At 43.3% G+C, this 144179-nt stretch overlaps 1 protein-coding gene and 1 long non-coding RNA gene across 8 annotated transcripts; both read right to left on the bottom strand.

Moving 5' to 3' along the window:
• Positions 1–59390: 59390 nt before the first annotated feature.
• Positions 59391–143489, bottom strand: SMAD2 (SMAD family member 2). 7 transcript variants are annotated; one of them, XM_036064318.1, is made up of 12 exons: positions 143307–143322; positions 142948–143033; positions 120027–120315; positions 91898–91987; positions 90644–90837; positions 89420–89554; positions 86560–86634; positions 76849–76902; positions 75441–75653; positions 72372–72509; positions 72016–72160; positions 59391–67648 (listed from the first exon to the last, which is right to left on the bottom strand). In XM_036064318.1, exons 3-12 carry the CDS (start codon positions 120260–120262, stop codon positions 67525–67527), a joined length of 1404 nt encoding a protein of 467 aa, XP_035920211.1. In that variant the 5' UTR covers positions 120263–120315; positions 142948–143033; positions 143307–143322; the 3' UTR covers positions 59391–67524. The 7 variants fall into 7 exon arrangements, with proteins under 7 accessions (XP_035920211.1, XP_030192851.1, XP_030192850.1 ...); XM_030336991.1 differs by lacking the exons at positions 142948–143033; positions 143307–143322 and adding exons at positions 123182–123186; positions 125495–125505; XM_030336987.3 differs by lacking the exon at positions 143307–143322 and adding an exon at positions 143362–143489 and having other exon boundaries at positions 59396–67648.
• Positions 108238–109924, bottom strand: LOC115528699. Its single transcript, XR_003973354.1, has 2 exons — positions 108567–109924; positions 108238–108392 (listed from the first exon to the last, which is right to left on the bottom strand). It is a non-coding gene; the product is annotated as an uncharacterized LOC115528699 (long non-coding RNA).
• Positions 143490–144179: the final 690 nt, after the last annotated feature.

Here is a 144179-nt window from a genome sequence, read left to right as displayed (position 1 = left end):
TTATAATCGTAACCCACCGCACAGCTTAGCTGTGAGTAGTATTTATATGGTGACCCAGAAGCGACTTTCACCAAAACTTATGCTGGAGTTTCCTTGGTGGGGGAGGGACAGATACGTGTGTTTGCCAGGGAGGAAACGGACACGTTAAGCCCACGAGTGAACTAAAATCTCACTTTCCACAGCTGAGAGTCAGTAGATAACTCTTAAAACTGAGAAACGAATAAATAGCGACATATACCGGAAACGGAGAAATACGGAAGTAAAGGGCACAAGAGGCAGCCGAAAGGGTTCACGGCGGTAGCTTCGGGGAGTGTGAATTTAGGGTGCAGAGACAGACCCGGGGGCACACTGCTCTTTTGCATTACTCCCCCAGTAATACCTCTTTTCTGTACAAATGTCCCAGTGTGCCGAGCAATATAAATCAAAATATACTTAAAGAAATATATTGGGGCGCCTGGGTGCCGCAGTCGGTTAAGCGTCCGACTTCAGCCAGGTCATGATCTCGCGGTCCGTGAGTTCGAGCCCTGCGTCGGGCTCTGGGCTGATGGCTCAGAGCCTGGAGCCTGTTTCCGATTCTGTGTCTCCCTCTCTCTCTGCCCCTCCCCCGTTCATGCTCTGTCTCTCTCTGTCCCAAAAATAAATAAATGTTGAAAAAAAAAATTTTTTTTAAATAAAAAAAAAAAAAAAAGAAATATATTAACGCCAGGCAATTTGGGGCTACTTTTTTCTTTGTTGGCAGGGGAGGTGACGGGGAAAGAAGGCATCTCGTGCTCTAGCCCCAATACAGTAATTCTTCCAAAGGGGAATTGGAAGGCTGGTAAATGTTCTGAGTCTGTACTCATCCAGTACGGCTTCATTTTACCCTCACACTTGAATGATAATTTATGTTCGAAGCCATTTCCCCTCAGAGCTTTGAAAATATGCTCCATTATATATATATTTTTTGTATCCAATTTTGCTGATGAGGAGCACGGCGTCGATCCAGCTCTCGTGCCCATGTGTAGTGGGTCGAATAGCGTGTCCCCCCGAAAAGACACGTCTGCGTCGTGACTCCCAGCCACTGTTTCGAGGGTGACCTTCTTTGGGCAGCTATAATTAAGTTAAGGATCTCCAGGTGAGATCCTACAGGGCGGGCCCTAAATCTGATCAGTAGTGTCCTCGTAACACGAGAGGACACAAAGAGGCCCAGGAAAGAAGGCCGTGGGAGGGCGAAGGCAGAGATGGCAGTGACATGGCTGCGAGCCAGTGAAAGTCCGGCAGTGGCGGGAGCCCCCAGGGCCAGGGGACAGACGTGGAACGGACGCGCCCTCAGAGCCTCCAAAAGGAACCAACCGTACCAACTTTCTGATTTCAGACTTCCGGCCTCCAGAAGGGTGATCATTATATTTCTGTTGTTTGAAGCCACCGAGTTGGTGATACTTTGTCACAGGAAACTAACATCCGTGCCCGGAATTGTTTTTTCTTTCTGAAGGCTTTCGGGATCCTCCCTGTACCTTTCGTGTTCCAAAATCTCACGGTGATATGTCTATGCGGGTGGGTTTTAAAATTTTGCTGGCCACGTGAATGGGCCCTTTATGTCTGAGGAGTTTTATCTTTCTTTGGTTCTGGAAAATTCCCTTCGATTGATTCCTTTAGCGTTGCCTCTCCTCCATTATTTCTGTTGTCTCCTTTTGGTACTCTTTATTCCTGCATCCTCGGTGTTCGCGAACTTTTCATTCCCGTTTCCTGTCTCCTTAGCTTTTGCACTGCCTTCCTGGAGAAATTCTTGCCTTGATTTTTCAACAATTCTTCCTTTATCCTCGCTCATTCTGCAATTCAGTGCCTCAATTTTGAGATTTTGTTATTTCAGCTAACAAACTTTTAATTTCCCTGCTCTCTAGTCGCTTCTGATGCTATGGATCAAAGAGCCTCCCTAGCTTTTCGGAGATACCTTCCGGCTGGAAGAAAAGTTGCCGTGTGTCCCCAGAACGCCATCATCTGGAACCTTCCTCGGGTCTTCCTATTTTCAATCAGAAGAGTCCAGAACGGATCTCCGATTCGGACATTGACCGCTGTTGATTGCACCTGGGCGAGGCACCAGGCAATGTGCAGAGCACCTATTTAATATGCATCACCCTATTTAATATCATTTATTTAATGTTACCACAAAGACGGTAATATCAATATCCCCATTTAATAGATGGACAAGCTAAGGCAGGTAGAGTTTACTCGGCCCTGATCAGTAGTAGAGATGGAATCTGCACGTAGGTATGGCTCATTCCAGAACCGGAGCACTTGGCCACTCCATTATTTTGCCCTGAATTATGTTGCACAGATCACAGCCCATCTCTAGATATCAGTTGGTGCATTTGTTAAAGGAGATTAGTGTAGAGCAGCGGTTCTCAGCCGGGAATGACTTTGTTCCCCAGGGGACATTTGACAATGTCTGGAGACATTATTGATTGTCACAACAGAGGAGAGAAGAAGGTGCTTCTGGCATCTAGTGTGTAGGGGCCAGGATGCTGCTAAACGTCCTGCCAGGCACAGGACGCCCAGAATGGTCCAGCCCAAGCATCAGCTGTGCCGAGGCAGGGACACCGTGGTGTAGGGCATCTAAAACCTCTTCCAGCCCTGCGAGCCCGTGGCGACAAGTCACCAATGTCAGTGGGAAGTGCAGGAGAGCATCCCCAAAAGGCTTGGGTGGGCCCAGGTCGCCACTGTCATGACAGAACAGACCTTCAAGGCGAGGGACAGGCGTCCCTCCCAGGCCGGAGAGCTGTAGTGACACATTGTTCTGTCCCAGAGGTTGTCAGCCCCACCGACCCCAGACTCCACACACAAGCCCCTTAGCACCAAGTTGACATCCGCTGGGCAAAGCCCCTTGAGACGGGGCGTGCAGCATATAAATGTGGGAGTTCCCCCTTTGTGTCTCCTTCTCTCCGTCTTAGACAGGTAGCCGTGCTCCGTTCTGCTTCTCAGCCCCAAGGAGTCCTGCAGGGTGGTGAGCAGAAAAGGACCCCAGGACAGGTGGCCGGAAATGGCAGTACAGGAGGGAGGCAGCCAGATGTGGGGGCGGCCGGCTGTGTGGTGCACCTGCAGAGGCTGTCCCCAGGCTGGGAACACAGCCTCGCCACAGGAAAGCACGCCTTAAAGGGTACGGCGGGGGGGGGGGGGGATGAGAGGGGTTGGCGGGGAGGGGTCTACCCAGCTGTGTTCAGGGGAAAGCCCCCCGCATGGCACATGTCCTGAGCCCAGTGTGATCAGTCACACAGTAGCGCCGAGGTGAACCAACCCTCTCTCTCCTCCATCCTTCGCCTGCCGACCAGGACCCAAGGCCAGGAGGGGGAGACACCGGGGGCTGCCCGCGGTCCCCAGCCCAAGCCCCAGCCTGGAAGCCCTGAGAGTGTGTCACACCTCCCCACAGTCAGGCTGAATCCTGGTGGGCCCGGTTCTGCGCAGCGACAAACGGGGGAAACGAAACCTCAGCTCATCAGTCCCTGTTTTTCAAACTCAAATCCCATTCCCCTATTGACCCACAGGAACGTTAATCTTCATTTCTGATTGATTTTCTGTCAATATTTCCCTGCCTCGCCCCTACCCCAGCCTTTCCATCACGCAGTTAATGAGCTGTAAACAAACACCTGGATGCGCTAGGAGGATGGTTTTCCAGAAGCTTCTGGTTCTGCTCTGGGTGCATGTGCGTGTTTTTGCTCACGTGGGGTCCCCACAGCGCACGAGTTGAGGATACCCTCTCCCCAGTCCAAGAAGCAACTAGCCACGACCCAACATGAAGGCAGTGCATTGAATGAACCCCAAATCTCTCTCCTCTGCCTCTCACCACCCCCTCCCTGCGACTCTGGGTGAAGGGCTCCCGAAGGAGCAACTAACTACACAGGCAGTGGTGCATCCAGGACCACAATGTAAGGATTTGTTCACCCGCTGGCAGGGTCCTGGGTTCAGCTGGGATCTGGCCCGGAAAAATCAGGAGGGGAGCCCTGGGTGTGACACCTAAGCGATGTCCCAGGGTGTCAGAGGGGCCAAAGGCTTGGAAGCTCCCCCAAATGACAATGGGCTGGATGGAGAAGACAACCACGGCCCCTCACCACGGGGTCTCAGTTTTCTCATCCATCAGATGGGGTCAGGAATTCCTCTCCTCTCTACCTCTCGGGAGTCTTAGAAGGATCTGGGGACACAGGGATTAGGAAAGGTGTAGGGCTTATTACAGACGTCAGGGAGGTGACCATCCCTCTCTTCCCTGGTCCTTCTGGCCCCAACGCCGCCCGCCGGGTCCCCATCTGCCGCCGAGGCCCGGGAGTTTTTCCGCCGCCCGGCTGAATGTTAACACGCAGGGAAAACTTCAAGGAAAACATACAGCTGATAAAAATTTAATGCTATATGTAACAAAGCAGAATGAATATTTAATCCGTGCTTTTATGCGAAACCACATAACCAACCGGCCCCACGCGGCGGCGACGACCGCGCGGCCCCTCCCCGCTCGCGGCGCCCCGCGCGCGGCAGCGAAGCAGTTAAGCTGCTGGCAACAAGCAGCTCCTAATAAACACTCGGCTAATTCTGTAGGAAAAGCACTAATTAGAAAAGCAATAATAATCGGTGTAATTGCTCTAAATTACCCTCCTAACAGAGAACGGCGCTCGGAGCCGGGAACGCAGCTGCCGCCGCCCAGCCCCGCGCCCTGGGCCCGAGGCCCCGCGCTCTGCTGCCCCCTGGCGGCCGCCGCGCGCCGCGCCCGCCTGGCCTCCGAGGGCCGCCGCGCCAACCCCGACGCTCGGGCGCCCCCTGGTGGCCGCGCTGTCGTACTGACCTGCGGACGGGCCGGAAGTCGGGAGAACCCCAGAACTCCTACTCGGACTTTCTCCTTCGCGCTCGGCCTTTCTCCCAGAGGACGGCTGACACAGTGGCTGGACTCAAGGAAGAGAGAACGGGGTCAAAATCAATGGAGTGAGTAGACCTCTAAAGAGTCCTCGAGGTTCAGGATGGGGTGGATTTGGGGCATTGCTTTGCCAATGGGGTTGAAACAGACAATCCCAAAGAAAGGGGGCCTTCCTCAGAGGTGGGAGCTCAATATTACAAGGGAGATGGAATGTTCCGGGAAGAGGGCCGGGACAGCTCCACCAGCATTGGAGTCCCCTGCGGGGGCACGACTGCTTTTGACCTGGCCTGAAATTAACAAGGATGCGGCGTCATCCTCACGCATGCGGAGCAGGGACAGGATGTCTCACAAGATCAGGCCCGCCCCTGCCGCCGGCGCTCCTGGGGTCAGCCGATAGTTTTCAGGGTGAGTTGGGACCCTCAGCTTGGGCGCCTCTCTGCCAGCCCACCGCAGGCTAAACCCCAGGCATCGTCTTTCTCCTTCGCGCGTATCCTCCCCGCTGACGGCGGCTTGAGAGCGCGCTCGGCTCCACGTCCACGGCGCCGGAAGTCTGCGGTTGCCACCCAATAAGTGCGTGGTGGATGAATGCCCAGAACATGCTGGGGGCCGACGTGCGGGGGAAGGGCATGGCCCCTGGCCCGAAAGCAGGGCTGAAGCCAAAGATGCCAGCAAGGAGCAGGGGGGCGTCCTCCGATGTGAGCGGGACAGAGGACACCGCCGGCTGGGTGGTCAGGGAGGACTTCTGGAGGAGGCGTGGTCCCAGCCTGGCCCCTGGAATCTCATGCCAGAGGTTTAGAGCGAGGGTGAGAGCTTGGATAGATTCTGGTAGGGCTCACCCCTCAGCAAAGGGAACAGGGAGGGATGTGCGCCCAAGGAAACCAAAATGCCGCTCCCCTGCCCCCAGGCCCCCCCATCACCCTACCCCCTTCCTGACACCAGTGCCCACCACCCTCCTCTTCGCCCCCAAGCCAAGACAGGGGGAGCGTGACGGGGGCATCACTCCTCCTCGGGCACCGTGTGCCGGCACTGCGCTTTCTGCCTGGGGCCCAGAAACCCTGGACCTGTCACCCACATCCCCAACGCCACCTGTCCCCATCGCCAACCGCATCCAGCGCCCGGACGGTCTGGCCCCTCCTGCCGTCTCCTCCCAAGCCCGGCACCTGAAACTACTCTAGTCCTAAGGGAAACCCGAAGACCAAGGAGTGAGAGACGGTGCCCTCCTGCTCACCTCCTCTCCGGGAGGCGGAAGCTTTCAGCTCAGAAAGCATCCCAATAGGTAAAGAAACAGACCGCCAGGACATGAAATGCGAATTCTCCCTCCAGGAAGGCCTCCCTGACTTACCTGTCATCACAGAACAACCTTGGAATACACAAGGGCTGACAGCCGGGGGAGGCGGGGGAGGGGAGGGGGAGGGTTATGGCTTCTCCATCAGGTGAAGGGTGGCTCTTTTTTTTTTTTTTTTTCAACGTTTATTTATTTTTGGGACAGAGAGAGACAGAGCACGAGCAGGGGAGGGGCAGAGAGAGAAGGAGACACAGAATCGGAAACAGGCTCCAGGCTCTGAGCCATCAGCCCAGAGCCCGACGCGGGGCTCGAACTCACGGACCGCGAGATCGTGACCTGGCTGAAGTCGGACGCTTAACCGACTACGCCACCCAGGCGCCCCTGAAGGGTGGCTCTTAATGGGTGGTATTCACAGGGAGCCGCTTTGGGGCAGGTTCTACCCATGTGCCTCAGGGGCATGTCTGCACAGGGATGGAACCACGGCTGCGGGCCCCTGCCCTTCCAGTGAGCAGCCCCCACCTTCACATAATACAGAGGCCGGGGCGGCCTAGCAGCTGCGTGCGCAGTCTGGGAACCAGACTGCCTGGGTTCAACTCCTGGCTCTCCCACGGACTCCCTGTGTGCCCATGGACAAGTCTCTTAACCTCTCTGTGCCTCATTTTCCTCATCAATACAATGAGGATACTAACAGTAGTAGGCTAACTCATGGGGTTATTGGGAAAGCTAATTGAATCCGCGCGTGTAAAGCGTCTGGAGTACAGGACACACTCAATAAGGGTTTAGCTATTAATACTATCTGATTTGTGTAATAGAATCAGACGTACCGTGCTTGAACGAAGACCTGCCTGGAAACCTCTGCATGTAACGATCTCCAAGGTCTCTTCCGGCTTTCAAAGTCTAGGATTTTAAAATGATTTCTTTTCCTTTACTCGCTTTCCCACCCCCTGAGCCTTGGCCCCTGCTGTTCCTTGCCCAACACACGATCTCCTCCTACCTGCCTGGTGGGCTTCCCCGTCTGCGTCACTCTACCGTCCCTCCCAGGGGCAGCTTTCTTTCCCCGCCCCCCACCAGCCCCCACCAGGCAGAGGCAGTCTGCCCCTCCTCCCACAGGCTCCTGGCACTCGGGTCCCCATTATGATTTGTCCCCCTCATCTGTTTCCTCGTCTCTCCTAGGAGCCTGGAGAGCTCAGGGGGTCAACTCTCGCCTTCCCCACATTCGGCCTAGAATCGATTGGTCTGTTGATGTTACATTAAGGTTACAGATGAGGAAACTGAGGCACAGAGGCATGGAGCAAATTGCTGGAAACACATATATGCGCGCACGCGGACACGGAGGCAGTACCATTTCCGAGGCGATCTGTGGGCATCATCTCACATCTTGACCACCGCAGAAGCTTCTACTCCCCGCTTCCATGGGTGCCCCCGCCTCTAGCCCATCCTCTGCATAGCAGCCAGGGACCTGGTGAGAAACATGGCTCAAATCAAGTCACCGCCCACACAAGACTTCAATCTCACTCAGAGTTAAAGCCTAGTCCTTCCAGCGGCTCCCAAAGTCCCGCATGCTCAGACCCCGAGCTCGTCCTCCCCACTTCTCCTCCCCGCTCATTTTGCTCCAGCCACACGGGCCCATTTGATATTTGCAGACCCCAGGCACGGTCCCACCTAGGCTTTTCTATCTGCCTGGGTGCCCTACCCCCAGATAGCCACATGGCTAACTCCCTCCCAGCTTTTCTCTTTTTTTCATGTTTATTTATTTATTTTGAGAGAGAGACAGAGAGAGAGAGAGAGAGAGAGAGAATGCATATGGGGGAGGGGCAGAGAGAGAGGCAGAGAGAGAATCCCAAGCAGGCTCAATGCTCAGCACAGAGCCCAATGCAGGGCTCGATCCCACGAACGTGAGATCATGACCTGAGCCGAAATCAAGAGTCGGACACTTAACGGACTGAGCCACCCAGCCTCCCCATCTTCCCAGCTTTTTAATCGCTGTTCAGATCTCCCTCCTCATAGAAGCCTGTCCTGGCTGCCATATTTCAAAGAACATCCAATCGTGCCTTATCCCTCGACCCATCTTGGTTTCCCTTCACAGAACTTCCTCACTTGACGTGGTATATATATCTCATGATTTTTAGCTAGACTGAAAGCCCATGAAAGCAGACATTGTGCCTTTTGTTCACTCAGGCATCCCCACACCTGAAATAATACTTGTCACATAACGTGGGTTCAGTAAATGTTTGATATACGTGAAACTCATTGCCCGGTGTGAAGTCACAAAGAAATGGATTTCTAATGGTGGAATTTTATGCATTGCTGCTGGATGGGCACAGAGTGGGTGCCAGAGAAGATTTGAAGAATAAAGTGACTTCCTGATGTCTCTGTCAGCACCCTTTGTCTCCATCTGAAGGCAGGTGGATGGCGCGCTTCTTCACTAGAAAGACTTTCAAAGTACAGTCACCATCGTGTTGGTGTTCGGTGGTCAGTTTCGTTGGCTGGCTGACTGGTTTTCTGATGATGGGTACCTGCGGGGCACTCCCTGCTTTCTTCATGATGTGAGGTTTACCAAGGCACAGTGGACACCGTCTCTCTTCCCAGGGGTCTCTCCTCACTCCAGGCCCCACCCCCACTTGTCTCTGGCCCAGCCAAATGGAAAATTTAATTTCCAGCTAATTAGCCCGGAATTTGGTGCCCCTTGTCAAGTTACGGGACTGCCCCTTTTCCAAGAGGGGCGGGCTCCCCACCCACGTGTGGCCAACATTTGACATTGTCTCTCTAGGGAGGGAGACAAAGGCCCCCAGCGCACCATTGTCTGGGCTCAAGGAGGTCAGGGGCGGGCAGATACAAAAGCCTGATGAATTCTTCATTACCCTCTGAAAGGATGATTCCTCCAGGCCCTCGGGCCATTGCGCACAGGTGGGCCCTTGAATGGAGAAGCGCTTTATTTTCTCAACCAACCTGGTTCTTTTCTTGAGTCTTTGAACAGGGCTGCCCGCACCTCCTTCCCACAGCCTCCTCCCCTTGGAAATGCCAACCATGCAGTTTAGCTGAAACCAGAATCCCCACTGCCAGGCCAAAGCAAGGTCGCGCCAGCATCCCGGGAGACCCTCCCCGACTTCCCTCCACACCACAGCACCTGCAGCTGATCAAGGCTTCAGGGACCACCGGGTGAGACCCTGGTTCTTGGTGGAGCTGTCCCCTTCCCGGCTCCAAAAAGGGTCTCCAGGGAGAGAGCTGTTCCTCCTTCTGCATAGAATGGCCTCAGGAGGAAGCACCCACCCCAAGCTTCTTCTCCACCCCCCAGCAGACCCAGGCAGGACTGGGTGAAAAGTCTGGAAGGGAAGGGGCCACGCTCTGCCATGGCGCCCTCTGCTGGGGGGTCCCATGCCACCTGAGGATGGCCAATTCCATGCCCTGTCCTGACTCTGAGGGTCCAAACAACTGTCCCCTGCCCTCAAGTTCCCCTCTCACCCAGGAAGCCCTTCGAGGCCGCAGTCCTCTGGCCAAGTCTCCTCCAGAAGTAAATGGAGGGGGAGGGAGGGAAGATGAAGCCTGGGGGAGGGGCCGGTTTGAGTTAATGAGCTATGTGCTTTCCTTCCCTATAATCCACGGTATTTGATGGAGCGGCCAATTTAACTTGGCCGTGGGATAATTTGTCATGGGGTTGTTAGGATGGGGAAGCTAGGGTGGGATGCGGAAGGGCGGGCAAGGCAGGGGACTCTCCCCGCACTTCCTGGAAACCCTCTCGGGGGAGGTGTATTCCATGCACCAGAAGCCCAGAGACAGAAGAGTGGACTGGCCGAGTGCTCCTGGGAGCAGAGCTAGGATGGGATCAGGGAGGGAGGGATGGGCTCAATGACCCCAAGACGAAGACCCTGGCCAAGCAGAGGACCTCGCCTCTCCCCTGAGGACAGGGGTGTGACTGCATAACACTCCAGGGCCTGGGACCCGAGCCACTGTATACGTATTTATTGGATCCGTATAATCCAGGGACCAACAGACAGATTGATTGGCTCCAGGGATCAATGAGTGAGCTCCACGAGAAGCTTCTCTGCATCTCATGGAGGACGTCAGCTTTAGATGGTTCTTCGAAGGTAACTCATTTTACGGATACGCTGGGTGGCCACGGTTTCCTGGTTTGTCAAGACAGCTGTCCCAGTTTCCACGTATTGTCCCAGGGTAATTGTTAATAATATTGCCTTCCACTCACAAGACCACCTTTGCACTGTAGACAGTAACTGTTATGTTCCCCTGCGGAAGAGGAGAGGGGTGGTCATGCTCAGGTCCCCTGATATGCTGTGTTCTTCCTGCTGCGCTGAACCACGCGCCTAGACCTGGCTGGCACTCAAGTCCACAAAATTGGAGGCCCCCTACCCACTGGAACCTTCCTCCTGCAGGGAGCCCCGCAGGGGCCCGCCCGCATCCGAGCCCCGCCCTCCCAATCCTGTTTCTCCCTCCCTGGCCTGTTTCTCCACCAAAAAGTGCCAGAGCGTGGGCGGGGGTGCGTGGAAGAGGATGCTGGAAGGGTCGCAGGGGCCAGAAGGTCGGGGTCTGGGATCAGTCACTGCACATTTCTCTCCTGGGATCTGAAACGCAACCGCGGCTGGAGGCCCGACGGGGAGATGGGGAAGCCACACATCCGGATGGGGCTGGAATTCAAAGGTTGATTTGACCATTTGCATCCTACGGTCCTGAGAAGAGGGGGACGGCCAGGCCCTCTCTAGCAAGATCCTCTAGGCTGCTTTTCTGGTAGGCTCTGGCCCCGACTCATTTCCATCCCACCACGGTGACCCACAGACCCACTTTCTGGTCCCTCTGCCGTCTTGTCCACCCATTTTTTTCTGCCAGCCTGCTTTCGAGCAAGCAGCGCCAGGCACCGGGTGGAGTGCCGGCTTCCCTCGCCTCCCTTCTCTGCTTGGGAGGTGTGGCGTCCCCCTCCTCCAGGCACCCCAGCCTTCCCACTTCTGGATGGAGAGACCAGGCTCGTTCCCCAGTGCCCGGAGCTGGGGCGGGGGTGGGGGTGGGGCGGGGGAAGCCGGCCGTCCACTCTCTGGAATGTAGCACCACCTAGTGGTAGGCTGCAGCATGACAGTGCCACCAGTGAAATGTCAGTGAGTCGACAAATTTATCAAACATCAAGACACAGGCATGACGCCAGGCCGTCATAGGCAGATCAAGAATAGGCAGAAGATCAAGGGGAAGAAAAGGCAAACAAACAGATAAGAATCCAAGGCATGCTCCTCGCACCAGAAGGCCCCTACTCTGAGCATGAGCATGAGTCAGACCATCGTGAATCCCGGCTACAACACTTACTAGCTGTGTTACCCTGGCCATGTTGTTTAACCTCTCTGTGCCCCAGTTTCCTCTTCTGTAACATGGTAATATGACAAGCACCTCTCCCAAAAAGATGTAAAGATGAACTGAGTTAAAGGATTAAAACACTTAGCACAGAGCTTGGCAGGCGGTACATGAGTTTTTTTCAGTGGATGCTATTCTTATTGAGACGATGAAACGATTAATTCAGGCTAAAACGTGTACGAATTCGGGGGAATGTCCACCCAGCGTTGAATTGGAATTATGACAGAGAGCTTAACAGGAGAGGTGAAAAACTGAGTAGGACCCTGTGGAAAATGTGGGGCCGGTAAGCAAGCCAGTAAACCTCTTTAGACCTTGTCTTTGAGAATAAGACAAAGTACTGGAAGGTAGAGACTCCAGCAGATAATCCTTAGGCTAACATCTTTCCACGATTAACATGAATCACACACCCACCGGGTGCCAGGCTTTGGAGCCTCTGAGACAAGGAGATATAGTCACCAACCCCCAAATCGCAATCTGGCTCACATCACAGAAAGAAGAGGTGGTCGGCTTCCCCGGCCCCAATCCCTACCCCAACCAGTGAAGGCAAAGGCCAAGGCTATCTGTTAGGAGACTATCCTCAGCAGGCAGAATCTCCAGGATGTCGCCCCCTACAGGGTGAGCCAGGAAACAGCAGGGCTGCAGTCTTCATCAGATGCTTGATGGCGCGGGGGGGGGGGGGGGGGGGATCACCCCCTCTACGCTCCCCTGGGCCGTCAACAGAATTCATCTTCTCACAGCTCAGGACTGAGGGCCCTGTGTTCCTGCTGTCTCTCGGCATTTAGAGGCGCCTCACAGCCCCCTGCCCCATGGCCCTCTCCACTGACAGCTCATACATGAGAGTTTTTGCTTCTTCAGGACTAGCAAAAAAGTCTTTCTCTTCCAGTCGCACAGAATCCTCTATAAAGAAACGGAATCACGGCAGTGATTTCCCATCGTCTCTGCCGTATTCTATTGATGAGAAGCAAGTCACAGGACACAGCCACACTCTGGGGCAGGAGGTTGTACAGGAATATGGATCACCTGGTGTGGCTACTACAGTAAGTCAGGCAGGTGATTGCACTTAAATCCAGGGGCCTTGAACCGGAGAGGAAAGATACTGATCGGCTTTTGATTAGATTAGATTCAGTACGCTTATTAAAGTTTGTAGGGTAACCGCCAAGAGGACAGAACTAAGATATATAACTCCAGACTAATGAAGGGGGGACCAGAGTCCTCAGTACAAAAGCAAACAAAAAAGGGGGGGGGGGGAAATAATGGGAAACTGAGCAAGTAGGAAAGGCAGCATAATATAAATAAATCCACACTCATCAGTAGTGATAAGCGTAAGCGAATTCATTAACTTGCCAGTTAAAAGATAAAGTTTGTATCACTGAAGTTTTAAATCATCCAGGTACAAGCCATCCGCAAGAGACATTTTTAAAACACAAAGATGCAGAAAGTAAAAGGATGGAAAAGGTAAATAAACCATCAAAATAGTATTCAAAGGAAAGGAGACTGGCTACATACATTGTGATTTGGTCGAGTGGGATATCATCCAGCAATGAAAATGACTAAACCACAGCGATATTCGCCAACCAGGACAGACTACTAGAATGTTGATTTAAAAAAATTTTTTTTTTTACATTTATTTATTTTTGAGAGACGGAGTGAGACAAAGTGAGAGTGGGGGAGGGGCAGAGACAGAGGGAGACACAGGATCCGAAACAGGCTCCAGGCTCTGAGCTGTCAGCACAGAGCCCAACGCGGGGCTCGAACCCACAGACTGTGAGATCATGACCTGAGCCGAAGTCGGATGCTCAACTGACTAGCCACCCAGGCGCTCCTAGGATGTTGATTTTTTTTAAAAAGCCAGTCATAAAAGAATGCACGCAATATGACTCCACTTAAATAAATTTCAAAAGCACTCAAAACTAAATATATTATTTGCAATACATCCCTTTGTGATAAATTATAAAGAAAAAAGAAAACAATAAAATTTTCTCTGGAGATGGGGAAGGGATTTGGAAAGGGTACCAGGAGGTTTCAAAGTTATGGCAATGGAAACTTATTTTTGAATTATATATTTTTTGAGATGTATATTTTGAATTAAATGATACAATACATGAAAACAATTTCTTAAGCTTAATGCACAATAGATGCATATTCATTTTCTTTGTATTCTTTATACCTTTCACAAGTTCATATGTATAATATCCTTTCCGACGTGTTTAAAATTCAATAATTATTTTAAAATTTTTGAAATCCTGATAGCTTACGTGCTCTTGACCCAGAGGAAGAGCTCAGCAATGGCACCACGAGAAGACAGGCCTCTCCCTGGGATTGCCACGAACTTCACAAACACCAGCTTGTAGCATCCTACAAGGTCAAGTCTCTATCAACATAGCCCAACAAAGACACAGAACTGCTCATGACCACTGCAGCCAGGAGGTACTCTCATGCTGGGGATTTGAGGCTAGACCAAGGGATGGATCCTTGTTCCTTTTTGTCTTCCCAGTGAGCCTGATAGATGTCTGCTCCACTCTGGGCATCTCAGAAATCCTGTCCAGGTTAAAAAAAAAAAAAAAAAAAAAAAGAATCCCCATGACGCTATGTGCCTCTGTCACTTTCTCATTTCAGACATTTTTTGGTAATACCTGCCATGTGCCTGACCGTGGGCTGACTGCCAGGGATACCACAATGAAATATGACAAACGCAGTCCCACTCCCAGAGGCTCAGAGCCTGAGAGCGCTGTAGACAAGCAAACAGGCAAATGCAACAGAGAATGTTACATACGGGAAGGGCGTGAGCTCTGTGCATGGGGGGAGAAGACAGGGAAGGTTTCCAAACTCAGGGTGGAGACAGGGAGCCTGGCCAAAATGGCTGAGAAGGCAGAGGGTCTGTGATGCCACCTCCCAGCATCAACCTCACTCAGATTCCAGAACAATAGTTCGGATCTGACACCCGAGGACCAAACCTTTCCTGTCTCCAATAGTCAGTCTCCAGTACCCACCGCGGTGGTGAGCCCCACTGTTTGGCGCTATGCTTGTCTCACACTGGGGCCTTCCTTTGGGTTGTCCTACAGCACGGGGAGCAGTCCCGCTGAGCTGGTGGCTGCAGGTGCCTGTCCTGTCCTGCCCTGGGCCCTTGGCAGGGGGTCTGGTCTGTTGGCCTGCTGCACGACAAGCACAACTGAAGGAACTAGACTCCCGTCTTTCCACCCGGAACTCCCTCCACCAGAAGCATGCAAGGCCAGTCCAAACTCTGGAGCCCAGGCAGCCCAATCTGGGGGGCACCAGGAGAGGAGGCAAGGAGGCTGGGAAAGGGGGGGGGGATGTGCATCTATAGTGGGGAGACCGGTTCCACAACTGTCTAGCTGGGTGGTCTTGGGCAAGTCACATCATACCTCTGGCCTCAGTTTCCTCCTCTGTGAATTGGGCATAGACATGCCTGCCTCTCCGGAGACAAACAGGGTGAAGGACTGGCTCAAGGAAGCCCTCTCAGAGATGCCAAGCTCAGTCTTTGTTCTCAAGTCTGGCCAGGGGTTTCCAGCCCCTCTATCTCCACTCGGCCGAGACGCCTCCCTCCCCACCCAAGGCCGCTCTCAGCACACCCTCCGCCCAGACCAGACCCGGGCTCACCCAGTTTCTGACTCTGGACTCCCATGTGGCCTCCCAGGGGGCCTCAGAAGAAGCTGAGTGCAGAGTGGGTGGAGAGGAGGGCATCACACCCTTTCCTACAACTTGTGGGACAGGAAGTTGGCCAGGGCTTTTCCTGTTGCCCAAAGGATGCTATGCACCCCAGCACCACCAGGTGGCCCCAAGGAGTCAGCCATTGCTTGTAACTCGGCTCCAGGGGCTCCTGAGACAACACGTTATTATTTTTTTTAATTTTTAAATGTTTATTTGTTTTTAAGAGAGAGAGAGACAGAGAGACAGAGCGTGAGCAGGGGACAGGCAGAGACGGAGACACAGAGTCTGAAGCAGGCTCCAGGCGCTGAGCTGTCAACACAGAGCCCCGACGCAGGGCTTGAACCCACAGACCACGAGGTCGTGACCTGAGCCGAAGTCAGACGCTTCACCAACCGAGCCACCCAGGCGCCCCGACAACAAATTATTTTAAAAGTACAGAAGCCTGAAGCAGAGAGACCGCCACAGAGAAAATCCAGGCGAGCCTCCTCAACCGTTCAGAGGCCACAGACCAATTTAAGAATCGGATGCAAATTATTGACCCCCCTCCCCCAGAAAAATGCCCCAGCACGTATATTCGATATTGTCATACAGCATCAGAACCGCAACCCATCCACGGATCCTCTAGAATTTCTTGTAACTCAGCCTAGGTATCCCTGCCCCCGACCTTGGCCACTTTGCTCACTGTCTAGGTGATCAATGAGCCCGTCTACCTCCAACCCCTGTGATCAGACCCATGCCTATATCCATCCTGGTGAAATCTGGTTGAGCTGCGCCACCGACGAAACCTAAGAAGAAAGTCACCAAAGATTAGCCAGTTTAAAGGAAGGGGCTTATCAAAGTAGGGAGGGACTTTGTGGTTTGGGGAATTGCGAACTAATGGTCTATGAGCCCCAGACCTAGATTTTATTTTTTAAATCAATAACCAATGCCTCTTGTGCCAAGAGAAACCATCGCCCCATTACCACCTGCATATAAGGGCACAGAGACAAGGGTGCGGTGGAGAGGGAGGGAGGTAGAAAGGAGGCAGAACTTAGGACAGAGGACAGACTTCCCCCTTCTAGGTTCCCTGGGGGCCACTCTGTCTTCTAAACAGAGGGCGCTGAGCCGAGGTCAGACTTTAGTCCATATTAGAATGGCATTTACTTACTCCACAGTTGTTGACCGAGTGACGGCTATGTGTATGCCAGGCACTGGGGATACGACAGCGGCCATCGAGATGGACACGACCCCTGTCTTACCACCTAGTGAGAAAGACACTCTAGAAACTAATTACTCTCATAATGAATCACAGCCGAGACACGGGGAACAAAAAATATCATGCTATGGGAATATATAAGAGGTAACGCAGAGGAGAGGAGAGGAAGGAAGAAAGGCTTCTCTGAGGAAGTGATGTTTAAGCTGAGCTGGGGGGTGGGTAGGAGGAAGGCAGGTGGAGAAGGGAAGAACAATATTCAGGCAAAGGGAACAGCGAGAATAAAGCCGTATGGCCGGCGGAAGCCAGTGTGGCTGGAGCAGCGGCCCCATAAATATTGTCAGGGGTCTGCACCATTTCAGAGGTGCCCTCAAGGCTACTGCAGGGATCAGGGACCAGGCAGGAAGGCTGCCATCTGCTCTTGGAAGAGAGGAGCAGATCGGCCCTGTCGACCCACCGAGAAACACCAGCTACTTGTGGGGCGCTCTCCACTGTGGGTATCAGTGACAAAACTCGCTTGGGTCCTACTATTCAGAACTTCCATGGAACCATAGAGTCCTGGGAAGCCCCCAAAGAGACCATCTAAAGCCGAGGGCATGATCCTGGCTGCACAATCAAATCACCTGAGACACTTGGAAAAATACTTATGTTCAGACAAACGCGATCAGAGTATCTGGGCACAAGAATCCATCATGGGTACTTTGTAAAGCTCCTAGATGATCCCAGTGAACAGCCAGGGTCGAGAATCATTAGTTTTTTTAATAGATGGAATGGCTGAGGCCCTTTTACAAAATTATATATCTCAGAAATCTATGCATATTCACATTATACACAAATTGAAAGTGATAAAAAGAGCAGGGGTCAATGAAATTTCGTGTTTAAAATGCGGTTGAACTTAGAGAAAAGGGGGTCTCACTTTCTCTTGCTTAGTCCAGAAACGTAGTATTTAAAAGATGGATATAGGGGCACCTGGGTGGCTCAGTTGGTGAAGCATCCGACTTCAGCTCAAGTCATGACCTCATGATTTGTGAGCTCGAGCCCCGCGTCGGGCTCTGTGCTGACAGCTCGGAGCCTGGATCCTTCTTCGGATTCTGTGTCTCCCTCTCTCTCTGCCCATATCCCGCTCACACCGTCTCTCCCTCCCTCTCTCTCTCTCTCTCAAAAAATAAATAAACATTAAAAAAATGTTAAAGGTGGATATATAAGTTATTATTATTTTTAAAAAATAGTATTGTGGAGAGCCGCATGCAAAAACATGAAGTTGGACCCCTTCCCTACCCCTGCACAAAAGTTAACTCAAAATGGATCAAAGACCTAAGTGGAAGAGCTTAAAACAATAAAGATCATAAAGGAAAACGTAGCAGTAAATCTTCATGCCCTTAGGTTAAGCAAAATCTTCTTAGATACGACACCAAAAGCACAAGTAACAAAAGGAAAAACAGACGAAATGGACTTCATCGCAATTACGAGCTCCTGCGATGCACACAATACCATCAAGAAAACGGGGAAAAAACAACCTACATCATGGGCCAATACATTTGGAAATTATGTATTTGATAAGGGATTGCATCCAGGCCATCTAAAGAACTCTTACTACTCAACAATAAAAGGACAAATAACCCAATTTCAAAGTGGGCAAAGCATCTGAGTCGACGTTTCTTGAAAAAAAAAAAAATGTATAAATGGTCCATAAGCCCAAGAAAAGGTTCAGAATATCATCAGCCATCAGGGAAATGCAAATCAAGACCACAGTGAGATGCCACCTCACACCCACTAGAAGGGCTATAACCCAAAAGACAGAGGCTGTGGCAAAGATGTGGAGAAGCTGGAACTTTTATACGGTGCCGGTGAGAATGTAAGATAGCTCAGCCACTTTGGAAAACAAATTATCAGCTCCTCAAAATGTTAAATGCAGAGGTATCGTGTAATGCAGCGATTTCACTCCAAGGTATAGAGCCAAGAGAAAGGAAAACATACCCCCACAACCTACACGTGCGTATTTGTGTCATCATGGGCCACGATGGCCCCAACATGGAAACAACCCAAAAGCCCATTAGTTGATGAATAGATAAATAAAATACGGTGTATGAACACAGTGAAATATTATTGAGTGATACAAAGGAATGAAGTATTGACACGTGCTACAACACGAGAGAATCTTGAAATCGTTATGCTAATTGAAAGGAGCCGGTCACAGAAGACCGCGTGTCGTATCACTTTATTTATATGAAATGTCTAGAACTGGCAAATCTACAGGAAGTAGAGTAGCGGTTGCCTAGGGGCTGGGAGGGGGTGGGGAGTGAGTGCCAGAGGGTACGAGATTTCTTTGGGGGGTGATAAAATGTTCTGAAATTGATTGTGAACCACTCTGTGAACATACTAAAAACCATCGAATTGCGCAATTTAAGTGAGTGAGTTGTGTAGTATGTGAGTTATATCTCAATAAAGCTGTTTTTCAAAAACAGCGTTCTACTCGCTTCCTTATTCTGGGTAGTATTGGGTCATTGCTTTCCTATATTTCATGTTTTCCATTCTTTTCCTCTTTTCATATTTGTAAGCCCACTCATCTATCTGGATTTGTTTCTTATGTCTGATCTGGTGATCTCCCTCCATCCCTCTCTCTCCCTCTTTCTCTTTTTCTTTCTCTCTCTCCTTTCTTAGCCTTTCCCTACTTCACTTCTTTCCCTCACCAAGAAGTGCTGCCTTTGCAGATTTGCTCCCATAGAGAGCTGATAAGCCACCAAGCAAGTGGCTTTTCAGTGAGTCAGTGAACTTCAGGTCTTCCCCCTTGTCACTTAGGAATTACCCAAGTCTATCTGCCACATCACATTAGATTGCGTCTTCAAAGAGCAAAGTGGGGGAGGGCCCCTAAGGCAGATAGAGCGTATGGCCAAGTTGATTCCTTGGCAAATGGAACCATTTAGGAAGAAGACTTTTATGAAATCTTCTCTTACTCAGGTGCCCTATCCTCTAAAGGGTGCCAAGTCACGTAAGGCCAACAAGGGCAGAGGGGACACCTGACGAAAGCAGGAAGACGGAGTTGCCCAAATGCGGCAGATCGCGTTTTCCAAAGGTGGCTATAGCAATATTTCGGGTCCCACATTCTCTCCCGAGTTCTTGGACAACCTTCTTAAAAAAGTAGAATAGAATTCCGCTCCTTTGAATACTGTGCAGCCTTGGGGTCTTTCTTCTAATGAATCGAACACAGCGGATGTGATGTAGTCAAATTCCTGATGCTAGGTTAGAAAAAGTGATACGTCTTCCATATGGCACTCCCCCTCTCTCTGTCCCTTCCTTTGCCCCTCGCTCTGTCTCCCTCTCTGTCTCTCTCTCTCCCTACCCCTCCCCTCTTTTGTTCTCTCTCTCCCTTGGGACCCAGCCTCCTTGTTCTGAGGAAACCCCGGCCTCATAGAGAAGCCACACACGTGTGTTCCAGCCAAGAGTAAGCAAAAGTCTCAGCCCACAGCCAGCATTGACCTCCAGACAAGTGCAGGAGGGAAGGGGGGAGGAAAAGAGGGAAGGAAAGACAGAAGGAAGGAGGGGGAGGGAGCTTTCATAATTTCAGTTCCCCGCTTCCACACCCACCCAGCTGACAAGTAAAAGACAGGCAAGCTTCCCTGCTGAGTCCTCTCCAAATTGCAGATTCCTACAGTTACCTATCACTGCATGACAAATTACCCCATAACTTTGTGGCTTGAGACATTTATTTTCCCACAGCCTCTGCAGATCAGGAATCTGGACATGGCTTGACTGGGTCCCCTGCACCAGGGCCTTTCAAGGGCTGTGATCAAGGTGTTGCCTGGGGCTTTAATCGTCACAAGGTGCCCCTGGGGAAGGCTGCCATGGTCCAAGCTCACTCCTGTGGCTGCTGGCAGGATGGCCTCCAGTTCCCTGTCGGGTGAGCCCAATATCACGTGGTGGCTTACTTCCCGCAAGCCATGGCGGTTGAACCAAAATGGGAGCAAGATGGAAGCCACCGGTCTTGTAACCTAATCACAGAAGTGACATCCCATCACTTTTGCCACATCCACTCATTGGAAGAAAGTCACTGTGTCCAGCCACACATAAGGGCAGAGGATCAAAGAAGGGCGAGAATACCAGAAGCCATGACTGGATGCGGCTTGAGCACTCAGCACGAGTAACGCCTCGTCCATTGAGGGCACTCGGTTTGGGAATGGTTTGTTATTCGGCAGCCAGAAAACACCAAAGCACAGGGAGATGGAAGTGGTGGGTAGGAAAACTGTATTTGTCAAGTATTTACTATATGCCAGGATCATTTCACAGATGGGAAAACTGAGGCTTAGTGCTTAGTGACTTGCTACCGCCATGAGCGACAGAATGGGAATGAAACCAATTCTATCAGATTCCATAGCCCATGACCTTTTCACTTTTCCACTCTTTCCTGTCCTCTGAAGAGAAACAATTCCAAACCATTTGAATATTAAATAGCGTTTCACCAGTGGCTTGTTTTTTAAATCCCTAAATTTAACCAGCAGAGATTATTTCTAGCTACACTCCCCCACCCATACTCCTTCAACTCTCAGTTATGAAGGACTTTCCTCTTCATGCAAATTCTGCGTTTTATGAAACTGGCAGGACCAGCCCACTATGCTTAGCTGGATTTTCCTCCATAAAAACAAGCTTTCTGGAATACTATTATTGCTTGCCCATGGTGAGGACATAGATTCCAGGAAGTTGGTTTCCAAAGCTAAAAAAAGAACATGAGGCAGACATCTGCTTGAGCAGAGAAGAATGCAAAACCCAACTGCTCCTGTCGCTGGTGTGTCCAGCCCCACCCCACGCCCTGCCACCTGTCCCCCAGGAGGGGGTTCAGACTGAACACATAGCAAAACTTTGGGTTTATTCGTTTATAGTTCCAGGATAGGAGGAAGGCTGACTTTTAATGGCCAAGTTTTTAAAAATATAATGTGCACGTTAATTACCTTAAGAAATCTGTTTAAAAACTAATCTTAGATGAGAGATTTCTATTAAGGGAGACTGAGACATTTGTCAGGTTGGATTCCGTGACGGCTGTGTCCTCCTGGGTGCTGATTCTGGGATGTTCTGCATTTGGTCAGGACCATGCCATAAGCATCCAATTCTGTCCTCAGGCCTGGGAACTCAGCAGAGAGATGGTCCCTTCAGGAGCACACTGCCTGGTGGGGAGACAAGGCAGCCTTTTCCAGAAGCAGCAGATAAACCCAAAGCAAACCCTAGGTGCTCAGGGTTGAATGATATTCTAGAAGATTAATCAGATCAGAAAGATGTCCTCACTCTCCTGCAACCCACAGTAATAATGGTTGTAATCATAATGAGAATTACTATGTATTAACTGGACTGCTTCGTCCATCAACATTTAATTATTGACATGATTGAAATCAGGTCTACCATTTTATGATTTGTTATCGGTTCGTCTCCTCTGTTCTTGTTTGTTTACTCCCCCTTTCCTTCCTACTTTGGACGATTTAAGTGTATTTTAGAATTACATTTAATATATCTATTTAATATATCTTTTAAATATAAATAGTTGTATGCTTTTTAGAGGTTGCAGTAAGGATTATAGCACACACTCTTGGTTTTTCAGTCAGTATTCTATCATTTGACATAAGATGTGGAAACTTTACAACTGTATAGTTCCATCATTTATCCCTTACACTACCCCACCCCCAGCATTCTTTACACAGTAGTTGTCACGTGTATTACATCTACATCTACACTGTTATAATTTCGTTTTAAAATAACCGCATGTATTTTAAAGAAATTGAGAGGAAAAAATAGTTGTATATATTTACCCAGACATTTACCATTACTGGTGTTCTTTATTCCTTTCTGGGGGTCCAAATTTCCCTCTGGTATAATTTCCCACCAGCTTGAAGAACTTGTTTTGCTTTTCTTCCAGTGAAGATCTGCTGGCATTGTAAAAGAGTGTCTGCTTTCTTTTTGGAGGGATATATTTGCTGTATATAGAATTCTAGGTTGACAATGTTTCCTTCTGGTACTTTAACGATGTTGTTCCACTATTTTCTGGTACTCCATGTTTTCTCACAAGAAGTCTGTGGGTGTCAAAATTACTGTTGCCCACTACGTAATGTGTTGTTTTTCTCTCGCTGCTTTCAAATATTCTCTTTCTCTCTAGTTTTCAGTATTCTGACTATAATGCATCCAGATGTGGTTTTCTTTACGTTTATTTTCCTTGGGGTTCACTGGATTTCTTGAATCTATAAATTCATGACTTTCAGCAGATCGGGGAAATTTTCAGTCACTATTTCCTCAAATATTTTTTCTGCCCCATCATTTCTCTCCTTTCTTCTGAGACATCAGTAGACGTCTGCTATTGTCCTACAAATCCTAGAGGGCTTGTTCTTTTTTAAGAAATCTTTCTCTCCTTCTTCTTCAGATTGGAACATTTCTACTGGTGAACTTTTACATTCACTGATTCTTTTTTCTGCCTTCTCCATTCTGCTATTAGTCCTGAGAGTGAAGTTTGTCACTATTGGAGAAAGAAGTTACAATTAAGCAAGATAAATAAAGGAAGGCTAGAATAAACTTGGTTGTATTGTATTAGTGTTGGAGATATCAGAAACTGATGATGATGATGATGATGATGATGATGATGATGGGTGAGGGAGAGAGGGAGAGAGAGAGAGATGGGTTCACGCAAGTTAGTACATATACATACATTCCTAAATCTATTCACTGAAAGGATTTAGAAACACTAACACCACAATTGCAGTGAGAACACCTAGTGCTCAGATCTTGGTTTCTAAATACCATTTTCTGAAGCAGAGTTCTTTGGAGAAACGGTCGATTCCCAGGGCTGGGGCAGGGAAAATACAAGATGAACTTTGAGCATCCTATGGTACCTGAAAGTAAGGGAGTACTCAAAAAAATTATGGGAGCATGTCAAAGGCTTTAGGCCACTCTAAAAGAGCTCCCAATGTGTTAGTATTGAATTATATCCCAAAGAATAAAATAAATATCCTTTGGTCTATACTGATATAAACAAATAATTGAAAAAATAAATGAACAGGGTGGGGATGAAATGAGATACATAACGAATAAATGTAGAATGAATCGGAAAAATAGAAAATCACCATTCGGACATCTCAATGGCAATGGCTGCAGGCAAGATCCATCAACGAATGCTCAAATTAGTGGGTGAAAGTTTCAGGGAAAACAGGATATAGCTTCAAAATATCTTCCTCAAAATATTTGTTTATGACTGTGGTGGAATATATTCACAGGTTCTTTGTTATGCCTTCCTTCAGGAGGTGGACCTTAATTTCTCTCCCCATGCGTGTGGGCTAAATATAGACTCTCTCCTAATAAATAGAGTATAAAGAGAGAAAAATACTAACTGTATAGTGGAGAAACCTGGCAGACACCCCCTTAACCAAGGGCTCAAGGTTAATATCACCAGTAATAAGACATATCAGCATCATATACCCCGTGATATAATGCAGTGAGATGTCTCCTCTGGGTATTGTTCCCCCAAATCTATAATATCAGCCTATTGTGAGAAAGCATTTTACTAAACCAACTTCAGGAAATTCTGTAAAATACCAGACTCCTAAGTGCTGCTAAAAAGTGGCAAGATCACTAAAGACAAGGAAAAAACGGGGAACTGTTACAGAAGAGAGGTAAATAAGGTAAATGTGAAGATCAATGCAATGTGGTATCCTGGGCTAGAGCTGGAACAGAATGTTAGTAGAAAAACTGGGGAAAATCTTCAAGATGTAAAACTTCTTGGGGCGCCTGGGAGGCTCCGTTGGTTAAGCCTCCAACTCTTGACTTCGGCTCAAGTCAGGAACTCTCCATTCATGGGTTCAAGGCCACTGACAACTCAGAGCCTGCTTTAGATTCTGTCTCCCTCTCTCTTGACCCCTCCCCCAGCTGCTCTCTATCTCTTTTTCAAAATAAATGACACTTTTTTTTTACTTAAAAAAAATAAGATGTAAAACTTCTTGAGCATCGGGACAGAGTTACTCGATACCCAAGGGCTTAGTATAAAGCCTTCAACACGGACTTCCTGATGTGCTCAAGTCAGACATAGCATCAGGAATAACAGCGGCCATTTGTTGCACACTTAATGGATGTCAGCTACCCAGTTCAGTGCCTTATATACCGTCATCAGCTCCATCGTACAGGTGAGATGTCGAGCACAGAGACGTACAGTTGCCTGCCCCAGGTCACACAGCTGATCATTGCAGGAGCAAAGTATTCAGCGCAGAAAGTTTGGCTTCAGTGCTCATACTCTTAACTATCATGCTTGGTCCGTGGGAGTATTTACCAAATTATTGCCCTCAAGGATTAGGTAGTTCTACTGCGAGAATACTGTGAATCATCAAAAACAAGAACCATAAGATACTGAAGGAAGAAATCCTTTCTAAAGCAGCACAAGCGACACCCGTGTTTCCCCAGCTTTAGTCAGCTTCCAGCCACCTCTTCGATTCTGCCATTGTAGCCATAACCTCCTCGATTCTGCCATCGTAGCCATAAACTGTACTCTTAGTCACTTCATGTCTGTTAAATCAATTCAATTGTTTTTGCTTAAGCAAACTATTTTAAAAGGAAAGTGACCTCACGTCACTATTGTAAATGGAAAAGGGTATCACCTACCTTAAGTAGATGGTAACGTAAAAATAAATACCATAGAAACAAAACAATGTCAGTCAATTACAGTTAGATGCTAGTTCCTGCCAAAGGCTCTGGGCCTCAGCGAGCTCTGTTCTCTTCGCTGAAACAGGGGAGATTTAGCAAGTGTGAGAGAGGCGTTCAGGACAGACCAGCACCAAAAGGCAATCAGAAGAATTACCAAAAAAAAAAAAAAAAAAAAAAGAAAGAAAAAAAGAAAAACTGGAAAAAAAAGAAAAAACAGAAGAATTAAGTTTTCTCTGGAATTTGGGATAAGGAGACAGAAACCCCACAGGAACCACGGCTTCAGCAAAATGGAAACTTGTTTCTGGGGCGCCTGGGTGGCTCAGTGGGCTAAGTGCCTGACTCTTGGTTTCGGCTCAGGTCATGATCTCACGGTTCGCGGGTTCAAGCCCCATGACAGTCTCTGTACTCTGTAGAGCCTGCTTGGGATTCTCTCTCTCTCTCTCCCTCTCTCTCTGCACCTCCCCCGATCTCTCCCTGTCTCTCAAAATAAATAAATAAACTTAAAAATTAAAAAAAGGAAAAGAAACTTATGTGTCTCACCCACAAATCCAGAGATAGGATATCCAGAGATAGAGTCCTCTGGTTAGTATAATACTCCACAGTGTCGTGAAGCGGCACCTTCCATGCTGTGGTCCCCTCAGGTTTACGAGGTCACTTCAAGGCCAAGTTTGCTGCTCCAACACCAGCCATCACGTCTGCTTTCCAGATTGCAGCGAGAAGGAAAGGGGAAGGTAAAGGAACATTCCTTCTCTTCAAGGAAACTTCCTCACTACTGCTTACAACCCACTGGCTAGAACTTAGTCACATCGCCAGAGAGTCGGGGGAAAGTAGCCCTCAGGTGGGGCAGCGACGTGCCCAACTTCAAAAAAAGGGAGGGAATTCTATCATTAGAGGAAAAGAAGGAAATGGATAGACAACAGCACTCCCTGTGATCTTGATGCTCCACGCTGCACCAGTGGGCCTCTGGGACTCACCTCAGGTGCACCGCCCGCAGCAGCCACGCCCAGACCTTAAGCAGACCTCCCCGCCGGCCTCTAAAGCTGGCCTTGACCCTGCTGTTCCTCTGGATGCCTTAGGAGCTCAGGAAAGCACTTCTCTTGCCCCACGAAGGTTATATGTTGTTATTAAGCCCCACTAAAGCCGGTCCTGCCCCCTGAGTCCATCACCCCCAGTCCCCCTGAGCTAGATGGGCTGCGGTGTGGCATATGACATCATTACAGAGAAGGGAACACTGCTTACCAAATCAGCCGGGCCTGGGTTTGTTTTCCGACTCGGCCCCTCACTAGCTGCGCTGGCCATCACCGATTCACTCCCCCTGAGACCCTTCCTCACGGAAGCTGACGCCACAGTGCCGGAGGCAGAGGTCTTGGCCAGAGGCTGGAAGAATCCATGGCCCCAGATCCAGTTACGGCTGTCAACAGCCCCGTCCCGATACTCAAGGAGTTGCACGTCTTGCAGCGAAGGGGTGCCACATGCAACACGAAGACATATTCGAGAGTCATTCTCAACGTGGAGAGGTACACAAACACGGCCAAGGATGATCTCAGCAACCGGCAACCAGCTGGGGCCGGAAACCCTTCCAGAGCATACGACCCTCAATTACAATCTGAAGAGAGAGGATGTGGCATGACCAGGGGAGGGAGGGAAGTTACGGGACACAGCTGTTGAGAACATGAGAGACGGGTCACAGATGCTGGGCTTCTGCCACCTGGACCGCTGAGCCTGAGGGCACCAGTCCTGTGTAGGACTGGGATCACAGGCGTTTAGAGCGGACAGCCGTCTGGGGTCCGCCAGCTCCCTTGTTCTCCACGTTTTCAGAATCAAAGATGTCTTTTAATAAAAGACGTCTATTGGAAGAGTTGCTTACCAATTACATTGTACAAATTAGAATTAATTCATGTTTCCTGCCTTTTTCACCCAAGAGGGTCCGGTGAGCATGGGCAAAATTAGAGGACCAAGCTGAGCTGACGGATGCCCAACCTCCGGATGTCCTGCTCAGGCTCATGATGGAGAAAAACCCACCACTTTCATGGGAGTCTTGAACCCCAAAAATAGCTGGTGAGCCAGCCCCGCTCTTGGCCTCCTCTATCTTCTTTGCAGATCTCCAAGCTCCTCCCAGTTTGGCAAGAGCAAACCTTCCTGTCCGAGCCCCTCAGTTGACTGGTGGGAACACCAGAGCCCAGAAGGGGAGCTGGCTTGGCCAAGGCCACACAACGATCGATGGAAATATGTGTTGCAGACCTCCACACCGATGGCCACTGCCCTTCCCACCTCCACGCACTCCAAAACTCCCCTGGCAGGCTGCCAGCACGGTGTGGGAACCGGCTCAGCAGAAAAGGACGCCTGGATCAGAAGGCCAAGGCTGTGCCAAAATGCCAAAGGGACCGTAAATTAAGCTGCCTAACATGCCAGTCTCGTTCTAATTACCCAGCATGCTGATAGCGTGTCTGAAGGCTGCAGTCTTTACGATGGGTCCCATGGCATTCATTTGGCTTGTTATATGATCTTACGCAGGTGATAAGTGAAAGTATTGTTTTCCCCAAATACCATCTAGATCAAGCTCAGAACAGACCACCCAGAAAGCAGTTGTAACTGGTCACGCTTAATGGGAGAATAAATCGCAACATGTTTTTATTCCCAGCCCCTGCTGAAATCACTGACTGCCCCGTATAAACTGTCAAACGCCCTGTGACAGTGTCAGAGGAATCAAGTGCTAGCTCAGTGTTCTCAGTACCTGCGTGACCTTGACGGCTCTCGGGGGGTCCTCAGTTCCTCCGTGGTCGTAAAGTGGTTAACATCAGTCCCTGGATTCGTTTGCGAGGGCTGCCATAAAAAGCACCACAGATGGGGTGCAGAAGCAACAGAAATGCACGGTCTCTCAGTTCTGGGTGCTGGAAGTTCAAGATCAAGGTGTTACCAAGGTGGGCTCTTTCTGAGGGCTGTGAGGGAGTCTGTTCCACGACGCGGCTGTAGCTTCCTTGGCCTTCCTTGGCTCGTAATCACATCGCTCTGATAGCTGACGTCACCGTCACGTGGTGTTCTCTCCCTGTGCACCTGTCTCCCCATCTCCCCTTTTTATAAGGACACAGGCCGTATTGGATAAGGGCCCACCCATCTTAACCATCGCATCTGCAATGACCCCGTTCCCATCTCAGCAAGTCCTACAAGTGTCGCAGAAGGCCACATACGTGAAAGTACTTAGGGGCAGAGAAAGCAGACAGGATGGAAGGGACCCGTGTGGTGTCTTCAGGCCACGAGGCCATGTGGCCGTAACACCTTCCAGGGGCAGGAGCCTGGAGGTGCCCGGGGTTCGTGACCATTCTGGAGAACTCGGCAGAGAGCTCAGGTGGCCAGCTTACCCATGTTTCCCCGAAATCCTTGGTGCAGAAAGGGAACCCTCTCCAGCTGTCTCCCTCCATCCTATGACACAGAGACCTGGAGTGACTTGTCCCGGGCCCCGCAGACAGGTAGCTGGGGGAGCCCACATTCAGACAGCCAGTCTGGCTCCCAAACACCGCGGCTGCTTGCACTGGGGGGCGCCAAAGGGCTCAGGGTGAGATGTGGGGCTGAGGAAAGGACTCCACTGACAGGCTCAGCCTGGGAGACGTGTGGAAATTTCCACTTTGTGCTTTAGAGTTTTCCAACTAAGCTCCTTGAAGAAGAGGGGGAGGTCCTGGGGAGCAAAGACCAAACCTGGGTCAGGTGAGGCATTTGGAGAGGGACGAATCCTTCAGGCCCTCCCCCCACCACCCTCCGTCCTTGGAGAGGTCTAAGTAACTTTTTCCATTACTTGATTTTATTGGAAAACATCAAACATCCAGACAAGGATAGACCATAAAACCCCTTCTGCTATCTGGCTTTATCAAAGTTACCAATACACCATATTTACCTCAGATTTTTACTTCTAAGAAATGGGACAACAGGGGCACCTGAGTGGCTCAGTTGGTTAAGCATGTGACTTCGGCTCAGGTCAGGATCTCACGGGTCACGAGTTCGAGCCCCAGGTTGGGCTCTGTGCTGGCAGCTCGGAGTCTGGAGCCTGCTTCGGATTCTGTGTGTGTGTGTGTGTGTGTGTGTGTGTGTGTGTGTGTGTCGGCCCCTCCTCTGCTGGTGCTCTCTCTGTCTCTCAAAAATAAAATAAACATTAAAAAAAAAGAAGATTCTCCTAGTGATGAGGTTCCCATGCTCCCCCGTGGTATAGACCTACAAGTGGAGATGCCTGGGTCAGGGAGGCAGGGGCATCTTTGGCTCTTTTGGGTATTGCCAAACTTCTCTTGAAAGTGTCTCTCCAATTTATACTCCCGCTTGTAAACGTTTGAACTCACCGCACCCTTGCCTACACTTAGTATTATCAGACTTCGGAATTTTACCAAGCTAATGGGTATGAAATGGTGACTCCCTGGGATTTGAATGTGAATTTCCACTTACTAGCTGTGAGATCAAGAATCTTTTCATGGTTTTATTTTAATGGCCTGAATCTTTAGGTAACTCTCCCAGTGAGGTTCAAGGGGCAGTGCAGAAGGGCCTGCACTTAAATCTTTGGCCTGGCTGTCAATAACTCCAGAAACTCTCCTAGCCCCTGGGAAAGATATTCCCCATTGCTTGAATAGCCTGAAGTTGTTGATCTTGTGGAGGCTGAAGGGCAAACGTAAGAGACAAGAGGCCTGTGTTCCACCCCATCATTCACCGATCATCAGCTCAGCACCCCTGGTGGTGACCCATGGGGTAGGAAGACAGACAAAGCTCCTCAGTGATGGCACGGGAGCCCGTGACGGTGCAGGAACCTTCTGGAGAGAATGTGAACAAGAGAAACAGTAAGATCAAGAGACTGCTCCCCTCTTGAGCAGCAACCACAGGGAAATTCTGGATGCTATTTTTTAAATGAACTCTATTGAAATTGAACAGACCGGTAGAAAAGTATACAGTTGTAAGTGCTCAGACCAATGAATTTTCATAAAGTGAATGCCTTGGTGTGATCACCACCCAGATCTAGAGTAGAAAGTCACCAGCACCCCAAAAGTTCCTCTCCCCTCCCCTCCCATCACTACCACCTCTCCCCTCCAAGATAGGGCTACGTACATACTGTCAATATATAATTCTGGCTGTTGGAGGGTAGAGGCACAGAAGTTTCTGGATTTTTCCCTTGAATCTCACTAGAGAAGGTACCTGAAGTCTTATGTCATCCTAATACCATGTGAACTTTTTAAGTATTTGAGCACATAGCCTCACATCGCAGCAAGGTCACTGAGGTCCCTTGCTTGGCCATGGAAGGAGGTTGGTGGCTGGGATGGGGGTGGAGCCCTGAGGTGGGGAGTGGCTCAGGGCAGTGATCATTTACTAACTGGCTGGACTGTTAGTTATTCTGACCTTCTCCTACCCAGCATGCACTTGCTGTGTGAGTAACGGAGACCCAGCAGAGGGCACAAGTGAGAGAGGCAAAGCCACCAAGAGGTTTGTGCCCTGCAGGTGGGGGCGGGCGGTGGGGGCTCGGCGCATGGCTATGCGGAGAGAAGTGAATGGATTGTCAGTATATTTTGCTGGAAGAATTCACAGGACCTGGTGATGGGTTGGACGAGGGGGTGAAGGTGAAGGAGGTGTAAAGGACACCGCCTAGGCTCCCGGTGTGGGCACCTGGTTGGAGACCAAGGCTGTATGCCAAGACAGGGTTGCCCAGAGGAGGAACAGAGTTAGGGTGAAAATCATGAACTCTACTTGGGACACGTTAAACCTGAGGTGCCTCCAAGCCCGGCCTGTGGAAATGTCAAATAGAGAATTAGAAATAGGGTGTTGGATGGGGTGCCTCGGTGGCTCAGTTGGTTAAGCGTCCGACTTCAGCTCAGGTCATGATCTTGCGGTCCGCGAGTTTGAGCCCCGCGTCGGGCTCTGGGCTGATGGCTCAGAGCCTGGAGCCTGCTTCCGATTCTGTGTCTCCCTCTCTCTCTGCCCCTCCCCCATTCATGCTGTGTCTCTCTGTGTCTCAAAAATAAATAAACGTTAAAAAAAAATTAAAAAAAAAAAAAAGAAATAGGGTGTTGGAGCCGAAAGGAAGGTCTGGATTGAAGATTTAAGCCTGGGAGTCAGCGGCCTATGCAGGTTGCTCAAGACCATGGATGTAACTGAGATTCCAAAGGAGAGAGAACCCAACAACCTAACCAGTTATTGTTAAATAAACATGAAGTGCGTTAGCGATATCAAGGCTATGTTTGGAGACTCCTTATCTTTTAGACAAACATATCAAAATGTTTACATGTAAAATAATGCGTAGCATGGGGTTTACCTACAAGTAAAGCAGGGCAAGGATGAATATTATGAATATTTACGCCTTAAATTGGCAATTGTTGAAGATGGGCGATGCGTACCCAAGGGTTCATTACCCTGTTCTTTCGATTTTCGTCTATGTTTGAAATTTTCTAGACTAAAAAGATTCAAAGGAAAACAAGGATGCAACACAGAGCCTTGAAGACCTCCAGCGTTTAAAGCAGTCAGATGGGGGAGTGCGGAAAATCCTGCAAAGGAAACAGAAGGAAGAAAGGCTACCAGTAGAAAGGGGTCCCTGACGTTCACCAGAGGGAGGGACTCAAGAAGGATCAAGAAGGAAACTGGCCTGTTAGGGACTCAGAGGGCGAGTCGGATAGGTGTTCAGTTGGGCCGGATGGGTTTAACAACATGGAGGCCGTTGGTGACCCCTGCAAAGACAGTGCCAAAAGAGCAGGTTCAGTGTCAGGAATCTCCCCGGAGTGAACCGAGGATCAGGAAAGGTGAGAGAGGGCAGGAGGATGTGTGGACACCCCAAACTGGGAATGAGAGCAGAAGGCGGGCAGTTGAGGGGATGGGAAAGACTGGACCATTTTGATCCAAGAGAGAAGGAGACATCAAGACGCAGGGCGCGGCCAGGGCACCAGCGGAGTGAGCCTCCAAGGGACCCATTGTCTACTGTTACAGGAGGGAAGGGGGGAGTCTGGTGGGGCGGGGGGCGGGGTGGGGGTTGCAGGTTGGAAGGCTCACAGGCCAGGGCCCAGCTGATGGCTGCTCCTGCCTCTTCTGGGGCCAGGACGCTAGACCATCGGACGCTCACGATGGAAGGGCACAAAAGGACAGTTGAGGAGAGTGAAGTCTGCTCGCAAGGGTCGCGGGGAATGAGGGCTGGACGTGTTAAAGAAATCCCGCAGGATGGTCCCTTCCTCAGTTACCACTTCCTGGATGCGGGTTTTAATTCTTGTTTCAAACTCTGAAGTCACGGCCGCTCGCTGATGTTGCAGGACCAGGGAGCTGCGAAGTAACGCATCACCGCACTCAAGGTGAAAGCCACGGTGACACCAAAGAGAGGACCCGTGTCCTCAGAGCTGGAGGCCACCTCTGAACCAGAGACAGAGTCAGAACTGAGTCAGGACTAGGCCCCTGGAGTCACGGATGTTCCCGCGCTTGGCAGTGGCTGTGTGAAAACGCCGTAATTCCAAACTGGAGAAATCGAAGAACAAAGTGGCCGCTAATGGTAGGCTTGATGCAGTATTTCAGTAATTTGCCATCTTCCGTGTATTTCACAAGTAAACATTCTCCCTATTCTCTTTTTCCGTAAACTGTGTGTTTCTGTAATACGGCGGAGGAAAAAAAGTCGGGTGACAGGTTTTGGTTAACTGCTAATACTGAGCTCTTGACTTTTTGTTATTGCTAAAGAAAATTCACCTTGACGTAAATATCTTTCATTATCTCCCCTTGTAAAGGCTTATATATTTCCCTTAACTGGCTGTCTCTCCCCAGGCTGGCATTGTATTTATCGGGGAAAAGAAAAAATAGCCACCAGCCTGTATCTGCATAGTACCCTGCGTTTTCTAAGCCAGGCCTTCCAGCCTCAGCTGCCTGGAGCTTCACACAGCCTCATGCTCCGTGACGTTGGCAAGACGGGGTGGTGGTTCTTTTTCATTCTTCTTTTTAATCCCCACTTACCAGGTGAAGAACACAGGCGTCCAGGGGGAGACATGATTGCAAAGACGACTTGGCTTGTTAAAGGCCGTTGCCCCGGGAGCCCATCATCCGGCCCGCTCGCTCGTCAGGGCTCTGGGAGTTGCAGGTTTGGGTCCGCGGGACAGGGGACCCAAAGGCTGGGGCTGGGGGCTGAGTGGCAGGAGGGACCCCAGGATGAGAGCTCTGACCGGTCCTCGGGCGCCCTCTCCTGGTGTCTCATTGTTAACCAGCCACAGCAGGTATGAGCCGGAAGTCTTTTTCCTCCAAAGACAGAGGCCCTCCCCGGGCAGAAAGCTGTGAAAAGGTCCTTCCCTGCCAGAGAAAACCAGAGGCCTGCCAGGCTTGGGCCATCACTTAGACGTGCTCCAAGTTAGAACAGAACTCTGCTTTTTATTGAGCCATGAGCAAAGGGCCAAAGGCAACACGAGTGGGGACCCCCACCCCCTGGAAGCCAGGCCCCTGCCCCCAGCGCCTCACCGCAGCCTCTACCCCTCTGCGGACGGACAGAGACAGGTCTGGTGACTCACTCCTCCCCAGGGAGGAGCCTGTGGAGGAAACGGCCGGCCGGAGGAGCGCCTGGGAGGAGCTCTGCACGGACGGACCTCAGGAAGGTCCTGGTCTCCAGGAAGGAAAAACAGAAGGACTGAAATCACCACGGTTGGCAACAGTGCCGATCTCCAGGGTGTGTGGGCCCCCGGCGAGCAGCGGGAGGAAAGAGCCGCGTGGGGCTCCTGAGACGTTCTGGGTGGTCAGCCTCTCATGCAAGAGAAGGAAGTCCCAGGATGGAGCGCCTGGGAAGGGAGCACCCTGTCATCTTGTCCTGGGCCGCGGGAGCATTAGTGGATGCCTGGAGACAGACCCTGCGGGGCCCCACACGAGGCCAGAAATTCATTCAACTCCTCCTGTGTCATACAGCCATTCGTCCCACCACTCTGCGGGCACGTGGCAATTGCCCTCTTGTGCCCGATGCCGGGCTGGGCTCGGGCGTAGATCCAGGGAGCGATGAGACAGTCCTTGCCCATGAGTGGCTCCCAAGGCCAGAGGAAGCAGAAACTTGAATGACTCTGGCTTGCGGCAGCACGATACAAAGCAGGCCCCAGAGCCGCCCCGGGCCCGGGGCTGTGCTGTGGGAACACAGAGCATGTCCCACCCTGTGCGGATGGATATCTGCTCCCCCACTGCCTTCAGGTGCTGCCCAAACTCCTCGGTGCCGGAGGCCTTCCCTGACCACACCCCATCGCCCCCTGTCCTGTCCCCTGACCCTGCCTTATGTTTCTTCAAGGCACTTATTCCCACCTCCTAGGCTTACACTGATTGATTATCTCACCCAGAATGCCAGTTCCGTGAAGGAAGAGACCTTGTCCTGCTCACCTTGGAGTTCTCAGCTCCCGCTACAGGGCTTGGCACAGAAGCTGCTCGGTGCCTCTTTGTTGAAAGAAGGAAGGGAGGGAGGGAGGGAGGGAGGCGGGGAGGGCAGCGTGACTCATCAACCCTGGCAGATCTGAGAAGGGCTTCCAGGTGGAGGTGGCCTACGGCTGGGCCTTACAGCAGGAGTAGGATTTCCCTGGGTGGGGGAAGAGAGGACAGTCAGACATAGGGAATGGCTGCTACAGAGTTAGGGAGACTGGAAGGAGCCATAGCCCAAGTGCTAAGAGCTTGGAGCAGAGCTGCGGCCAAGAAGGCCAGAGAAGTATGTGGGACAGGTCCTGAAGGGTCCTGAGGGTCCGAGCCATGTCCCTGGGCTGTAGGGAATTGTCTAGAGCAGTTCAGCAGAAGACAAGGAAGGGCGGGGTGTGCTGGAACAGAGAGACGGAGCCTGGGAGGGAGACGTATTGGCAAAGAACTACTTGATTTAACAGCTGTCAGTGGCAGCAGGGCAGGAGGAAATTCAGGGGGCCAGAGGGTCCCAAGCACAGAGGTACAGCCCAGGTAGAGCCTGGGAGGCTTCACGGAGGAGACACGCTCTGTGCGGGTCTCTGAAGGCCCCCAGACCACACCAGAAGGAAGGAGAGCTCCTGCCCAGTGGGTCCCATGCCTCTTGTTCAGCAGGGTGACAGGAAGGAGGAAAGAGCCAGAAGGAAGGCACCAGAGCAAGCTCTCAGCAGCTGACAGCTTCTTGGATGGGCACACTCCCCCGACACGACCAAGACGGACTTGGACTAAATATCCAGCCGGGAAACCCCTGTGTAGACAGGCCCACGTCCCGGGCAAGCCTACCCCTCCCCTCTGCCTGGGCCGGCCTTGAGTATCCTGGGCCCACCCCTTGCCTGGTGCCATCTCAAGGCTGGCCACTTGCCCCAGACACAACTCCGCCACCCACCCTGCCCGGGGGCCCTCTTTGGGCGCCCTCTGTCCCAGGCCAGGCCCTGCTCCCCTTTGGAGGGCACTGGGGTTTGGGTCTCTCCAGGCTAAGCGGAGCCTGGGCGGGCAGAGGAGGCGCAGGGGCTGGGTCTCCTCTGGTCTCTTGCAGCCCCCTTCCTTCCCACCCCCACACAGGACAGGGGGCCAAGATTCACCCCAACACAGGCGCCTTCCCCTCAGGACCCACCCACAGCCAACATCAGGCTCCGGAGGCCTTGTGGAGAGACACAGACTCTGACAACCAGCAAGTCCATAGACGTCACCCCACCCAACTTTGGGATGTAGGGGAGACACATTATCTTATATATAGCACTGCTCCTTATAGCTCTAAAGTCACTTTTTGGTGCAAACACATTAAAAAAAAATGTATTATGTATGACTCGATATCACATTTGATATATTTAGATAATTTTTCAGCAAAGGAAACCAACAAAACCTCTCTGGGAAAAAGAAATTCCCTTTCCCCCACATTTTCAGGTTCTTTTCGGTGCCTGGGTCCTGGCTCTCCTCTGGAGAGCAGAGAGGTCGGGCCCCCGCTCCCGGCCCCAGGAGCCCGGCTCTGGGGAGAGGCGAGCGAGCAGCCCTTCCTCGGGTGCACACGCCCCACGGAGAGGTGTCAGATTGATTAACTTCTTGATGGTAGACAGCTCCCTAATGGTTTTCTTTGCAATGTCTCCGCTCCAAACGATCGTGACCCAAGGCAATTTACAGTTACTTCCATTTTTTTTAATGAAGTCTGATTTAATAGTCGGAATGGTTAATGGCCTCGTCTGTCACACATAATAAAACAGAGCCTAATTGTATTTTAAAAAGGCCCTTTTGGTATGAACAGAAGCAACAACTTGATTGCATTCTGAGAGAGGGCTTGGGTGTGTGCTAAGATGGCTTCCCAAGGGCACCAGAGCCTTCTCCCCGGCTTGCCATTCACCGTCCCTCCCCCCACTCAGCGTGCTTTCTTCTAAAGGGATTTCTCAATTCCCCTCGCCAGTTGAGGCCCATGGCCATCCCACCGGTTTCCTCAGGACGCCCGTCGTGGGCTCCCAGGACTTTACACACCCTGCTGTAATTATAGCCCTCCGGGCCCTCCCACGGGAGAAAATGGCCTGCCGCCCATTTTACACCTGGGAAAACTGAGGCTGGCTTGCCCGACTTGCCCAGAGCCCCAGGGTGGTGAGTCACTGTCTCTGGCAGGCACGGGTATCAGTTCTGCCCACTGACCCTCTCCGACCGCCAGACACCCCACTTGGCCCTCCCCCCGTGTGGCAGAGTGGGGCCCCTCTGAGCCAGGCCCGGTGTCCTGCCCTCTCGGAGTCACCGCGGTTGACCGCTGAAGGCAAAAACCCATGAGGAAACTGAGGCGAAGGGAAGCGACTCACCCAAGCGCACAGAGTTTGCTCAAAGGCACCTGAGGTGATGTTTGGGGTCACTGAGCAAATGGCACACTTGCTTTTTGTAAAACACCAAAGGAGCCTCCCTCCTTTACGAGAGCCTGGGAAACCGCGCAGAAGTCTGGCAGGGGTGGCCCCCCACCCCCACTGGCCTGCTCTATGCAGCAGCCTCCCCTGCCCCCCACCCCCACCCCCCGGTGTCCCAGCATGCCCTGAGAGAGCCCAGCCCGGAGCCCTGGGCAAGGCCTACCAGTCAGCTGAGGCAGGTGTCACAGGGAAAAGGCCTGAAGAGGCAGCACAGCTTGGCTGAGGCCGCGAGCTAACACGACACTGGGCGCACAGGGCCCTCTCCCCGGGGCTGAGACGTGGTGGAAAGAGCACCGGACCCCGTGGCATGAGGCCACTTCCCCTCGCTGAGGGCCAGCTTTCCCTCTGTAAAACACACCCTCGCTCTTCGAGCCTGCCCCTCCCTACCCCTGGCTGTGGGGTCGTCCCTGCCGTGCCCCTGCCTTCAGGGGGAGTTTTGCCAAGGGCGGATGAGGGTGCCGGGCAGGCCCACAGCGTCTGTCTGGAGTGAGACGGGATTCCTGTGGAAGAGATGCCTGGCCGAGGGGGGGTGGCTTGGCCCAGCTGAGGCACGTACCCCTCCGATCCTGGGAAGTGGGGCCTGTCTGGACATTCCTATCTTCCGTCCTGTAGCCTCTTTTAAAGGCTGGTGCCCAAATGGAGGCTGAGGAGGAGCGTGAAACATGTGGGCTCTTGTCCAGTGTCTTTGGCCAGAAGGGTGGGTGGCTGGGAGAGTCATCCAGGCAGGACTGCCGCTGTTCCCCAGAGCTGGCTGGGCAGAGGGCCTGAAGGCTGGTGCCAGAACTTGCAGATCGTGTCTGTGGGCGGGGCCCGTGGCTGTAGGCTCATCTGGCTTCTCTAATAAGGAGAAGGGGGGCGGGGGCGGGTCACGAGGATGGGAGCCTTCTAGCCCCTTGCTGCTACCATGTAGAAGGAAAACATCAACTTGGAGTTGGGCAGGCCGGGTTCCCGCCTGCCCAGCTTCCAAAATGTCTGACTGGACAGGAAGGAGCATGTGTTCTCTCTCTCTCTCTCTCTGTCTCTCTCTCTCAGTCTCCAATCTCAAGCTCAAAAGGACAAAACAAAAGTGGGTACCAGGAATGGCTGCAGCAGGGGCTCTGCTGGAAAGAAAATTAAAATGAGCCCTTGCAAAGAGAAAGCTTGATGACTCTCCATGTTGCCAGAAGTTCCAACTGGGCACAGGGACAATTCTCCTCGGGGACATGAGAAGGAAAGATTTCCTCCCAATTGTCTCTGGCAGCCTTCCTGAAGCTATAAGTATAGTAAAGAACCTCAGGATGAATCTGGCGTCTCTCTTCCTTCCCTTCCCGCCCAGCCTCAGCCTCATTAAACGCTCCCTCGGTCTCCTCGTCCCTTGCCCCCTCTGTCATGCCTCTCTAGCAAAATCCCAGTGCTGGGGAAATCAAGAGTCTGTCGTCTCCGCTCCTGCACTCGGGCAGGGAACAGAGCTGGAGAGAAGCATACAAACAGGCTGTATCAGTCAGCCCCGGTCACGCTACCGTCACAAACATCCCCCAGGCCTCAGGGCCCCGCCATGGCAGAGGCTCACTTTCCACTCAGAGAGGACAGGTGAGCCGCAGGTGGCTCTCGCCCATGGTCCTCTCTCCAGTCCAGGTTGATGGAGCAGCCTCTGTCTGGGATAGGGCCAGCCTCGGGGTCGAGAGAAAAGAGAACATGGTGAACACGCCTGATGTCACAGAGCTTCTGCTTCGAAGGGACACACATCACTTCCCTTCCTAATTCACTGATCTGTGCAAGTCTTCTGGCCAAGCCCAGTGTCCTTAGGGCAGGAAAATAGAGTTCTCCCCCCCACCCCCGGCCCCCGGAGTGCTCGTGAATATTTTCGCAAAATAATGCAGTCCACCAAACAGGTGGGCACACAGCCTCTCTTGTAGGGCATGCCATTCACCTAGAACGGGCTCCATCTGGCCCGTCCATTCGGTCCCCCCCCGGCCCCTACCTCTATTTGATGCCTTTCCCACCCATCTCAAATGCCCAAGCTCCCCGCTACACACAATTCCACTCTAGCCAATGACTGTCCTTAATTCACAGAAGAGACAGAAGCAACCAGAAGAAACCTCTCAATACTTCCAGCACCAAAGCGACCAACTCTGCCTTCTCTCCTCTCCCCAGATCTGAGCCTTCTGTGTTTCCATCCAGAGACTCTTCTGCTTGTGACCTAGATGTCCCCGACTCCTGAATACCTCTCTGTCTCCCTGACACCACCCCCCCCCCATTTTCCCCTCTCTGCTGGACCATTCTCCTTAGAGTCAAACATGAGGCTTCATCTTCATCCTGAAACACTCCCTTGACCCTACCCCCTCTCCAGCTCCCACCTCGCACCTGCTCCTGTATATGCAAAATTTCTACAAACTTGCTCTGCTCTGTCTCCAATTCCTCAACCGCCCTTCTCCCTTGGCCCCCCTCCACCGCACCCACCCCACCCCACACGGTTAATCCGACTCTTAGTATATGTGCTGCCGAAGCGAGCACAATCCGACTCTTAAATGTCAGAGAATCCAAGACTTGATCCTCATACCTCCTTTCCATCCATACTCACTTCCTCGGTGGGCTCACAGACACTCAGCATTGAGCACCGCCTGCATCCTGATAATCTCTACACTGACCTCTCTGGGCCCATCATCGCCCCTGAACTTCAGATTCACATATGCGGCAGCTACGCGACCAACAGCTCCATTTGGACAAAATTAAACATGTCCCAAACCAAAGTCTTGATTTTTAACACCCAAACCCACTGCTCCTACCTCCGTGGTTGTGTTCACTGTTGCCTCAGTTGTTGGTGGCTCCATTCCTCGAGTCATTGAGGTCAAAAACTAGGAGTGTTCCTTCACTCCACATCCCGTAACTGGGCTCCTTGCTTCTGTCGTTGTCCTCCTCCAGGATAGAGTGATTCTTCAAGGCCAACTTAAATCAAGGTATTTTCTTCCCCCAATCCTCCAAGGCTTCCGTCGCAGAGTAAAACCCAGTGCACCCTCCATAACCTACAGAGGCCTGTGTGATCTGGTCCATTGCTACTGGTTCTCCGTCCCTCCAGGTTTGTACCTCAGCCATCCCGATGCCCCCAAACTCACTAAGCAACTCCCACAGGAGCACTTTGTACTGGCTTTCCCCTCAGCCTGGAATGTTCTTCCCCCAGAGACCCACATGGCTTGCTTCCACAAGTCTCTGCGAGGTAGTCCCTGTATCAGAGAGGTCTTCCCTCACCATTCTATATAAAATAGACTTTTGACAACTGCTGTCACTTTATAGACCCCTGCCTGACTTGATTTATTTCCATATTGTGTATCATATGTGCCCCCCTTTTTTCCTCTCATCTCTCTCCCCAGGAGAATGTAAATGCCACAAGCAGACATCTTATTTTTTCCGTTCATTGATGTACATTGTATGCACATCTGTACATTGATGTAGTCCCAGCCCCTAGAGCAATGCTCGGCATACAGTAGGCCCCCAACAAATATTTGTTGGATAAAGGAATGTGTGAACCCATGGGGGAGATAGCAGAGACAGGAAATAACTCACTCTCGTGCAACACAGGGCCTAGGACGTTTTGAGACTTCTATTTTGTGAGACATTAAGCTTCTTTACTACCGAGGCTATTTTGAATGGAGTGTCTGTTCTTTTCAGCCAACAGCATTCTAATTGAATCACTGCCATCTAGGCCACTGGGCAGGGAGAAAAAGGACCCAGGCAGGAGAATCCTGCCAGCAGCCAAGCTGAGTAGAAGTCCATCCATGGTAACATGGGGTTGGGGAGCTGGCGCTTTGGATATGGTTTTATGGACCTCTCTCCCGGGTTCACATCTAATATGGTGGGACAGTGTCCCAGATTTCAGCAGTGTTCTAGCAGTGCACCACAAAACCCCACAACCAGCCAGAGCTCGGGGTCCTTGGGTAAGGGGCTTAGAGAGAGGAACGGTCACAATAGAACTCTGGTACTTTCCCCCTCAACACCACAGAGGCGGTCCGTTCTATTGCAGGGACAGGTCAGTGTTGGCCTCCTTCTAGAGAGATGTAGAGAAAGAACCAGGTAATCGTGGGCCGTTGCTGTGGGCCAGGCATGTTACATGCATTTTACCATTTAATCGTCACCTGGAAGGGAGCATAGAGTGCGGGCTACTACTGACACTATTCTTCTTTTTTCCGTTGTTAAACTTCTCTGTATTAAACTCATTCTGATCAGGCCTTCATTCCCATCACTGCACCAAATAAACTCCTGTCATACACATCAATGGCCTCCAGGATGCTAAACCCAGTGATGACTTTTCCGTCCTCACCTAACTAGACTTCACAACATCAGCACAACAATTGACGGGTTGACCATTCACTTCCCCCACCACCATATTCACTTAGTTTTCCTGTTTCCTTTCAGGCAGCTCCCCATCAGTGTCCTTTGCTGGTTCCTCCTCATTTTCCCAACCTCTTGAGAAAGGACTACCCAGAAGCTGGGTCCTTTTGCCTCTTCTGTCTCTATTCATACCACTTCCTTGGAGATATCATCCGTCCCATGACTTTATATTTATCCACTGCTGTGGACTGAATGCATGTATCCCTCCCCACCATCCAAATTCATATGTTGAAGCTCTAATCCCCAATGTGGTGGTATCTGGGGGGGGGGGGCTTGGGAGGTGATTAGGTAATGAGTATAGAACCTTCATGATGGGATTAGTGACCTTATGAGAAGAAGAAAAGGCCACAGCCCTCTCTTTCTGCCATGTGAGGATACGACAAGAAGGTGGCCATCTGCAAGCCACGAAGAGAACGCTCACCAGAACCTGACCCTGCTGGCACCTTGATGTTGGACTTCTCAGCCTCCAGAAACGTGAGAAATAAATTTCTATTGTTTAAGCCACCCGGTCTGTGGGTATTCCGTCATGGCAGACCAAGAAGACACCCTCATACTTGCCCATCCAGAATTCTTCATCTCTTTCTACCTGGTACCATTTCCATTCTGGTATCATTTCCTCTCAGCCTGAAGAACTTCCTTGAGTCTCTTTTCTTGTGTGGGTCTGCTGGCAACAGATTCAGCTTTTGTTTATCAGAAAATGTCTTTATTTCATATCCTTTTTGGAGACATACTTTTGCAGGATATAGAATTCTAGGTTGACAAGGCCTTTTTCTTTCAGCACCCTAAAGATCCGTTCCTTGTCTAGTAACTTATTTTTCTGATGAGGAGTCAGTCATCATTCCTAATGTCGTGCCCCTGTATGCGATGAATGTTTTTTTCTCTTACTATTTTTAAGATCTGCCCCCCTTCCCCCATATTTGGTATGTTGGTTTAGCAGTTTAAGTATGTGTATTTAGTACTTTTTTTTCAAAGCTTGCTTTGGATTCACGGATATTCCTGGATTTGTGGGTTGCTATTTTTGAGAAGACTTGGAAAATGTTGGCTACCATTTCTTCAAATGTTTTTTCTGTCCTATTCTTTCTTTTCTCCTTGTGCAATTCCAACTACATGAAAGTCACACTTTTTGATACAGGTCATTGAGACTATCTTCATTTTTTTTTCAGTATCTTTTTCTCCGGGTGCTTCATTTGGATATTGGCTTGTCTTCAAGTACACAGTTGTATCCAACTTTTTAATTTTAAAAAATGCTTATTTATTTATTTAGAGAGAGAGAAAGAGAGAGTGAGCAGGGGAGGGGTAGAGAGAGAGGGAGACAGAAAATCCCAAGCAGGCTCCATGCTGCCAGGGCAGAGCCTGATACCGGGCTCAATCCCACCAACCTCAAGATCATGACCTGGGCCAAAATCAAGAGCCAGACACTTAACCACCTGGGCCACCCAGGCACCTCCAATCTTCTGAATTTTTTATTGCATATATTATATAATCCAGTTCTAGGGTTTCCATCTGGTTCCTTTTGAGAGTTTTCCTATTAATCCTTAAATTTCTTATCTTGTTACTGATTAATCCATTAATTTAAAAGACTTATCACATTTATTTTAGAGACCTTATCTGCTGATTCCAATATCTGTGTTATATCTGTGTCTGCTTCTGTTGACTTTTTCTTCGACTATGGGTTACATCTTCCTATTTTTAAAAATTTCTTGTAATTCTGGATTGTATATTAGACATCATGATAAATTTATTATAAGGCTCTAGATTCTGTTATCTTCCTCTGAAGAATATTGTATGTTAATTTGTATGTTATTGTATGTTAAATTACTAGCAGATCATCTTAAACCTGCGATGGCCTAGTTTTAGTACCTATTACAGTACAGAAATAAAGAGTGGGTTTATTTCACTTTTTTCCTTAGTTGTAGAATGAATCTCAGTCCCAGGATATATCTTTACTCCTAAATTATGGGCTTTCTGGAGTTTCCACAGAAGGTCTGAAACCAAGGCCCCCACTAACTTGAGTGCAATGAGAAGCTGAAATTTCTGCTCAGTTCTGCTCTATCACCTTTCCAGCTGTTGCTTTCCTTGAGGCACCTGGAGTTCTGAGCCCCGCATGCACAGTTAAGAAATCAAGAAAGGACTTGAGAAAAGTTTATATACATATTACAGGGCTCCCTGCCCTATAACTCCTCTTTTTGTCCTCAATTTCCAGCTTCTCTAGAAGCCTCAGCCAGCAAGAACTCTGCTTGAGTTCTTTCACTGTGTATTGTGTGGGCCAGTGAACACCCTTAGGAAAACAGTTGTATAAACGTGGGTCTCATTTAATGTGTTTCACTTCTCTAAAGGGTTGAATCTCCTCCAGTAGCTGTTTGCTTTAGGTCGCTCTCCCATGCCTCCAGAGTTGTTATTATCATCAGCACAAGAGTTGGTCTGAGAGAAGCTACTCTGTGATTACCAGAGGCTGGAGGTTCAATCTTTTGGCTTTAGATGCTAGCTATCATCTGACAACTCTCAAATTTATATCTACACCCCAATCTCTCCTTGATATCCAGACTTGTATATCCAACAGCTTCTGTAATGTCAAATAGGAATTTCAAACTATACATGAACGGAATCTTTTGATCATTTCCTTCACAAAATTCCTCCATGTACAGTCTTCCCATCTCAGCAAATGGTACCTCCATCCTTCACAGCAAACTTTGGAGACGTCCATGCTCTTTTCCCCTCACATTCCACATCCAATTTGTCAGTGAATTCTGGAATGCATATCCAGAATGAAATAAAACATCTGATAATTGCATACAAAGAAAATGGAAAGGGAAAGTGGGGAGGAATATAAATGAAACAAAATCAGCCATGAGATGGTAACTGTTGCATCTAGGTGATGGGTATATGGTTATCTGTTATTCTATTCTGTGTTTATAAATGTTTGAAATACCATAGAATAAAATCACTTCTCACCACCTCTATCATGATCACCCTGGTCCAAGTCCTCAATGTCTCCTGCCTGGGTTATTTCACATGGCTTCTATCCTTGCCTCTATACCGATATGCCACTCTCAGCTCAAAACCCATCACTGGCTTTCAGGCTTATTTGCCTAAAACCCCACAAAGACCTTTAAAATAGTCTTCAAGACTCATTTTTACCTCTCTGCCTTTATCTTACTTAGTCTTCTACCTTCTTGCTAATAATTATTTCCTAGAATGTCTCCAAACTGGAGTTTTTCAACTGTTTACCATGATTAGATTCAGGTTGTGTATTTTGGCAGAAAGCTGTTGGTGACTGAGCCTGGGTGGCCATGTGAAAAGTAGTGTGTCCTCCATGGCCATCTGAACCCTTTCTGCTCCAGAACGTCTGTGTGCTGCTTTCTCTCAAGAATATGTCTGAAGGGGGTGCCTGGGTGGCTGAGTCGGTTAAGCGTTGACTTTGGCTCAGGTCATGATCTCACAGCTGTGAGTTCAAGTCCCGCCTCAGGTTCTGCACTGACAGCTTGGGATTCTCTCTCTCCCTCTCTCTCTCAGCCCCTCCACACTCGCTCAAGCTCTCTGCCTCAAAATAAATAAATAAATTTTTTTAAAAATGTCGAAGAAGAAACCATACCAGTAAAATGCCTGTGTCAGGCCCAGAGAGGAGAAGGATCTTGCCAAGACCGAATAGCTATTAGTGACAAGTGGGTATGAGACCTTAGATCTCCTGGGTTCCAACCCCGTACCGAGTCATTTCTAGTTATTATAGTCTTGAAACCACATCCCACCTGCCTCCTGTCCCACTCTCCAGGACTCCACCTTTCCACTGGCCCTACCTGTTAACCTACGGGAAGCAGCACGGGTTCTGTGAACTCTAGGGTCTTTTCTCCTTAGTCTTCCTTTCCTGCTTCCCACTCCTGCCTTGAAAGCCAATTATGCCATCACTCCTTCTCGGAGATCCTCCCTCCACGCATGTGTGCATGCACACACACACAGCACTAAACTCTCTCAAGGACTACTATCACAGTGTCTCCACCCAAATGACCTTTCAGGGTGACCCTTTAGACCCCTAGCCTCTCTCTCATATGCCCACCAACATCCTCTTCCACCCATCAGGCTCAAAATTTGCCCATCCCATGTCCCCATTACTTTGAGTCCTTTTTGCTGATATAATGAGTAACAACTCCACCTTGCACTGGTAAAGGGATGTTTGTTTTACAATCATTGCTCTGGGTGAAAAGCATATGGGGCAGGCTTTTCAAGCTGTTTCCTTTCAGATCCACTGAGCACAGGTGCTAGGGCACTCTCTACTATACCACCACTGTCCTCCAAGGCTCCCAGAATAGGACACAGGTCTCTAGACCTATGCTAGTTTTATGCTCCCCATTCTATTCATTCTTATCCTAATAATAGACTAAGAAATCAGTGGATTAACCCTGCCCCAGCCCATAAATATGAGCATGTGAACCAGAGACTTTGGGAGCCACTAACAAGAATGACTAATTATGGAAATGACAGTCACTTGGCAGGCAGACAGGAGGGTTTTTTTCTGGGACACGCTTTCACCTAACTCCAAGGATATCAAATATCTCTCCACCCTTCCTGGGGTGTTGCTGGCTACAGGGGTCTTGGGATTTAGCTAAGCTTTTGTACTCTGGGAGCCTTCTTGGATAGACTCTATCTTGTCCATGCGTGGACAACCCTTTGATCCCATGACACCGTGTACTTTGACCTCATTGACACCATGAAGAAAAGTTGCATGGATAGACCTGGGAGCAGGCAAGTAAGAAGCCACAGACCTCAAGGTGGAAATAACTCCCTGTGTGCTCACAGCAGCTTGGGCTCTGGGCTCTGCCGCCCCCTTCCTTTGTTCAGTGCTTTGTACAGGGTGGGTCACCAAGTAACACAGGCGAATATACATAACTAAAGGCTTTATTGATAATGGACCACGATACGTTCAGTGACCTCCCATGACATGTTTAGCAATGCATAGCTCATGTGCATATGCTCATGTGCATATGAGCAATGCATAGCTCCCATTAGCAATGCATAGCTCAATGTGCTGTGCAAAATCACAACCAACACAGTACTCTAATGCAACATTTCCACCCATCCTTCACAATGTGTTTGTGATATATTGCCTCAGATAATTTGTATCTGATATTCCCTGAATAAATCTGTGGCGGTAGCATACCCCAAAAGAGGTAATCTCAAGAGGGCTCAATCTGCAAAAATGAAGGAACAAATGAATAAATAGCATTATCTACATTTTTAAACTTTACGGCTCCTTTCTAGTTTGTGAAGCACTTTTACAATTGTTACCTGTTAGTCCTGGTGTTCTTCTTCTATCAGCTATAGCCTGGGAAGAGAACCTAAGACTCACCATAGAGAGTGCCCCAAATACAACAGCCCAAAGGGGGGGGCTCTGTCCAGAAAGAGTAGAAACCACGTAGGTGTTGCTTCTTCCTTCTCTGTACAAAGCCGTGCCCATCCTCCACCCTGAACTTGAGGCTGTTCTGATCACCAACCAGCCCCATCTCTCCAAGGGAGATGACCCTACAGAGCAGGGAAGGCTGGTGGAACAGTGGGCAAGACTAAGGAGACGGGGAAAGGGTGGTGACAGGAGGAAAACTCAGCTGATCCTCCTTCCTTCCCATGAAAACAGGAGCCACATCCCCCCAGATGGTGGTAAAGGGGCTGAGCAGAGCCAGGAAGCTTCTAGCTCAAATCCCTGGTCTGCCACTTAAAACCAGCTGACTTTGGGGGAGTTGCTCAACCTGGTTGAGCCTCTATTTCTGCACAGCTCCATAGGGGCACAAAAGAGAAGACCGCTTCTGACCTCAGGGCACATAGGAAATGTGACTTGAGTAAAAGTTCTTAAATTAACGGATCTATTCTATTATTTTCCAATGAGAGATGCCCTTCAACGTAGAGAAAGGCAATGCGGTGTCAGGATTGAGGGCTTAAGCTCTGCCTTCAAAAAATCCTGGACTCAAATCCCTACTCTAGCACTTACCAGCTGAGTGGTCGTGGGCAAGACACTTGATCTGTGTGTGACTCAGTTTCCCCATCAGTGAAATGGGAACATTACTAGGAGTGTTGTAGGGATTCAGGGAAATGATGTATGTAAAGCCCTTAGCATAGTATAGTGCTTAGTAGTATAGTATAGTGCCTGGAACACTGGTTACACCCAAGGCTATCTCCATATCTCAGTGAACCTTGGTTTGTTTGAAATATTTCTGGACTTCTAAGAATTGATATCAGAATCAATTGACAAACCACAAGGAAAACCAGTTTCATTGCTTCAGTGCCACTTTTACTGCTAACAGTAAACAGCACCTTCTATGGGAATTAACCCAGTGATTTATAGCTATTTCCAACAGTCTGCCCACTGACCCACATGACGAAAGGAGTCAAAGGCGGTGCTCATGGAAGAGTCTCGGTAATGCTTCTGGCACCTCTGTGGGAGACGGTCTGTGGGGTGAAGTTCTGCACGACTATGAACATAGGCAGTCTTCTCTCCCTAGTTGGCCCCAGATCCCCACCTTTGCCTTTATCCAGTTCCCTAAAGCATATGGTAGATGTCAGTTGGTCATAAAGGGATGTCACAGCTTTCCAGGTCAGAGGCCGGCAGGATCAGTGGGGGTGGGAGTGGCGTTGTATCATCCCTCCAGTCTGGAAACTGAACTGGGCAGAGGTTGAGGAAACCCGCAGGGGATTGCACATGAGACTAGCAGGTATAGATATGTGCACTCATGAAGAACAGCCCGCCCCTGGCCCCCCTTCCCAGGGAGCTAAAGAGGACGCAGAAGCAGAAAGATAATGAAGCACTCTTGTGTCTGTGCCAGGTCTCCCAGACTCCTCTTCCCTCCAGGTCAGAGCTCAAGAACAGGGCAGTGACTCCCATCTTTTAAGAGCTTTGTTGGATGGCATCCAATGTTCAGCCTTGTCTGGGCTGTAATTCTCTTTAAATCTTCTGAGGTTTCCCCATTACCAAGCACTTCCCTGGCCCTCTCCTGGCCTGATGATTAAACATTGAGAGGGATGTTATTTTTTTCCCCGCCACATACCTGTTATTTGGGTGGAGATTTCTTCTTAATTCTTCAACCCAAGAGAACAAGCTACCTACTTCCTTTTGACTCAAGGTCTGAGATACACTTGAACATGGAGAGGAGTGGCCTTGCTGCAGAAAACCTTTCAAAGAGAAGACTGAGTGTAATTTAAATGTGTAATAGAGTTCTATCCCATTTGCCAAAAGCCACCCTAAAGAGCGCTGATACAGTCTGTTAAGTGCTGCTAATTATATAGTGGAAACACATACCCTTGCAGACATGAAGTCAGAGGGCTCCTGTCATCCCGGCCACCCAGACCAGTTCATCTGAGCAAAGTCACAGAGGAGCCACTGGAAAATACTATAGTCAGGTAATCAGGGTGTGTGGGATGGCTTCCTATCCTAGAAAGATGGTGTCTGACCCAGGAATATGAGGAACCAAGAAAATTCCAAAGTGCATATACATAAAAAGAAACAAAGTGGCCACCATTCAAGCCATGTCCCTGTTCATTCCAGAACCTCTTGGGCTTTCTTCTTTTCCACTCCTCCCTCTTCTCTACCACTCATCCCTGCACCCACCTTCCTCCATGGCTCACATCCCCACCGTGCCTCTGCTGTGTTCTCAAGGTCAAATGCTACACCCTCTCTGCCTACGGCAGTCCACCTTCATTACTCCTGCTGAGACCCTATGGCACTTTGTGCCCCAGCCTGTGCTTTCGATCTTCTGATTCCACACTGCTTTATAACCTGTACTGGCTACATCCATGACGGCATATCAAGACCCTCCCAAGCAGGTAGTGCCTTTCTCCCGGTGGACCCAGAGTGCTAGGCACAAAATCAGTGTTTTGAAAAGACAAGTTGACCCACCAATATATTTGATTTCGAAATGTACATAAGATAACCCCATGTATCAGCAATAGCAGCCATGGCTGAACCGTGAGACTCTCGCACCATCATCCGCGCTCAGCACCGTCTTCCTTGCACGTGAGTCGGGGGATGCGAATCACGGCTTTCTCATGCCCAAACAACTTCTGCGCCTGCCTCGTTCTCTGAAGACAGTAATTACTGACTCAGAGGTTTTTCCTTCGGAATGAGCACCACCATCCCCCAAGGATTGGAGCACCGAGGGGTGTTCGTCAGGATCCCTCGGCAGTACCCACAGCTTCAGCTGAGACCTGTCTAACCTCTAGTCCCCAGGCCCAAATGTACGATAAAGAAGGTAAGAACTACTTGCTGTCTATCTGGCTTTTGGGGACAGGGTGACAACCACAGAGCTTATGGCCTCCCCCATCAGGCAGCCTACACGGCTGTGAAAGAAACTATCTCTGAAATTCACAGACACGCTTCTGCGCCCTTCAGGGACCACTTCACTTGTACGAGCTAAAATGGGTTGGTCTCCAATCCTGTCTCTCTACACCGCTCCCACCCCAAATGCACATTTTAAGGCTTGCCAAAACCTGTGATCACAAAAGAGAAGATGAGAGCAGCTCATCAGGATGGGATCCCGTGGAAGGCAAAAAAAAAAAAAGTGGGGTTGGGGGAAGCATACCAACATTTCGAGGAAAACAACTTAAAAATTAATGGGCTCTCAGGAAAGGAAGGCATCACAAGAAAATCAATCGGGCTAGGTTTTCTGAGCACCTGTCAGTTGATCAAAAATATTCACTGCCTGCCTGTTATGCATAAGCCACTGCTGGAAATGCTGGAATGGACGCGAAGATGTAGCATATATAAAAAAAGAAACTTTTGGGGAAAACCGATTTTAGCCTCTGCTCTTACGGAGATTTAACGTAAGAGGTACCATTGAATCTAAACCACTCTTCCTAAAGGCCCCCTGTACATGCATACTCACCGCCAAGTTTCCTTTCTTAGGTGCCCCTGACCGTGTCCCCCAGGACCCCCAGCTGGGTCTTGAAGAACGGATAAATTTGGAAGGCCAGAGAGCTTTCCAAGGCAGAAAGGAGCTCACGATTTAGTTAAATGTCAGGCACGTACAGGCCTACTTAGAATATGATGAAGGCTCTCTCACTGTATAAACAAATTCTGAAGAGAGTGCTCACAAGGGGCAACAGAGTGAGGGAAGAAAGGGGAAAGGTCTGTGGTGGGGGTGGTATCTGAAGCAGGCTTTGCAGAACGACTAGGGTTACAGCCAGCCGTCAACAGAAGGATGTTCAAGGCTCTAAGGAAGAACGGAACAGGCAAGCACTGAAGTTCGAAAGAGCAGGTCCAGGGCGAGCATGTCTCTGTTGGGCCAATACTTTGAGAACCTTACAGACCCCGTTTTCCTTGTGGCTGTCTCCCCCATCTGTAGTCTTTCCACTAAAGCTAGGCCATGAAGGTTAACAATGGCAGGAAAGGAAAGGATGTGTACTCGGGCAGTTAACAGTTACTATTTAGCTGTGACCCTTAGGGTCCTGTATGGTTTTGTTCTTCTCTGGCATCTCTAGAAAGATGATAAGGAGTCTTGAAAGTCAGGGTTTATGGAGGATGAAAGGGGAGTGTCAAATTCTAAGGGCCCCATTCCCATACTAAAGGTAAAGTTTGGACGACTCTACGGGCAATTTTACTCTAAGCCACAGACAGGAGGAACTTAGCCCCTATGAGATCTAAGGAGAGCCCCTTTGTTAGGGAGAAAGTAGAATGACTCCTAAGGCAGGGAGAGAGATTCCGAAAGGAAGAGTAGGTTGCAAGGAAGTTAAGAACACGTGTGACTGTGTCTTCATTCCTGGGGTCAAACCCCATGTGCGTGGGGGGCAGAGCGGTAGGGATGGAGGGGAGACGGAAGCTACATGGTGGGCTCATGGGCTGCTCTTCCAGGCACAGCCTGGGCAAGGCGGCCAGCACTCAAGAGAAGCACTCCTTGTGCCTGAGACACATCCAAGCCGCACAGAGGCACTGGCTCACCAATGGTAGAGGGAGCTGTCTGGCTAGTCGGAGAAAATGCTGCCGGCTTCCCAAAGCTTAAGCAGGATGTTCAGGATATCCCCAAGTTCCCACCTCCTCCCCCATCCCCCACCCCCAAAGGCCACGCCGATAAACAGTCTTCGTGTTGGAAAATGGAGACCATTGAAGGTGAAGACCGTGAGACCAGAGGTGATGGCAGAGCTGTGGTCAACAGCAGGACAACGCCAACACGTATGTGAGCAAAAGCCAGGGAGTCACTTACATCACCCAGCAGATTCAGCACTGACAGAGGCCAATGACAGAGACCGCAGCAAGACTGCCCAAGGACCTGCGCGCAAGCCTTGGAGGACCCACTTTCATAACCTCTCCTCTCCCATCTGTTAGATGCCGTCTCGGGGAGGAAAAGAGAAGGGAGGCTCGGCGAAGCTGAGCGTTTATTCTAAGGAGGCAGTCTGAAGCCGGAGACAGACTAAGAGAAGGAGTTATCTCTGATTTGCAAGTTTAAGGCCATCCACCTCTTCCCACCCCCTCCCAAGGCTTGATGGGGCTCCTGAGAGATTTTAAATTAGTGGTATGGAATGAAGAAACTACAGCTTTGTTTGCACAGTCTGAGTCTGAACGTGTGGGAGGTGGGAAAGGAGCAAGGTCTGAAAGCCCACAGGGAACGTGGTCTAACGCAGTGGTTTGCCGGCTGACAATCGCTTCGGGCTTTCTAAAAATGCAGATCCCAGTGTTTCAATTCCAGGCCTACACAGTCAGAATCCTTGGGGAGAGGGGAGGGGTGCGGGGCAAGGAAGCTGCATTTTAACAGCTTTCCTTGTGACTCCAATATGGGAAGCACAAGCACTGATGCGAGCATCGGCCCGGGACAAGATATCCCTTCCTCTGGGTCTGAGGGAAAAGACCAGGGCAGCGCCCGAGGGCAACCACGGCAAGTGCAGGTGAGTGCAGTGGGGAGCTGGGACAGGAACCGGAGCTGGCTGGGATCCGCTAGTCTCAATCCACTTGACTACACACAGATGAGACAGGAAGTAGTCATGCAGGTTGCAAGGGAACTTTGTCTTCATTTTCCTGTTGTCTTTTATTTTTTTTTATTTTTAAATTTTTTTTTTCAACGTTTATTTATTTTTGGGACAGAGAGAGACAGAGCATGAACGGGCGAGGGGCAGAGAGAGAGGGAGACACAGAATCGGAAACAGGCTCCAGGCTCTGAGCCATCAGCCCAGAGCCTGACGCGGGGCTCGAACTCACGGACCGCGAGATCGTGACCTGGCTGAAGTCGGACGCTTAACCGACTGCGCCACCCAGGCGCCCCCTTTTTTTTTTTTTTTTCAACGTTTATTTATTTTTGGGACAGAGAGAGACAGAGCATGAACGGGCGAGGGGCAGAGAGAGAGACACACACAGAATCGGAAACAGGCTCCAGGCTCTGAGCCATCAGCCCAGAGCCCGACGCGGGGCTCGAACTCACGGACCGCGAGATCGTGACCTGGCTGAAGTCGGACGCTTAACCGACTGCGCCACCCAGGCGCCCCTCCTGTTGTCTTTTAAAGTGGAGGCTGTGGGCAAAGGGGCACCTGGAATGAAAATCTGAGAAGGAATGTCTGATTGGGAGCACTCGAGACAAGCCGTGCAGAACTAACTAGGTCTCAGAGCACAGGGCTGAGCCCTGCCGTAAGTCACCTTTTCCTCTGAGCAGGACGTGGTGGTGAGGAGAAACGCTTTGGAGAGTCACGGTGGGAATCACAGGGGGTCACCTAAGAGATGGTAAAGACACGGTGGGGCTTCTCAGAACCCGGAGACAAGTTCAGCTTCCTTTGAAAATTTTAGCTTCCATTCCACATTTAGTAAAGACCCAAAATACCAAAATACCAAAAATTCTTCAGGGAAGGCAGTAGAGATGGGCTGGAATGGAAGGAAATATAATTTTTTTCAACTGTACCTATGTATTGTTCAGCAGTTGTGGGTTTTTTTTTATGAAAAAAATGTTCTTATATAACCATGTAGCTTAAAAAAAAATACCCAAAGCATCTCACCATCTTTTCAGATTATATGTGAAATGTATAGTATTTCTGAACACACTTATAAGTTGGAAAAAAGACAGATCTTGACTTAATAATTGCCTAAGCAATTTATCAAAACATTAACAAGTAATCGCAAATGTTTTAATGTAACGCTACTGATTCACTTGACATCTTGAATAATATGTATGTCCAATACACTTTCTATACTCATTATAATTGAATGCTTAGGGGCGCCTGGGTGGCTCAGTCGGTTAAGCGTCTGACTTCGGCTCAGGTCATGATCTCACACAGTTCGTGAGTTCGAGCCCCGCGTCGGGCTCTGTGCGGACAGCTCAGAGCATGGAGCCTGTTTCGGATTCTGTGTCTCCCTCTCTCTGACCCTCCCCCGTTCATGCTCTGTCTCTCTCTGTCTCAAAAATAAATAAATGTTTTAAAAAAAAATAAAAAAAAATAATTGAATGCTTAATGATAGCTGATCACTAAAATTCTTTGGTTCCACCGCGCAATTTTAGGATGTTTAAGATAAAGGGATATTTGCTGCCAAAAATCCACTAATCAAAGTAGAAGCTCAATTTAGATACATAAAAAAGAAAAAAATCGTGCATGAAAAGGATGTCCAAAATGTTTGTATTTAATTTCAAAGCCCAAGTTTTAAGTAAACCAACACAGATCTTTTGTGTTCCTCAAAGCAAGTAAAAAGAAATTATATTAAACGTCCACTATGGCTTGCTGAATGGGTTGATGTATTTTAAGATTTTTCTCAACGACTTTCAATAGCTCTAACTATGCTGTTAGAGAAGCTCCAAACATTTCCTGTTAAATATATATACACATCCAAAGTAAAGAATGGAAAAAATATACACCAGTGTTTTTCTCAGATTGTTATGATCTGAGTGAGGTTTTTGTTAGGCGGTTCTGTATTTCATAAAAATGGGTATATTAGAGACAACAAAGATGTTAAAAAGTCCCATTCACCGGGTTGCCAGTAAGACTACAAAAAACTTTGGTGTATTTACATGAACGTGGTAATCAAAGGGAGTTGTGTGACCATTAAAAGAGTGTGGGGAAGGGGCGCCCATTTAAATATATATTCAAGGAGAAATGTACTCAGTGCTCTGAGAAACCGTGGTAAATAAATGCTGGACACACAAAAGCTGAAGGCTGAGGTCAACTTTACTTTCGAGGGCTACCCAGCACAGCTGTCCCACCAAAGAGAAGCTCACTTCCTAACTTCCTGCATCGCAGGGACTCAGCCTCCCCAGACAATGTTTGATACTTGCAATATAGAAACGGGCCACAGATGATTGCAGTGTTTCCTTTTTAAAGATTTGTGTCGGTTACAACATACCGCGATCAGTCAAGCAGATCTTTGCTAAAGCATTAGTCTTGGTGAAGCTCCCCGGAAGCACTCCATGCTTCCGAAACGGCCACCGTGCAGTACGTACAGCAGGGGTGCAGACTGCATCACCACATTTAAGTCCCACAAATGTCTTGGAAGTGGCACTAATGAATGTAAATGTTTATCATTAACATTTCTTCTGAACTGAATGCTTCCTGTTACCTCATTTGTGAGGTGGATTCTTCTAGCTCTGCACAAGCAAGGCTCAGAGTTGAGCGGGTGTGAATTCCAGTCATGTGAGAACGGCGGGAGCAGCGGCGACGATGAACCTACAAGAGCGGACAGAGAACACATTCCTTTGGTTTTAACTCCCCTTCATGGTGTACGTGAGAACAGGCGTCTACTGCATGCTCTGGGAATGAAAACACACTTGAACCAAACAGACCCCGGCTTGGGATCTCTTCAGCTTCTCCACGTGTTCCAGTCCTCACTGGCAAACAAGCAGACCTGTCCGACAACACGAAGCATGGGTGTGGTGGAGTGTGCATTTAGAACCCCAGTTCTTCATCCTTCCTTGTCCCCACCCCCCCCACCCCCCACCCCTTGCCATTTCACTCCGTGGTGACTTTCTGCTCTGAGCTCAGCCCTGTGGCTTGCTTCTGGGGAATGCTGGTCAGCATAAAGGAGGCAGACCCGAAAGGGGCTTTGTGGCCTTGGGTGCTGGTGCTGCCCTCGGCCACCTCCACACAAACATGCCTGGGCCGGCTGATGGAGGAGGACAGGAACATAGAAGGGCTGAGTTGCCCCAGGCAGGGCTGACTTGCCTTGAGGTAAGCCAGGCAAGACCAGAAGAAGTGCCCAGATGCCCGGCCCTGAATCACTGATCAAACTCCTAAACTAAATAAATGTTTACTGTTGCACGTCACTGGACTTTTGGGGTTGTTACGCATCACTTGGGTGGCAAGAGAGAATTGCCTCGCTTGACACCTCGGAGTGTGACATGTCTCCCAACTTTTCCGAGAGAAGGAGGATCCGGGAGTAGAGACCTCACAGTTACCCTCCCCTCTCCTGCACACCATGAAGATTCAGTCATCTATCACCGAGCACCCACGTTGGGCTAATCCCCATAGGCACTCTGAAAAGTCACTTCCTCACTTCAGGGAATCTGAGGAAACGAGGAACGCGAGGCAGTCTGATGACATGATTTATCTAACGTCACCATAAATTGGCAGAGTCAGGGCCCAAACCCAAGACCTAGTGCCATTTCCCATTACATCAGAAATGATCACCAAGGCTTCAAACTAGCAGAATGGTACCCTGTCCGAAGTCATCAAAGACAGAAAAAGTTTGTTTAAAGAACACAAGTGAGTTTTTATTCCATCATCCAAGATAACTGAAGTATTTGACCATGACAGCATTTCACCCTTACTCAGCATTCTTGCTGCCTCAATGGCCCTTAGGATAATGCTATTCCCAGCTGAGAAACACCCAGACGACCTGAGACTAAATCATATAGATCCCCTATTTCCCAGTTTTATCTTAAAGGATTTTACGTTCAACCTCCCTCTTCTTCAGCCAATCACTAAATATGTAAATTGTATATATGAAGATCAGCTGTTGCTTGGTGGGAATACTAATTAGGGAAAAATACCCCGCGTAAATATAAATTAGGGAATAGCGGAAACATAACATACGCACCAATTTTCAAAGGCAGTCTCTTAAAGAATGTAGTAACAGGCCAGATCCTAGGACATCACCCCTGTTTGTGATCTCAGGCCTTACAAAATATACAAACAAATCCATTACGTATTGTAAGATAAGGCAGTTTTCTGGGGGCTTATGTGCAGGAGGTTTTAGGGGCAGAACGGGAAAGGGGGGGGGGACGGGACACAGAGGAGAAAGCAGCTGACATTGGCAGATGAGGACTGCACCACGAGGGAAACTGTACAGACGTTGCTAGAAACTCCAAATTTAGTTTGCCAAATCTAGCTTGACTTTATTAACATATTTGATTTCATATGTATGTAAAATTTAAGCACCTGGATACTGAAATGGTAAGAGATGCTTTAGTTTAAAGGTAGTTAAGCTTTTAGAGTGTAACATTTTGTCAGTGGTTGTCATTTGAGTTTAAAGACTGAATTTCCTCTGCTGCGTACTTCCTTTATACAAGAATCTTGCAGTGGAAAAGTCCCCTTTGACAACTTCAGAGCATAGGAAGAAACCACAGTGGTTTGCGGGCCGCTAATTCCGTTACAGATGAAAGCATTCAATTATCTCTATAAAACTCAATTCCTTAGAAAATGTGTTTGTGATCAACTAAGTACGTTTTCAAAATGTGGTGCTACCACATGCTATTATTCAAGATTTTGATTTAAAAGTTGGAACGATGTAGTTTGTGGTTCTTGGGTAAAACGAAGACACCTCATCTGTTTTTTCAATATGAAAGTAGTCTCAATATAAAAAGGCAACCCAGAATACTTTTATTCCAGATGTTAAGCTAGGCTTGTTTAAATCTTTGTTTTTAGCCACCGCAGCCCAAACATACTTAAAAACTGCAATCATTTAGAAGGTCATCATTAGCATTAAAATCTTATTTACATGGTATGTGTATTTGAAAGTGTGATCAAATATAGTCTAGAGATAAGGTAGCTCATGAATAAAACTTGAACAAGACTTAAAATCAGACTAAACTCTAGCTTAAGTTCAAGACAGGGGATCTCAATGGAGAATTCCTGTTGGGCAGTGGTTAAGGCCTCTCTGATGATTGCTACTTTTTGTCAGAAAAACCTACATACACACGATATTCTGCATAAAATCCCAGAGGGTTCTCTAGATTAATAATCTCCAGCTGTACGTTGAGCAAAAAGTTGTTTCGGTTAACACACACACACACACAAATGTGTTTCAACTCCCCATGCCCAATCAAGCAGCCCATACTTGGCCAGGGTTATGTTGGGTATTCTCCTATCCTTTGCGACATCCCGCTTTCGTGCACAAAGTCACAAGCAAGAGCTTGGCTCCAAGACCTCATTTCGAACAGCTTCTCAAGTCCTCTCCATCCGTCCACATTCAGCGCATCCTTGAATATTGTGTTTAGACGGTATTTTGTCCACATTCTCTTACCGCACATCATTCAGAAGCAACTTCTTCCTCCTCCGGGGTCATCTTTCCTAAATTACTTTCAAAACTTTTTAAGCAATCTTATTACTGGATAGCATTAAGGTAGGTGCAGAGGCAGCCAACAAAACCATCGAAGACAGAACACAGAAGCGGTGGCCAAACCCTATCTCAAACTCCATTTATCCCATAACCAACCGTAAGGTCACGTAGCTTGCATTGGAGCATAGAAACACATGGTTTGTTTGCAGCTTCCTAAAGGCAGGCTTAGTCTGTTGTTGGTTATCACTGAACTTGTTACGCATTAAGTCTGATTCAACGTTCTTGCCTTCTAGTAATGTGGTTGATTTTGGAAATGTCTTCCTATGTGCAAGCCAACATGACATTCGCTTTTACACAAAATAACCATCAGCTAAACCGATTCTACACGTTTCCATACCTATTTATCATAGCAGAAAGTAGCTTTTATATATGCCTTTGTTCTTTGGGATTCCTACATTGGTGAACTATTCATTTTCAGGTCGGGCTCATCTTTATATTGTGATGAAGAGGAGGAAAGGAAGCTGGACAACTGCACGGGACAAGTATGTTCTTGAGTAGCAGATGAACACGGTCTTCACCCTCGGATGTATCAGGTGCTTAAAATGACAGCACTGGAATACATCATTTTGATAGTAAAAGATCTGCCTCCCAAACTAAGGGGCTTTCAATCTATTTTGAAGCAAGGGCAGGGGGGAGGGGAAAGGATTTGTCAAATGGTGATAAAGCCCAAACATACAACATACTCCTCCCCTACTCTTCAGCCCTTTGGTGAGCATGTGCAATTATGGAGACTAGGGTAATTATGGAAATCTCCCAGTGCAGACAACCAGTGTCACTAACAGGTTAATGAGCCAGGAACGTTCCCAGGGTGAGGTGACAATGGAAAACGATCTTCTCCTGCCGTCTGTCTAGTGCAGTGATGTAGTTAATGCTGGAAGATTCCTTTCACATGGTTTATAAAGTTCCATGGAGTAGCAATTTAAGTAGGATTTGTTTAAATAGGTTTCTACTAGTTCAAGATTGTTGATGGAACCATGCTAGTTCCTAGACTGTTCAATGCCAAGCAGAGTAGCACGTACTTCCGCTTGTGAAGTCCCTTTTGTTACATCCTAAAGCGCGTCTGTCTTAAATGATTTGAAGAAAGCAGTCTGCTAACCAGAAGTATTGATTCATCCTAGGAGCTGAGCTCTTGCAAGGCACAGAGGAATTGGCTCATCTAAAAAAGTTTTTAGCGTTTTCAATTATTTTGTGACACTATAGCTAATTATGAGTAAGCTGTGGCTCTTTTTTCAATGGAATCTTGCTTAAAAGGTTTTTGTTGTTGTTGTTGTTGTTGTTGTTTTTGCTGGGAGTACATTTTGAGAGTAAATGTGAATTTCTCCTTCTAGTCTGTTTTATTTACAGCAGTTGATACGTATTGGAGATCATTAGTTTGGCACAAGCAGGCTCTGAAAGAAGCTAAACCGTGTAACTTACCGGCACTGGGGGGTATGTGTTATGGGTGTGCTGGGGGGGTGTAATATCAAGCAGTGTGTATCTGTCTGCCAGGGGAGTAGAATAAACTTTTTATATAGCACAAAACTTAAAGAAAAAGATGAACTCTTTGTATCATACTGCCATTATGTGAAACACACACAATTTTTTTTTTGTTTCCATATAATTTAGGGCATGGACAGCAAAATATAATCCCCTCTAAGAAAGATCAGTTTAAGTTAAAATCAATTAAAACAATTAAGAATTAGTCCCATAATAACATGGTAAACAACTCAAATGGCTTTTTTTCTTTAATGCTAGGAAAAATGTTCACCTTTCAATGGTGAAAGTACTGTTAACACAGGTAGAGAGCAAACAAGGTAAAAAGTGAGAGCACATACAGACACACACAAATATATATAAAAATTGACCAGAAATCACAGGACATTTAAGCAATGTTTTCTTAAGTAGAACTATTTTTTTTTTTTTGTACTTTAAATAGACTAAAATATTTGGTGTGGGCGAGGGGAAGGAAATCAGTATTTCACAATTTTAACTTGAAAACCAGCTGCAATAAAGCCTCAGCTCATCGTTTAAAAAAGAAAAAAAATGGAACCACATCATACTTTTGACAACCATAGGATTAAAGCTTACAAAGAACACACCTACCATCTACATCACAGTGCACAGAGGACGCAGGCTCCGAGGACTACCACAGGGAAACGACGACAGACTGCATCCCTCATATATTGCATTACAAAATTAATGCTGTATTAGAAAAATCTCACCTCCCGTGCTTGGCGTTCTAGCTGGTAAACACCTGAGGGGTAGGGGGCTACTAAAACTGAGGGCACCGCTCAGTCTGGATCCGGACACCCACTTTCTTCCCCTGCCATTGGCCGATGCATTTAGTAATCTCAATACAACAGTCATTGAGAATCAACACTACATCCTGGCCTCTTGAGCAGGACAGTCTGCAGAATGTAGCAGAGGCTAGAGCATCCAAGGCCGTATTTTCTCTCAAGCGAGAAGAAATCCACAATACCACTCAGTTTTCTCTTACTGTGAACCATGTAAATTTCAGATTTGCTTTAACCCCATAAAGACATGATTTGTACTTCCATATACACACAGGTTCTGAGGAACTTAGCTATCTAGTTGCCTCTTCTGTTTCATTACCCCCTGGTTACCTTCCCTGGATTACTAAGTGTGAAGTGTCACCACCACGTTGGTGCCATTTGCTGTTCTTTGTTATGAATCTCACATTCCGTCCACAGTAGTAAGTGACTGGAGGACACACATCCAAGTATCAGCAATGTTGACAAGCCCTAAGGCAGCTGAACTTAACTGTAACCATCACAATGTTTTAGGGAGTGAGGGTTAGTCGTAAGAACGCTTAGGGTGACAGTTCTTCCCGGCGCACCCAGGACTTTCCCAGGTTTGGAACGGAAAGTCCTGCATGCAGGGAACACCTCAGTCCCAAGTGTCCCAGGGCCACCGGTCACACTGAGAACACCACTCACTCTTCCCCTTGTATCCCTAGGTAAAAGGTAAGAATTTTCAAGATCATAAAGCTACCTATGAGGACATCAGCTCAAAAAACACTTTTAGGGCATTGCTAATGGCAAGCTCCTAGAAGTCCATGGATTCTTTATTTAATGGCGTCCATTGTAAGAACAGTTGGTGGTACCTAAGCAAATTAGTGGTCAGTGTACAAAAGTTCATTCTTGAAACCTGTTTTCAGACAAATCCTCTAAAGCTTCTTCTCGTTTGGTCCAGTTATATAGTATTTCACTGAATCTTTCTGAGATTTTCAGAGCTAAATGAATAATTCAGTTTTATATGTCTTTTCATTTTCTTTTTTTAGGTGAAAACACTCTTTGCCAACTATTTCCCACATTCTTGCTTCATATATTGAAAAGACTGCCAACTGGAGATACTCCCCTCAGATTACAAAGGCCCGGAATTGTTACTTTTTACAGTGTTCTGCCAGAAGGCCTGGCCTTGGGAAGTGATGGCAAAGAGTATTCTCAGATATGAACATTTTTATTTTGCCTACAACGCTGTGATCTAGTTCAACAACTGCACATCTGCTTTCGGCGTAATCTCTAGTTTTTCTTGTTTTGCCCTCTTGTGTAAAAATGGTTCGTGTCACAGCTTCACTATCGCTAATAAAAAGATATAAATATTTATGCCTTGAATGTCAGGGTCAGAGAAGCAACAATGAAGCCTGAGGTAAAGTTGGTCTAAAAAGTGACCAATTTGGGTTCTGCGTCTTGCCAAAAACAGGATTTTTAAAATTAAATCTATGCAGATTACCTACTTGCTACATGTGATGATTTCCCCCAATTTCAATTAATCTGTGTGTATGGTAGTTACACAAACCAACAAATGACTACATTCTTAAAGCAGGTACATACATTCACCAGAAAAGCACCCTATTCTCACCAATGTACTCTTTTGTTTGAACAATCCAAGAACGTGAATAACGAGACCGACATATTTCTTAAGGGACTTACTGAAAAAAGGAAAATGAAAATCTCTTTGGAAGAGACTTTTAGTAAGACTTCTATCCCTACAGACAGATGCTGAGAATCAACTTTCTGCTACGGCATTGTAAAGGGTAGAACTTAAATATAGAACCAGAAATATGGCAAGTTATCTAGTGACTAACAGTGTAAAATAGCCAAAAGCTTTAAAGCCACAGAGAGAAAGAAGAAAAGTGGAGTGTGAAACGCAAAATACATAATGAAGTATTTTTCGAGGTCTAAGACTTCACTTTTGTTCTTATATCAGTATATTATGGATTTCATGGTTCAATGAATGATCATCTTTAATTAGAAATAGGAAGTAAATCCTTAACTTCTCACTGAACATTCTGGAGAAACAAAGAGCTTTCTTTTTTTTTTTTTTTTTTTTTTTTAAGGGTAGGAGATGATTTTGCAGGATTTTTTTTGGAGAAAAATCTATACGTCCTTTGTGTGGTGCTAACGAATCCTTCTCACTCCCATCAACAGCAGCATTATTCTTCCAAGGGCCCTTCTGTCTCCACCAGTGCTTGAAATGTGTGGTCTATTACAGATCTCATGGCAGCAAACCAATGGACACTGAAGTTAACTTAGGCTAACACACTCTGGTCAAGAGTCTGTGAATCAGAGATGACCCAAAGAACTTTGGAAAATCCATTTCTGTTGAGCACAGCTAAGAAAGTCAGGTCTGAACCACCTTCAGACTGCCCTTAACTACAGGAGAACTTAACTTGGTAGTGCTACCTCCCAGGTATCTTAAGCAGCTCAGCAATCTTAAGCTAAGATGAAAACAGGGCATGGCAATCTGACACTTAAAAAAAAAAGTTAACCCTACTCTAGTACCTTCCAGAGACCACTGGACGTATAATAATCAATGGGTGTCTATCGTAGTTTTACTTGATGTTAAAGAATTCCAGTTATGATTCTTCATTATCAAGCTGCCTAAAAATGGCATACTAACCGAACCGCCAATCAGGACTCTGGCAGAATAAATAAATTACTCCGAAGGTCTGAAAAGAAAATGTCTGCAAGCAAATTAAGGAACTCTCAGTGAGATCTGAGATTTAAACAACAGCATTACTCCGTGATGCTAAAATGTAAGCAGATAAATGACCCCTACTGTTAAGGTTTTCCTAGAAGTGTGTATGTATCTATAAATCCATACACACACACAATAGAATTTATTTCCTACTAAAAAGATTTAAGGCAGTTATGCTATATATAAAGTTAGCTATAATATCCAAGATAAAACCGTTCCTATTCAAAAACTTACAAGAAATTATTCAAGAAATTAGACAAGTTCTTACCATAAAGGCTATCATGAGGCTGTCTATATCTAGTATAGCTGACGTTTCCTGGTTGAGGCTCCAAACACAGGAATTCCACTCCAAGAGATGATTTGTCCCTCAATCCCCACACATAAAAGGTAGTCTGAACACATAAAATATTCATGAAAGCTTGAAAAGACTTTAAAAGGAATTCAACAGTAGGATTCTGACCACCTCTAGAGACCACTCACTATCGTCATTACTCTTGATCGTACTAACAACAACCCAATACGCTCCAAGGTGGAAATGGGCTGGTATTAGAGGAAAATCATTGGCTGCAACTGCTGGAAAAGTTCCTAATCCTAAACATAATTTAAAATAGAATCTGTAATTCATGCTATTTACTAGTCACAAAGACATTTAACTGGAGAGAATTTCTCAGCCATCTGTTAAGATTTAAGTGATTGACCAACTGGAACAACATCAACCTTCATGGTGAATTAGGACCCTGGGTATGAAAAGCACCATCGTTTTTGGTCTTTAGTAAGGGTCAATGGAGAGAAACATTCTGATGTCTGCAGATAAAACATGGCTGGCAAGAGGGCAGCCAGCAAGACCACTAGGGATATGTTCTGTCATGAGAAAGGGAGGAAGGATACAATTCAGTTGATGAATTATCAAGAATTTAGCAGAGTAAAGCTCATGAAGGAAAGAAACTGGCCAAAAATTTGTCACGTCTAAACACTGGTGAGTTGGATCAGAGTAAGAGAAAAGATCACATGTTGCTTACGTCCACAGACTACCTAGTTATCTACAGAGACAGAGGAGATGGTGTGGAAGGGGGTAGTCTGTGAAATTATCATGTATAGCCATGAAAGCAAGTGGACATAAAGGCAAATTTTAAGCAAAGTGAACATTCTCTTGTGTTACTTTATAACTCACCATCAACCAGACTGGGGAGGGTGCTGATTACTGAATAAATGCTCAAAAGCATTTTGGCGGGGGGGGGGGGGGGGGGGGGGCGGGAAGACAGATCTTAAAGGTGTATTTGGACATCTTTTGGAAGAGGTAGAGAAACCAACTGGGTATATATAATCCTTTCCTTGATTTCAATTAGCAAGAGACCAGACTGATTGTTCTTCACCTTCAGTGTCTTAGTCTTCATTAAACTGACCTAAAAGGCACAAATAAACTGAAATTAAAGTAATTTTAACAAAGGAGAAAATCGGACACATTTAAAGGCAGAAGAATCAAGCAAAGTTGGATATGGTTTAAAGTTAAACAAACAAACTAGGTATTAAACAATTTGCAATTATATACTTGGGATACAGAATTAAGAGTACAGAATACGAATATTTAGCTTTTGAGAAAAATTAGGCAGTTTTCCTTCTGGCAAAGTGGCAGGTCCTGAGAGAAGGAGTAACTCCACAGCTTGAGGGCCAGGACTAAATCCCAGTCATCTTTTCATTACTGAGCACCTTCCACCGTGGCTGGATAAAGAGCAGACATCAGTAAATGTTCACGGAATGAATGGATAGCATACTGTATAATTAGTATAACTGGCGTAGCTCAAACCAAATCAGGAAGGTTCCCTGAAGTAGGAGAAAAGAACACAGGTAGGGTTGTTCCAAAAAAGTGGGCCGAAGTCCAGTCATGTGTTCTAATCCTAAACAGTGCTTACACAGACTTTTCAACTTTTTTTTTAAAGCGGTAAAACTCTTTTTTAAAAAGAAATCTGTAATAGAACTCCATTATAGGATAAAAATGAAGCTGCCACTGGTTAAACCAAAGTCAGTGGGAACATCACCAGCCTCTGATTCCCTACGACGTCTCTCTATGGACTCTGCTGTGCAAACCACCATTCATCTTAGAAATGTGACAGAAAATATGTTCACTCAGTTCTCATGTGAAACAGAGAAAATTACCGGCGCTGTGGAGGGGGAATTCTAAATAATGTTGCTAACTTAAATAAAGACAAAATTCAACAGACAGGAGAACTTATCACTCAGAAGAATGAAAACAACCCCAATGAGGGGGGGGGGCGGGGAACCAACAAAAATTAGGCCGCAGCAGACAAAACAATGTAAACACAGCATCTCCTTAAAAAGCACGTAAAGTCATCGAACACCAACAGAGTCAACTGCCCGACAGGTGCAAGGTCCCAGTACTACAGGTATTTCCAAAGAGCTGAGTCTCAGTTTAATGTTGCAGAGAAGAATCCTAACACGACTGTAGAGATGTCATCACTCCTGAGACGCTAGAGCTGGCACTGCTCCACTTGAAACATCGGCGCAAGAGTAGCTGATTACCAGGACCTTCTACCACTTTCAAGGTTGTTCTCTGTCCCTGGAACTGCTCCCCAACATCACCCCAAGTTCTCAAGTAAGCTCAACTCTTCCAAAGGGGCAGAGGCTGGTCTGGGTTATCTCCAGCCGGCCTGACAGTGGTCATACCTGAACACACGAAGCCATCTATCACAAAGTAAGGCCACCCTCCACTCTTAGAAATTACAGAACCCTTCTGATCCTCGAGTTTGGATCTGTGCAGAGACTTCTACATAAGCATTAATACTCAATAGTGAGTTTCCTTCAAAATGAGCCTTTGCATTTGACGTCATTCTCTTGGCCAGGAAGGCTGATCTCCCTGGCTCCCCGCCATGGCTTACTCCCTTCTCACATCAAATGTCAGCTCGAGCATCACTTCCTTAGAGAAGCCTTCCCTGCCATGCTCTACCACAGTACCCTGTTTATCTCCTTCATAGACACATAAGCTCATTAAGGGTCACAGTAACTGATGTCTCAGCCAAGGCAGGGACCAGATTTGTCTTGTTCACCTTTACCCAAGGCAAAGAAAGTTCCTGGCACACGTAACAGGTGAACAGTAAGTATTCGTTGAAAGAATAAAAAATTACCATACCAGGTTTACATGAACACATACATGTACACACAAATGCAGGAAAATGGGGGAATATCTAATAGAAAACAATCAAATACTGAGAGCCCTGAAAAGGATACCTACAGAGACAGCTAAATATGGTTTCAAAGAACAAGTACCAAAGGTGTCTATCTTCAAAAATATGAAAATTTACTAGAAGGGGGTCAGGAGTGGCTGTTTCCCACTTCTAAAGAGATGCAAACAAGAACTGTTTAAACTGCAGACTTAACATTAGACATAAGGATTATCTGCTGCTGCATGGACTACAAACAGAGCGTCTGGAACCTCCTCTCATGGCAGAGCATAAAACGTCAGCGGGTATAATAGTCAACCACATTTTCAGGATTAGTTAAGAACACCTCCGACTGTAGGTAATTATAAGCTAAAAAAGCTTGCTAAACTGCTTCTCCCCCAATTTTTAAAATTCTCAATTCACAATTAGGTAAAATAACACTTTATAAATTTAATACAACATACTTTAAAAACAAATGGCCCTTACCTGCTGATCATACCTCAGCATCACTTTTGTGGGTATTGTGCAGAAGCAATTACATTTACAAAAAGGTCCATTTCATAATACAACCTGGTAACTAAATCACACGAAACTCAAAGAGCCCTAGGTCCGCTATTGAAGTATTTTAAAATAGCTTTTAAAAAAGAGTGTTTGTATCTAGAGACTGGCTTTAAAAAAAAAAAAAAAAAAAAAAGGATAAATACAGTGAAATAATTGTAGCATATCCCTGAAAACAATTATACTGCCATTTGCGTTTTTATGAGGTGCAAGGATAAATCACCAGACTGCTTGGTTACGCAAGTCAATTACTATCTGTTGAAATTCGCTGCAAGACGGAGGGGTTTATTCCATATGAATTCGCACTGTGCCCCAGAATTAACTGGTGCTGGCAGTATCAGTGCCACCATTTTAGTGATGGATGTCATGCTACACAGTTTTGGTATCAGGGCAAAAGCGGGAACGGAGAAGAGGTCTGGAAAGATTTTCTGCAAAGTTTCGTTACAGTGAGATTTAGCAGTAAGTAACACAAAAAGAATGACTGTTTAAGACCCACTGAACACATTAAGGTCAAGGATTTCAAAAGTTAATCCACTTTTCTTCCCCCAAGAGTTTATTTTTGGTAAAAGGCAGAAAAATTAGTTTTTCTACAAGGGAAATCTGCTTCTAAATGATAATTTGAAAATCTTGATATATATTATATATTAAAAAAGACACACAAAAATAACGGAGAAGTGGGAATAACAGATTAGGTACTATAACTTTATAAAGGCTTGCCTAAATCAAGAAGCAGCACACACACACCTAATTTCTGCAAACTAAAAATGTATATAAACAGCACAATACTGTGATACTGGATCATGATACATTACCTGTACACATAACTACTACTGTTATTAATAAACCTTTGGGACACTCAGTTTTATGCCCAACAAGACATCAGTCAAGTCTTTAAAATCTTCTCTTTCTCCTTTATGGGAGGGTATTTCTAGACACTAATTTTCCCATCTAATATTCGAATATAGGAAACCGATTCCACAAGGTGCTTTAATTGACGAGGCCTCAAGTGCTGTTTTCTCTCTGGAATTTTTGGACAGTAAACAGTCCGTGGGGACCACACACAAATACTATGACAGAAGAGTTGTTACATTAAGTCTTTTGATGGCGCTTGACTGGTGCCGAAGCTTTAGGACATGCTTGAACAACGCACTGAAGGGGATCCCATCTGAGTTAACACTTTGTCCAACCACTGCAGAGGCCCATTCAGATGAAGTTCGATCCAGCAAGGAGTGCTTGTTACCGTCTGCCTTCTATTTAAGAGAATACAAGAAAATAATTATGAAATGAAAAGAACGTGGCTATGTTTAGTTAGCTACATGCATTAAGAATTCAGATAAATTAAAAGGCTGTATATACTAAAACCTACATCCTTTTGAACAAGCATTCAGTCTGGATAGCGATTACTTTGAAAACGATTTAATCCTCAAAGTCTAACAAAATACTTCTAACGACTTTTTATTTTTTTATTTTTGCTTTTAAAGAGATGAACAAAAATATCCTTTTCTCTTCAGATTAAAATTAGGAGGGTGACCTGACTATTTACCATCCAAAATGAGACACCTTTAAGAGGAAATCAGGGGTGCTTGGGTGGCTCAGTTGGTCAAGCATCCAACTTCCGCTCAGGTCATGATCTCACAGTGGGTTCGAGCCCCGCGTCGGGCTCTGCGCTGACAGCTCAGAGCCTGGAGCCTGCTTCAGATTCTGTTTCCCTCTCTCTCTCTGCCCCTCCCCCGCTTGCGCGCATGCACTCTCTCTCTCTCTCTCTCTCTCTCTAACTCTAAAAAATAAATAAATATTAAAAAAAAAAAAAAAGTGAATGTAGTCACTATTAATAACCATGCTAGGACAAGAGACTCCAACCAGAGTGCCCCCAAGCAAACCAGAATATACCTTACTTACTATTCAACCATAGAACACAGGATATTCAAATACCAAAGAAAGTCTAAATGGAACAGGGCTCAAATTTCAAGTATACCAAAACCAAACAGAATTCTGACCTAAGCTTATCACAGAATGTTAAGAGTTGGAGTTCAGCTTTTCCCTGACAAAGCCAAAGAAAAACATCCCTGTTAGAAACATCATGTAGGCTTTTAATAAGAAACACCTCTAGTACTTCGACATAATGGGAGACTCTGGGAATTACAAATTGTTCAATGACATCCTGTCACTTGCACATACTGATTTTAGTTCTTATTTATTATATACAGTAAGTTGGTGAGTCTGCTTGCTTCTTAGCAGGACAGCCCTTCAAACATGGGAAAAGGCCATTATCAACTCTTCATCTCCAAGCGACACATGCTCAATGAATTTAAAACTGTATTTCAAAGGATGTGGTTTTCTGTAGCAGATGGTGTCAGTGCCCCACTAGCACCTTTGGATTTTTCAGTGTTCTCTAGCCAACTTCCAATTGCATGTATCTGAATTTCGGTGCCTGAGAACTTCTCTGCTCTGGCCACACGCAAGTGCTAGGAAACTAACCTCCCTGGAGCAGCCCTCAACCAATGACAGGGGGGTTGGCATTTAAATGTCCAGTTTCCTTTCCTTCTGGGTCAGATAATTCTGTACGTTCGTTACTGTTTCCCAAGTTTCCCTGGCGGAAAAAGCTCTAATGACCCACCCAACATAGTAGATGGCTTAATAATGGTATTGGCCGCCTTCCCTCCCCCTACCTCACTTCCCTACTTCCTCCTTCCTTACCAGTGCTTCCTCCATTTCCTGAACAAACTCCTTGCATTTGAATCCTTGTCTCAGGGTCTGAGACGTACACTAAGACATGTTGATGTGTGATCATTCCTAAAACATGACACACGGAACACAATACAACAGTCTCAAATCTGATCTGCACAGACTCAGCGTCTTATTTTGACTTAGATACTACATTTTGGTCGATGCAGCCTAAAACTGCACTGGCACATTTCACAAGTTCACTCACGTTATCCATGAGGCAGAGGCAGGACTGACCCTTCTTCATTTTCCCCTCTGTTCTCTGTTTTTCTTCACATAAAGCTTCCCCTGCCTTCTATCTCTCCCTCAGATCAGGCATTCTGCAGGATTTTGCCAGGATCCCTTTTAATTTTGATCCCGTCATTTGTGGACTTCTGGGTATTTCTCAGTTTGTTTTGAATCAGATCATTCATTACCAGATTAGTTTAACCTTAGGGAATAATTCTTAATCCGGGTCACTGAATGGGAAGTAAGTAGGTTTAAGAAGGTTGTCACTATATGTATTTGGGCACAGAAATGCACCCAAAAACTTCTTTATCCCCCTATTTACTCACTTCAGTATCAATCCACTGAGCTCAGGTATATTTCTCAATTAAGTATCAATTCTTTGCACATCTGTATTTCCTGTTCATGATACTTCCTGATTTTTTTTTTTTTTAATGTTGGCAAACATGCTGGCATTTTAAGAAACTGAAAAGTAGTTTTAGAAATGTAACCATTAGCTCTACCTCCTCAGCTTCACTGTCAATAAGGATAAAAGGTTCCTGGTAACTGCCAATAGTTCACAGATAGGAGTATTTGACATTATTGTTAAAGGAAATGTTAAAGGAAACTACTTTATTACCCAAGGTAGATCTATCGGACTTTATACAAATAAAAACATACTGTGTGTTACTGCTTCTCATAATTACAGATTTTCAATTCTCTCTGAGTTAATGAACGGCAGAGTCCGTCATGCATGAAGGGCAGTACCTCTCTCCACCAATTAAAGCTGTGGTTAGCAGGAGACCTACGGACATATGTGGAATTCTCCCTGAGCTCTACAGTTCACAGTGAATTCCACTAAATTTCTGCTCCCATGTTCTGTAATATTCTAATCTTTTGAAGAAAAAAATGTGTGACCTAAAAGCCTGGTATCAGATAGTAACCATTTAAATTTAAATTTTAATATCAACTCAGGTCAATTTAAGTCCAAGGCAAAAAGGAACTCGGCATTCTTTAAAGGCATCATATGTCAAAAGGGAAATGATTAAAATAAAAGAAAAATCACAAAATTAATTATTCTACCGATAGAACTTGGACAAAATAATGACAAGTCTTCATTCTAGGATATAAACATATAACACACTATGTATTTCTTATAAGAGCATTTGACCAGCCGACCTCAAGTCTCATGATCCCAAGAGGCACACACCTCCCAAAATTTGTTCAAGATACAGAATCAGGTCCAAATGAAATGAAATACATTCTGAAGAAGGGCTCAAACTACTGGACGAAACAGGAATACTATTACTACACTATATGAGTATTTTCATACGCAGGCGTTCAGACAGTGACGCGTATGAGCGGCAGAAAGGCTAAGTATTTTACTTACAATTCTAGCCTTAACTATGCTGAGGAAGTCTTTGCTTTCTCTGATGTGGAATTCAATCCACTGTTTAATTTGGTAATAACTTAATCTATCTTATCCCCTGCTGACACATTAGCCTTTGTAAAACTCAATTAAGTGACTGTTACTGCTACCTTCGGAGAGGGGGCTAAAAGTCAAGGAGAGCTTTCGTCAGGTCCCCCGTCTCCGCCACTTACAGTGCATCCCTGGGCAAATTATCAAATCTTTTCTAAGCCTATTTCCAAATAAGCATTCGTTTGAACCGCTTTTTGCAACCTTATTTAAAAAAAAAAAAAAGGGAACAGAAACAGTTAATTCTTAGCCATGCTGAAATGAGTGAGATATTGCATTTAAAACAGAGGACAAGACCATGGGGAAGGGGAAAAATATTTATATAAATATAAATATCAATATACAGTTACAAACAGGGAGGGAGCCAAACCATAAGAGACGTTTAAATACAGAGAACAAACTGAGGATCAAGGGAGTGGCGGGGGTTGGGGAGCGGGTGTGTGTGGAGATGGGCATCGAGGGGGGCATTTGTTGGGATGAGCACTGGGTGTTTTATAAAGTAAGTGATGAATCACGGGAATCTACTCCTGAAGCTAAGAGCACACCGTATACACTAGGTGTTAGCTAACCTGACAATAAATTATATAATAAACAAACAAACAATTAAATAAAATTAAAAAACAAAAACAAAAACAAAAAACACAGCACAGTGCCTGGCCCCTAACAAGTACCCCCTTCTATTACTGAATAAAGTTCTACCTCTTAACCTTATATTCATCTGGTCAACTTGTCTGTCCAGCCACCTTCTCCTTTACCTTCCATACTCCAGTGACACGGAACTGGATTCTGTTGCCAGGATCACTGTGGCCCAACCCTTCAACCCCTAACTGAAATCCTACACATCTTTCACAATCCAGACCATGTGGCATCTCTATCAGAAGAAGCCTTCCCAGAGCCTCAGTGAAAGCACCTCTCCTTCCACGAACTGACATAGCCTTCAAATATACCCCTTTTATGGTATTTAACACCCTGCATTACGTTACAGCGCATGTCTGCACAGGTTCTAATTCTGTCTTCTACACTGCCAGCATAGGAACTGGCAGTAGTTTTGAACGTAGAGACCTCCAACTCCCTTTTGTGATTTTGCATATGCTCTGCTGACTCCATAACCTTAAGGAAAATAGATCCGTGTGAACTCCGGAAGATACAAAGAATGGGGGAGAAAAGAGTCAAACATTGTGGAAACTGAAGAACTGAATATGTATTTCATACCGGTATTCTGCTCCCCACCCTTTCACAAAACTCATTCTTATGGTGCACATTCTAGTTAGTTGATACACGGCTTCAAAACCCTGATTGACAGACTGAGCCAGAAGAGCAGCAAATTCCTGGTTGTTGAAGATCTTCAGATTACAGCCTACGATTGAAAAAAGTAAAAAAAAAAAAAAAAGAAAAAAAAGAAAAAAAATTGTGTGAAAAGAATATCATGATCAAGAAAATAATTTTAAAGGGGCTACAGATCTTAAAATGCAAGGACGCCAATCATCTCCTGATTCCTAAAATTAACAGCAACTAGAGAAGCTCAGCGCGCTGACACAACAGGTCTGCTGACACAGATGCATCCATACCTGGTGGGATTTTACACACTGTTGCCGGGTGCCAGCCGTATCTCTGATTACAGTTGGGGCTCTGCACAAAGATTGCACTATCGCTTAGGCACTCTGCAAAAACTTCTCCACCTATGTAATATAAGCGTACTCCTCTTCCTAAAACAAAATACATATGGGATTAGTTTCATAACATCTCCTGTTTCAGTATGACTTTGGGAGAGTCTTCTCGGAGGAGGATTAAAATGATAGAAGGTATTTTGATAACCTTTCCATAGCAATGCTTTTCTGAGGTCTAACATTGAAACATACCACTCTGTATTTTTCCAAGGATTTTTTAACAATGATTTTATTGATTTGAAAAAATACACGCTTGTCAAAAGTACGTAAACGATGTAAAAAAGTACATGTAAAGAATTCCATACAAATTATGTATTATTTTAAAACACGTAAAATAAATGGAGTTAAGTCTAAAGGAATTAAGTGTTTGGATAAATACACCTTCGTTATAATAGACAGTATTTCCTTAAAGATGCCACTAAGGTTAAGAAAAAAGTGAATAAAATCATCAAGAAGTTAGTGTCATTTGCCATTTTTACAATTATATTAAGGTGACCACCAAATCCCTAGGTAGATAAGCAGTACTAGGGGAGAAAAAATTATGCTGGAAGATTTTAATATACTTTTTTCAGAATCGGACAAATACACACAAAATATTAGAGATAGAAGGATTTAAAAAACCAACTGTGAAAGGTAGAGATCTCAGCACCTAAGGTTCTCACTCCTGGTGTGCAGACATATTTTCTATTATTCAGTCAAACACGAATCTAGGTGCTGCCGTTAAGGAATTTTTCGGATGTAATTAAGGTCTCAAATCTGCTGACCTCAAGAAAGGGAGGTCCTCTTTTGGCAGGCCTGACTTAATCAGGTGCTAGCCCTTAAAAAGGACGGGGCTGTCCCTGGTGAAAGTGATTCAGAGTGTGAGCGAGAGGGTTCAACACCAGAGATTCTCGGCTGCTGACCGTGAAGACAGACGGCCCGCGAGGCAAGGAATGGAGGGGACACCCACTTGTTGAGAATAGCTTCTAGCTGTCAGTCTGCAGGAAATGAAGGAACTGTAACTTGAAGGAAGTGAACCCTGTGACAATCATGTGAGCTTGGAAGAGGCCCTCCAAGCTCCAGAGGAGGACACGACAAAGTCAATGCCATGATTTCCCCTCGTAAGATCCTGAGGAGACTCCTAACCCATGCCTGGACTCCTGACCTGCAGACACTGTGAGATCATAAATCCGTGTTGTTTCAGGCTGGCAAGCGTGTGGTAACATGTTACACAGCAAATGAAAACTAAGAAAACATTTAATACATAAACACAGAACCTGATGCCCTGCTCTTGTGACCACAGAATATTTGTAAAACAACCAAACATACACTTGACCATCAGGAAAAGATTAAATCCAAAAAGCAGAGATTTTCCAAGCTATAGTCTCTCATCAAAACCACCCAATAAGTTAGAAATTCAAAGTAAAAAGATCCAATAATTACGGCAACCTAAAATTATGTAGAGAAGTAAATACGGTAGAGGGAACCTGTTGAATTTTTATGCAGAACCCCAATTAAAACACAGGCAAAACCAGAATTATTTTAGTTAACGTAGGGTGGGTACTCAGAAGCCTTCCTTACCCACAAGACACCTAAGATTACACAAAATTTATACATCAAGCAAGATTTGAGAAATTCCACACAAAGCAACATTAACAGACCTCTTTAAGTTACAGCACGTTTGCAGAATGATACTCGCTCTTTAGTGACCAGCATTATTTCTCACAAGGGGTCAGAGTTAATTCATTAGAAAATGAAGCAAACTATTGTTAAAAGAGGTTACTTTAAGGAAATGAGAACTATGTTCAGTTATATTAGTCAAACTTTTTCTACCTCATTGCCAAAAAAAATACTGGAGTCTCAAAGAGTTGCTGTTTATGTGGATTGCATCTATGGAAACTTAGCACATTAGATATTAAAACTGAGATTCAAAAAAAATTTATAATGCATTTAAGGTTCTAAATAATACATCTATTAAATACTAATATAAATAACATGTTTATGAAAAATAACTATTTCCCCTCCCCCCCCCAAATTAGTGAGAACAGCAATGTTTTACATTTTTGCAAATCTCTCTAATGTCTGGCTTAAGAGAAGAAAGTTGGATTCTTATCAGATTCTACATGTAATCTCTTGCAAAATCACATGCCTTGTAGCTTCTGGAATATTTCACTGTACATTCATGAGTGAATGAGAGTGAAAAAAAAGGCAAATAGCATCTTAGTACCATTATGAAAGAAGTTTTGACCTCATGAACTTGCTGAAAGGGTGTCTGAGACTACCACATTTTGAGAGCCTCTGAACTATTTTTTGACCTACGTACTAAATAGTAGTTCTTATTTATAATATCCTGCTTCGGGGGCACCTGGGTGGCTCAGTCGGTTGAGCGTCCAACTTCAGCTCAGGTCATGATTTCAAGGTTCATGGGTTCGAGCCCTGCACTGGGCTCTGTGCTGACAGCTCAGAGCCTGGAACCTGCTTTGGTTTCTGTGTCTCCCTCTCTCTCTCCCCTCCTCCACCCCCACTCGCACTCTGTCTCTCTTTCAAAAATAAACACTAAAAAAATTTTTTAATAATAAAATAAAGTATCTTGCTTTAGATTAAGGGTGAGCAGATTTAATTATTTAGTATATTAATTCCCTGAAGGGGGAAATACTAGGGGACTGGAAAAAAGTCATGGTTTGTTAAAATTGTAATTCGAAAATCTGAACAGGACACTTTTATGGCTGGTAGAGGTGCAGCAAAGTAATTTTAACATGCATTTATCGAAGGACTTCCCGGAACCAAGGGTGCCAAATAAAGAGAAGCCGAAGGTCAGAGTCTGCAGATCTATTAAAGCAGCGGATCTATTAAAGCAGCGAAGCTGTGCACTCACACTGACAAGAGACAAGGCAGGCGTTTCTGCACACAATCTTCTGATGTGGCAAACTGCACGATGCTCACATTATGAGTATACGGCACTGGTTCTTGACACAAGGTAAAAACACATACCTATATGTCTTCTTGTCATTTCTACGGTGGCATTTCGGTTGACGTTGGAGAGCAACCCTAGGCAGAACCTCTCTGAATTGGATGGATCTGTGAAACCGTCTACAGTGAGTGAGGGCTGTGATGCGTGGAAGGTCTCTCCAACCCTCTGGTTTAATTCATAATATGCTATTGAACACCAAAATGCAGGTTCTGAGTAAGTAACTGGCTGCAAATCTGGGGAAAAAAACCAAACCCATAAAAGCAAGAAATGTTGTGTGAACAGTTCAAGCCAAGAAAAGATAGAATATCATCAGATATCTGTACGTGCTCTATGCCAGCCTAAACTGGCTGCAGCTCAGGAAGCAGACTTAACATCTACACCACAGACTCCAGTCTCCATTAGATCATACCGGATTTTCAATGTTTCAAATTTCCCCCATCTCATTCGGTCATCTAATCTTCAAACATCTTTTTTAGACTTTCTGGGGGGGTCATGTTCTACTAGTAGTTTTGTCCTAGTTCCTGTTCAAATATAAAACCATCACGGGTAAAGTAAATCAACTTACATAATAAAACTAATTTTTTGTAGGATAAAGTGGAATAAAGCTGGAGCAAGGACTGAGTCAAACGCCACAAGAAGAAAAATTCTATCATAATCATAGAACACAAAATACGACGTATTTTTGACATTGTCTATTTTAACATGAGATTCTCGGTGAGTTACCCTAGTTACACAAATAGAAAACCCATGCATATACAAGAAACAGAAAGTAATAAAACACAAAAGGCATGTAAGTAGAAACAGAATATGGAATCAAAAGAATCTACATATTTCATGGACCACATGAATTTAACTTCTGTAATTTTGATTAAAAGACCCAAGAAGTATCATGAACATTTTGTAGAATAAACTCCTCATGTGTAGAAACTGCAGAGAAATTGGGAAATACTGAGGTAAAACGAAGGCCAAGGATAAACTACACAATGTACACACACACGCAATCTTCCATACACCATGCATATTTGTGACTGTGTGTCTGTGTATATATACAGACACACACCTTTTTATATTAGTAATTGCTATTACAAAATATCGTAAAATAAACATACCCATATAAATCTAGCCATAATATATCATAAAACTTTCCATAAAGAATATGATTTCCATGGATAGAAAGATTTATTCGGTTTGATACTGTTTTAATAGTTTTAATAGTATTGATGTTTTAATAGTATTGAGTTTTAATAGTATTAAGGCAAATTATCATTTTTAAAAAGCACTAATTTGAACAATCATTTGATTATTCATTGAGATCTGTTTCTCATGTATATGAAAAATAATTTTCAGAGAAGACATTTGATTAACGGATATATTATAAAATGTGGGGGGGGGGGGGAGTGTGGGGGAGAGGAAGTATTTGCCACTTACCCAAACTATGATTAACAGGGGAAAGAGTAGTAGGAGACAGTTCTGCTGGAGATCCTGAAACAAAAGGAGTCAATTTTGTCACAGATCTGCAAGTACTTCCAGAACTTCTGACCAAATAATTGTAAAACTAGTTGCATCTGGTTGTAACTATCACAAATAATACAGATAGTTTACATCCTAACAATTCAAAATAGGCAACTCCGATATGTGAATTTAATTTTGGAGGCTTCAATATATAAAAGGTACGAGCGTATGAGCAGCCCTAGCTTCTAGCCGCCCAGTTCTCCTTCCCAAAGGCATCCAGTGTTGCCAGTTCTTTGTGTACTTTTCCAGAAACAGTCTATGAGCCACACAAGCAAATATATACTGTTTTGTGCCCTTCCACCCTGATTTTTATACACAAATGGTAACCATTCTGAACTTTGCTTTTTCACTACCGAACTTTATCAAGGATGTTGATGTTTCCTTATTTATCGCTCTCCCTTCCTCCTTCTCTCTCTCTCAACATAAGCTGCATAATCTTACATTATGGTGTATTATGATCCCATATTGATGGATACTCAGACTATTTTCGATCTTCTGATTTATGAACCAAGATAGAAATGACTAATCTTGTACATCTTGCATACTTCCAATCATATCATTCTCTTAAGAGCAACCGCCAGGTCAAAGGGTTATACATCCACAATTTTGATAGATTTTGCCAAAACTGTCATCTATAGAGGTGGTACCAGTTTACATTCCCGGTGGCAACATAAATGGTGAGAGGAGGATGCTGATGTGTGATCACTGACAGGTGAAAACATGGTTTTAACAAGTAGAGTTCTAATTTGTATTTCTCTTATAAGTGACATGGAACAGCTTTATTAAACTTTTTTATATTGCATTTCCTTTCTGTGAACAGTCTCTTCTTTTGCTCATGTTTCTACAGTGGTGTTGATCACCCTCACTGATTTATACAAGGGTCTTTATGTACTAGGGATATTAGTCCTTTTATGATATGGGTTGTAAATATTTGGTCATCTGTCTTAAGACTGACTCTTCCTAATTTTGATTAAGCAGAATTTTTAAAAACGATCATGTGTTTTAATTCGTGAATCATTTTGGGATATGTCACACTTCGATAAAACAGTTGTGACAGTTGGATATTCCTGACTTACTCTTAACCTTCAGGGGATACTTCTAATATTTTCCCATTAAGTAGGACGCTGATTTGGGGATGAGAGATAAAATTCCTTATTTAGCACTTTTGCATCAATAATCTCAAACAATACTGGTCTGCGGATTTACATTCTAACTGCAATGTTATACTGCCTCGTGGAGACAATCTAGAAGCTTTATGTCTTTTTTAAGCTCTGTAACAGTTTACATAGCATTGTAATAAAGCATTTTTAATAGTTTGATAGAATGCCTGTGTAAAATTGTCTGTAGCTAACAATTTTCTAGGGTTTACCCTAAGACATTTCTCTTTTCCTTCCATGAAAGTTCACTGTTAAGATAGCTCTATTTTCTCGAGTCAGTTTTGGTAAATTACATTTTCTTAGAAAATTATCCATTTCTTCCTGTTTTAGGCAAACAGGTTAAACCTAATCAAGACAATAAGGAGAGGGGGCACAGATACATAAAATACACAAACACAGAAGAAAAAAACCAGAATCTTTCAGAGACTACTTCACCCAATTCCATGCAATTACATTTTAAAGCGCATTTGTCGTAAACGCTGTTAAGCAATCTTATAATTACAGAATACGTTGTGTTTTTTGGTCATCATCTCTTCACGTTTGGGGAAAGTTATGCTAAAAAGCACGACCCACAGCCCCCACACTTCAAACAACACAGCAACAGTGCAGATGCAGAATAAGACAGGTGAGACCCCAGCCTCGCGCAGGTCTCCCCTCCCCCACGCCATTATAACCAGGACAAAATACCAGGCGGCAACAGGTGAGATGGCAACCCCCAAAGAAACCGATGAACCAAAAATAGAGAACAGGTGACAATTATTTTTCTGAAGACAGAACCGTCTTCCCAAACAAAAAAATTAAGTTCTTGAGTTCTTTTTTTGTTCTTCAGTTTGAAAAATCTGCTGGCAAGTCACAACAGGTCCAACTAAGAAAGGTCAAAATATATTTAGAACAATGAACTAAAACTCACCGTTTCCTGAAGCTGGTATAAAATAAACAAAGCTACCATGAGAAATGGAAGAAACTGCCCAAGTATTCTTATCTTTCAGCTATTGATTCCTCTATTAAGTACTTGTCACTTATCAAAAGCGACCAGATCTAGAAAGAATGGCTCACTGTAATCACTCGTAAAATGTGTAAATGTTAACATAAGCTAACGATTTATTAGAAACTTTTTTTAAAGATGCAGATCAACGGATAATTAACCAATTAGCTACTCATATATTCACACTGCCACTAAAGTCTGCGACTTCCAGTAACGAGAGAAAGTATCTTCAGTATACAGGCAGTGGTTTCTAGTAGTACTGGAAGCCGAAGCATCTAGAGGAATACTTGTGTATCTTTGCATACAAGTTTGCCTGTAGTTGTAGGATATATTTTTCAATGAGGAAATTTCAGATCAAAAAGAACGCGTATTACATTTTTACAAGTGCCAAAGTACTTCCCCAAATGATTGGTCCCACAAGTTATGAGCTAGCGTATCTTCATTCTGCGCCTCTACCTTCTGACGCCTGCCTATTTGATAGGGTTAAAGAGGCTACTCTATTTTCTTTTCATTTTCGTTAGAAATAGCACGTTCGTGTACTTTTGTCCATTTTCCTATTACCTACCATCTTTTTCTTGATTTATAAGTGGTTTTAAATTTCAAAATCAGGGGCACCTGGGTGGCTCAGTTGGCTTAAGCATCCGACTCTTGATTTGGGTTCAGATCATAATTTCCCAATTTGTGCCATCAAGCCCTGCGTCGGGCTCTGCACAGAGAGGAGCCTGCTTGGGATTCTCTCTCTCCCTCTCTCTCTGTACTCCCCCAGCCCCCATGTGTGTGCTCTCTAAGTAAATAAACTTTAGAAAAAATAAATGAATTTTGAAGTCAGTTATTAAGACTGGTCATTCATTTGCAACTATTTCCCCACATTTCTGGTTTCTTTAGACATAGCTTGCAAGGTAACATTAATTCTTTAAATCAGACATTACTTTTTTAGAGCAGTAGGTTCACAGCAAAAGTGAGTACAATGAAGTACAAAGAACTCCCATATACCCATGTACACACACACGGACAAACTCCTCTGCAACGAGCACCTTGCACAATGGCTTATTCGTTGCCATCAAAGAAACGACGCCCACACACCGTTATCACCCAAAGCCCACAGTTTACACTAGGGTTTCATTGTTGGAGTTGTACATCCTATGGGTTTTAACAAGAATATAACATATATTCACCATGTAATAATCTAAAAAATAAAAATCCCCTGTGCTCTGTCTATTCATCTCTTCTTCCCCACGAGCCCCTTAGATATCACATATCTTTTTCTTGTCTCTACAGTTCTCCCTTTTCCAGAACGTCATGGAGTTGCAATCATAAAGTATGCAGCCTTTACACTTTGGATTCTTTCACTTGCATTGCGAATTTAAGGTTCCTCTACGTCTTTTCATGACTTGGTAGCCCATTACTTTTAAGCGCTGTGTAATACTCCTTTCTCTGGATGTACCACAGTCTGTTTATCCATTCAGCTACTGAAGAACCTCTTAGTTGTTTCCAAGTTCTGGCAATTGTGAATAAAGCTGCTATACACATCCATATGCATGTTTCTGTGTGTCCATACATTTTGAACTCTTTTGGGAAACACCATGGAGCGGGACTGCTGGATCATAAGGTAAGAGTATGTTTAGCTTTGTAAGAAGCTGCCATAATGTGTCTTTCAAAGGGGTTGTCCCATTTTGCATTCCCACCAGCCGTGCATGAGAGTTCCTGGTGCTCCACACTGTCACCAGCGTTTGGCGTCACCAGTGTCTGGATTCTGGCCATTCTCATAGGTGTGTGGTAGTAACATTTTAAATTTTATTTATTTAAACTTGTCGATATTGTCTCTGATGGTTTTAAACCTTGTGTATTTCTCGTTCAGATTATTTAGGAAATTCCTCAGTGTCATGTACTAAAACTTAGAGGGTTTCATCTTTAACGTTTAAGTGTTTGCTCCAAATGGAATTCATTTGGTATGAGATGAATTACATGTTCAGGGTTATCTTGCAATTTCTTTTGAGGAGTATTAGTTTGGATTTCTTTAGCAAAATTAATGGCTGAAGATATATTAGTAAGTTCAAGTGTATTAGTCAACCATAAATGAACAGATCTCAAATGAAAACAACAAAAATAGAATTAATCTTTCAAAAGGCATATACAAAAGGACAGTTAAAGGTCTTAAGGCCATTTCACCTGAATGTCTTTGCTTTTATATTACAGTGAAAACCCTGAAGAACTAAAATTATCTACTCTTTTGTTTTTATACCACACCTGCTGAAAAGCAAGCTTTAAAAGGACCTAATTTACTGAATACAGACCAATCACTTTCACAAACCTTTCAGGAAACTGGGAATCATGTCGGGGTAACTCCTTCAACCTTAGCTCTACACCTCATTACCAAGCAAGTCATACCTCAGCCATTAATCTCATTTCTCCCTATGTCATGAAACCAGCCCAGAGAAGTCTAGTGCAGCAGTCAAGAATGAGGTGTCTAGAATCTGACATCCTAGGTGCGTATTTCTCTCACTTTTTAGCTCTTTTTCTATGACGTTCACTGCAATGTTGTTTTATTTTTATTCTTTGTAAACACTGAACCTTTTAAAATTAAGAGAATAATTATTGCTGGATGATGTAAATTACATGGAATGTATTTTCTTTTTTTAACCTATCTTTAATTTTTTATAATGAACACCCACTTGCAGAATTCAAAATGTTGCAGCATAAGTTCATCTGTAAAATATTCTCCTGTATTTGACACAAAATGGTAGAGACATTAGATAAGGCAAAAAAAAGAAAAAAGACACTTGTAATATGTCAATTCCAGCTCAAAAATGTGCTTCTTTATTATGTTATATGCATTTTCAAGTTTTCAATGAGAATGAATTCTGTTTATGATGAGAATAAAGGTGCTTTTCTTTTGTTTTATTAATAACTTCTACAGGGTTTCCCTTATAATTAGAATGTAGAAGATGGAGAAAAACCCTGGATCCTAAATTAACCAGAAGAAAATACTGGAAACACACAAAAAATTATATTTTTCTTTAGAGCTACCAAAAAGCTGGAGATCTATTTATGAAGCCTAAGTGAACTAGTTTACAGAGGCGGATGAAGTCTTCCTATGTAAGCAGAGAGTAGGAACCATTTTCATCACTGAGAGCATCCGCCAAGTCGGGACACACACACACACAGGACTGGGCTTGCCAAAGGAAAAACCCAGTAACATTTTAATGGCCACGCACAGGCAAATGGAATCTGAAAGACCAAGCACGGATGTAGTCCTCTTCGCCAGTCAGTGTTAACCCACAGGTCTTTAGCTGAGGACAGGGTAGCAGGGGGAGTTGTGGGCGGGGCTGGAAAGCAGTGAGAGGTCCTGCAGTCTTGCCACACTCCTATCTGAAAACCTGCCGAGGGAGGAGGCTGACCCTACTTTCAAGCCTGTGGTGATCTGATTTGATTAAAACATTAAATCATCATGCATCCAACTCAACTCCTAATCGTATGGAAGAGATCAGCTCCTCAACTTAGCAACCAGAGAGAGAAAAGGGGAATGCTTTCCAAGGGAGAATGTGATCTACGGGACTCTCTAGTATTATTTCAGCATCCAATTAAAAGAACACATGAGACATACAAGGTAGCAGGAAAGACTGACCCTTAATGAAAAGATAAAAGACAACAGAAGCAGACCTACATGTGAAGCAGATACTGGAATTACCAGATCAAGACTTTAAACTGGAAACTGTAAAACTGAAAAATAGATGATCTGAAATGAATTCACTGAATTCGCTTAACAGCAGACCAAAAGTTAGACCCTCTTATACACCACTTGACTCCCAACAAAGGTGCCAAGGTGAATCAACAGGAGAAAGAAATGTCTCTTCAACAAATGGCACCAGAATGACTGGACAAGTGTCCAGGGAAATGGAAGGAAGGGCAGAGATGGTAAATATGGAGGTAAACACAAAAAGTTACTTTTTAACCCTTTAAAGAAACCACCACCTCAAAGTCTAAAGCAAAAATAACACCCTTCGGGGATTATACACACGTGTAAGTAAAATAAAGGACGACAGAAGCACAAATAACAGAGGTAGGTGAATGGAATTAGTGTTGTAAAATGCTTACACTGCACAGGAAGCTGTAAAACATTCCAACTTAACAATCTAAGGAGAAGGTGACCAAACTGGCACTGTAATCACTAGAACACTGAGAGAATACTACTAAGTGCTACTGTTAACAAGTCAAGAGAGTGAATAGAATGGATTCAAACATAAATATATTTGATAAATTTGAAAGAAGGCAGGCAAATTATAAACAGAGGAACAAAAAACAGATGGGACAAATAGAAAAGAAACAGCAAACTGGTAACCCAAACCCAATGATAGTACTAATTACATGAAATAAAAAGAGAGTAAATATTCCAATTAAAAGACGAAGACTGACAGAGTAGGACATACAATGCTGTCCACAAGGGACACATTTTAAACACAACGATACAAACAAACTCAAAGGATGAAAAATCTACCATACAACCAATGAAATAAATAAGAAATGGTGATGTTAACAGGAGACACATTTTATAATGAGGGTGAAATTCATCAGAAGGACATAATAATTTTAAATGTGCACCTGTTAATGACTGAGATTCAAAATACACGAAGCAAAAACTGACAGGCCTACAGGAAGAGAAGGGCAAATCCAATATCTGAGTTGGAGACATTAACGCTCCTCTCCATTACTGACAGTACAAGTAGAGAAAAATGAGAGGGGATTAGGAAGATCTAAACACCACCACTGAGCATGCCCGAAATGACGTAGAGAACATCACATGTGCAGAACAGACCTTCTTTTCAATTATTCACGAAACTCTTATCTCTACAAATAAGCCACGCTGTAGCATAAAACAATTTTAGTAAATTTCCAAAGACTGAAATCGTGCATGTTCTTTTGGGCCGTAATAGAATTAAGTTAGAAATCTAGGAAGTATCTAGAAAACTCCCACAATTCTAAAAAACCAGAGTTTAAAGAGAGTTCAATTTTGCTCTAAATTGGGGCCCTGCGTCAGTCAGAACTCACTACAGTGCTGAGAGAGGAGTAGATAGCGGGTAGAAGCCTGGTGGTTGAACCAACTTTTAACACCTCACGAATCAAGTATGTACACTGTCATTACGAGAAATAACTTACATGTATCATTTGGAAAAAGTACCATCTCCCCTCTGTAACGGAATTAGAAATATTAGCCTCGGTTCAAAGCAAGACCCCGAAACACTGAATCCGTTGTAGTTGATTTCACTTCTTCTCTCCTTCTCAAACTGGACCTTTATCATAACCAATGATTATCTGCACCTCATCGCTCCTCCCCTGTGTCAGCCCTATGATCAAATAGGGATTCATGCACTCACTGGAATCCTTGTGACCTTCTGTGTCTGGCTTCTTTCACTTAATATAATGCTTCCAAGGTTCATCTTCATTGTACCACGGATCAGTACATCATTCTTTTATACGGTTGAATAATATTTCACCATACAGACACACCTCATTTAATTTATCCATTCATCATTTGATGGACAATTGGGTGGCCTCCACTTTTGCACTACTATGGGTAATACCTAAGTGAACATTTGTGCACAAGTTTAGTGTGGACGTGTTTTCAATTTTCTTGGGTACATACCTAGGAGTGAAATTGCTGGGTCATATTGTTATTCTACATTTAACTTTTTAAAGAACAACAAACTTTTCCAAAGCAACCAAACCACTTTACATTCTCACCAGCAACAAATGAAGACTCCTGACTTGTCCGAATCCTCACCAACACTTGTTATCGTCTCTTTCTGATTTAGCCAATGTAATGGTGTGAAGTGGTATGGTACCGTGCTGTTGATTTGCATGTCCCTGATGACTAATGAGGTTGAGCATCTTTTCCTGGCATTCACTTTTAAATGTCACAGTGGCAGTTGTCCATCATGGGGCAAAAAGGAACACGACCGGTTCAAGAATACAGATCTTTGGCATACAGGCGTGACAGGAAGATGTATTTAGAAAGCCAAATAATGTGTGCAGTAAGACAGTGTGCATTAAGATGCACTGTTATTTCCAGTGGTCATTAGATTATCTACATTTCTTGGTTATCTACTACTCTGAACAGTTACAAGTATGATCTGCTACAGGAGAAGCTTCTTCATCTGGGAGTCTAAATAATGGAAAGATGTGAACAACAGAATCATTGTGAAAGCCAGTCCCCAGCCCCCCACTCCCGTCAATGCTAATTCAAGTAAAAATAACTTAGATTATCATAACTACAGAATGCTTTAGTATAAACTGTGTAGAAAAACTGATGGTGTAATTTGACAGGCTGTGATACTAAAGTATCCAATCCTTAAGACTGCAGACAGGGAGAAACAGAGGAAATCAGACAATTACCATGTCACCACAACTATCTCACTGGCAACCTAATTAGTTCTGATGGATTATACATTTTATTGCAGAAGAACTGTTTTAAAGCTTTGACATGTAATATTTATTACATGCTGAAACTTTTTCTCCACTGCATCTGGAGCGGAGAGCTAAAAACTAAGAATTAACTGAATCTGGTCAGGTACAAGGTGTTTTGTGTAAACAACCTACTATCATTCAGAACTCACTATTAAGTTAAAGGAGCACAATGGGGCACCTGGGTGGCTCAGTCGGGTAAGTGTCCAACTTCGGCTCAGGTCACAGTCTCACAGTTCATGAGTTTGAGCCCCACTTCGGGCTCTGTGCTGACAGCTCAGACCTTGGAGCCTGCTTCGGATTCTGTCTCCCTCGCTCTGCCCCTCCCCCACTCATGCTCGCTCGCTCTCAAAAATAAACATTTTAAAAACTTTAAAAAAAAAATGGAGTACTGAAAAGCTGATCCTCATCCCCCATCTGCAAATTCCTCAGAAAATCTGTTACTGGGTTCATTATGGTTTTTCATCACAAACACGTTTTTTCATCGGGTAACTAAAACTTTAAACAGAAGTACAGAATACTTAAAAAGTATTTGAGGGTTTCTAAATTTTCATTCAATCTAAGGAGAGAAACCGGTAACAATTATTCTGCACAGCAGCATGTGTTAATTTTTCATTGACAAGAGGGCCCTCCCTTCAATGGTTCAAATATGATTATATCAATATAGAAGGTTCTTTTTTTGATGCATATCCCCACTTCTCTAAATTTAAGAGTTATAAATAAGGGGCACCTGGGTGGCTCAGTTGGTGAAGCATCCAACTTCGGCTCAGGTTGGGATCTCACTATTCATGAGTTCAAGCCCCTCATCGGGCTCTGTGCTGATGGCTCAGAGCCTGAAGCCTGCTTCAAATTCTGTGTCTCCCTTTTTCTCTGCCCCTCCCCAACCTGTGCTCTGTTTCTCTCTCAAAAGTAAACATTAAAAAAAAAAAAAAAAAAAAAAAAGAGCTGTAAATAATTCTTGTGGATTCCAAACAGGACAAAAACATATTATCTCATTGTTGAGGAATTTTGAAAGGTAAGTTTTACCTGTATCCATACTTTGGTTCAACTGTTGATCACTCGTTTCTCCATCCTCACTGATATATCCAGGAGGTGGCGTTTCTACAAAAGTTCAGAACAAATCAAGCACAGTTGCAATTTCATCTCACCACCTTTGTCCTACTACCAAAGATAACTAAAGAATCACTCTGAATAGTATATAACATTATTATAAAAAGCAATATTTGGGACTAAGGGCTTAAAATTCAGGTTTTGATCCAAATCTTATAGGTGAATCCTTAAAGCCTACTTGTAATATGATCAAGCTCTCTAGGCATATTTTCTTAGCTATTATTTACATATCTGGCTCATTCCCATATGTATATTTTCTGGGGCAAGAGCCAAAAATAGAACTTCAAAGATGCCTCAGTACTGAATCAGTATGCTTCAAAGACATTAGTACCTACAATTTTTTTTTTTTTTAAACTAATGGCCATCATCGATGGGTTACACCTAAGAGGTGATTAAAGGACACAGCACACGTATGAAATTTCAGATTACAAAGTACTACGGGCTCACATTAGGTTCTATGGGTAAAATAGGGTAATATGGTTCAGGCCTGGTCTCGCTTGAGTTTCACATACAAAGTATACTTCTCCAGGGATTTCTAACCAGTAAATCCTGAGTGTTTGAAGCAGAAATTTAAATCCAAACAGACTACTGCACAAACCTGAGGTAAAATACTCCCTGAAGGTAAGAAAAGTAAGATTCTAATGTGCCATTTCCAAGATGCTTTATGAACAAGATGTTTACATTCAGGAGGCATCTGAATAGCTGAATAGGCTTCGTGTAATTTTACCAATTATAATTTCAAGGAGGAAAACTAAGTTTAAGGGATTATCAACAGTTTAACATTTAGATGGCTGGATAGTTTTAAGCAATTCAAGATAATGTAATTATCAAAAGGGAGAGGGAGAAAATGTGGGTTAAAGGGCTTCTTTGTTTAACCCTTTACACTCTCCCTTCAACATGCTAACTGCAAATCTGAAGTTTCAAACTCTTCATTAAGTGTCAATACCTTAAAAGTGTTACTGATGAAATTCTCAGAATAAAATACCTTCAAATGCTCAAGCAATAAACAACACAAAAATAAGACTAATGCACATCAATATGCACTACCTTAAAGGTTAAAGCTAATAAAATTAAACAGAGCTACGCTTTGCCAGTTTAACCATCCATGTCTCAAAGGTCTAAACAGGAAGAAATACAGAACTTTTAAATACTTTATCCTGTTTTGCTTTTCTCCATTATTATGTGTAAAATAATAAATAATAAAGCTATTATCATTTTGGAGAAAATACTAAAATTTCCTTTGAAGTGGAACAAAAAGCGAACCCTTAACTTTCACTGTCAGCTGGAGCTGGGTAAAGCCCCATTGTTCAGAAAGGCAAATAGGTGTGATTCACTTTTGATTTGCTACTTTGTAAAATAAACCAAATCTAAACAAAGAAAGAAAGGAAAATAAACCCAAGCATCTCCACAAGGAAAAACCACTAAGCGTTTTGATTAACAGCCTTCCAAATAATTACCGGGTAGGTGTCTTACAAGACTGTATGCTTACGTCTCGGTTTCCTAGTATTGTTGAATAATACAAATTCCCACATCAAAGACTTAAAATGTGCCCCCCACACCACACACAACCATGTCCGGCCAAGTCTTCCCTGGCGAGTGACCTGTTTCAGTCCTGCCCTCCCCTGCTGGTCCTCGCATTCCACCCGATTCTAGGCCCTGCTCTCTTAACTTCTCAAAAAGTGTGTTTCCTAGCAACCTAAAAAGCAGTGTTAAGCCCTCTTTTGGAACAAAATAATTGTAAAAAAAAAAAAAAAATTACGCACATTAAAACAATCAGGAAACACTTTCTACCTTAAATTTAGCTATTTTTAAAAATCCTTTTTATGTCTTTAAATTGTCAACGAACAAGCATTTCTTCCATGAGACATATTAAAGAGATCTTTTTTTAAATGTACTGGAAACTAACTTCCTTATGTATTTTCTGTTGTATACTGAAAATAAGAGTGGAATGGAGACGCTGTTACAAAAGGAGAAAAAAAAATGAGACACTAAAATATCCAACGGATAGCTTCATCCCCATTTGAATATGGTACCTTTAATTTCTGCTGGGGGGGGGGGAACCCCAAAAAACAAAAAAGGGAAACACAAAGTAAGAAAGTAAGAAAATATTAGTTGTTCTCCTAAAAGAACAGTGAAAACTAAAAGTGCGTTGTGGTGTATTACTAGGTCACGTACTACAATAATCTGAGCAGGATTTGAGAACCATGTAGTTAAATTCATTCACTTCCCAGCAGAGGTGACTGGGGCCCAGATGAAAAAGAACCGAATTAGAGGATTTATGATTTTCAGTACAGCAGTGTTGCTACATCTGTAGGAACTCAAAATATTTTATCTTCTATAGGCATAGTACATTTCTCTTTAACATTATCGAGCTATCTATGAAAATGATTATTTGAGTGGTTTTTAGTTACACTTGCTTCAGGAATACCTTTTTCCTGAACAAGTTATTTTGCTTACATTCTGCATCTCTCTTAGCTTCAACAACTAAGACAAACTTACTAAGATCTTTTCTTTTCTGCTTCTCACAGTACTTTGATTAAAGCCACTGCAAAAGAAAATGAAATATAAAGTAAAACTTTTCTCCAGACAAAAGTGTTTAAAGTACGAGGCTTATACATTTCACAAAATAATCAACCAACAAAGCAGATTTTTCTATTCAAAATCCAGAAGCATTTTTTTTTTTTAAGTCAAATCACAATTTACTAGTATGTGAATGTGTATGAACAAAATCTGTTTATCTATCCCAATTTTCAGGAGATTCAGAAGGTGAAAATACCTGGGATGTAATTACTCTGTGGCTCAATTCCCGCTGGGAAATTAGTGTTTTCTGGAATGGAGTGGGTGTAATCATCCAGGGGAGGCAGTTCGGTCAGGATCTCGGTATGCCGTGGCACCAATACCGGAGGCAAAACTGAAAGAGTAAAAGGAACCCAGGTTAATGGCAAAGAGCACAGGATGGGCACCAGGGAAGGGGGACAGACCAGACCTTTATTAAAAAATTCACACACACAAAAAAGGAAGTAGCCTGCTTCATTTTTAAAATTTAGGGTCCATCCATTTGGCCTTATATCAGTTCCTAAGAAATTGACAAATCTGATTGGTCTTAATTTGCCATGGAGTCCAGAATCTAAATTTCCAAGTTTCAATTCATCCTGTACTTTGAGGAACAAGGACATTCTGGTAATACTATAATGTTACCGTAAGAGTTCATATATCCCCATTGGAAAAGTTGCAGGAAGATCTGTGAAGTCAGATTTAGACCATTTCTAGAAACATAGCTGCACTGAAATTGAAAATTTTTAAATTTTCAAGTATGCAGCTAACTAAGTAAACTAAAAGTCTTGCTGTGGATTTCACAATCTGCTTAGATACAGATGATACCATTAAAGTGCTTCAAAGAAAATACTAAAGAATAAAATAACTGAAAACAGCTCAGGCAGCAGACAGGTACAGAGGTGTATCAGTTTAGTTCCAACCAGACTGTGAATCTGGAGATTAGAACTTCCTGAATAGGGGCTCCTGGGTGGCTCAGTCGGTTAAGCATCAGACTTCACCTCCGGTCATGATCTCACAGTTCGTGGGTTCGAGGCCTGCGTCAGGCTCTGTGCTGACAGCTCAGAGCCTGGAGCCTGCTTCAGATTCTGTGTCTCCCTCTCTCTCTCTGCCCCTCCCTCCCTCATAATCCCATGCACGCGCACTCTCTCTCTCTCAAAAAAAATAAACATTACAAAAAAAAAAAAGAATTTTCTGGATATGTAATTTTGAGGTCAAATAGTATGCTATCCCAAGAAACTGACATCTCTTATCCTCTCAAGTTTATTTTCCCATATTTAAAACGTTTTAAAAGTAGTTTTAATTATTACCAAATAATACACTAAATTTCAGGTAATTTATTGCAATTTTACACCAAGACTTCCCAGGGGCAATTACACAGCAGTGCCTCATTTACTTAAGTTCAAGCATTTAATTTAAAACAAGGAAACAAATCTAATTTTTCTACCTGGTGTTTCAACTCTCTGGTAGTGGTAAGGGTTTACACATACTTCATCCTTTTTAAGATTGAAAGCATATTCGCAGTTTTCAATGGCTTTGAGTTCATGGTGACTGTGAAGGTCAGGCCAACGCCACAATCGGCAATATATCACATGTGGCAGTCCTTTTCGATGAGACACTTGCAGACGGCCATCCAGAGACCTGTCGAGAAGCAAGGGGAAAGAAACGTGGGAACTTTAAAAAAAAAAAAAAAACAGGCGCAGCTGACTGGGCTAAATTAATACAGTACGAGCATAAAGAAAGGAATGACAGACATTTAGTTAGTTTTAGTGAGTACAAGGAAGAAAAATGTACTATTTAATGGGTCGGATATAAAAGCAAGCAGCACCACGCTACAGATGTTTCTCATAAATAGGCTACGTAAATGACTCAGATGTCAATGAATGGCTAACCACTTGGGAAGAAATTGAGTTTTTTAAAAAAAGGATCATAGAGTCTGCTCGAAAAACTTTTTGTCAACTTCTATCTTGAGTAAATCAAACTCTTATTTAGGGATGCTTTGAAGGGCATTGATACTGTAGGTGACTGAGGTATCAAAAAAAAGGAACTAGTGTGAGGAATGGGAAGTACCAACAATGATGTAAAGTAACTTACTCAATCTAATGTAACTCATTACCCAGTTGTGACTGTTTTGAGGACCGAGGTATATTCCTACAGCTCACACATAAATGCAGATGGTGATGAGTATGATGAGATGAAATGGACATATACCAAAATGCTCAAAAAGAGAATAAGGTGACTTTAAAAAAAAGAGAACATAAAAATGAGTTAGCCTAGCGTGAACTGTGATAGGAGGGGCTTGGTAAATAACTACGTACTTATTAGTATAAAGAAGATGAGTTTAGATGATAGCAAGAAATTTAGCAAAAACTGGTTAGGTATCTACTTGAAAATTAGGCCAACAACAGATTATAATCTAGTCTCAAAATCAAATGAGAATAGAGTTATTATCGAAGTTCCTATTCTTTAGGGGATGCAGTAATTTAAAGAAGATTCAAAAGTAGAATTTCATTGATCAAAACAGCAGCTGACACATTTAATATATCATTAATACTGGCAAGCAGGTATTTTAAATGCCATGCCTTATTTACATTAAGGAAACATCCTAGGCAAAATGATACTGAGCAACCCCTTACAGGTCTTCCAAAACAGCCCCCCCGCCCCAAGATTGCTAGGATTCCATAGAGGGCAGAATATTCACCTGGTTTGTTCAGAGAAGCTGTAAAGGCCTGCTGTATCCCACTGATCTATCGTATTTGGTGTACTCAGTCCCCAAATTTCAGAGCAAGTGCTGTGCATAAATTGAAAAACAAAAAATTGATGTGAACATGGAAGCATGGTTATTCAAAATACCATGATGTAAAACATGGAAAATGTACAGAATACTTCCTTCACCCAGAAAATATATATACATTGCTTCACTTTTTCACGGGCTTTTAGTGCTGGTTTCTATATTTTCTATATGAAGGAAGCCAATAAAATGGAACATGTGACTCCAGATAAGTTATGATTATGTTTTAAAAATGTGAACACCAATGCTCTCTAGCTTAATGAAATCATACCTATAATGCCCCTTCCAATTTCCACTACTCACAGCAAAAGACCTAATACCTATGCCACCAGCCTTACTAACAGTGCATCGTTTTATAATCTAGTTTAAAAACTTAGCTAAAAATGGATGTCGACTGGTCTTTTTAATACAGGAAAAATTTCACTTAAATTAGATACATACCCAAAGTTAATATTTTCACATTATTTGTTTGAGAAACTCACACGTTCAGTTCTACTGGAAGTTATTACTGCTCTCTTATTGCTACGATGGAGAAGGAAGTGCATTTTGAAGTCATTCTAACAGAGCGTAACCACCTTAAAAGTTCTGAGAAACTGCTGTGAGGATATGTCAAAGTACCAAATTCTAAAATGGCAGGATGAATATAAAAGATGTGCTGTGTTTCGTTTTCAAAAATCAATGCACCTGAAAGACACAGACCAGAAAGGTCTCAAACTTTTTCTTCCACATCTCCTTCCAGAACATCAGCATGCCCAGAGATAATTCTCCCTATTTTCCCTGCCACAATTTCAAAGTAACTTCTTATCTGTGGGAGGAGGGAAGGAGACCTTCAAAGGCAGTCTGGAATGGGAACTTGTGCCTGTCAACGTGTCTCAGGTCAGAAGCTGTACTTTTACAATCAGAGTCAAAAGGTAATTTCTGAAACAAACTCAAACTCCATTTCTCTCATATTACAAAATCATCAAAATTTCAAAGAGGAGGAAGAATCGTTTCAAAACAATATTTGAAAATAAAATCAAACAACTGATTAAACTCCAGGTGCACACACTGCTAAAGAGCTAACTGAATCAACATTTCAAAGGACAATGGTGAGAAGTGCCGTCTTCCTGTGGCCCGAAAACACACATCCCCGCTGCTGGGCTTGGGCTCCGGGGCTCCAGGGCCTCTCCCAGGTCCTCCAGACACTTTTCAGGCCATGCCTTGGGGGCCACAGCAACTATACTGGTTGGCTTTTACAAATGCATTTTTTGATACTCCCCAGCACCCTTTTAAGATACTTAACAGATTCTCTCGCTTTTCAGGCTTCAGAAATCAATCTTTCATTTTCCAAAAGACAAAAGTCAGAAAAAGCCAAGAAACTGGAAAATAATTTAATCTTTTTCCCCCAAAGACGTACTGACTATAAATAAAACCCATGACCACACATGGTTCTTCTAAGATATTTATCAAGTGTCTCCTGAGAACATATAGCACCATGTAGCTTAAATCACGAACAAAATCACCTACATTCTAGAGTGTTACGAATTTGAATTTAAACCTCAGAAGGAAAGGTATACAGCTTACTCTTCAGCCTTTGAAAATAATCCAAGGAAAATTATTAACAAGAGATTAGATTCAGAGGCAACTCTGCTCCTATGACAGTAGAATGAAGATTTCACTAAAGTAATTCTGACACTGACACAGAACCAGAATCTAAAAGAGAGAAAAGCTTAAGTTGTGCTTTTATTCAAGCCTTGAAATAAATCAGAAAATAATCAACATTATGTTCAGAACATGCAATCAATCAACAGGCAGGCCAACCTAGATCCCAAGCCTAACTCTGCCACTTTCCAACTTGCATATTAAGGTATATTTAAGCCTCAGTTCTACTGTTTATGGTAACATCTCTCTCCACAATTGGAAGGTTTGCTTAAAAATAATAAATCTCCTTCTAGCTAGCAAAATTTTTGCTTGTTTGTATAAGAAAAAGTATTTTTTAAAAGCATCAATTTATAACAAAACACAAAAGCACCTGGAATAAACGTAAGTACAAATGTGGCAAAACTATACAAAGAAACATTTTCATTATTACTGAAGAACACAAAGGAAACTAAGCAAAGAGAAAAACGCGTATCTTCCTATTCAGGAAGACAACATCATAGTGACATCAATTCTGCCGAATTTATTATTTGATACAATCTCACTAAAAAAGCTCAGACAAAATTACTCCAAATATAACATACCAAAATAAGTAAGAATGATCAGGAAACCTTTAACAAAGAAGAGTAGAGAACTCTGAAACACAATATAAATTCTCAATGGAAACTGTACACGATTAGCAAAAGAGTACATGAATAAAACAAAATAGAGGTTCTGTCTGTAGAGTAGCCTTAATTAGGCAAACCCTCCTTCAGACAATAATGACAGCCTCTGAACAAAATATAATAAAATCAACCATTTGAAAATGGTAGAGAGGGACCAAAAGGACAACATCAAAGGGAAGTCAAACCTTTGCGAGAGGGGAAAGTGAATGAGATGCATTTATGTGGCCCTGTATCCAAGGATAGCCCCACAGTCTAAGCTAGGCAGGGCAACTAGACCTTACAGAAAACCACAGTTTTACTGACTTGCACAAATAATCAGAGAATGGATCTGGGGCTGCCAGAGAGGCTGAAAAAAGAAGAGGAAAAATCCTATAAAGAAGGAGTCATGTGGGGGGGGGGGGGGGATCAAAATATGAATGTGAACTCTGCCCAAATCCTCGACTGATTTGTCAACTATATACATGGGGGAGAGTATGTGGCCTGCCGAAAACCTGCATTTGGAAGTCTGGAAACACCAAGTGCTAAAATCTCAACTGTTGCTTTTACATCAGAGGCAGACAGTTTGGACTATGAGGCTGACCAAAACTATCTGCTAGAACAAAAATCAAAACTCTTCAGAGGAAGATAACAGAATTTAGTCTCTACAGTATTTCATCCCAAATATCCAGTATAAAAAGCACAAATTACTAAACATATGAAGAAATAGGAAAATGTTACCCCTAGTCAAGAGAAAGAATAGCCAATAGAAATAGATCCTCAAAATCCTAAAAGACCAGGATTTTGAAGTAACTACTGTGAACATGTTCACAGACTTAATGAACAGACAAGAATCTCGCTTGGTGATGAAAACTATCAAAATGAATCAAAAGGCAATTCTAGAACTGAAAACTACAAAATCAAAAATAAAAAATGAACCTGATGGTTGGAGAAGACACAATAGTCAGTCAATTTGAAGATGAGTCAATAGAAATTGTCAAAGCAGAAGAACCAAAATAAAAAAGACTGAATAACAAAAGGATAGTCTCAATAACATGTGCAGTTCTGAGAGGAAACAAGAAAAACCGGAAAAAAATACCTGAAATGATAATGCCTAAAACATCTTCAACTTCAGTGAAAAATTAAACTAATACTTCTAAGAAATTCAGTAAATAACAAGCAGTTTAACTACAAAGAAAATCACACTTGGGCACATCACTGTCGAAATACTTAAAAGATAAAAAGAAAATCTTCAAAGTGGTTAAGAATTACAAAACTCTTGGCACAAGGACTCCATCTAAACTCCTGCACTAAGACACTTAACTAAGCTCTAGCATGGCTTCTAGGAGCCTAAGGTCAAGTCCCTCATAGGACCCAGACCCTTTTGAGCTCCTGTTTGGAAAAGGTCAAGGCGGCCAAAAGAAGTTACCATTTGTTCCAACCAACACTTGTCCATAGGCCCCTGACTTCCTTTCCTTAGAGCATTTATTTTAAAAACTTGCACTTGTCAATCCTTTTCCTGTCTCTTTGAGATGTATTATGTGTCTCCTACAACTCAGGAGTGTCTTTCTCAAGGACCTGAAATCCATTCCTTTGAAATGTAATCAGTCACCAGAAAGGACAAGGCCTGTATCCCAGGCTATCCTCAGAGAAAGGGTAGAAGCCTAACTTGAGAAATGCCATTTAGCAGACACAGACGGCCACATTGACACTGACCAACCAACCCACTAACCCATTTTTTTTTTTTTTTGTAACTTTTCAGTTCCCTAACTCCGTTCAAGCCTCTATTCATTCCCGCTGCCTACTCTCCTATTCTCCCAGTCACCTCTGTGCAAATCAAAACTGAGCTCAGCTCTTCTCCTACCATTGTGATTACTGAATAAAATCTGTTTTTACCACCTTGAAACAGTATCTGGCTTTAACTCCGACAGCAGCTGGAGTAGAACAATCCACATACACAGAGCCATGAGCACATGAGTAACAATTTCTCATCAGAAACAGAAGCCAAAAGACAATGGGACATCTTTAAAGAGCTGAACGGAAAAACAAACTCAACCTAAAATCTATATCCCACAAAAATATCCTTCATATAGTAAGCCAAAACAAAAATATGTTCAGGTAAACAAAAATTGAGAACTCATTTGTAGCAGACTTTGCCCAAAGAAATGCTAAAGGAAAGTTCTTCAGGATAAAGAGAAACAGCAACAGATGAAAACTCTCAATCACTGAGAAAAATTAAGAGACCTAGAAAGTATTAAGTATGCAGGAAAATGTAAAAGACACTTATTTTTCTCTTAATTTCTACAAAAAGGAGATGACTGGTTACAGCAAAAATTGTAACTCTAAAAGCATGTGGATGCAATTTGTAGGACAACAGCAACAGAAACAAAAGGATGTGTTAAAAACAGCTATACTGTCACAAAGCTAAGGATTCATACTGTCATTGGGAAAGCAACCCTTGCCCCTGAAAAGGGGAAGAGACAGAGAAAAAATGCATATAGAAAATTAAAATGAAACACTAAAAAATAATTAACCTCAAAGGAAGGAAGGAAGAAAAGATGACCAGATGATAATAGAAAACAAAGAATAAAGTGTAATGGGTAAAAGGGTAAATCCAACCACATCAGTAAAAATACACCACATATTCCAATAAGCAGCAGACACTTGTCAGAATGAATACAAGATATAAAACATCTACAAAAGAGATGTATACCGATAAGCTGAAAATATCAGAATGGAAATACACAATTCATGCAAGCAATAAGCTTAATAAAACATAATAGCAGAAATATAAGACTTTAACACTAAGAATATTATCAGAGATAACAACATATTTCATAATAAGGTCAATTCATAAGATGACATTAACAATCCTATGTGCATCTAAGAATACAGTGTTAGGGGTGCCTGGGTGGCTCAGTCAGTTAAGTGTCCGACTTGGTTTTGGCTCAGGTCATGATCTCATGGCTTCACGGGTTTGAGCCCCAGATTGGGCTCTGCACTGGCAGAGTGGAGCCTGCTTGGTATTCTCTCTCTCTCTCCTCTCTCTCTGCCCCTCCCCCACTTGTGCCCTCTCTAAATAAATATAAATACAAATACAAATATAAATACAGTTTTAAAATGCATGAAGCAAAAACTAACAGACCTAAAGGAAGAAATGAACACATCAACAATCAGAAATTTCAGTAACTCTTTGGATAGTCTGCCAAAAAGAAAAAAAAAAAAAAAAGCCATATATCACAGAAGAGCTGCACAATCCTATCAACCAACCATTTGATCTAAGTGACATGTACAGAATCCTTTTCAAGTGTACAGGGAACAATAAGAAAAAGCGATTGTATGCTAGGGCCATAAAAATAGGTCAATTAGGGGCACGGAGGTGGCTCAGTCGGTTAAGCAGCTGACTCTTGACTTTGGCTCAGGTGGTGATCTCACAGTCAGGAGATTGAGTCCCAAGATGGGCTCCATGCTGGGCGTGGAGCCTGTGTAAAATTCTCTCCCTTCTCTCCCTCTGCCCCTCCCCTGCTTGCTGCACACTCGCTCTTTCAAAAAAATTTTTGAAGGGTCAATTAATTTGGAAATTAGCAACACACTTCTAAATAACCCATGGGTCAAAGAAGAAATCACAAAATAAATTAGAAAATACATGACAATGAATCTACAGTATAAGAAATTGGAGAGGGGGTGCTAAATCTAAAGTAATGATTAAAGGGAAACTTACTGCTTAAAAACTATGTTAGAAGGAATAAATACTTTAATGACGTAATCAACAATGATATAGTTCTAATCAGCACTGTACTGGAGGTCTTAGCCAGTGCAATACGGCAAGAAAAAGTAAAAACAAAATACTGGAAGGGAAGAAATAAAACCACTTTTTTTAAAGCCAAATTCAAAGAAACAGAGAATAGAATGTTGGTTACCAGGGGCTGGAGAGTGGGAAAAATGGGGATATGCTGGTCAAAGGATACAAACTTTCAGCTATAAGATGAATAAATTCTGTGGATCTAATGTACAGCATGGTGACTATACTTAACAATACTGTACTATATATTGGAAAACTGTTAAGAGCACAGATCTTACAAAGTTCTCTCTCCCTCCACAAAAAAAGGTAATGTGAGGGGATGGAAGTGTTAACTAACTTTATTGAGGTAATCATTTTGCAGTAAATGTGCATCAAACTATCACACTGTAAACCTTAAACTTACATGTTATATGGCAATAATCTCAAGAAAGTTGGAACAGAAACCCTGCGTTTGTGGACAATAATATAATTATTTATATAGAAAATCTCTGAAGCAACTTCTAGAACTCATTAGTAAATTTAGCAATGCTACAGAATATAAGGGCAACTTATAAAAATCCATTATATTTCTATATGCTAGCAATAAACAATTTGAAAATTAAAAAATTTAATTCCATTTATGATAGTGTCAAAAACCAAAATATTTAGACAAAAGGTTTAATGCACGATATATAAGGCCTGTACACTAACATCTAAAAACTTTAAAGAAACCTAAGTATACAAAGACCTACCCTGTCTCTAAAGATCAAATGACCCAATATTAAGATGTCTATTTTCCCTAATTCCCTGATAATATTGGTCTATGTTTTTTCAAATCCATCCCAATCACGATTTCAGCAAGATACTTTTATAACAATTGACAAGCTGATCAGAAGTGCAAAGGATCTCGAATAGCAAAACAATCCTGAAAAAGAATTACTGATACAACATGGATGAGATATATTTATCTCGGGAAGACTTAGTTGGCTGAAAGAAGATGAACATAAAAGACTAGACACTGAATGATTCCATTCACATGAAGTTCTAGAAGGGGGGAAAAACCAAACTGAAAGTAAAAAAAAAAAAAAAAAAATCAAATAGTGGTTGCCTCAGAAAAACCACTGGGAAAGAGTATGAAAGAATGTTCTGGGTGATGAAAATATTCTTTATCTTGATACCCTGTACGTGCATTTGTCAAATCTAATCTTATTTAGCACTTATGATTTATGTATTTTGCCATTCGAAAACTGAACCTACAAAAACAACAACAAACCAAAGAAAAATCCCAAAAGAACTCAATGAAACTCAAAATGGAAAGTAGCAACACACAAATATTCATACAGTAATTTAGTATATGATAAAGCTCCCTATGAACTGATAGGGAAAACTCTCTAAAATATCATACATATTAAGTGCAAAAAAGCAAATACAGTATGTATAGTAAGGTATCTGTTAAAAAAAAAAAAGGACAAATAGAAATATCTATAAGTATTTGTGTACACATACAGGAAACACACACACACACACACGAACAGAGGTTATCTGAGGTGAGAAGGAAGGCTTTTCAATGTTTGCTGTTTGTAGGTATGCATGCATGTATGTGTATGTATAAATGTATATGAATTTTTAAACCACTGAATATATTGCCTTTTATGATGAAACAAATGAAACAAAAGAAAATACTGCCACAGAATTAAATGCAAGTCAAGTCATCTTGACATTTCTATAAAAAGATCTGCTTCTAACCTTAGTTAACTAAGCGTAAGTACAGATTGTTATTTCCTATTCTGTGTCATTTCAGCTCACTTTGGGCATCGCTGCAGGAGACGATAAAATGCCAGCTGGAGCCCTGTTGATTCTCTTCTGGCACAATGTCTTCTCTCTCTAACATGGACCTTTGGAACCCATTTTCTTCTACATGCATTTATATCAACAGCCCCTTCCTAGCCTCCTTTTGACTTCACTATTAATTCTTTCGGTTTGCCTACCAAACCAGGTCAATTTTTAAGACCAACCGGAGTCTAAGGGATTTAAGTCAGGCAAGTTTTAATCACCGCCTCTTCCTTAAACATTGGTTCTTTATAACCACATGTTATTTTTGCCCATAAGACCCTGAGCTCCCAAAGATCTCTGCATACCTACCAGCTAGTAACAAGGTACTGGTGACTAAGTTAGTATTTTTATAGCATAAAAACTGGATCACAGGGGTGCCTGGGTGGCTCAGTCTGAGCATCAGACTTCGGCTCAGGTCATGATCTCGTGGTTTGTGAGTTTGAGCCCCGCTCTGACAGCTCAGAGCCTGGAGCTGCTTTGGATTGTGTGTCTCCCTCTCTCTCTGTCCCTCCCCTGCTCACGCTCTGTCTCTCTCTCAAAAATAAAAAAACATTAAAAAAACAAAAAAATTAAAAACTGGATCACCAAACTCCTAATCATACTAAAACATCTATTTTAAGTAACAGTGCAGAAAAATGGCTCTCTCAGATTTTCAGTTTGTTAATAAGGAGTGGCAACTTGTAATTGCAAGTATAGACAGTTCCTATAAAAATGTGAAAAGAAACAAATGCAGGAAAAATGTTAAAGAAATAGCACTGACGTTAACAACTACATAAAAGATCTTTTACACATTCCCTATTTCAATAAATCTAGAATGTCACCTATTTAAAATACATTATTTTGTGTTCCGTGAAAAAGGAAAAACTCTTCTTTTTTTTTAAATTTTTTTTTTTTCAACGTTTATTTATTTTTGGGACAGAGAGAGAGACAGAGCATGAACGGGGGAGGGGCAGAGAGAAGAGAGAGGGAGACACAGAATCGGAAACAGGCTCCAGGCTCTGAGCCATCAGCCCAGAGCCTGACGCGGGGCTCGAACTCCCGGACCGCGAGATCGTGACCTGGCTGAAGTCGGACGCTTAACCGACTGCGCCACCCAGGCGCCCTGGAAAAACTCTTCTAATTTTACTTACAAGATCCATCCCAAGGTGAAAACATGGTCATCTTGGAATCCATGAAATATGGACTAACAATTACCTTCCTGAGTTAGCTACTGCATATCAGGTACAGGTAAGACTTTTAATATTATGGACCTTATAATAAGCTGCAAGCTATGTATTGCCATTTCATTTTAAATTAAAAAAAAAAAAACAAAAAAAAACTCAGCCTCAGAGGGAAAATAAAATAACAAGGTCATACACCTAACAAGAGACAGGGCCAGGATTCTAGTCCACATCTTACCAAACAACGCTCTCACTCTACCAAGAGCTTTCTAAGCTTTTACTTTAATACCAACTTACATCAGCATTTCTGGGACTAAAGCCTATGGATACTGGGGCATCTCAACTACAGTACTTGCAAGGGTGTGTCTGGTTCCCACAGTAACTTTTTCAGTTACATTTTTATTCTGAGATAATAGTAACTTCCATATCCACATACCCTGGGATATGGGTCACCAGGATAAGCCCCAGTCTTTATTGCTTTATCACCTCAACGTCTGGGTTTGGATCTGTTACAAGCACCTCAGCACCAAGGGTAAATAGATCAACTTAACGTGCAAATGATGACATCACACCACAAAGGCCAAATGGTATCAGGGTGTGTGCTACTTAAATTATGTCTCACAGCAGTTGTAGAGAAAAGAAGTAGGAGAATTTAGCAACACTGGGCACGTGGCAGTACACTGACCTCCTGAGAACTTTAGTCACGGGTGGCGTGCGGCACCACAACCACAATGGAAACAGAAAACCAGTATCAACAGAAAAACAGCATCATTCATTGAACCGACATCAGAATTTTCTTGGTTACAGAGCTCGGTATACGTAAGCCTTCTTTGATAGGCTTAAGTTTACACTACATTCTGTTTCTATATATTTAAACAATATTAAGGGAAGCCACAAGAAATGTCTGTACAGTACCTGAATGTGAAAAGCATCTACTGGCACAACATTAAACTATTTAGGAGTAATAATAATACAGGATAGATCCGAGAATGCTAAACTAATAAACCGACTTGAAGTCATATACCCCAAAAAAGTATAGACTTTTATTATCATCATTGTGACAGCACTATCCCAGACACATCCCCTCAACATTTCCTTAATTTATTTGACCATCTGACTTCAAGACACTCTAAAAACTCTTAAGTATTAAAAAATACCAAGCTAAGTGGCTAAAAACATGAACATCTCAGATACATTCTGCCTGACCAAAGTTTGATATTGTTCACTAAAGCAATTAACATAGACTGTTGCAAACTATGTTGAAATTGGATGTAATAGACCGTAAATCATCTACAATGCTGTCCCTGCATCAATACACAGACAGATGAGCAAGCGTGCCCATGTGAGAATCTCATGCAAGTCCTGCAGTCCTTTGTATGCAACACAATTTCTTAAAGGCAGATTATCCCCTATCACCTGTGTGAACTTCCTGCTTATACAGATTGAATTAAAAAAAAATAAGTTGGAAAAGTTATTAAAATCATCAGGACGCTAAAGTGCCAAAAAAGTCGTGTGACATACAATGTATCACTGATCACAGAACAGCCAGATTAGCTAGGTTTACTTGTTAGTAAACACGGCAGAAATTCCCAGAATTTCCCTACTAAACTTTTACAGTAAATATCAGTAAAATTAACACACTGAAGCTTTTCTTCACCTAAGAATAAACGAGCCTTTGAAAACTGAAGTTAAAAATTGAAATCTAGTGTACAATTTACCAACTATATACATGCAGAAGTATTTTAGGTGCACATCTCTGTTAACAATTTACCACTTTGGTTCCAAAAGACATTATGTTTGTTAATTAACTTACTGTATTAAGGACATGTATATTTATTGATTCATATACCATGAAGTATTACTGTTCTTGCCTTATTTGCATGATTTACTGACGCAGCTCAACTACCACTGTCAAAAGCAATAAACCTCACTGTTTTACCAATTTATTATTTTTCATTACCTTCTTGCCTAAAGAGGTATTTCTTCTACAAATCAAGAGGAAGAATCCAGGTTGTCATAGTGGAAAGACTACAAGGCATGCTGAACACACTGAGTGACATTAAAGGGGGTAACAAATTAGGAGTATGATATCAACAAAAGAAACTTCACTCGAGGCTCCAGCTCTTGTTTACAGATGTACTCATGAAATATGGACTTCCATGGAAAAATCAGAAACTACCCATCCATAATTATTTCTACTTACAACACAACACCCCTTTCATTTCATATAGGACTAGCGAAGACTAAAGTGTGTGTTTTAAATAGCTCAGGAATCAAGAACTGATCATTGTAACAAAAAAAAAAATAAAATAAAATAAAGTCTTGGGGCGCCTGGGTGGCTCAATCAGCTCAGGTCATGATCTTGCATCCAGTCTGTGTGTTCGAGCCCCACGTCAGGTTTTGTGCTGACGGCTCAGAGTCTGGAGCCTGCTTCGGATTCTGCGTTTCCCTCTCTCTGCCCTTCCCCAACTCATGCTCTCTCTCTAAAATAAACTAAAAAAGTTAAAACAAAATTTTTTTTAAATAAAGTGTCTATAATTACACATGCTATACCTCTCTGTGTACGTCATCATCACTATACAGTGAAGAGCTGAGAAACAGAAAAAAAGAAAATGCCTACCTCCAGATAGGTCTTTTGCCTTCCTTCTATCACCAAGAAAGGAGCATTAGGAACACTCTTGTCCTTAACAAATCAGCGAAAGGTCCAAGTAAACAATTAAGAAATTTTCATTGGCTACAGAAAACTTAAAAACATTACCAACACTTATTTTAAGTACTTACTATGTACCTGACATATTCAAAGTACTTTACATATACTATCTGATTTATACTCCTATCAACCCTATAAAGTTAACATCACCATTATTTTTCAAATAAAAAATTGTGAACAGTTAAATAAGCCAGAAGGTCACAGAGCTATTGAAATAAGAACCAGGACTTACATCCATCCCTGGCTGGCTTAAGAGCCTAAATTTTTCATGGTACACATTGGTATACTAAATTTTTCATGGTACACGATGATGGTATAAATGCACAACCTCAATCTTTTAGAGGACTATGTATTGACTGTATTTTTTTATTTTCTGTATTAATACCCTGGCATTGGGGGCCTTGATGGGGAAGCTGCTAATTACAGGGCTAACTCTTAGAGGTAACAAGAGACTCTCTAGTGAGTGCACCTCTCTTACATAAAAATTAACCATTCCAGGGCCCATACCCATAACTGTTCTTTCAAACTCTCACACATCATGCCAATATTCCTCCTGCCCTAAATCACCTAGGGCTAGGTACTGGACAGCTAGGAATGAGCCCTACAGTCCAGAGCCTGCCAAAACTATTCAAACTATCCAATCCTAATCTCACTCAGCATACCTACCTGGCATTGCTCATTACTTCCCTGGAAAACTCCAACAACAGTTCTGGGCTGTCCTCAGTCCTTGCCCCTCTATTTATCAACCCATCTTATTTTTTGATATATTAAAAATTAAGTTGCAGATATTTCAAATCTAGACACTTAAACATGCATACGTTAACTAGAATTCATTGCTCCTCTGTGGGCTTTTTTGAGGTAATATTTATGGAACGTGAAACTCATCTTAAGAGTGCCATCTTGTTTTATCAATTGTATAAATGGGCTAACCCTCAACCCTGTCAAGAACATCCATCCAGAAAGTCCCTCGGGCTCTTTTATCAGTCATTCCCTGCCATCCCCTTTAGCATCCTCAGAGGCAATCATGGATCTGTGGATATTTTTTGCCATAGCTTTAATCTCTTCCAGAACTTTTATATATGGAATCATACAGTATATTCTCCTTTGGATCTGGCTTTTCTGACTCAGCATTAACGATTTTGAGATTCACCCATGTGACAGCAGTCTACTCTTTTGGTGCTGAGTTTTTCATTACATAATCAATTTTTTAAGTCATTTTTTACTGATGGTTCGGACTTGCTGCCAGATCCGGGATATTATGAATAAAGTTGCTATGAACATTCAAGTAAGTATGTGCCTTTTTGTGGACATGTGCTTTGTCTTGAGTAAATACCTAGAAGTGAAATTCTTAGAGGTCAAGGGGTAGATGTGTGTTTAGTTTTAGAAGAAACTACCAGACCTTTCCTCCCAAGTGGGTAGTACCATTTTATATTCCCTCCTTTGATCTATGAGTTTCTGGTTGTTCCACAGCCTCACCAACATTTGGTGTGGCCAGTTGACTTAATTACAACCATTCTGGTGGTTCTGCAGTGGTATTTCAGAATGTTTCAATTTTCACTTTCCTGATGATTAACAATATTGCACTTTCCACTGGTTTACTGGCCCTTTGTATATCTTCTTTGGTGAAGTAGCTGAATCTTTTGCCCATTTTCAAAATTCTGTAACTGTTGAGTTACAGAAATTCTTTATAAATTCTGGATACAATCCTCTTGTCAGAAATATGTTTCTCAAATATTTTGTTCTACTTTGTGATTTGCTTATTCATTTAACAGTGTGTTTTTTTTTTGAGGAGATCCCTTTAGTACTGAAGACTAATTTATCAAATTCCTCCCACAGCTTTCTATACCCTTAAAAAAAAAAAAAAAATCACACTAACCTTTGCCTATCCCCAACTCAAATACATTTTCCAGTAGAAGCTTTTAGAAGAGAACTATGATCCATCTAGAATTGATTTTTTGATTGGTGTATGGGTGGGGTCAAAGTTCATTCTTCCATATGGATATCCAGTTCTTCCAGCATTATACATTGGCAAAGAATGCTGTGGCATTTTGCAAAAATCAAATAACCATGTTTCTCTTTGGAGTTATCTATGCTATCCCATTTATCTATGTTTTTATGCCAGAACCAACCTGTACTGATTACTGTGGCTTCATGGAAAGTCTTGAAGTAAGAGAATTTAAGTCCTCTAACTTGGTTTTTCTTTTTCATGATTGCTTTGAATATTCTAGGCCCTCTGCATTTCTATGTAAACGTTTGGGTAAGTTTCTACATTTCCACAAAAACAAAAACACCTTTTTTAGGAGATGAATTTGAATCACACTAAATTGGAAGAAACTGACAATGTTACTGAGTGTTCCAACTCATAAATATGTCTGTCAATTCCAACATGTAGGTCATCTCAGAGCTGGTCTCCACCGGTTTCCTGTTGAAACAACATCACATTTTCTTTGTTCTTCATATGTTGAGTAATTTGGGACCGTATGCTGGACACTGTTATTGGTGTGATAAAGATGCTAGATTCTGTTTTATTTCTCCAGTAAGTCTTACCTGGTTTTGTTCCAGCAGGCAGTAATTTGTTTGCACTCAAACTGCAAATTATGTCTTTGAATAAGTCAAATCAATTTTTTACCATTAGCTAGGCTGCACTAAGTCTACCCCACATATGTGAGGGTTTAAGGGTCAGCCTAGTGATTCTGGTGAAGTTCTTAAGCAGCATCTGGGATTCTTGCTCTGTTCCGTAGCTTTCTCCTTGCTAGGATTCTCCCCGTACTCTTCAGTCACTGTGGTTGTTCCAAACTCTGACCTCTGGTTTTTCAGGACAAAAAAAAAAAAAAAAAAAAAACCACAGCGGGTTTTCGATTGACATTTTGGCTATCCTGCACACTCTGCATGGATATAAAAAGCTTATTAAAAACAGAAAATTCACCCGTTCTTATAAGAGTCAAATCCCCTCCAAAATATGTCTGTTTTTGTTTACTTTCTAGTGCCTTATGTTTTTCTTTTTATCTTGTGCAGTTTCTAATTGTTATCTGAGGGAGTGTCATTCTGGTAAAAGTATACCTGCCTATACAAGAATTCTCAATTTGTCTTTAATTTCCCTCAGGGTTTTGAAATTTCAGTGTAGAGATCTTGTGTCTTTTAAAAAAAGTGTATTTTAATTTTTAATGATACTACGTTTAAGTCTGCAACTATTCATAGCATTGTTTTAATATCATTTCCATTTGTTTGCTATTAATATTTACGAAAAAGATTGATTTTTATACATGGGACCTGTAAAGTGCAGCCTTGCTAAATTTACTCATCTGCTTCAGTAGCTGTTTTTTTTTTTTTTTTTTTTCAACGTTTATTTATTTTTGGGACAGAGAGAGACAGAGCATGAACGGGGGAGGGGCAGAGAGAGAGGGAGACACAGAATCGGAAACAGGCTCCAGGCTCCGAGCCATCAGCCCAGAGCCCGACGCGGGGCTCGAACTCACGGACCGCGAGATCGTGACCTGGCTGAAGTCGGACGCTTAACCGACTGCGCCACCCAGGCGCCCCAGTAGCTGTTTTTTAAACAGATTCCTTTTAAAAGGTTTCTTACATAATCATGTCATCTACAAAATGCAAGAGTTTTGACCCAATCTTTCAGATCTTTATGCCTTTTCCATTTCATATTCCACTGGCTAGGTCCTCCACTAAAATAATGAAATGAAATGAAGACACAAGAGTGGACATCCTTGTCCTGTTTGTGATCTTGGGAAAAAACTCTACTTTATGATTAAGTGTATTCTTAGCTATCAGTTTTTCTTCAATGACCTTTATCAGACTGAGGAAAACTCTACATTTTAGTTTGGTGGGGGTGTTTATCATGAATGGATGAATTCTGTCAATTACTTTTTACCAAGTGAGGTGATAGGTTTTTGATCCTTTGTTAGTGCAGTGAATTACACTAATTTTTGAAATTTAGAAATCAACTTTGCGTTTTGGGGATACATCTCACCCATGATGTATTCTTTTTGTATATTGCTGGAGTGTATTTTGTGGTTTTTTCCATCTATGTTCCTGACAAATATCAATCTATCAATTTTCTTCTTTCTTAATTATGGCGGCACCGTATCTGTCAGGTTTTGGCACCGGGGTTATGATGGCCTCATAAAATAACTTTTTTTCTGAGTTCCTGTAAGACTGAGGTTATTTCTTGCTCCAGTGTTTGAAATTACCAGTAAAACCACCTATACCAGGAGTTTTCTTTGTGATAAAGATTTCAATTACGAATTCAGTTTCTTTAATTGATATAAGGCTACCCAAATTTTCCATTTCTTCTTCCATCAGCTGGGGTAACATTTTTTAAGGAAGTTGACCATACAAATTTAATAGCATAAAGTTATTTACTAAAGTGTATGCATATCGTGCTTTAAAAAATGTCTGTAGGACGTAGCAGAAAGATACCCACCCCTCTCATTTCCAACAGGTCATTTATGTTCATGGCCTCTCTCATCTTTCTCGTCATTAGTCAAAGAGGGGGTTGCCAACTTTTGATCTTTCTACAGAACCAGCTTTTGGTGTTGATAATTAATTGTCCCTTTTCTAGTCACCAATTTCTTATTTTTATTATCTTTCCCTTCTACTTACTCTCCATGTTCTTTGACCTTTTTTTATACTTTCTTTTTTTTTTTTTTTTAAATTTTTTTTTTCAACGTTTATTTATTTTTGGGACAGAGAGAGACAGAGCATGAACGGGGGAGGGGCAGAGAGAGAGGGAGACACAGAATCGGAAACAGGCTCCAGGCTCCGAGCCATCAGCCCAGAGCCTGACGCGGGGCCCGAACTATACTTTCTTAGATAAAGTCTTAGGTAACTTTTCTAGTAGTTATTTAAAGCTAGAAATTTCCCTTTAAGCACTGTTTCAGCTGCATCCCACATAACAGATATGCTGTAATTTCATTATCATTTAATTTGAATTATATCCTAACTTCTCTCAGGGTTTTCTTCTAAATAACCCATCGGTCAAAGAACTGTGTTGTTTAATCTCCATATTTTAATAGATGTTTTATCAGTATTGATTTCTAATTTCATTCTGTTGTTGGCAGAGAATATATTCTGTCGATTTCAATCTTTCCAAATTTACTGAGACTTGTGCCCTGCAAATAGTCTTTCTGGTGAGGTTACCATGAGCACTTGAGAACATGGTGCATCACACCGCTATTAGATTCAGTAGTCTACAAATATCAAGTCAGTAGTTAATAGTGTAACTTAGATCTTCTGTGTCTTTACTGTGTTTTTTTTTTTTTTTTTTTTTTTTTTGGCCTAACTGAACTCTCCACTATAAGTGTGGATTTGTGATTCTGATCCATTAATTCTATCAAGTTTTACTACATGTATCACGAAGCTCTTTTATTAGACAGCTACACGTTTACATTTATGGCTTCTTGATGTCAGCACTTCAGAGATGTCATTTTACAATGTACATATCAGCATGAAGACCTGACACATATATCACTTAAGCTTCCAACAACCCACGAATTAGGCCCTGTTAACCCCGCTGGACAAAGGAGGCAACAGAAGCACCAAGAAAAAGGAACATGTCAGACAGCCAGTTGTATTCTTAATTATCGACGCTAGTCTGCTTCTTATATAGTTATTAAAAAGAAGTAATAAAAACATAGCAAGACAAAACTAAAATAATAACAACTTTGGTACAGTATCCCAGAGAAGGAAAACATTCGTAGATTATCCTTAATTATAAAAACTAGACATTTCGCGCCAAGAGTTACTTTCTCAAGAAAAAAGAATTCTTTAGACAAGTAAATTGGCACAGCCACTCACAAATCAACATAGAAGGAGACAAAAGAATCCCTAGAATCAAAGTTGATACTCTTCTTCTTCTCTGGTTTTGGTAGCGCTCTTCTTAGAAGAAGGACCAGGTAAGGATTGGAAAATTACTTCACCTTTACCTCTAAATGTTATGTTTAGAACACTACTTTGAGACTCTGCCAGATGTTTCAACTGCCTTTGAAAACCGTCTCCCACACAAAGAAAACAGTCCCCACCACAGAAGTCCCTACAAATGATTTAAATATCAATTCTAAAAATAGTCGCTCACATATTTCAAGTTCATCCAAAAACAAACTTTTCACTTAAAAAAAAAAAGCTAACGATAAAGTGGGCTCAGAAGTATTCATTTAAATAATGTAGCTGATGGATTTTCTAAATTCATTTTAATATATATGTTGTTTTTAACAATTTAAAAAAGTATCATAAATGACAAAAAAAAATCCCAACAGAAGATGTAAGTACATACCATTCCTATCTTTTAAAAGATTAAATGCATAAAATGAGGATTGCAATACAGAATAGAATTCTGTAAAAACTCAACTTTCTAAGTCATACATTTTTGTGATGCTTGTATTCGGTTGTAAAGAAAGCTTTTTTAATTTGACAATTAAAAAAATTAGCATTCTACAAAATAAAAATCAAGTCACATTTGTATCACACTTTGAAGTTGACAATATGCTTTTACATGTAGAAGTTAAAATGCGTAGGTAATATATAAAGATAAATGTATTATTTTTAAGTGTTAATGCAAATTATACAAGCCATCACATAAAAACTATGAGGAAAAAGTTCTTTCTAGTTACTTAAATTATTTTGCTTCAGAAATTCTTGTTCGGTATCTACTTCTGAACTTTCACATTGTCCTGAACACACATATAGCCTCCCTTCACCCCCTCTGGCACTGGCCTGGCAAACTTGGGAGTAAATCAAATCAGGGAGAAATTATATCCTCTTACAGACATATAAAGCCATTACAAATAAACCAAATTCAGAAAAGAAAAAGGTACAGGGTGAGGGGGTTAGTCAAAAGTCTTACATACTTCTGTTCTAATGTAAGCATTATTCAGGATCTCAATTTTCGAAGAGCCTGAAGACCACCACTGCACAGGGCTTCCCATAACCACCCAAAAGCAGAGCTGAAGTTGGATTCTGAAAGACTGATCTAACTGTTTGGGGAGGGGGGCAGATGGTGAAAGAAGAAAATTTGAATCATAATAACACAGTCTCTTTGGAAATAAAGCCTCATTGGATAAGCTGACTGGTATCATGGTCAAATATTCTGTGTTTGGAAAAGACGTTTTATGTGTTGTGCAAATGGCATATAACGCCCCTCCATTCTCCTCATACAGTCTACCCATCGCCAGCACCACTAAACTTGTATTCCCAAGTGTTCACCACAAGAACACAGAGCGCTTGCCTGACAAGCCAGACTAGGTGGACTCCGCCCTCTCTCACATCGGTTCACCCCCAACAAGCCATCGTCCATCTGCTCTTCCCTCTCCTGCATGACAGTTCAGAAAGAACCCGGGGCTGTTGTAGTCATACCCAGATATATGGAGTAACAACAGATCTCTTTTCATAAACTAACGTTTTACCCGATCTAAGTGAAAACTTCATCCTACCAATTTTGCTAACTCCACCTCCTCCGGGACTCCCCAGCTGTCGTTGTTAAGGGCCCCGTAGCAGCAGGAAGAGGGAATTTTTGAGGAAAAGGGAACAGTCTCATGGGGCTGATCAGACTGAAATCTGATGTGATGGTAACATGGTGGTCAGGTCCCTTGAAGGTCAGAAACCCAGGGCTGCCTCTTACCTGCGGCTAGTTCCTAGTGCAGGCACTTCCCCGGCCCATCTGCCCGGGTCACTCTGACTCTCCAGGCTGGGCCTCTTGATCACTTCCAGACAACTTCCACTACCTTAGTAAAGTCTACCTGGACCCTGGGAAAACTCACGCATCTCTGATCCATCAAACCCTGAACATGCAGGCCGTTCTCACCGGGCCTACTCTTCATTCTACTGATGCAGAGGCAGCTCCCTCTGGTCTCCCACTTGGTTGGCCATTTTCAGGAGGAAGTCAGGTACCAGTCTATCTCCCAAACCTCAGTAAGTCAAAGGAGTGAGTTGCCCTGAAGTCTCTCAATATGGATGAAAGAAAGGGGGAATGCCACAGCACATACTATTCTCTCCAAAGAAGTTCTCATATGGGATCCCTCTTACAAACTCCTGCATTTTTTGAATATCGCCTAGAGATGAGTGATGGGTTAACCAGAGCAATACCTGTCTCGTGGAACCCCTTGCGCAAGTCCTACATCTGAATGGTAGATAGCACCTCAGTTTTGAACGTAGGTTACTTGCAATCTATTGATCTCAGACTGGGAGTCTCTGAAAACATACCAAAGAATTCTCATTTGAACATACTGTTACAATTCTACTTCCAGTTAAGATATAAGCAGGTCACAGAAGGCTAATGTTACTGTTGCAACAACTAGGGGGAAAAAGATAACCACAACCACAAAAAATTGTGCAAAGACATTGGAAAGCTACTGAAGTAATGAGATCGGGAGGAACTAAAGTTGTAAGAAGGAACCCATCTAGGTGAGCTGAGGACTGTGAGCCATCCCTTCCCAGGGCTCATCTGCAGATTCCAGGAATAGGGTAAGGGTCAGGCTCGGTCTGGGAAGAGAAACTCTACTGAGTAACAGAACTTTGGACAGTCACAGGATTCTCCTCCCTCAAAGATGTCTGCCAGATTTTAAAGATGCAATCAATAGGAGGCTCATTAGCCAAACTCAAACCATGGAAGAAAGATGTGAATCTCCCGCAGTGTTTGAGGGAGTAGGTGACAGAGACCTGCCAGGCTTTCAATGAAAAAAAACCCCAGGAGAGCACTATTCAAAGAAAAGGTACGAGCCAGTGCGAGACTGAATCCAAATAAATGGCAACTGAGCCCCAACCCTGCTCAACCCCGATCAGATTAAAGCGATCAGCCCCTCCATCCACCTGACATAGGAAAGGTCAAATACTTTTTGTGAAAACCATCATTTGCAGCACCTATAATGCCCTGACATGCGATATATGGCACACGATCAAAATTACACGGCACGTAAGAGGCCGGAAAATGTAATAATCACAAGAATGAACAGACAATGATGAAAGCAGACCGAGAGATGATCCAGATATTAGAGCTGGCAAACAAACTTTAAAATAACTATTACAAATACTACAGGGGCGCTCGGGTGGCTCAGTTGGTTAAGCATCCGACTTCGGCTCTGGTTATGATCTCATGCGCACTTGCACTGTCTCTCTCTCTCAAAAAAAAAAAAATTAAAAATTATAAATAATATTAAAGAAGATTAAGGAAAACAGAAATGGATGAAGAATTTCAAATGAGAGTTGGAATTTACAATATCAAAGGAACATATAATAAAACAGAAAAATAAGGTATTTTAAATTAAGAACTTATTAAATGTGTTTAACAGCAGACGAAACACAGCATAAAACAGGATCAGTAAACACAAAGTTAGGTCAACAGAGTATCCAAACTGAAAAAGGGAAAACAAAAGAAAACAAAAAGAACGAAAAGAACAGAGCATAAGAAATATGTGGCATCTAGTCGTTTGAGCCCAAGTACCAGAGAGGATTTAAAACAAGATTGCAGGATATCCTAAACTGGCGTTTTACTATTATTTTCCATCTCCACAGTCCATGTGTGGTGCTTTCTATTTCAGGTCCCTTAGATGGTCGTACGTTTTCTTGTGTACCACTAGTGGGGATCACATCAGCCTGGAAACACTCTACCACAGGACAGGAAAGAGAAGGAGTAAACAGTATGGTTAAACACCCCCAATAATTACAATCCTCCCAGAATGTGGTTAGTAACACAGAAATGGTCTGAGCAAAGCTGGAATGGCTCCAGGTACAACTGGAAACAGACCAAGAATGCCGGCAAAACCAAAGGTGGTTGTAATTTCTTAAATGCCTATTATTTTAGCCAGGTTGATAAATGTATTCTTTAAAGCCAAGCCATTACATTAATGGGACAAAAAACAAGTGGAGAGAATGCTTATTGCATCAGGTGTTAAATGTTATATTTACAGACGTTAATTAGTCTGGGTGCAACTCAGTGATTTTATGAAGAGACAAAAGTCCCAGAGCAGGTGGCTGTTTTCCCTGATAAGGTAAGTGATAAAAATGTCCATGTGAGAATATATCATGTACACAAAAGAGCTCTGAATACCAGTGTCCCGCAGCAGGAGCTCCCTCAAAAATCCTAACTGTAAACGTAGGTACCGGATAAAGGCAAAGCTTATTTCCAACTGCGTTTCACAGGACCCTGCACCTCATCAGAAGTGCTTTCACAACTTAGACACAGAACACATGGAAAATGACAAATTGGATGCTGAGGCTGATAAAAGGTAGCTATTACCCATAATTTCCAAGTTCTAATTCGCATCTATGAAAAGCTTCATTGTTCTGACTGATTGATTTTACGACTAAATGTTATAGTGTGAATAAACTAAATTATACATAATGCAATGTCACCTGGCAGAAACTTCGTCTAAGTATAGACAATACAAGTTAATGTCTACAACTTAGTGTAAAGTCCTCTTAGAAAAAAAATGGAAGGAAAATGAAGACGCGGATTATCTGTGAATATTACAAATAAATCACATTCATGCGGTTACAGTGTTTCACAATTCACAAACCAAACTCACGTTATTTCAAAGGACCCAAAAATAGTACTGAGGAAGTACTCAGGTAGTATCTACCACCCCTTTTCACAGGTGAAGAAACAGTAAAAAGTAATCACATGCCTCAGGATCCACATTCATCCAGTACTGAAGCCGACTCAATGGGTTACCAGACTTCAAATTCAGACTTCTCTCACACATATTATGGCTGATACACACACACACACACACACACACACACACACACACACACACACGCTGAGAAGTTGCATATATCTTATGTATGAACGAGGGAAAGAGGGTTATTCTTACTCTCTTCTAAAAAATTAAAAGCAACTAGTTTAAGAAGAACTGAAGAACTAGTTTAAGAAGAACCCATTGCTCGGGTTCAAAAGACTTCTCTTTAAAAATTCTTCCTGGGTTATACAGAGAAGTAAAAGGGTAGGAATACGAAGTTAGAAATCAAAGTTGACAATCCACATTTACTTTAAAGTACTCTGATGTTTACAACTTTAGAAGATGGAAAACAAAACCAAAAATCAATAACAGCATTAAAAAGAAACACATTATCCTGGAAGGATACAGGAGACCCAGTAATACAATGATTTCTGAAGAGGGAAAGTGGGTGAGGAGATGGGGACACTTGGGTAGGGGAGACCTTTCCCACCCTATCATACAGGGGTGAATTCTGAATCATGTACACCTTATATTTTGTTTTTTAGGAACGTACTTTTTGTTTTTAAGAAATATACTTTTTGAAGGAAAATAGATATAAATGTATATGTTTCTAAAGACTGTTAACAAAATAAAAATACAATTACCCTTTAACAGAAAAATTGACTTCTAAGGGTTAAAAAAAAAGTAAATAGTTTATGTATTGCCCAAAAGTCCTATTTAAACATTTCATTGTGCTGGCTATAAAAATAAAACACATTTTTATATATAAATATTAGGAAAAGATTATAGGACATTCCTTTTTTTAGAGTATCCATAAATAATTTGGTATATTCTCTCTAAAGATTCATGGTTAAGTGTTAACGCTTTTACAAGTATGCTTTATCAAGTTAAGGAAATTCCTATTTCTAATTTGTTAACTTGCATAAATACAGAATTTGATAAAAATCTCTTTCTAGATCCATCAAGATGATCAGTGTTATTTTTTTTTTAATATTTATTTATTTAGAGAGTGTGCATGTGTGAGAGCAGGGAAAGGCAGAGAGAGAGAGAGAGAGAGAGAGAGAGAAATATGAATGAATGAATCCCAAGCAGGTTCCATGCTGTCAGTGCAGAGCCCAATGCAGGGCTTGATCTCACAAACCATGAGATCATGACCTGAACCAAAACAAAGAGATGGACACTTAACCAACTGAGCCACCCAGGTGCCTCAGAGTTGTCTTAAATATGACTGTGGAGTATCTCATATTAATAGGTTTCCTGCAGTTGAATCGTATTTGCCTTCCTGCAATAAACCTTTCCTAGTCATGATTTTGTGATTTTGTTTTTAGTAACCCTATTTTTTTCTTTTAATGTTTACTTATTTTTGAGGTGGGGGCGGGGGGACAGAAAGGGAGAGAGACACAGAATCCCAAGCAGGCTCAGGCTCCGGGCTGTCACCACAGAGCCTGATATGGGGCCGGAACCCACAAACCTCAAGATCATGACCTGAGCCAAAGTTGAACACTTAACCGACTGAGCCATGCAGGCGTTCCAATAACTCTAGTTTCTGATATTTATTTACAATTTTTGCAACTGTTTTTATAAGTAACACTGGTATAATAAACTTTTCTTGTACTATTCATGTTCAATTCTGGTATAAAAATGGGTTGGTAAGTTTCCTTTACAATCAGAGGTAAGAAAATGAAGGATCAGGATTGGGATTTTTCTAATTCTTTGCTATTACCAACAAAACTGAAATGAACACCAGCAATCTCTGACCATATTCCTATTTTCTTAGGATGACAGATCAAAAATGTGATTATATGGTCAAAGCACCACTGCAGGAAAGCCTTATAACGCACGTCTGTGAAAATGAATTCTTCATTCCTACACATTTACATATAATGGATATTATAAAATGGCCCTTTTAGACCTCACAGTCCCTTTCCTTCAACTTCAGAGTTCCCAACCCTACAGCAGTTTAGATTTTGCTTTATTGTAGAGAATATGCATTGAAAGCCTTTTTTTTTTTTCCTTCTTCTGATTGATTCATTACCCAAATATCAAATGCCATTCGAATTTTACAACGGAGTTGTCTTCCATTCCTTGGTCTCAAAAGTGTTTGAGATATAAAAACCTCACAAAACTTTACTTTTATACTATTCAGCTCCTTGCAGCTTGGGAAGGTGACGTTCTACCAGTGAATCACTTTGTACCACCACCTTCAACAACAGGGAAGAGGCAGTGACATATATACCTAACCACAGCTTCTATCCCTCCAGAGACAAAGCCATGGAGGCAGAGTAATTGCGTGAGGGGTGGGAGGGACATGAAGCCAGGACGGTTTCCGCCCTAACTTTGGTCCACTCTAACGTTAAAAGAAGAGGGGTCCAGGGGGAAAAGTATGAACAGTCAACAAAACAGGTATCTTAACAGAAAACATTTGCTGTTTTTAAAAATTAAGGGATTTGTTTCCTGTTCATCAGAGGAACTCGTTGGTATTTTTAGGCTTGTAAAACCTCCGTGTTTTTGTTAACAATTTCCTTGCAATTTTAAGTACATCAGCTTACACAGTAAAACCATTTTGTGTCATAGTTTCAATAATTCTGCCTAAACTATGGTTTGGATTTATCCATAACAAAACTTTCTCACTCCTATTCCTCAAACATTACAGTCTAGATAAGTAAAGAGTTGCCTGAACGTTTAAGGACACTTCGTTAAGAAATAGCTAATAATCTGATATAACTGAAGTGTTCTACTACTAAAAAATGAGGCAAACTCTATAAAATACACGGCACCAAACCACAGTATTAGAAACTGAGACTTCTTGATGACAACAACCGATATTAACAAATCTACATGTCTTCCAAAAGCAAAAACCAAAAGCCACCAAATTAGACACGTCAAATTTGTGAGCTTCAAAGAACTCTGGACAGTAAAAGAGACAGGACAATGAACGACTACCACTCCACTTTCCCTATGCAGGTAAAAGAGTAAAATAAATGTTTTTTTTTAATGATGATAAACCCTAGAAGAACCCTAGAAGGATCTTTCAAAGAGGCTATCAAAAGAAGAATGGGAAATAGGAAAAGAATTCCAAGGTGACCTCCACACATTTCAATCACCAGCTCACCACCCACCGTATCTCCGGAAAGGAAGGGACCGTGCGAGCTCTACTCAGGCTCGGCCCTGTCAAGACTGCCCCGCACCGGCCACTTCAGCCTCCAGTGATGGCGCACAAAACCACGGCGCCAGGTCTTCCCGCACACACGCTCCCTTGGAGGAGGAAGAGAACCTACTCACCAGCCTCCCTGCCTCCACTCCTGACAGTGTCACGAGCATTCTCCTCACCGCAGCCCGATGCTGTGCTAAGACTCTTCAGCGACTCCACCCTCACCCACTCAGGTTCAGGTTCAGGTTCACGTTGTGGTTCCTTATTCCTCACACAGCCTCAGCCCAACCACATCCCACCCCCGATCTAGAGCCTCCCAGGACACTCAGTACTAGTTGGCGCAAAATCCTTCAACTAGAGCCCCCTTACCGTCCCTCTCAAGACCACAGCGCCACTCTGGACAAACCGGGCCTCTCCTGACTAAATCCCTCCCTTATACCCATCAAGATTCAACTCTGACACCGATTCTAGTCCAGAAGGAAACTTCCACAAGCTGCAGAGTAGGCAAAATTCCTCCCCTCTGGACATAACTCCCTGAGCAAACATCTTTCTTAACACCTATGACACCTCATGAGATTATCTTCTTTGTCAAGTTTATCCCCCTTTCTAGAAACAACTCAAAAGCAAAGACTGAATTTTTACTCCGGTGAGGAAGAGCCTATCACACGTAGTGGGTTGTTTAATAAATGTTTACTGAACTGAAATACCAGACACCATACGATGAAAAATTAACAAATGTAGCTTGACTTGTCCTAACTGGCTAATTACCCTCAGCCAATTCATTACCAATCCCTTCAGGTCTACTCCATCCAAATCTGTCCACTTCACGTGTCGGCACAGCCACCATGCCAGTCCAGCCGCCAGCATCTCGAATTTAGACCACTTTACTAGCCTCTTGATCTCCTTCCTTCCAGACCCACTGTCCAATCACTCACACACACACACACACACACACACACACACACACACACACACACTTTAAATTAAAAACCAGGCTTCAAAGTCCTCATTTGCTTTCTGTTGTATTTAGACTAAACTCCACACTTCCACAGTGCCTTACAATGCCCTATATAATCTGACCCCTTCTACATCTTGTATTCATTTTGTATTCCTCCATTTCCACGGGGCTCCTTTTAAATCCTCCAATACAATCAGCTATTTCTCAGCTGGGTGTCTTTACACTGGCTCCTTCCTCTCCCAGAAGACTCTTCCTCCAGCTAGATGCTACTTCTCAAAGCCAGGTTTGAGGCTCACAAGCCAATCAAAAGCAGCTTTTTTATCCCTCAGTCACTGTCTTCTTTGCACTCATTACCGTCTCAAGTTCTACAATTTGTCCACTTGCTTTCTGCGTGGACCTATCCCTCAGAAGAGCAGGAACTTTGTTTTGGTCATACTGTATCGTATCCCCATGGGTCTAGAAACAGTGCCCTGCACTCAGCAGACACTCAGAAGCATAAGCCAAAAGAGTGACTCTTTGGAAGATATACATGAAACAGGTAAAGTAAAAGAAACGGGTAATTAATTAATCGACTAAATAAGGCAGGAAACATCCTACTGTTAGTATCTGCAAGTAGAGAGGCTGGTGTTACTGGGATCTACTATCAACAAGCATTTGACTGCATTTGCCACACACAGCTCACGGGAAACCTGTGAAGTAGAATGAGGTCACGTTATTTATGCTAGCCTACACGTAGGACACTGCCACACGTCATTTTAGAAAATGCTGTATGCTGCCACTCCCCAAACCCTGCAAGGCATACGAGTGTAGTGAAACACTTAAAAAACACCCTCTCTGTTAAAGAAACCGTATTTCTGACAGTGGTACTTATTGAGTAATTAGATTTACGCTAATAAAACTTCACCCTCTTAAGTAACAGGCCCTTCCAGTACGAGAGGCAGGTAGGTCTCTGAGTGAGGTTCGGACTCCCTAGACATCTAAGAAGCTGCCTCCTAGACTGTTCTAAGAAGCCATGCTGCAACTCGAGCAAAAATTATGGAAGTAAAATTCATCACTGTGTTAGCAGCTTCCGTTAACTCTTTACTGACCAAATTTTTGACCAAGGGGAGAGAAAACGGTCAGTCACTGCTGCGCTAGTGAGAGAAAAAGCTTTCTGACTCTTTATTCAAATGTCATTCAATCAGACACGAGGATAAGCTACAGTGAAGCATTCAGGCAATGAACGCAGTGAAGATTGAAACACTACAACTAAGTATTTTATTTTGCTTGGTCAAACCTCATTGTTCAAGAAAAGGATCTGTAAAATAAACCAGTCTTAACCAATCACACAAAACTGAAACGACAGGTTAAAGATAGCTGTCATCTTTTAATAAAATCACGATTTACAGGGGACTTGAAGGTAACAAAATTTCAGTGACGTTCCTTCGGATTCCTCTAAGCAATTTAACAGTGTGACCATCGAACTTCTGCTCTAACGACACTTACCTTGGTATGGTAACACATTTAGTATTACAATTTTGAGTGGTGATGGCTTTCTCAAGCTCATCTAATCGTCCTGTTTTCTTTAGCTTCTTCACCAAACTTTTAACCGCTTTCTCACACCACTTTTCTTCTTGTCCGTTCTGCTCTCCTCCACCCGCTCCTCCAGAGCCACCGGCTGATTTCTTCCATCCCAGCAGTCTCTTCACGACTGGCGGAGTGAAGGGCAAGATGGACGACATGCTCTTACCAAAGGCCGCAACCCACACTGAGAAAAGACGCTTCTCTATCTAACCTAGAAGAGACACGGAAAGGATGGTTTAGAGGCTAACTTCAAACTCCAGTAATAATTTCAATGTTGTATCTAAAGCGAACGTGAAAAGGAGGCAGAAAATCAGATCAGGGACTTTCGGAAGTGATCTTTTTCTCCTACGAAAAGGTCTTTACTACTTTAAATGAACGGTAGAAACAAACTTAAAAAACAAAACGTCATAGTATCATAAAGTAAAACCTAAAGTTGTAAGAAGGGAAAAGGCATCAAGTGTGAAGTAAACCAACAAGAATTAGAAAATAAAGGTAAACAGAGTCTGTGAAGACAAGGTCTGGTTCACTTTTACCATCCCTTAAGAAGACTTTCAATTAGGCCTCTTTGTAAAAATATTTTTTCATTTTTGTCGAAGTAACAATATGTGTCGTGACTAAAGTCAAATACATTTCCTCTTCTCACACTGAGGTACAGTTCCTCAAATCTTTACCCTTTATTCTTGCTATTTATATCTCAGGTAACAGGCTCATGATGGTATCCCCTGAAACATCCAGGGTAGTATTATCTACCGATTACGGAACGTGAGGATTTACACCACAACCACTCACTTTCCTCCAGCCTTAATAATTATCTCCCAAAGGAGTTTAGCACCTGATGAGACCGGTAGTGAACTACTATATAATCATGTTTCCCTTTTTGTACAACTCTTTCTTATTTCAGTTTGTCATGTGCTTAGTTTTTCTCTGCACCTACCATAAATTCTCCCCACACTCCTCATAAGCCCCATAATTAAATTTTAATGCGGATGACTTTAATCTCAAAATAAGAGACAAGATCATTTACCACTTGAGGACAGAACTGGAGACTTGGGACTTGAGAAGAATGAAGATTTAGAAAAGTAGCTCTAAGAAACATCTACAGAAAACCAGCTAGAATGATGGCGGCACACTTGATCAGGTATTTGCCAGGCTACACAGTAAAAAGTATTCCTTCGGAGGAGCCCCACTTCTAATCAGGATGAAGAAATGACAACAGACGATCATTTTCACCCTAACAAGCAAAACAAGCCAGATAAAAGCTACAAAATCATGGTTTTTCTGAACCTGTCAAAGCTCAGGATGCAAAAAAAAAAAAAAAAAGTTCCACCTAAGTGGAACTAAATTCCAGAAAGTGTTGAGCCGTGAAAGAGAGCCGTCCCCCCCCCCCCCCCAATGGTTTCCTTCCTGGTGAAGTGGCTAAGGAGGAATCATCCCACCACAGAGGAGGGTAAGGAGAAACCAACTTACCCTTTCATAAATTTTAACAGCAACATGTGTGCTGACAAGATCTACAAAAATTCCAAGGATTTCACAGAGCAAACCTGTACCACCCAGCCACTCACTCCCACTGGGCCCCACTGCAGGCTTGCCAAATTATGCTGAAGGCTGGGAGATGGGCCTGGAAAGCTGAGAGATACCCTCAAATGCAAGTAACCTGTCCTCTGACAAGGAGGGGGAAAGAATGGACAGAAAGGAGAGAAATCAACCCCAGAGATTTCAGCCGTTCAGCTGCCAAGGGCCGAGGTGAGACAGGAGAGCTAAGACCAAAACTTCCACCCAGATACTCCGGACACTGAACTACCAAGGGAAGGACTGCTAAAAGAAATGGTGTTACGAGCACGGAGATACCTCGCCACGCACAAAAGCCTGGGGCAGGACGAGAGCAAAAAGAACTGCAGAATGACTAAGGGACAGACAATTGGGCTGTAAAGCAGAGAAATCACCCAAGGTTCAAGAAAGCTGGAGGCTCATATATAAAGCACAAAGAGATAACTGAAATCACACTCAGACAACAAATCTTGCAGAAGGTCAAGTCTCAATCCTGCTCTCAAAACACTGGAACTAACCAACTAAAGTTGCAAAAAACCCTGAACTAGCCCAACAACACAGCTTATGGATTTAACCTCACTGTCTATTAAACTAACATGAGAAATAATAGGCAGTTTTCTGGAAGTAAAGAGTATTTACTTCAATCCGTACTGTTTTTGCATAAATATTCAGCTTTCGGTAAAAAATTACAAGATACAGGGGTGCCTGGGTGGCCCAGTCGGCTCTTAGCCTCGGTGGCTAAGTGTCCAGCTCTTGACTTCAGCTCAGGTCATGATCTTGCAGCTGTGGTAGGGAGCCCCGCATCAGGCTCCACGCTGACAGTGCAGAGTCTGCTTGGGATTCTCTCTCCCCCTCTCCCTCTGCCCCTCCCCTGCTCCCACACACTAGCTCTCTCTCTCTCTCAAAAATAAACTTAAAAAAAAAATTATAAGATACAGGGAATAGCAAACCACAGGCAAAAGACGAATTTACTAATATAATCAGATTAGACAGGGCCCAGATGTTAGAATTATCAAACAGACTAAAATGGCTATGACAAAAACACTAAAGAAACGGGGAACTTCATTACAGAACTAAAGCCAGAAAAGAAACAATCACAGGGAAATGTTAGAAATGAAAACCACAGTAACAGAAATTAAAGATTCCTTTAAATGAATTTAATAAAAGACAGTAATGAACAGTGAACTTGAAAACAGGCCAAACAGTACCCAAATTGAAAATCAAAGAGGGAAAAAAATAAATAAAAAAAAAAAAAGCAAAACCCTGAATATCTGAGACCAAATATCTATTAACTGGAGTTTAACTGGAGTCCCAGAAGGACATGAAAGAGAAAATGGGACAGAAAAAAAATACATGAAGAGATAACGGTCAAGAACTTACTGGAAATGATGGCAGATATCAACCCACAAGTGCAAAGGAAACAGTCACAGTCAATGGGCTGAATGTTAAAGACAGGAGTAAAGATAAAGGCTGAGTGTCAGCTAGGATGACAGCTAAAACTTCACTGAAGATCCAGACAGAAGGGGAACCTGCACTCATTCATAAGCTCTTCTCCAAGGGCTTCAACTGAGATCTCTTGAAAAAGACTCGCATGGTGCGAAAGATGGGAGAGAGCTCTTCCGCCTTGGCAGCATCTCAAATGAAACAAAAGCCTTCAACTAGGAGGAGAGAATCAGGAAAACCTCCCACACCTAGGGCCCAGGGAAAGAGCATGCCTCAAGGGGAAGAGCAGAGCAAAAGCCATGGTACTATCGGGGGACGGGGCAGAACCTACTTGCCCACCTGCTTGCTACACACACACCAGCCCTTCCCCCTGTAACGATAACCACAGTCTAGTGCTACAAGAAGGCAGGAAACACTGTCACCACCAGTCCCAGACAAGGATACACTGATGCTGAGAAATAAGGAGAAGAAAAAGCTATCGGACACTGGCACAGGAGCAAGAAACTGGCCTGGGACTCAAGATCCTGAACTAACACAAAGCAAAAGTCTGCTGTTCCTAGATGGGGAAATCTGTAACAAGTATCAGCAAGTCACATTCAGTTATACATACAGAAAAGGTAACACATCATTACAATGCAGGGTTTACCGCACGGAGCAAAACTGGCTCAATGGTAAAATAATAAACAAATAAATAAAGCACCTCATTTATCGTAATAAAAAAGAAAAACTTTACGATTCTCTTAACTGATGCAGAAAAAAAGAAAGCATTTGGTATGTTAATTTAATATCCATCCGCAATTAAAAAGTTTCAGCAAACTGGAAATAGAAAAGAGGAAGAAGTTCTTTATTCTGAAAAAGGACATTCTATGAAAAACCTAGAGCTAGCAACATATGTAATGATGAAACGTTAAATCCCTTTTCCTTATGACTGGAAATAAGACAAGGACGTCCACTGTTCTATTTAATAAAGCCCTGGATATTCTCGCCAGCCCAGTAGGGCAAGAGACAAAAATAAATAAAATAAAATGAAATAAAATAAAATAAAATAAAATGACTGGAAAGAAAGAAGCAATTCTCTGGTGATATGACTGTCTCCATGGAAAACTGCATGGAATCTGCATGGTGGTAAGGTTGCTGTGATAAAGGTATACATTTGCTAAAAAAAGAAATATAATTCTCAAAAAAGGACTTTGGATTCTCAAAAGACCATTCTCAAAATGGTCTTCCAACTGAAGACACTTGGGCCTTGGGACAGTTTGCTAGAAAATAACGATCACAACCTAATAAATAATCCTACTCATTCCCTCAAAGGGGAAGAACAATTAATGAGGTTAAGGTCCCCAGCCCCAATTCAGGACACTGTCCCAAGGGTCTCCCAGAAGAGCCAACACCGTATGCCAAATTTCATAAATTTATCCAGCCAATGGGTACATTTCTTTAGGGACATCTCCTGGAACCATGTAACAATGCTGCCCTGGCACTCTTGAAAGTCCAGCTGTGGTTTAGACACTAAAAATGTGAAGGGAGCCAATAAGCAGGATTCTGTGACTTTCTTTAGCAATACAGCAGACATGGCGAGAAGGTGAGGTTTGCCCAGAGCTAGGGATTTGCAAGGTAAGTAAAGAACAGCGAGAACTTGAGTAGCACGGTTAAGCTGTCTACAGTGGTTGACTCTATATACTACCCATAAATAAGCAAGCCAGTACACAAAACTACAACTTGAAAAATAAAGCACACACACAAAATTCCATCAAACACATGTAATAATCCACCGAAGCAGATGTTTGGGACTACCGGGCAGCCAAAGGTATACCTGCCTATCTGTGGCTTCTGCTGAATTCCTCCTCTGCCACAAAGCATGCTAAAGGGGAGCCAGCTGTGTAAACCTCAGGACCATGTGACATAGTCTTTTTGGAGCACAGAGAACATGCTGATTAATTCAACCTTCAGAAGGGAGAGGATCACAAAAGGGACACCAGAGCAGAAGCCTAAGAGGAGAGAGAGAACATCAGGCAGAAAGTTCAGCATGTTTCCAAAGAGTTTCCAGGAGTTACAAAATCCGCAGGTATCGCTACAATATGGGGTAGAAGGAAACAATGTGGTAGGCACGCCGCAGGGGAGGGGAAGGCCAGCCCAGAGCACAGAGCCAAAGAGAGTCTCCTCCTTCAGGTATTTCCAAGACAATTCACCACCCCGATGAGGACATTCCCCGGAAAAGGAGGACTCAGACAACTGCCACTAACCAACCAAACTGAAGAGCGTGTAGTGGCACACGAGTCGCTGTCTGGAACCCAGAAAGAGAAGCAAGTCTGACGGCTACGGTTTACGGGGTCACTACTACACAGGCCTTAGTGTAAGTCACCGTGCCCCCCATGTGACCAGAAGGCAGCACCGAAGACCGCAGAGGCTCAGGAGAGGGTAGTCGGCACACAGACAAGAGTGTGCCCAAGCAAGGCAGACAACCGTCCCTGCTGAAAAAAGCAGATGCAGCCAGTCTCGAGGCTCGGTTTCTGAAGACTCTCCGGGTCCGTCCCAGCCCCACACCCATTTTACCCTTAGAACAAAACTCTGAGTTCCATGAGGGGGTCCCTGTTCCTTGTTAAAAACTGATAGAACAAACAAAATACAACAAGAATTTGTCTGAAAGGATCTATACCTTTGGTTCAAGGTTAATTCACTTGAACTTGGTTAATCCACTTATGAGAATTCAGCCTAAGAAAACGAATAAAAATTAAACTGTATCATCAGCAAAACTGAAAGGGATTCTCAGTGGTAGTAACAGGTAGTAACAGAAACCCTTCTTCTGGGAGAAATGTTTCTGAGGTCAGATGTATTCTTGGGAATCTAAGTTTTCTGTGAAACCTTTCTAATTTTATTTCTTCATGGGAATAAATACCCGAAAAGTTTAAGCCTATTCTGGGTCATCTGTGAGACCTCACGGCCTAGTAGAACCACACAATCTCCGCATCCCATGTCTTAGAAAAAGTTATGAGCACTTTGGAACAATGTAACTACCGAACGTTAACAGCCTTCAGTCGTCATGTCTTTGTAACCAGGGCTGGCTGACACCTGGCTAATTATCTCCAGAGAATTTTTAAAGTATTCGGTAAAATATTTTTCAGGAATGCTGATAATACATTTCAACCAGTTGCACGTTTTAAATAGCTAAGATATATTTAGCCAACAGTCTTGAAATGAAATGTTAATAGACTGAATTTAGGTTTTTACAAGGTATCCATGTCAATATGCTCCAAGTTGAAGACAAAATGGAATAAGAAAACTAGATTTATGATCAAGTTATTGAAAAATGAGTCATTTACGGAATATACAGATTTCCTTCCATAGTGTGGCAGCAAGCTCTGTACTGAAATTAGATTTTTTTTTTTTTCAACATCTGCAGTAAGTGAAAAACAAGTTCAGATACTAATTCTGTTCCTAATTCCAGCAATAAATGAGACTTACAAAGCAGGATTCATTACAACAGGAAGGCTTTATCTGTACAGCTCAATAAGAAACCTTATCGAGTGATAGATCAGTAAAACTAGGATTCGAAGATTACTCACTGGAAAGTTTCAGTTAAGTAAAAGGTCTGATTATCCTGAACTCAAAAATAAAGCCTTCAAGTTATTAATCACTGTATAACATAGTTTTACAAATAGGACTCTCTACGTATTTTATTAAACTATAGTTCATTTCTTTGAGCCTTCAACGCTGCTCTTTGTTTATTGTTTTTATTCTGATATAAACCTGATCACTTAATATCGATTTTAAAAAACCTCCAAATCCTGAGAATGTCTTCTCATTTTCCTATACCGTCTTCTAGAGTACACAAATTTTTACTTTAGACTCTTTTAGGACACACTTTGCTTCTTTCTAAAGAAATTCCTGGGGCGCCTGGGTGGCGCAGTCGGTTAAGCGTCCGACTTCAGCCAGGTCACGATCTCGCGGTCTGTGAGTTCGAGCCCCGCGTCGGGCTCTGGGCTGATGGCTCAGAGCCTGGAGCCTGTTTCCGATTCTGTGTCTCCCTCTCTCTCTGCCCCTCCCCCGTTCATGCTCTGTCTCTCTCTGTCCCAAAATAAATAAACGTTGAAAAAAAAATTAAAAAAAAAAAAAAAAAAAAGAAATTCCTTCCTGCCCCCAAGCACCTAGTGCTTACTTTATGACACAACAGGTTAGTCTCAGAATCAGGTAATTAAGCATTAACTCAATTCTAAGCATCCTACCATTACTCACGAATGAGGAATCTGAGGCGTGAAGGCTCCTGATGTAAAGATATCCCTCTCTAGATATTCTTGTGGAAGTTTTAGTACTGCTTTTCACATTTAAGTTTCCAACATACCAAGAATTTGCTTTTGGTTAAGGCGTGAGATAATGACCAAACATCTCCTGTAGGACAGCCTACTTTATCAGGGCGGTTAGTTTATCTTTCCTTTAATAATCCACGTGGCTCTTGTCACAAAGCAAATCCCTAGAAACCAACGTCTGACTGCAGGCTTTGTATTCTATTTATTGTACTTGTTCACACCTACACCAGAATCCCAATGTTTTACTTCCTACGGCTCTCTAGGAAGCTGATCATCTGCAGGGTGAGTCCCTCTCTCCTCGTTTTTCAAACGTATGTTAGTTATCTTTAAAGTCCCACAGGATTGTGATTACATCACTTTGTGGAGAACCAACATGTTTATAATATTGAGTATCCCTATTTATGCAAATGAGGTATTTCTATTTATTTTGAACTTATGATCCATCAGTAAGTTGCAGAATTTTCTCCGGAAAGGTCTCACACATCTTGTTTAATTTGTTTATTCTTCCAAGTACTTGGGTTTCATTGTGAATGGGTGTCTTATCTAAAAAATTAAATATTTCAGTCATACCAAAAAAAAATATGGAAACACCCTTGGGCCTCCCACCCAGCTCTGTCAACTCTTAGCATTCTGGGGTATTCTGACCAGATAGAAGAAATAAGACATGATAGATGGATAGAGCTCAAATCCCCCTAGCTACCCCTTTCCACTTCCATTCCCCTCCTCCTTGCTTCTCAGAGATCACTGTCATCCTGATTTTCCCCTGTTGTCACTTAAATGGTTTGGGTACATACTGTACCCCTAAATTCTTGCACATTTTATAAATTTCTATGACACATTAACACCGCTGTCACTTTGCTTTTTGCACTATTACTATCCACATTGATACATATATAATCCTCAACTCTAGCTCATTCATTTCAGCTGTCATAGAGCATGCCACTGTGTCACTATTACAGCTCACTGTCCATTCTCCTTTTGATTCCTATTTAGATCGTTTCCAATTCTCCACTCTTACGAGCTGCCAGGAGTAGTCTGTGTACCTTCTTACACGTATGTGAGAGCTGTTCAGGGGCAGAAACTTTCAAACTTCTTGATCAAAAGAGCAGACCTGCAGTGAGAAATACATCAGTCTCTCTCAATTAAAACAGACATTTTACTGTATGTCACCCTCTGCTATTTCTCTAAATTGAGTGTCGTGAACCACTGGTGAACGTGAAATCAATTTGGTTGGTTCTGAAAAATTCCTTTTAAAAAGCAAAAGAGAGGTGCCTGGGTGGCGCAGTCGGTTAAGCGTCCGACTTCAGCCAGGTCACGATCTTGCGGTCCGTGAGTTCGAGCCCCGCGTCGGGCTCTGGGCTGATGGCTCAGACCCTGGAGCCTGTTTCCGATTCTGTGTCTCCCTCTCTCTCTGCCCCTCCCCTGTTCATGCTCTGTCTCTCTCTGTCCCAAAAATAAATAAACGTTGAAAAAAAAATTTAAAAAAAAAAAAAAGCAAAAGAAAAAATAGACAAAAATTAAGTATAAAAAGTAGAGACAATAAAATAGAAAACAGTACACTTAATTATTTTAAAATTTTAATTGTTCTTATCACACGTAAGATACATTTTCCAAGAGGGTCTGTAAAAAACATACGAAAGCCACTGCCTTGGGACATATGCCAAGGAGCAGAAAGGCTGCAGAGTAGGCCATGCACACAGACTCTACGAATACTGTCAACACGGTTCTAGCAACTGTCACTCCCACCAGGGAAGTAGGAGTTCCTCTTTAGCCCCACGTCACCAACATTTGACATTATTTAGTCCCTTGGAACTTTTGCCAAAAGGATGGGTGTGACACGGAGGGTTGCTGATGTTTTGCACTTCCCTGACTACTAAGTCGTCTCAGGATATTTTCATGTTTATTGACTTTTCAGGATTCAATTCCTTTGAATCATTTGTTCATGCTCACCATCTTTTTCTTAAATTACGGGACTGATTTATAGATTCTGGATAATAACCTTTTGTTAATTACACTTGCCACATCTCTTCACCCAGCAAGTGACTTTTGGTGGCTTTTTACACTAAGATTTCACTTTAATGTGCTCAAATTTAATCAATATTTTAAATATTACGTATAAATGGGTATCTTTTTTTTTTTAATGAAGTGGGTTTTTTTTTTTTTTAACGTTTGAGAGAGAGAAAGAGAGAGAGAGAGCACGAAAGCGAGCGAGCGGCGGAGGGACAGAGAGAAAGGGAAACACAGAATCCGAAGCAGGCTCCAGGCTCTGAGCTGTCTGTGAGCAGAGCTCAACGTGGGACTTGAAATCATGAAACACGAGATCATGACCTGAGCTGAAGTCGGATGCTCAACAAACTGAGCCACACAGGTGCCCCTAAGTGGGTATCTTCTTAAAAATCCCTCCATATGTTGTCATCTTTTAAAAGTCATAAAGTCTCAAGTTTTGCTTTGTGTATTTTGGTGTATGTTGTGAGGTAGGGATCTTTCCCTCCCCAACAAAGATAACCAAGTATACGAGTACTATATATTGAATCTTCCTTAGCAGTTACAATGCTACTTGTGTTTCTGGGTCCTTTTCTTTTTTTCCCAATTAATCTATATTTAAGGCAAATACCATCATGTCTTAACTACTAAAGTGAAAGTATATTTCTTGATATTGGAGAAAGTGACTTCTTTCACCTCCTGGGATTTTAATTGGAATGACACCAAATATACGAGAAAGAAAACTGACATATATAATAGTGTCTTCCATTCATAAACACAAGTATATACATCTCCCTATAATTATATGAGCCTTAAAATTTTCTCCATTAAGGTCCCACACATTTTGGCTTTATTTTTTCCTAGGTATTTTACAGTTTGTGTTGCCATTTTAAATGGTGACTTTTAAAAATTTAAATTGTCGCTGGTATACAGAAATGCATGGTATTTATGTATTGGCTTTAAAAATCAACTTTATTGAGGCTTAGTTTGCATACAATGAAATGCACAGATGCTAAATGTATAGTTTGAGGAGTTCTGACAAATATATACATCCACACAACCAGCATCCTAATCAAGATATAGAACCATTTCCACCATCTCATCAAGTTTTCTTGTGTCCCTTTTCAACTTACCCTCCTCACCCATTACTGATCTGATTTCTATCAAAGTAATTGTGCCGGTTCTAGAAATTCATATAATTGGAATCATGTCATATGTACACTTCTGTTTTTTTTTTTTTTAACCAACACCCTTTGCTCAAATTAAGCAAGTTCTCTTATACTCCTAGTTTTCTAAGAATCAGTACAGAATTTAATCATATGCTATTTTCCCCTTCACCCATCAAGATTATCATTTGGCTTTTTTCCTTTGATGTGATTTCATTTCTGGGTTTTCTTATGTTTAATCATCTTTACATTCCTGTGACACACCCTGACTAGCTATGGTTTTTTAAGCAAATACTAATATTTTACCTAAAATTTTTATTGCCATGTTCATTAGTGAGATGTGGCCTATTCATTTCCCTTTGCCTAGTACATTCGTCCCATCAGGGGTATCTAGATTGCAGTAGCCTAACAAAATCATGTTTTCTGTTACTTCCTAGAACATTTCGTGTAAGACTGAAATCATGGATTCTTCGTATGTTCTATACAACTTGCCCATCTGGGGTTTTCACTTGGGGTTTGGTTTCTTGGTTTTGGGTTTTTATTTAATTTTATTTTGGTGTAGGTAGTTGTCTAATTTAAGTTTTTAAATTATAATCTAGTCAAGTTTCTTATTCTTAAGCCAATTTTAGTAATTTATTTTACAAGAAATTGTGCATTCTGTTTTCAAATTTAAAGGCAAAAAGCTGTTCACCGTGTTCTCAGCTTTAAAATCTCAATTTGTCTGTAGTCATATCCCCTTTTGACTTCTAATGCATTTGTGCCTTTTTTTCCTCCTCTATCAATCTTGGCAAACGTAGTCTTTTCAACTTGGCACCTTTGGTTCAGTCGATCCGATTATAACTTTTTTTTTCATTAATGTTTCTCAACTTTATTTCCTTCCTTTTCCTAACTCATCACATTGTATAGTTAACGCATTAGTCTTTAGTTCTTTAGTAACAAACATTTCCTTGTGAATGTGATTAGTGTCCTTATAAAATAAACCCTAGGGGGGGGGAAAAAACCAAAAACCCTAGGAATCCCCTTGTCCCCTTCCACCAGATGAAGGTACAGCAGACAGCGGTCTAAGAAGTAGGAAGCAGGTCCCCACCAGACACCAAATCTGCTGGTGCCCTGAACTTGGACTTCAAGCCTCCAGATCTGTGAGAAATAAATTTGTTTTTATAAGCCACCCAAGTCTATAGAATTGTTACAGCAGACCAAAATGGATTCAGACATAAATTCTAACGTCTAGTGTATATTTTTTATTCCTTTACTTTGAAACTATGTCATCATACTTTTAGTTGTGTCTACTAATAAAAAGCATTTGAGGTTTTTTTTTTTTTTTTTTTTTTAAGTTGCCACTGTCCTTTAACCAGCAAGCTTTATTAAAATACCTGGGCCAATTTTCTATCATCTTATTTTGTGTTTTGTAATTCTTCTGCATCTTCTTTGCTTTTTCCTCCTTTTTTGCCTTCTGTTGGAATGATCAAATTTCTTCATTTCCACTCCCTCATCCTCATTTGGAGATATACATTCAATTCCAATTCTTTTTGGGGGGAAAGGTGGGGAGATACCCTTAAAAATTTTTTTAATGGAAAACTTTCATCAGTAGGTTGCAGGTGAAAACACAGCTTACTAAAAAACCATAATAAAGGAATTAGAAAAAGACAATCTCATGCAAACAGAGAAGGGTAAAAAAGAAAGCAAGTAAAATTTTGATAACTGGAAAATGAATGGATGAACAGATCAGAGACTACTAACTCTACTAACTCTAAGCGAGGTATGGGGAAACATCCTGATTTTCACAGCAGAATCCTCAAAGGGTTAAGTAAAAGACAGCACTAGTCACAGCAAAAATTGAGGGCTCTGAGAGGGGAGATGAAAAAGGCAGGATTGGGTGAGAGATATCTGAGAAGCAATTAGATCCTGAGATGTGCTCTCCAACTCTATGTCACTAAGTACCTGTTCCTGTTCCTCTCCCTCTCTAGAAGACTAAATGTTTATTCTCAGCAGAAAGTAAAACAGTCTCACTGGACTAGGAGATGGCCTGGGGATCACCGGGAAAAGAGAGGGAGTAAATGAACGCGAGTACACTGCATGCTGAACGCAGACTCCCAATCCCTTCCTCCACTGGGTTCTGGCTCCCAAAATACTAGCAGCCAGACCTTTACCATTTAGTCAGATCAAGACTCTGGGGTGCCTGACCCAACCGAGGAGAAAAGAAGTACAGATACTAATACTGAGAGTTTACCAACAAACAGCCCACACAGATTACTCTACACTGAAACTGAAAGGAGACAAGCCTCACCCACAGGCTCAGTTTTCAATCGGCTTTTTGGACTCCTACCTTCGTAATCAAGGATGACTCTCATTATCTGAGGAAAAAATGGCCCAAACCTGAAAAACGCAACTCAAGAAATTTGAGACCATACAGAGAGAAGAAATCATTGTAAAAATCATCAACATAGCTAGAGAAATGAGGGAAGACAAGAGCAACCCTGAAGCAAGTGCAGCATGCTTTATAAAAGAAACATTAAAAAAATTAAAGAGCTTTGGATAGCTTGAGAGTTCTTGATAGCAGAAAGGGCAGACATCAATAGAAGGGTTGGAAAGGTAGAGGAAATCCAGGTAGAGGAAATCCAGAAAGTACAACAGTAGGATGAAAAATAGTAGAAAAAGTGAAGAGGACTGAAGGACTTAATTCAGGAGGTCCAATGTCCAAAGAGGACTTCAGAAAGACATTAGAGATAACAGCGGGGCAGGGGTCAATCAAAGAAATCAAGAAATACTCCCTGAACCGAAAGACCTAAAGGGCCAATCGAGACCTCAGGACAATAGAAAAGAACACACCCACATACATCCAGGTTGGTGGCTGTGAAACTTCAGAATGCTACTGACAAAGAAAAGTCTGAAGTCTCCTAGCAGAAACAACAAGTTATTTTAAAAAGAATCACAATAGCTTTGGTTTTCTCAAGAGTAACAGTGTAAGTGAGGTCAACAGAGCAATGCCTTCATAATTCGGGGCAGGGGGACTACTTCCACCCGAGAATTCTATTACCCAACCAGGGTAGAATAAAGGTATTTTCGACATGTAACATTTCCAGATATTTACCCAACACATTCCCTCTCAAGGAAAGTCTTGACAGACATGTTTCATTAAAAGGAAGGAGAGCCAAAAGAATAAGGGATCTAACAAAGAAAAAAGGTGAAGGAACCTCATAAGATGACCAAGAATGAAGAGGGATCCCAGGATGACTGCTGTGTCCTAGGTATACAGGCAACCAATGCAAACTGGAGCAAGTTCAAAAATATACAGCCAAGAATAATGCCAGGCTTCTCTCCAAAGTGCACAAACATCATAAAAGTCAATGGAAGCGTTGTGATGAGCCCCACAACGGTCATCGTAAATGATTAAGAGTAAATGATACAGTAAAGAACCACCCGATACCTCTCTTTTAACCACCACCTTAGCAAGAGATTTCTGCTCCCACAGACTACAATGCAAAAGAAGAAAAAAACTGCCTGAGAAATTCTCACGTATTCATACATGTCTGTATACACGTGCAATTTCTTTAGACCAGGGCTGCCCAACAGAAATAGGATGCCATCCACACATAATCGTAAATTTTCTACTAGCCACATTAAAAAACTAAAGTAAAAATATAAAATTAATCATTTAAATAATTTAATAATTTAATCCCACTATATCCAAAATTACTATTTCAATGCACAATCAGTACTAAAAAGTAAAATACTTTACATTCTATTTTTTGTTCTAAATGTTATAAATCTCCTGTGTATTTTCCACTTGCTGCCCATCTCAGTTCTGACTCGCTATATTCCAAGTGCTCGGTGGCCACATGTTGGGACACAGCAGCTCTAGAATGATACACCAGAAAGAAGCTCATACAGTGGTTCCCTTTCTGGAAAGGAGAACTGGGGAGTAGGAGGTGGGAGTTTTCAGGGAGACTTACTTTTCATTATTTACTATTTTGTTCCTTTTGAATTTTGCACCATATTCATGTACTACCTACTCAAAAACATGAATAAAGTCCATTCCATAGAATAAATACATAAACGTAGATATCCTTTGACCTGCTTCTAGAAACCTACCTCATGTATGTGTAAAATGATGAATAAACTAAGTTTATTTGTTGCGACACTGTTTTTAATACCCTGAGACTGGAAATAACCTAAATGTCCGTCAACAGAAGACTGGTCAAATACATTACAGCACCCATACAAAATAATACTCTGAAACCAAAGTAAATGGGTACTCATTATGTACTGACATGGAATAATCTATAAGATGATTATATAAAATACGTGACCCTTTGTCCTAAAAAGTAATATATGCACAAAGTTGCTCATATATGGACAGAATTACTGGAACATTACCCAAAAACCTAGTAACGTTACTAGCCTTTGGAAAGGCAACTGGGTGGCAAGGGACAGGTTCGGAAAGAGACTTTTCACCATATATCCTTTTGTACCTTTTGAATTTTGAATGGTAATAATGTATTACCTATCTTAAAAGCCCCTCATTCTGCATCTAGCTGGTATCTTTTTATTTACCATGTTTGGTCTTCATGTGGTATGTAAGTTCATCTATAAAGACTAGTGTTTTTCTAGTTTCTTCATAGACAGCTTTGAGGCTTGTTTTTCCCAGAGGCCAGATACTTGAATGACACTGAAGTAGTTTTTATACATACACACACACTTAGCACATAGTTCCCAGAGTTATATCATTACAACTTCATCCCTAGCAACTGGATTCGTTAGTAAACTCCCCGAAGTCAGCTTTTCCTGAACACTGACTGATTTCCAAGTTTCTGGTACCTGGAAACATCTCTCTCCCTCTCCTCCCTTCCTTTCCCCCTCCCTCTCTAGATCAACTATATACATAAGAGAAAAAATATATATACCCAAGGAAAACTCTTACATCTTATTCAACATTTATAGCAGGTGGAATGGGCCTAATCTGTGTCTGCTTTGGCATGTCTGTGTGATTTTAAGAAATCTAAGTAAAGAAGAGTTTAGTCAATAATGACAAACACTGGAAAAAGTAGCATGATAACTAAAAAAGACTGCTAAACTTGGCTGTTCAGAATTCACTGGTAACTTCTGAAAGGGAGGTAGGAAACGAATATGAAAGAGTGGCAAAAAACGTTTCCAAGGTTCAAGTGTAGAACAAAGGAAGTGATTAAATATAGAAAGCAAATGTAGGTTTCAAATATCTTCAAATTACAAATACAAAATATTCCCCAAATACCTATATGAATTTTTATTTCAAAAGAAAGCTAGATTTTTCAACATAAAATACTTCAAATGTAATAGTGCTGTCTCAAACACCTAAGGTCCTTCCAGAAAGAGTACAAAATCACCATAAGATTTTTGACAATCCTGTTCAAACATGTGCTACACAGGTAGACAAAAACAAAAAACAAAAAACAACTAATGACCTGAATTTTGACAATGGTTTTAGTCAAAGAAATGAGGATAAAAAAAGTATTAAAAAATATATATAAAGATAGACAACAACTCATTGAAAAACAGACTTCTTGATTCTCACTGTAACTATGCTCTTTTCCAAAGCTGTAAGCCAGGAAGGAAAGACCCTGCCATTGGAAACATAAGGTGGCCCCACTAGAGAACGATGGGTGTCTTTTAAATGAAAGCAAATAGAAAACATTCATGTGTTCAATTTTATGGACTGTTAAAACCTAAAGTGAGAGCATGAATTTAACCCTGAAAGCAGGTCATTAGCTCAGTGAAAGGCCACATTACATACGGACTGCTGTGTAAAGAGACTACCTATTCTTGGAGTTCTATTCCTTTCTCCTTGAAAGAGTTGTATGGAATCTTTATGTCTGTAAGCAGCTTGTAAACATAAAATTACATGCTGGTTTATCATTCCCAGATTAAAAAAAAAAAATATATATATATATATATATCTCCAACTATTAGGAGACCACACTGGCCCAGACTCAAATCGGCATGAAGATTCAGTACTCCAAATGCCCTTCCAACTCCCAGAGTCTTGACCTGGGAGCAGCCGCTTACAGTCCTCAGGGTGTGCAAGTGCAATCAAAGCAAAGTCTAGAGAAGGCTTGATCAACAAAACTTTCTATTAAAATTAAATTTAACATTTATTTCCTCAGTTACTGCAGTCACAGTTCAAGTGCTAAGCAGCCACCTGTGGCTAGTGTCTACCGTATTAGTTCGGGTCTACAGCCAAGGTTTTTCTCCGCGATCTATTAGTTCTCAGGGGGAGCTTCAAAGGTTTCCCACGGGAGAGGACAACTGAGCAGGCAGGACTTCTGCAACCGCCCATCCCCCTTACATTTTGAGATTCTGCATAATGTTTTGTACGTTCTGGGTGCTGTTGTGCGCATACAGGGGTGGGTGGGTGTGTGTGTGTGTGCACGCGCGCGCGAGCGTGCACGTGTTAAGTCTGAAAACTACTGGCTTAGAGCAGAAATGACGTACAAACCTCAGACCAAAGCTGAACCCTCTGATACTTAAAACAGTTTATAAATAAAAGTTTAAATGGCCAGTTTACATGAACTACTGCCTAACCACCTGTCTGTGAAGTAAAAGGCTGGTCTAAGCATGGAAAATTTGCATTCACTGCCACAGATAGAACATCTCTAGTCAACAAAAAAGTTTCCATAGGTCATTCAAATCAAGGGAGAAAGCTCACGGCCCTGCTTCCATTGTAGCATTTATCAGGAGTTTATTCTGTGAACTTTGCAAATCAGATTCGCCGCCCCATATTTTGTAAAGAAGCATGAGATTAAAACAGAGCATTTCCTTAATATTCACAAAAGTTTAACCATTATCTTTTTTTTTTTTTTTAACATTTATTTATTTTTGAGAGACAGAGAGAGACAGAGTATGAGCAGAGGAGGGGCAGAGAGAGAGGGAGACACAGAATCTGAAGCAGGCTACAGGCTCCGAGCTGTCAGCACAGAGCCCAACGTGGGGCCCGAACTCACAAACCGCGAGATTATGACCTGAGCCGAAGGAGGACGCTCAACTGACTGAGCCACCCAGGCGCCCCTAACCATTATCTCTTTCTAGAATTTTTGCAAGAGCTGAAGCAGCATATGAAAATGCACTTTACCTTAGACACAGGCAAATGACAAGATCACAGATTTCCCATGTTACTTGCTCAGATGGCATCTTTTTTGAATCAAGGTAATGAACTTGATGGACTTCCAATGGCTCCCCCCAAGATTATTCTTCCTTACCAACTGAACACATTAAGCCTGAAACTATGCCCTCCCCCAAAATGGAAGGGAGTTAGGAGGAGGACACCAGATTTAAGGAAATGCAGGTTTTCAGAGGCAAACTGGGCACATGTACTGAACAGATAGCAACTAAAGTCTACGCTTACTTTCCGCTGCTCTCATCCTCAGGCCAAAGTAATTCCAGATTTTGAAAAATTACAGGACTAAAAAAAAAAAAAAAAAGACAAAAAAAAAAAAAGAAGGAAAAAGAAAAATCACAGGACTACCTAGAAGAATTAGTGACCATTTCATATGACAATGAAATAAACACACAAATTTTAATGGGATTAAAATCACTCACTAGGATCTCTGTTTTCTTAAGAGCCCAAACTAAAGAGATCTAAATTACCAGGCACCAGCCCTACTACTGTGGCTCAGTTACATCTAAGAGGAATGTACACCCTGTGTACTCTAGAATGTAAGTCACAGAATTAGCTTAATATTTCTGGCTATCTGGCCAAATCAAAGGCAGTGTCTAAATCCATCTAGCTTGGCAAAATTATATTCTCCCCACATGAAATTACAGAAACTGAAGCTGAGGGCTATCCTTGACATGACTAGCTAGAATCAGCACTGAAATATGCCCTAATTGAATACATCGCAATTATAACAATCTGGAATAATGATCAAAATTGATCAGAGACAAGCCATAAGCCTCAAACTCATTTTTAAATGAGTAAGATTGAATTACTTGCGTACTACTGGAAAAAAAAAATGGCTAAGGCGATGTGTTACAAGGTCACCAATTAGCATTTAACGGAGTAGATTTAGAAAGTAACTCTTCCTGGGTAGGAAGGAGAATAATCTAAAAAAAAAAAATTATTAAGGCTAAATACTGGGTCAAAGTCACACATAAGAGGCAAGAAGCCCTCAACAGACAGGCTAGCCAACTGTCCGTACTTGTTCAGTCCTCGAAATCTCCAGCACACTCTATCTTGAAGCCTGAGTGAAATGTTTTAGCTGACACCCCTGCAGACTGACAAGGAATGACCTACTCCAAAAAAAAAAAGGGGGTGGCATGGGGTGCTACAGCACTTAGATCACCTTTCTTTACTACTGGCCTAGCATGAAAGGCTTCTCAGTCACGAACAGTGGCGCTCTAAATAGCAAAACAAATGAAAAACATCTTGCTCATAGTAGGTCCTCTGGATCTTTCACAAAACAAGTCATTCTATATGGCACAATGTTCTACCCCTTTAAGAACATTTGCTAATCATCCCAAATGACAATCTAAAGCATATTATGTAGATTACTGCACTCTTAAAAAGATTTTCCCAAACATGGCTTAAGCTAATTGATGAACATTCATTACTACGCTTTCAGGTCTGGTCCTGCACTGAATGGTCCCAGACATGCTAGTTAGGCTCTGAATATTTGTTTTGTGTCCTGTAGATTATCTCTATTATCCTCACCAGGCTGTTATCTGTTTTTTTTCTTTCGAGACACTCAGAGGCTGAAACAGTTCCCCATCCTCCTACCCCACCACCCCCCCCTCCACTCCTCTTAACCTCCCACATTACTCACAATCTACTTGTTTCTAATCTACTGTGGGTTTAGAAGCTAGATAACTTTGTTAGAAACACCTGAAATAAATGCCAACAGGTTCCGATTAAGGGTCTCGATGGCTCTCCTATCACTAGAACTTTAGCTTAAAAAGAACTGCTGAAAGCTACAACCAGAAGACATGGCGCCTGGGTGGCTCAGTTGGTTAAGGGCCCAACTCTTGATCTCGGCTCACTAAGGTCATGATCTCCGGGTTCATGAGTTCAAGTCCCATGTCGGGCTCTGCACTGATAGGGTGGAGCCTGCTTGGAAGTCTTTCTCTCTGCCCCTACCCAACTCGTGCTTCCGCTCTCACTCTCTCAAAATAAACTCAAGAAAAAAAAAAAGAAAAGAAAAAAGAAAGCTACAAGAGAGCAACAGATCACCTGGGAGGACCCTATGTCTGAGGCAATGTTCTAGGTACTTCAACCACAATCATTTAATCCTCGTAATAACCTGAAGAGGCAGGTATCCTTACAACCATTTTCAGCCAGAAAAACAAGGCTCAGGAGTTAAGCAATTTGCCCAACATAGTAACTGAGAAACCAACTATTAGCCTGTCTCTCTGATGCCACAACCCATGGCCGTCCTACTACATGAGATTGTAGCCCAATCCTTATTCTCGATGTCGGTCATTGTCTTTGCACTTTATTTCCAATTCTTTCACTGGAATGTGTCTGATGCAGGTTTGCTTTCTTTCTCCAGCCACTTTCTATAACTAAAGGGCAATGGATAGTCAAACTAAGGCCGAAGGAAGTTTAGCTCTACAAGTGTTCACCTGTTCAGCAACAAATGTGTTTCTGAAACACTGGCCACATCCTCAGTTGTATAGATAGTGAAAAACTGATGACAAGCTCCTCCCCAAACTACAGACTGTTCCCAGTGACACTATGAGTTAACACTTGTCTTCCCTGGTAATGTCCTCTACGGTAAAGTATGCAACGCAAGCATACTTTAGAAACTGGCCCAGTAACATATCGCAAGCTCCCTCAATTTGTACGATAAAGTGATTTCCTTACTCTGAAGACTGGAGGACAAGGCAGGAGATAGAAGGAGTTTCTACTTTTTTCTAATTCCATTAAGGAACAGGGGTATACTTGTTCCCTGTTAGATACTTTATTGCCGAGTCCAGGGCCTGACACACAGCAAAGCCTATTTTACTTGTTGAATAAATGCTACTTGTTCAATAAATACAAGTTATTTGTTGAATAAATGTATAACCTCTCCTGAATTGGTTTTGAAATCTTTGGATTCTCACTTGTGACATACCCTTGCAATACTTAGTGGAAAACAGCTTTCATCTCACAAAAACTAAAAGCTTAACAACGGTTCCTCTCCTCCCATCAAAAGACAAGGGATCTGAAAGACATGCCCCTCTCCACCCTCTAAAAATGACTCTCATCCCAAGAACGTGAATGAGCCCCCATCTGCCGGACTGCGCCAAATACAGCTTTTATAAGCATTACAAAAACACCTGTATAAAAAAAGCTACTCTAAAACAAGGCCTTTGGAGTCCTAAAGTACAAAACCAATAGAATAAGGAGAGCATTCAGGCATTTATAGGAGCCAAAACTGAAAATATCACCTAAATACAAAAACTTAATAAATGGCTCTTTGATCAGCAGGCTATGCAGCCACATATCTCCCCTCAACATGAATATTATAACAATATGATTCTAATATTTACAATATGAAAATGAAAAGGGGACCTTTTGCCATCTTGAAATAGAAATAACCTTTGTTCCTATTAAAGAGTGACTGCTGAAATATACAAAACCAACCCCAAATTCCTACTTAGTTAAAACACATACCAGGCCTGACAAGCCACAAACAACAGGAAATTACCCCTCATGGTTTCTTACAGGACTATTATTACACGAACCTTACAGATTGTGTAGATTTGATCACTTTCGGCTAGGCACAGGTAAGTTACAACCATGAAAAAGCAAACTTTTGCTGAACACCTACAATGTAAAAGCACTTTAGAAGACACAACTACAACACATAAAAGCAAAGCTCTGAGAGCAATTTCTTACTAAACAAGCCCAGAAATGGAGATTTCCAATCACATTGATTAAAACTTGCCAATGAACTACTTTAAACTCAATTTTAACATTAAGAGTACTAAGTGAGCACTTAGACTCAACATATTCTTATTCATTACCACGACTAATTTTATGGCAAAAATTAAGGAACTTTAAAAACAAAAATCAGTGTTACTTTTCTAATTTAATATAAATGTTTGCTAAATAAACTTCTGGTTGAGAAAATTCCTCCAATATCCTGTATGGTTTTTTTAAAGCAAATGAGAAAAATCCTCAAACTAGTATACATTTATGAAATCTATTTTACATGATGTCTCCCATCTCTGTTATATCTGCTTCGCATATTTATGTATTTACATTAAAACTCCTCAAACTTCATTTAACTACTTAACTTACACTTCTATCTAAAGAAAACGTTTTAAAGGGGGTCAAAACTAGAAAAGCAAATGTATTTTCAGAGTAACAGCAAATTAATTATTTTATGTGGCTCAAGGAAAAACATCCTTACGATCAGTGATACAGGTTCAATTCATAGAAAACCAGGAAAAAAATGAAAAGGAACAAAGATTACAGAATTATGAAGAATTCTATAAATTAATTCAAATTTCAAGGAGCACTTTTGAAAGATGTAATTACTCCCAAGTTAAGTTTGTGTGACCACTTATTTATCCATTAACAGTTACTTTACATGTGTTACTTCAGAAGTTTAAAACAACCAAATTTAGGACACTCCAAACTGTAACAAACAAGACATGATTTTGATGGAAAAATGCTTCCAAACTCGTTTTACCTGGAGATGCTTTTCTAATTAAAGGTTTAATTGACAAGAAACCGGTAGTATTTAACTTTTAAGGGGTCAAGAGGAAGGAACAACAAAACCAACCTAGGTATTGTTTTCCTTTTGTTTGGGATCAAAAGGAAACCATAACCACAAAAAGGTTAAGTAAAAGCCCAAAGTACCCAACCCAAGGACAGTATCCCCCAAGAGAAAACAAAACAGTTGCAATTTGTAAACCAAGTTTGAAATACGCGAATCAATTAGCGTGCTTTCCTAAAGGCGTGTGATAAAAACTAATGGGCTCCGCTCGCAGAGCAACTTTCACAAGTGAATGCAGAAGGATCTCGGCAGAGTATCAGCCGTGTGCGTGCTTGTGAGAGTACACACAAGCAATTCAGAACTCCGGGACTATAATGGTTAACAAAGGTTACGGGGCGGGGGGGGGAGGAAAGTGGAAGCGAAGTATCGCACGCTCCTAACACGGCTTGCCAACAACTCCCGAAACGAGAGCTCCGTCCCTCCGGCTTTGAAAATCAGAACCACAAACTACCAAGCGCGTTCGCGGCGGAGGGGACGGGCCCCGGCCGGCCCCAGCTCCCGGAGGAGCAGCTCGGGCGCCGACCCCTTCCCCTCCGGGCCGTCCGGCCCCGCCACACCCCGGCCCCCAGCCCCCGCGGCCATGTGACGCGGCGAGCCTCGCCGACCCGAGCCCGACACAAACACACCCCTAGCCCCGAGGGCCCGCCGGGCGCCGCCGCTTTACCTGCGCACCGAGGCTCCGGGTCCCGCCCCGTCAGAGCCGGGGGTCCGGGACCTTTTGTTCCTTCCTCTTCCGAATGGGATGAGGGGCTGGCGGGGAGAGGGGAAGGGGCGATTGGAGGCGGAACTGAAAACACTCTCGCGGCCGCCCGGCCCGCCCCGCCCCCCAGCCACTGCCCGGCCCGCGGCCCGGCGCGCGGGGAGGGGGCGCGGGCTCGGCCACCGCCCGCCGGAGGAAGGGGGTGGGGACGCGCGTCCCGCCGCCGCCGCCCCTCCTCCCCTCAGGCGCGCGCCCGCCCGCATCCCCCACCCCTCGGGCCGCCCGGACGGCCGGGCCCTCCCCCGCCGCTCCCGCCGGCCCACCTCCGCTTCCGCCCTGCGCCCTCCGCCGCCGGCCGCAGCGGCGCGGCGCACCCACCTCCGGGCGGCTCGCTCGGCGCTCGCTGGCTGCTGGCTGGGAGCTGCTCCGCCGCCGCCGCGGCCGCGCGGTAGACCCGCCTCCCACCCCGGGCCGCGAGCCCCGCCGATTCGCCGGCGCAGCCCCGGGGCTGGCACCCTGCCGCCCGCTGATTGGCGCCCCTGGCCGCCCGTTAGGGCGCGAGGCACGCCGGCCGAGCGCAGCGCTCGGCGCGCACGGAAGACGGGGTGAGCGGAGGAGGGAAGGAAGGAGGCCGAGCACCCGGGAAGAGTCGGGGCGCGAGCGGGGTTCGGAGAGTCGCGGGCCACTACCTCCCCACCTTCTTTCCCTTTGGCCGCCCCGCCCTCCCGGCCGGACCGGCGGCGCGCGCAGCCAATCAGCGCGCGCGGTGCTCGGGGTGTGAGCCGCGCGTCGGGGGCCTCGAATCGGAAGGGAGACGTCGCTCGCTGATTGGTCCCGCCTCCCCCGTAGAGCGTGAGGCGAGGCGCGGCCGGGCGGGAGGGCTGCCGGGCGGCCGAGGATGAGGCGGAGTGGGACGCCCGCGGTTTCGGTTGACTACGTCTAGGGCGCGCTCCCACGAGGCTCTGGGAAGAGAAGGGGAAGGGGAGAGATGAGCAGGGGAAGGGAAGGCACGGAACCCGCCGAGCTGCCGACCACCCCTCACTCATCGCCTGGGCCCGGGGCCCCTCCCCGGTCTCCTGCCAGCGCCATTGGGTGGGGCCTGTGGGGGCCGCCGCCTAGTCTACCTTCCGTACTCAAGCCCGGAGTGGACACGTGCTCATCTTTTGAGGGGGCCCGGGGTCCGCCTCGGGGACAGG

Source organism: Lynx canadensis, chromosome D3 (assembly GCF_007474595.2).
Source record: "Lynx canadensis isolate LIC74 chromosome D3, mLynCan4.pri.v2, whole genome shotgun sequence".
Taxonomy (NCBI): Eukaryota; Metazoa; Chordata; class Mammalia; order Carnivora; family Felidae; genus Lynx; species Lynx canadensis.
The sequence above is the reverse complement of the archived record's forward strand: the minus strand, read 5'-3'. Positions and strand labels throughout refer to the sequence as shown.

Coding starts and splice junctions, on each gene's coding strand:
- SMAD2 (XM_030336987.3), bottom strand. CDS start 120,262: ATGTCGTCCATCTTGCCCTTCACTCCGCCAGTCGTGAAGAGACTGCTG. Junction 76,903..86,559: donor GAACCAAAGTATGGATACAG/GTAAAACTTACC, acceptor CTTTTGTTTCAG/GATCTCCAGCAGAACTGTCT. Junction 75,654..76,848: donor CCCTGTTAATCATAGTTTGG/GTAAGTGGCAAA, acceptor TTTTTTCCCCAG/ATTTGCAGCCAGTTACTTAC.